General features: G+C 50.1%; 2 protein-coding genes across 4 annotated transcripts; one reads left to right on the top strand and one right to left on the bottom strand.

Moving 5' to 3' along the window:
• Positions 1–27,099: 27,099 nt before the first annotated feature.
• SEMA3B (semaphorin 3B) lies at positions 27,100–96,048 on the bottom strand. 3 transcript variants are annotated; one of them, XM_040358769.1, is made up of 18 exons: positions 95,928–96,048; positions 60,633–60,760; positions 55,696–55,850; positions 53,852–53,914; positions 45,995–46,114; positions 44,494–44,587; positions 43,526–43,645; positions 39,903–40,045; positions 39,646–39,763; positions 36,446–36,515; positions 35,811–35,955; positions 35,458–35,677; positions 35,128–35,219; positions 32,975–33,016; positions 32,730–32,887; positions 31,166–31,221; positions 30,571–30,710; positions 27,100–28,710 (listed from the first exon to the last, which is right to left on the bottom strand). In XM_040358769.1, exons 2-18 carry the CDS (start codon positions 60,730–60,732, stop codon positions 28,231–28,233), a joined length of 2,316 nt encoding a protein of 771 aa, XP_040214703.1. In that variant the 5' UTR covers positions 60,733–60,760; positions 95,928–96,048; the 3' UTR covers positions 27,100–28,230. The 3 variants fall into 3 exon arrangements, with proteins under 3 accessions (XP_040214703.1, XP_040214704.1, XP_040214702.1); XM_040358770.1 differs by having other exon boundaries at positions 95,897–96,048; XM_040358768.1 differs by lacking the exon at positions 95,928–96,048 and adding an exon at positions 76,817–77,052.
• Positions 96,049–136,848: 40,800 nt separating this feature from the next.
• Positions 136,849–138,096, top strand: LOC120945928 (formin-like protein 20). Its single transcript, XM_040360506.1, has one exon. The coding sequence runs from the start codon at positions 136,849–136,851 to the stop codon at positions 138,094–138,096; it is 1,248 nt and encodes a 415-aa protein (XP_040216440.1).
• The last annotated feature ends 1,425 nt before the right edge of the window (positions 138,097–139,521 follow it).

Here is a 139,521-nt window from a genome sequence, read left to right on the forward strand (position 1 = left end):
TCCTCCAGGGAGGTCACCTCAGTAGACACGCACACACATAAAGAGGACCTGTCCTGTCTGAGAACCCGGGTGTTAGGTACTGACCGGAAACGAGCATGTAGCCAGTGAAATGATCAGTCTACTCATAATACTGTCCCTGAGGTCACTAATGGCGCCCTAAATGCTCAGGTTCACCCCCAAATGAGGGTCAAATATCAACAGGATTGTGATACATTACATACCCCTGACCCCTCCGCTCTATACACCGTATAATACATTACATACCCCTGACCCCTCCTCTCTATACACCGTATAATACATTACATACCCCTGACCCCTCCTCTCCATACACCGTATAATACATTACATACCCCTGACCCCTCCTCTCTATACACCGTATAATACATTACATACCCCTGACCTCTCCTCTCTATACACCGTATAATACATTACATACCCCTGACCCCTCCTCTCTATACACCGTATAATACATTACATACCCCTGACCCCTCCTCTCTATACACCGTATAATACATTACATACCCCTGACCCCTCCTCTCTATACACCGTATAATACATTACATACCCCTGACCCCTCCTCTCTATACACCGTATAATACATTACATACCCCTGACCCCTCCTCTCTATACACCGTATAATACATTACATACCCCTGACCCCTCCTCTCTATACACCGTATAATACATTACATACCCCTGACCCCTCCTCTCTATACACCGTATAATACATTACATACCCCTGACCTCTCCTCTCTATACACCGTATAATACATTACTTACCCCTGACCCCTCCTCTCTATACACTGTATAATACATTACATACCCCTGACCCCTCCTCTCCATACACCGTATAATACATTACATACCCCTGACCCCTCCTCTCTATACACCGTATAATACATTACATACCCCTGACCCCTCCTCTCCATACACCGTATAATACATTACATACCCCTGACCCCTCCTCTCTATACACCGTATAATACATTACATACCCCTGACCCCTCCTCTCTATACACTGTATAATACATTACATACCCCTGACCCCTCCTCTCTATACACCGTATAATACATTACATACCCCTGACCCCTCCTCTCTATACACCGTATAATACATTACACACCCCTGACCCCTCCTCTCTATACACCGTATAATACATTACATACCCCTGACCCCTCTATACACCGTATAATACATTACATACCCCTGACCCCTCCTCTCCATACACTCTATAATACATTACATACCCCTGACCCCTCCGCTCTATACACCGTATAATACATTACATACCCCTGACCCCTCCTCTCTATACACCGTATAATACATTACATACCCCTGACCCCTCCTCTCTATACACCGTATAATACATTACATACCCCTGACCCCTCCTCTCTATACACCGTATAATACATTACATACCCCTGACCTCTACTCTCTATACACCGTATAATACATTACATACCCCTGACCCCTCCTCTCTATACACCGTATAATACATTACACACCCCTGACCCCTCCTCTCTATACACTATATAATACATTACACACCCCTGACCCCTCCTCTCTATACACCGTATAATACATTACATACCCCTGACCTCTACTCTCTATACACTCTATAATACATTACATACCCCTGACCCCTCCTCTCTATACACCGTATAATACATTACATACCCCTGACCCCTCCTCTCTATACACCGTATAATACATTACATACCCCTGACCCCTCCCCTCTATACACCGTATTATACATTACATACCCCTGACCTCTCCTCTCTATACACCGTATAATACATTACATACCCCTGACCCCTCCTCTCTATACACCGTATAATACATTACATACCCCTGACCCCTCCTCTCTATACACCGTATAATACATTACATACCCCTGACCCCTCCGCTCTATACACCGTATAATACATTACATACCCCTGACCCCTCCTCTCTATACACCGTATAATACATTACATACCCCTGACCCCTCCTCTCTATACATCGTATAATACATTACATACCCCTGACCCCTCCTCTCTATACACCGTATAATACATTACATACCCCTGACCCCTCCTCTCTATACACCGTCAAATACATTACATACCCCTGACCCCTCCTCTCTATACACTCTATAATACATTACATACCCCTGACCCCTCCTCTCTATACACCGTATAATACATTACATACCCCTGACCCCTCCTCTCTATACACCGTATAATACATTACTTACCCCTGACCCCTCCTCTCTATACACCGTATAATACATTACATACCCCTGACCCCTCCTCTCTATACACCGTATAATACATTACATACCCCTGACCCCTCCTCTCTATACACCGTATAATACATTACATACCCCTGACCCCTCCTCTCTATACACCGTATAATACATTACATACCCCTGACCCCTCCTCTCTATACACCGTATAATACATTACATACCCCTGACCCCTCCTCCCTATACACCGTATAATACATTACATACCCCTGACCCCTCCTCTCTATACACCGTATAATACATTACACACCCCTGACCCCTCCTCTCTATACACCGTATAATACATTACATACCCCTGACCCCTCCTCTCTATACACCGTATAATACATTACATACCCCTGACCCCTCCTCTCTATACACCGTATAATACATTACACACCCCTGACCCCTCCTCTCTATACACTCTATAATACATTACATACCCCTGACCCCTCCTCTCTATACACCGTATAATACATTACATACCCCTGACCCCTCCTCTCTATACACTCTATAATACATTACATACCCCTGACCCCTCCTCTCTATACACCGTATAATACATTACATACCCCTGACCCCACCTCTCTATACACTGTATAATATATTACATACCCCTGACCCCTCCTCTCTATACACCGTATAATACATTACATACCCCTGACCCCTCCTCTCTATACACCGTATAATACATTACATACCCCTGACCCCTCCTCTATATACACCGTATAATACATTACATACCCCTGACCCCTCCTCTATACACCGTATAATACATTACATACCCCTGACCCCTCCTCTCTATACACCGTATAATACATTACATACCCCTGACCCCTCCTCTCTATACACCGTATAATACATTACATACCCCTGACCCCTCCTCTCTATACACCGTATAATACATTACATACCCCTGACCCCTCCTCTCTATACACCGTATAATACATTACATACCCCTGACCCCTCCTCTCTATACACCGTATAATACATTACATACCCCTGACCTCTCCTCTCTATACACCGTATAATACATTACTTACCCCTGACCCCTCCTCTCTATACACTGTATAATACATTACATACCCCTGACCCCTCCTCTCCATACACCGTATAATACATTACATACCCCTGACCCCTCCTCTCTATACACCGTATAATACATTACATACCCCTGACCCCTCCTCTCCATACACCGTATAATACATTACATACCCCTGACCCCTCCTCTCTATACACCGTATAATACATTACATACCCCTGACCCCTCCTCTCTATACACTGTATAATACATTACATACCCCTGACCCCTCCTCTCTATACACCGTATAATACATTACATACCCCTGACCCCTCCTCTCTATACACCGTATAATACATTACACACCCCTGACCCCTCCTCTCTATACACCGTATAATACATTACATACCCCTGACCCCTCTATACACCGTATAATACATTACATACCCCTGACCCCTCCTCTCCATACACTCTATAATACATTACATACCCCTGACCCCTCCGCTCTATACACCGTATAATACATTACATACCCCTGACCCCTCCTCTCTATACACCGTATAATACATTACATACCCCTGACCCCTCCTCTCTATACACCGTATAATACATTACATACCCCTGACCCCTCCTCTCTATACACCGTATAATACATTACATACCCCTGACCTCTACTCTCTATACACCGTATAATACATTACATACCCCTGACCCCTCCTCTCTATACACCGTATAATACATTACACACCCCTGACCCCTCCTCTCTATACACTATATAATACATTACACACCCCTGACCCCTCCTCTCTATACACCGTATAATACATTACATACCCCTGACCTCTACTCTCTATACACTCTATAATACATTACATACCCCTGACCCCTCCTCTCTATACACCGTATAATACATTACATACCCCTGACCCCTCCTCTCTATACACCGTATAATACATTACATACCCCTGACCCCTCCCCTCTATACACCGTATTATACATTACATACCCCTGACCTCTCCTCTCTATACACCGTATAATACATTACATACCCCTGACCCCTCCTCTCTATACACCGTATAATACATTACATACCCCTGACCCCTCCTCTCTATACACCGTATAATACATTACATACCCCTGACCCCTCCGCTCTATACACCGTATAATACATTACATACCCCTGACCCCTCCTCTCTATACACCGTATAATACATTACATACCCCTGACCCCTCCTCTCTATACATCGTATAATACATTACATACCCCTGACCCCTCCTCTCTATACACCGTATAATACATTACATACCCCTGACCCCTCCTCTCTATACACCGTCAAATACATTACATACCCCTGACCCCTCCTCTCTATACACTCTATAATACATTACATACCCCTGACCCCTCCTCTCTATACACCGTATAATACATTACATACCCCTGACCCCTCCTCTCTATACACCGTATAATACATTACTTACCCCTGACCCCTCCTCTCTATACACCGTATAATACATTACATACCCCTGACCCCTCCTCTCTATACACCGTATAATACATTACATACCCCTGACCCCTCCTCTCTATACACCGTATAATACATTACATACCCCTGACCCCTCCTCTCTATACACCGTATAATACATTACATACCCCTGACCCCTCCTCTCTATACACCGTATAATACATTACATACCCCTGACCCCTCCTCCCTATACACCGTATAATACATTACATACCCCTGACCCCTCCTCTCTATACACCGTATAATACATTACACACCCCTGACCCCTCCTCTCTATACACCGTATAATACATTACATACCCCTGACCCCTCCTCTCTATACACCGTATAATACATTACATACCCCTGACCCCTCCTCTCTATACACCGTATAATACATTACACACCCCTGACCCCTCCTCTCTATACACTCTATAATACATTACATACCCCTGACCCCTCCTCTCTATACACCGTATAATACATTACATACCCCTGACCCCTCCTCTCTATACACTCTATAATACATTACATACCCCTGACCCCTCCTCTCTATACACCGTATAATACATTACATACCCCTGACCCCACCTCTCTATACACTGTATAATATATTACATACCCCTGACCCCTCCTCTCTATACACCGTATAATACATTACATACCCCTGACCCCTCCTCTCTATACACCGTATAATACATTACATACCCCTGACCCCTCCTCTATATACACCGTATAATACATTACATACCCCTGACCCCTCCTCTATACACCGTATAATACATTACATACCCCTGACCCCTCCTCTCTATACACCGTATAATACATTACATACCCCTGACCCCTCCTCTCTATACACCGTATAATACATTACATACCCCTGACCCCTCCTCTCTATACACCGTATAATACATTACATACCCCTGACCCCTCCTCTCTATACACCGTATAATACATTACATACCCCTGACCCCTCCTCTCTATACACCGTATAATACATTACATACCCCTGACCCCTCCTCTCTATACACCGTATAATACATTACATACCCCTGACCCCTCCTCTCTATACACCGTATAATACATTACATACCCCTGACCCCTCCTCTCTATACACCGTATAATACATTACACACCCCTGACCCCTCCTCTCTATACACTCTATAATACATTACATACCCCTGACCCCTCCTCTCTATACACCGTATAATACATTACATACCCCTGACCCCTCCTCTCTATACACCGTATAATACATTACATACCCCTGACCCCTTAAAATAAAATAAAAAAAAAATACATTAAAAAAGATTTAATTAATTTTGTATTTAAGATTTTATTAAATTTTATTAAATATTATCTTTGTTTATAATTTTTTTTTATTTATTTTACTATTTTTTATTTTTACTTTTCATCATAGTAGTTTTATGTTACCATACACACCATGGTGTGCATTGAATGGTCATGTGCCCCCGGGGGTTTCTTTGTGTCCCCGGGGGTTTCTTTGTGTCCCCGGGGTTTCTTTGTGTCCCCGGGGTTTCTTTGTGTCCCCGGGGGTTTCTTTGTGTCCCCGGGGGTTTCTTTGTGTCCCCGGGGGTTTCTTTGTGTCCCCGGGGGTTTCTTTGTGTCCCCGGGGTTTCTTTGTGTCCCCGGAGGTTTCTTTGTGTCCCCGGGGGTTTCTTTGTGTCCCCGGGGTTTCTTTGTGTCCCCGGGGGTTTCTTTGTGTCCCCGGGGGTTTCTTTGTGTCCCCGGGGGTTTCTTTGTGTCCCCGGGGGTTTCTTTGTGTCCCCGGGGTTTCTTTGTGTCCCCGGAGGTTTCTTTGTGTCCCCGGGGTTTCTTTGTGTCCCCGGGGGTTTCTTTGTGTCCCGGGGGTTTCATTGTGTCCCCGGGGGTTTCTTTGTGTCCCCGGGGGTTTCTTTGTGCCCCTGGGGGTTTCTTTGTGTCCCGGGGGTTTCTTTGTGTCCCCGGAGGTTTCTTTGTGTCCCCGGGGTTTCTTTGTGTCCCCGGGGGTTTCTTTGTGTCCCGGGGGTTTCATTGTGTCCCCGGGGGTTTCTTTGTGTCCCCGGGGGTTTCTTTGTGCCCCTGGGGGTTTCTTTGTGTCCCGGGGGTTTCTTTGTGTTCCCGGGGGTTTCTTTGTGTCCCCGGGGGTTTCTTTGTGTCCCCGGGGGTTTCTTTGTGTCCCCGGGGGTTTCTTTGTGTCCCCGGGGGTTTCTTTGTGTCCCCGGGGTTTCTTTGTGTCCCGGAGGTTTCTTTGTGTCCCCGGGGTTTCTTTGTGTCCCCGGGGGTTTCTTTGTGTCCCGGAGGTTTCTTTGTGTCCCCGGGGTTTCTTTGTGTCCCCGGGGTTTCTTTGTGTTCCCGGGGGTTTCTTTGTGTCCCCGGGGGTTTCTTTGTGTTCCCGGGGGTTTCTTTGTGTTCCCGGGGGTTTCATTGTGTCCCCGGGGGTTTCTTTGTGCCCCCGGGGGTTTCTTTGTGTCCCTGGGGGTTTCATTGTGTCCCCGGGGGTTTCTTTGTGCCCCCGGGGTTTCTTTGTGTCCCTGGGGGTTTCATTGTGTCCCCGGGGGTTTCTTTGTGCCCCCGGGGGTTTCTTTGTGTCCCTGGGGGTTTCTTTGTGTCCCCGGGGGTTTCTTTGTGTCCCGGAGGTTTCTTTGTGTTCCCGGAGGTTTCTTTGTGTTCCCGGGGGTTTCTTTGTGTCCCCGGGGGTTTCTTTGTGTTCCCGGGGGTTTCTTTGTGTCCCCGGGGGTTTCTTTGTGTCCCCGGGGTTTCTTTGTGTCCCCGGGGTTTCTTTGTGTCCCCGGGGTTTCTTTGTGTCCCCGGGGGTTTCTTTGTGTCCCCGGGGGTTTCTTTGTGTTCCCGGGGGTTTCTTTGTGTCCCCGGGGGTTTCTTTGTGTTCCCGGGGGTTTCTTTGTGTCCCCGGGGGTTTCTTTGTGTCCCGGAGGTTTCTTTGTGTTCCCGGGGTTTCTTTGTGTCCCGGGGTTTCTTTGTGTCCCGGAGGTTTCTTTGTGTCCCGGGGTTTCTTTGTGTCCCCGGGGGTTTCTTTGTGTCCCCGGGGGTTTCTTTGTGTCCCCGGGGGTTTCTTTGTGTTCCCGGGGGTTTCTTTGTGTCCCGGGGTTTCTTTGTGTCCCCGGGGGTTTCTTTGTGTCCCCGGGGGTTTCTTTGTGTCCCCGGGGGTTTCTTTGTGTCCCCGGGGTTTCTTTGTGTCCCTGGGGGTTTCTTTGTGTCCCGGAGGTTTCTTTGTGTCCCCGGGGTTTCTTTGTGTCCCCGATGTTTCTTTGTGTCCCCGGGGGTTTCTTTGTGTCCCGGGGTTTCTTTGTGTCCCCGGGGGTTTCTTTGTGTCCCCGGGGGTTTCTTTGTGTCCCCGGGGGTTTCTTTGTGTCCCCGGGGGTTTCTTTGTGTCCCTGGGGGTTTCTTTGTGTCCCGGAGGTTTCTTTGTGTTCCCAGGGTTTCTTTGTGTCCCGGAGGTTTCTTTGTGTCCCCGGGGGTTTCTTTGTGTCCCTGGGGGTTTCATTGTGTCCCCGGGGGTTTCTTTGTGTCCCGGAGGTTTCTTTGTGTCCCTGGGGGTTTCATTGTGTCCCCGGGGGTTTCTTTGTGTCCCCGGGGGTTTCTTTGTGCCCCCGGGGGTTTCTTTGTGCCCCCGGGGGTTTCTTTGTGTCCCCGATGTTTCTTTGTGTCCCCGGGGGTTTCTTTGTGCCCCCGGGGGTTTCATTGTGCCCCCGGGGGTTTCTTTGTGTCCCTGGGGGTTTCATTGTGTCCCCGGGGGTTTCTTTGTGCCCCCGGGGTTTCTTTGTGTCCCCGGGGTTTCTTTGTGTCCCCGGGGTTTCTTTGTGTCCCCGGGGTTTCTTTGTGTCCCCGGGGGTTTCTTTGTGTCCCCGGGGGTTTCATTGTGTCCCCGGGGGTTTCTTTGTGCCCCCGGGGGTTTCTTTGTGCCCCCGGGGGTTTCTTTGTGTCCCCGGGGTTTCTTTGTGTCCCCGGGGTTTCTTTGTGTCCCCGGGGGTTTCTTTGTGCCCCCGGGGGTTTCATTGTGCCCCCGGGGGTTTCTTTGTGTCCCCGGGGGTTTCTTTGTGTCCCCGGGGGTTTCTTTGTGTCCCCGGGGTTTCTTTGTGTCCCCGGGGTTTCTTTGTGTCCCCGGGGTTTCTTTGTGTCCCCGGGGGTTTCTTTGTGTCCCCGGGGGTTTCTTTGTGTCCCCGGGGTTTCTTTGTGTCCCCGGGGGTTCCTTTGTGTCCTGGAAGTCACACAGAAACTCTGGAACACACGGGACTGTTTATTACACAATGAAACTCTTCCATTCTGCTGACCAATCCCGTCAGTGACACACGGAGAGTCCCGGAGCGCAGAATGTGATGCAATCCTCTGGAATGGGGTCACCGCACACTGAGGGAATGTAGAAGACAACAGCGACATCTGGTGTCACTCCTGGGAACTGACTGTCTCCCCTGTTAATTCTGTGGATGGGAGTGTTGAGGCGTCCTGGAAGAAGTCGTGGAATTCAGGGCGGGAAGCTGCGGCGTGCCACCGAAGTGGGTGTGGCCTTTTCTTATTTGTGTCATTTATCTCTGGCCTCAGCGTTTTTTTTTCCCCTCTGATTTAAACAAACATAACATTTCTCTGTACAGCAAATGTTGGAAATGGAAACTCCGGGACACACAGAGACCCCAGGACACACAGAGACCCCGGGACACACAGAGACCCCGGGAGACACAGAGACCCCGGGACACACAGAGACCCCGGGACACACAGAGACCCCGGGAGACACAGAGACCCCGGGACACACAGAGACCCCGGGAGACACAGAGACCCCGGGACACACAGAGACCCCGGGACACACAGAGACCCCGGGAGACACAGAGACCCCGGGAGACACAGAGACCCCAGGAGACACAGAGACCCCAGGAGACACAGAGACCCCGGGACACACAGAGACCCCGGGAGACACAGAGACCCCGGGACACACAGAGACCCCGGGAGACACAGAGACCCCGGGACACACAGAGACCCCGGGACACACAGAGACCCCGGGAGACACAGAGACCCCGGGAGACACAGAGACCCCGGGAGACACAGAGACCCCGGGACACACAGAGACCCCGGGACACACAGAGACCCCGGGACACACAGAGACCCCGGGACACACAGAGACCCCGGGAGACACAGAGACCCCGGGACACACAGAGACCCCGGGAGACACAGAGACCCCGGGAGACACAGAGACCCCGGGAGACACAGAGACCCCGGGACACACAGAGACCCCGGGAGACACAGAGACCCCGGGACACACAGAGACCCCGGGACACACAGAGACCCCGGGACACACAGAGACCCCGGGAGACACAGAGACCCCGGGAGACACAGAGACCCCGGGACACACAGAGACCCCGGGAGACACAGAGACCCCGGGAGACACAGAGACCCCGGGAGACACAGAGACCCCGGGAGACACAGAGACCCCGGGACACACAGAGACCCCAGGACACACAGAGACCCCGGGAGACACAGAGACCCCGGGAGACACAGAGACCCCGGGACACACAGAGACCCCGGGAGACACAGAGACCCCGGGACACACAGAGACCCCGGGAGACACAGAGACCCCGGGAGACACAGAGACCCCGGGAGACACAGAGACCCCGGGAGACACAGAGACCCCGGGACACACAGAGACCCCGGGAGACACAGAGACCCCGGGAGACACAGAGACCCCGGGAGACACAGAGACCCCGGGAGACACAGAGACCCCGGGACACACAGAGACCCCGGGAGACACAGAGACCCCGGGACACACAGAGACCCCGGGACACACAGAGACCCCGGGACACACAGAGACCCCGGGACACACAGAGACCCCGGGAGACACAGAGACCCCGGGACACACAGAGACCCCGGGAGACACAGAGACCCCGGGAGACACAGAGACCCCGGGAGACACAGAGACCCCGGGAGACACAGAGACCCCGGGAGACACAGAGACCCCGGGACACACAGAGACCCCGGGAGACACAGAGACCCCGGGAGACACAGAGACCCCGGGACACACAGAGACCCCGGGAGACCCCGGGACACACAGAGACCCCGGGAGACACAGAGACCCCGGGACACACAGAGACCCCGGGACACACAGAGACCCCGGGAGACACAGAGACCCCGGGAGACACAGAGACCCCGGGAGACACAGAGACCCCGGGACACACAGAGACCCCGGGAGACACAGAGACCCCGGGAGACACAGAGACCCCGGGAGACACAGAGACCCCGGGAGACACAGAGACCCCGGGAGACACAGAGACCCCGGGACACACAGAGACCCCAGGACACACAGAGACCCCGGGAGACACAGAGACCCCGGGAGACACAGAGACCCCGGGACACACAGAGACCCCGGGAGACACAGAGACCCCGGGACACACAGAGACCCCGGGAGACACAGAGACCCCGGGAGACACAGAGACCCCGGGAGACACAGAGACCCCGGGAGACACAGAGACCCCGGGACACACAGAGACCCCGGGACACACAGAGACCCCGGGAGACACAGAGACCCCGGGAGACACAGAGACCCCGGGACACACAGAGACCCCGGGAGACCCCGGGACACACAGAGACCCCGGGAGACACAGAGACCCCGGGACACACAGAGACCCCAGGAGACACAGAGACCCCGGGACACACAGAGACCCCGGGAGACACAGAGACCCCGGGAGACACAGAGACCCCGGGACACACAGAGACCCCGGGACACACAGAGACCCCGGGAGACACAGAGACCCCAGGAGACACAGAGACCCCGGGACATACAGAGACCCCGGGAGACACAGAGACCCCGGGACACACAGAGACCCCGGGGAGACACAGAGACCCCGGGAGACACAGAGACCCCAGGAGACACAGAGACCCCGGGAGACACAGAGACCCCGGGAGACACAGAGACCCCGGGACACACAGAGACCCCGGGAGACACAGAGACCCCAGGAGACACAGAGACCCCGGGACACACAGAGACCCCGGGAGACACAGAGACCCCGGGACACACAGAGACCCCGGGAGACACAGAGACCCCGGGAGACACAGAGACCCCGGGAGACACAGAGACCCCGGGACACACAGAGACCCCGGGAGACACAGAGACCCCGGGAGACACAGAGACCCCGGGAGACACAGAGACCCCAGGAGACACAGAGACCCCAGGAGACACAGAGACCCCGGGACACACAGAGACCCCGGGACACACAGAGACCCCGGGAGACACAGAGACCCCGGGAGACACAGAGACCCCGGGACACACAGAGACCCCGGGAGACCCCGGGACACACAGAGACCCCGGGAGACACAGAGACCCCGGGACACACAGAGACCCCGGGACACACAGAGACCCCGGGAGACACAGAGACCCCGGGAGACACAGAGACCCCGGGAGACACAGAGACCCCGGGACACACAGAGACCCCGGGAGACACAGAGACCCCGGGAGACACAGAGACCCCGGGAGACACAGAGACCCCGGGAGACACAGAGACCCCGGAGACACAGAGACCCCGGGACACACAGAGACCCCAGGACACACAGAGACCCCGGGAGACACAGAGACCCCGGGAGACACAGAGACCCCGGGACACACAGAGACCCCGGGAGACACAGAGACCCCGGGACACACAGAGACCCCGGGAGACACAGAGACCCCGGGAGACACAGAGACCCCGGGAGACACAGAGACCCCGGGAGACACAGAGACCCCGGGACACACAGAGACCCCGGGACACACAGAGACCCCGGGAGACACAGAGACCCCGGGAGACACAGAGACCCCGGGACACACAGAGACCCCGGGAGACCCCGGGACACACAGAGACCCCGGGAGACACAGAGACCCCGGGACACACAGAGACCCCAGGAGACACAGAGACCCCGGGACACACAGAGACCCCGGGAGACACAGAGACCCCGGGAGACACAGAGACCCCGGGACACACAGAGACCCCGGGAGACACAGAGACCCCAGGAGACACAGAGACCCCGGGACATACAGAGACCCCGGGAGACACAGAGACCCCGGGACACACAGAGACCCCGGGAGACACAGAGACCCCGGGAGACACAGAGACCCCAGGAGACACAGAGACCCCGGGAGACACAGAGACCCCGGGAGACACAGAGACCCCGGGACACACAGAGACCCCGGGAGACACAGAGACCCCAGGAGACACAGAGACCCCGGGACACACAGAGACCCCGGGAGACACAGAGACCCCGGGACACACAGAGACCCCGGGAGACACAGAGACCCCGGGAGACACAGAGACCCCGGGAGACACAGAGACCCCGGGACACACAGAGACCCCGGGAGACACAGAGACCCCGGGAGACACAGAGACCCCGGGAGACACAGAGACCCCAGGAGACACAGAGACCCCAGGAGACACAGAGACCCCGGGACACACAGAGACCCCGGGACACACAGAGACCCCGGGAGACACAGAGACCCCGGGACACACAGAGACCCCGGGACACATGGAGACCCCGGGAGACACAGAGACCCCGGGACACACAGAGACCCCGGGACACACAGAGACCCCGGGAGACACAGAGACCCCAGGAGACACAGAGACCCCGGGACACACAGAGACCCCGGGACACACAGAGACCCCGGGACACACAGAGACCCCGGGAGACACAGAGACCCCGGGAGACACAGAGACCCCGGGAGACACAGAGACCCCGGGAGACACAGAGACCCCAGGAGACACAGAGACCCCGGGACACACAGAGACCCCGGGAGACACAGAGACCCCGGGAGACACAGAGACCCCGGGAGACACAGAGACCCCGGGACACACAGAGACCCCGGGACACACAGAGACCCCGGGAGACACAGAGACCCCGGGACACACAGAGACCCCGGGAGACACAGAGACCCCGGGAGACACAGAGACCCCGGGACACACAGAGACCCCGGGAGACACAGAGACCCCGGGGACACACAGAGACCCCGGGACACACAGAGACCCCGGGAGACACAGAGACCCCGGGAGACACAGAGACCCCGGGACACACAGAGACCCCGGGAGACACAGAGACCCCGGGACACACAGAGACCCCAGGAGACACAGAGACCCCGGGACACACAGAGACCCCGGGAGACACAGAGACCCCGGGACACACAGAGACCCCGGGAGACACAGAGACCCCGGGACACACAGAGACCCCGGGACACACAGAGACCCCGGGACACACAGAGACCCCGGGAGACACAGAGACCCCGGGACACACAGAGACCCCAGGAGAGACAGAGACCCCGGGACACACAGAGACCCCGGGACACACAGAAACCCCGGGAGACACAGAGACCCCGGGAGACACAGAGACCCCGGGACACACAGAGACCCCAGGAGACACAGAGACCCGGGACACACAGAGACCCCGGGAGACACAGAGACCCCGGGACACACAGAGACCCCGGGAGACACAGAGACCCCGGGAGACACAGAGACCCCGGGACACACAGAGACCCCGGGAGACCCCGGGACACACAGAGACCCCGGGAGACACAGAGACCCCGGGACACACAGAGACCCCAGGAGACACAGAGACCCCGGGACACACAGAGACCCCGGGAGACACAGAGACCCCGGGAGACACAGAGACCCCGGGACACACAGAGACCCCGGGAGACACAGAGACCCCGGGAGACACAGAGACCCCGGGAGACACAGAGACCCCAGGAGACACAGAGACCCCGGGACACACAGAGACCCCGGGAGACACAGAGACCCCGGGACACACAGAGACCCCGGGAGACACAGAGACCCCGGGAGACACAGAGACCCCGGGAGACACAGAGACCCCGGGACACACAGAGACCCCGGGAGACACAGAGACCCCGGGAGACACAGAGACCCCGGGAGACACAGAGACCCCAGGAGACACAGAGACCCCAGGAGACACAGAGACCCCGGGAGACACAGAGACCCCGGGACACACAGAGACCCCGGGACACACAGAGACCCCGGGAGACACAGAGACCCCGGGACACACAGAGACCCCGGGACACACAGAGACCCCGGGACACACAGAGACCCCGGGACACACAGAGACCCCGGGAGACACAGAGACCCCAGGAGACACAGAGACCCCGGGACACACAGAGACCCCGGGACACACAGAGACCCCGGGACACACAGAGACCCCGGGAGACACAGAGACCCCGGGACATACAGAGACCCCGGGAGACACAGAGACCCCGGGAGACACAGAGACCCCGGGAGACACAGAGACCCCAGGAGACACAGAGACCCCAGGAGACACAGAGACCCCGGGACACACAGAGACCCCGGGACACACAGAGACCCCGGGAGACACAGAGACCCCGGGACACACAGAGACCCCGGGACACACAGAGACCCCGGGACACACAGAGACCCCGGGACACACAGAGACCCCGGGAGACACAGAGACCCCGGGAGACACAGAGACCCCGGGACACACAAAAAAACTCAGAGATACTCAGAAACTCCGGGACACACAGATTCCTGGAACACACAGATTCCCCAGGACACTCTGAATCTCCGGGACTCACAGATTCCTCAGGACACTCTGAATCTCCGGGACTCACAGATTCCTCAGGACACTCTGAATCTCCGGGACACACAGATTCCTCAGGACACTCTGAATCTCCGGGACTCACAGATTCCTCAGGACACTCTGAATCTCCGGGACTCACAGATTCCTCAGGACACTCTGAATCTCCGGGACTCACAGATTCCTCAGGACACTCTGAATCTCCGGGACTCACAGATTCCTCAGGACACTCTGAATCTCCGGGACTCACAGATTCCTCAGGACACTCTGAATCTCCGGGACTCACAGATTCCTCAGGACACTCTGAATCTCCGGGACTCACAGATTCCTCAGGACACTCTGAATCTCCGGGACTCACAGATTCCTCAGGACACTCTGAATCTCCGGGACTCACAGATTCCTCAGGACACTCTGAATCTCCGGGACTCACAGATTCCTCAGGACACTCTGAATCTCCGGGACTCACAGATTCCTCAGGACACTCTGAATCTCCGGGACACACAGATTCCCCAGGACACTCTGAATCTCCGGGACTCACAGATTCCTCAGGACACTCTGAATCTCCGGGACACACAGATTCCTCAGGACACTCTGAATCTCCGGGACACACAGATTCCCCAGGACACTCTGAATCTCCGGGACTCACAGATTCCTCAGGACACTCTGAATCTCCGGGACACACAGATTCCCCAGGACACTCTGAATCTCCGGGACTCACAGATTCCTCAGGACACTCTGAATCTCCGGGACACACAGATTCCTCAGGACACTCTGAATCTCCGGGACACACAGATTCCCGGGACAAACAGAAACCCCCAAAACACACATAAACCCCAGAACACAAAGAGATCAGGAAACGCACAGAAACCCCCAGAACTCTCTGAAACAGGTAGAAACCCCGGGACACACAGAAACCTCAAGAACAGAAACTCTGGATCACATGGAACCCCCCCCCCGCACACACCAATACTCCAGAACACCTGGAAACCCCATAAGAGGGAAGGCCACGCCCAATTCAGTGGTACACCACAGCATCCCACCCTGAATCCTGCGACTCTTCCAGGACCCCATCCACATTCCCATTTCCAGGACCCCATCCACATTCCCATTCCCAGGACCCCATCCACATTCCCATTCCCAGGACCCCATCCACATTCCCATTTCCAGGACCCCATCCACATTCCTATTTCCAGGACCCCATCCACATTCCCATTTCCAGGACCCCATCCACATTCCCATTTCCAGGACCCCATCCACATTCCCATTCCCAGGACCCCATCCACATTCCCATTTCCAGGACCCCATCCACATTCCTATTCCCAGGACCCCATCCACATTCCCATTTCCAGGACCCCATCCACATTCCCATTCCCAGGACCCCATCCACATTCCCTTTCCCAGGACCCCATCCACATTCCCATTTCCAGGACCCCATCCACATTCCCATTTCCAGGACCCCATCCACATTCCCATTTCCAGGACCCCATCCACATTCCCATTTCCAGGACCCCATCCACATTCCTATTTCCAGGACCCCATCCACATTCCCATTCCCAGGACCCCATCCACATTCCTATTCCCAGGACCCCATCCACATTCCCATTCCCAGGACCCCATCCACATTCCCATTCCCAGGACCCTATCGACATCCCCATTCCCAGGACCCCATCCACATTTCCATTCCCATGACCCATCCACATTCCCATTCCCAGGACCCTATCCACATTCCCATTTCCAGGACCCCATCCACATTCCCATTTCCAGGACCCCATCCACATTCCTATTCCCAGGACCCCATCCACATTCCTATTCCCAGGACCCCATCCACATTTCCAGGACCCCATCCACATTCCCATTTCCAGGACCCCATCCACATTCCCATTACCAGGACCCCATCCACATTCCCATTCCCAGGACCCTATCCACATTCCTATTCCCAGGACCCCATCCACATTCCCATTTCCAGGACCCCATCCACATTCCTATTCCCAGGACCCCATCCACATTCCTATTCCCAGGACCCCATCCACATTTCCAGGACCCCATCCACATTCCCATTTCCAGGACCCCATCCACATTCCCATTACCAGGACCCCATCCACATTCCTATTCCCAGGAACCCATTCACATTCCCAGGACCCCATCCACATTCCTATTCCCAGGACCCCATCCACATTCCTATTTACAGGACCCCATCCTCATTCCCATTCCCAGGACCCCATCCACATTCCTATTCCCAGGACCCCATCCACATTCCCATTCCCAGGACCCCATCCACATTCCCATTCCCAGGACCCTATCGACATCCCCATTCCCAGGACCCCATCCACATTCCCATTCCCATGACCCATCCACATTCCCATTCCCAGGACCCTATCCACATTCCCATTTCCAGGACCCCATCCACATTCCCATTTCCAGGACCCCATCCACATTCCTATTCCCAGGACCCCATCCACATTCCTATTCCCAGGACCCCATCCACATTTCCAGGACCCCATCCACATTCCCATTTCCAGGACCCCATCCACATTCCCATTACCAGGACCCCATCCACATTCCTATTCCCAGGAACCCATTCACATTCCCAGGACCCCATCCACATTCCTATTCCCAGGACCCCATCCACATTCCTATTTACAGGACCCCATCCTCATTCCCATTCCCAGGACCCCATCCCCATTCCCAGGACCCCATCCAGATTCCCATTCCCAGGACCCCATCCACATTCCCATTCCCAGGACCCCATCCACATTCCTATTCCCAGGAACCCATTCACATTCCCAGGACCCCATCCACATTCCTATTCCCAGGACCCCATCTACATTCCCATTTCCAGGACCCCATCCACATTCCTATTCCCAGGACCCCATCCACATTCCTATTCCCAGGACCCCATCCACATTCCTATTCACAGGACCCCATCCACATTCCTATTCCCAGGACCCCATCCACATTCCCATTCCCAGGACCCCATCCACATTCCTATTCCCAGGACCCCATCCACATTCCCATTCCCAGGACCCCATCCACATTCCCATTCCCAGGACCCCATCCACATTCCCAGAACATTTACAGGGAGAAAGTCAGTTCTCAGGAGTGACACCAGATGTCGCTGTTGTCTACTACAATCCCTCAGTGTGCGGTGACACCATCCCAGAGGATTGCATCACATTCTGCGCTCTGGGATTTTCTGTGTCACTGAAGGGTCTGCAGAATGCACCGGGGGTACGGTGGGGTCACTGCGAGGAAGGGAATATGAACGCGGTCCGGGTCACAGTTGTCGCGAGATCTGTGAACTGAGTCCTAGCGTACGCCAGGAGCTTTAAAAATGATCACAACTTTTGGATGGAGTAGGGAAGGGTTTCTATTGCTGTCTGGGTCCCCGATAGGGAGATTCACCTCTCTATTTGTCCTGTTTACCATTATTACTGAGAGTGAAAAATCCCACATTTTGGGTTGTCACCAGAACAGGAATACGAGGGAAATCTTCCAATGGGTACACTAGTTCTGGCGACAACCAGGGATTCCATTACTTTTTCCTCTTTTTACAGATTTCCTCTCACTTCCTGTTTTAGCTATGGGACAGGAAGTGAATGGGAATTCTGCCCAATGTGGACACAGATGACAAAAAGAAACCTGACAGGAGTTATAACCCCCCCTTACTCTATCTGAAACTAAACAGTTTTGCCGTAGTTCTACCATAATGTTTTTATATTTTACCTTCTCTGGTCCCCCCCCCCCCTGTCAACATTAAAAAAAAAAAAAGCAAGGTGGGGAGGGAAGAATCATTGATGGAGGTGGGGAAGGAAGGCTCATTGATGGGGGTGGGGAGAGAAGGGTCATTGATGGAGGTGGGGAGGGAAGGCTCATTGATGGAGGTGGGAAGGGAAGGCTCATTGATGGAGGTGGGGAGGGAAGGCTCATTGGTGGAGGTGGGAGGGAAGGCTCATTGATGGAGGTGGGGGAGGGAAGGCTCATTGATGGAGTTGGGGAGAGAAGGGTCATTGATGGAGGTGGGGAGGGAAGGCTCATTGATGGAGGTGGGAAGGGAAGGCTCATTGATGGAGGTGGGGAGGGAAGGCTCATTGATGGAGGTGGGAGGGAAGGCTCATTGATGGAGGTTGGGAGGGAAGGCTCATTGATGGAGGTGGGGGAGGGAAGGCTCATTGATGGAGGTGGGGAGGGAAAGCTCATTGATGGAGGTGGGGAGGGGAAGGCTCATTGATGGAGGTGGGGAGGGAAGGCTCATTGATGGAGGTGGGGAGGGAAGGATCATTGATGGAGTTGGGGAGGGAAGGCTCATTGATGGAGGTGGGGGAGGGAAGGCTCATTGATGGAAGGCTCATTGATGGAGGCGGGGAGGGAAGGCTCATTGATGGAGTTGGGGAGGGAAGGCTCATTGATGGAGGTGGGGAGGGAAGGCTCATTGATGGAGGTGGGGAGGGAAGGCTCATTGATGGAGGTGGGGAGGGAAGGCTCATTGATGGAGGTGGGGAGGGAAGGCTCATTGATGGAGGTGGGGAGGGAAAGCTCATTGATGGAGGTGGGGAGGGAAGGCTCATTGATGGAGGTGGGGAGGGAAGGCTCATTGATGGAGGTGGGGAGGGAAGGCTCATTGATGGAGGTGGGGGAGGCTCATTGATGGAGGTGGGGAGGGAAGGCTCATTGATGGAGGTGGGGAGGGAAGGCTCATTGATGGAGGTGGGGAGGGAAGGCTCATTGATGGAGGTGGGGAGGGAAGGCTCATTGATGGAGGTGGGGAGGGAAGGCTCATTGATGGAGGTGGGGAGGGAGGGCTCATTGATGGAGGTGGGAGAGGGAAGGCTCATTGATGGAGGTGGGAGAGGGAAGGCTCATTGATGGAGGTGGGGAGGGAAGGCTCATTGATGGAGGTGGGGAGGGAAGGCTCATTGATGGAGGTGGGGAGGGAAGGCTCATTGATGGAGGTGGGTAGGGAAGTCTCATTGATGGAGGTGGAGAGGGAAGGCTCATTGATGGAGGTGGGGAGGGAAGGCTTATTGACGGAGGTGGGGAGGGAAGGCTCATTGACGGAGGTGGGGAGGGAAGGCTCATTGATGGAGGTGGGGAGGGAAGGCTCATTGATGGAGGTGGGGAGGGAAGGCTCATTTATGGAGATGGGGAGGGAAGGCTCATTTATGGAGATGGGGAGGAAAGGCTCATTGATGGAGGTGGGGAGGGAAGGCTCATTGATGGAGATGGGGAGGGAAGGATCATTGATGGAGGCGAAGAGGGAAGCGTCATTCATGGAGGAGGGGAGGGGAATGCTTCTTGATGGAGGTGGGGAGGGAAGGCTTATTGATGGAGGTGGGGAGGGAAGGATCATTGATGGATGTGGGGAGGGAAGGATCATTGATGGATGTGGGGAGGGAAGGATCATTGATGGATGTGGGGAGGGAAGGCTCATTGAAGGAGGTGGGGAGGGAAGGCTCATAGATGGAGGTGGGGAGGGAAGGCTCATTGATGGAGGTGGGGAGGGAAGGCTCACTGATGGAGGTGGGGAGGGAAGGCTCATTGATGGAGGTGGGGAGGGAAGGCTCATTGATGGAGGTGGGTAGGGAATGCTCCATGATGGAGGTGGGCAGGGAAGGCTCATTGATGGAGGTGGGGAGGGAAGGCTCATTGATGGAGGTGGGGAGGAAAGGCTCATTGATGGAGGTGGGGAGGGAAGGCTCATTGATGGAGGTGGGGAGGGAAGGCTCATTGATGGAGGTGGGGAGGGAAGGATCATTGATGGATGTGGGGAGGGAAGGATCATTGATGGATGTGGGGGGGGAAGGCTCATTGAAGGAGGTGGGGAGGGAAGGCTCATTGATGGAGGTGGGGAGGGAAGGCTCATAGATGGAGGTGGGGAGGGAAGGCTCATTGATGGAGGTGGGGAGGGAAGGCTCACTGATGGAGGTGGGGAGGGAATGCTCATTGATGGAGGTGGGGAGGGAAGGCTCATTGATGGAGGTGGGGAGGGAAGGCTCATTGATGGAGGTGGGGAGGAAAGGCTCATTGATGGAGGTGGGGAGGGAAGGCTCATTGATGGAGGTGGGGAGGGAAGGCTCATTGATGGAGGTGGGGAGGGAAGGCTCATTGATGGAGGTGGGGAGGGAAGGCTCATTGATGGGGGTGGGGAGGGAAGGGTCATTGATGGGGGTGGTGAGGGAAGGCTCATTTCTGATTGGCTGCCACCTCCCACCATCGCCCTTTACAATACTTTATTAAATATTTTGGCCCCCGGCAATTTTTTTATTTTATTTTTTGTCATCTTTGGTTCATTTTGTGAATTTGTTTTTTAATTTCCTGTCTGCACCCCCTCTCCCGTGATTCGTCTTGTTGTAACACTCCGATCGTTGTGTCATCACGTTACGGAATCCATCTGAGAGATCATCCATGGGTTTCCTCATCCTCCTCCATCACGCCTGGCTGGGACTCGCCCCGGATTAATCAGCCGCTCCACTCACACTGAATCAGCCGGTACATTATACCCGCACCATGGCAACGGGGCAAACACATTCCAGGAAGCGACGCCCCCACGGCGAGGAAGGCGAGAGGCCGCCATCAATGGGGTAGATTCAGGAAAGAATTACGCCGGCGTATCCATAGATACGCCACGTAAATTCAAAGCTACGCCGGCGTATCTATTTTCTGTATTCAGAAAGCTAGATACGCCGACATTAGCCTAAGATACGACTGGCATAAGTCTCCTACGCCGTCGTATCTTAGGGTGCATTCTCACGCTGGCCGCTAGGTGGCGCTTCCGTATTTGTCAGCATAGAGTATGCAAATTACATACTTACGCCGATTCACAAACGTACGTGCGCCCGGCGGTAGTTTTTTACGTCGTTTGCGTAAGTCGTTTTCGTCGTAACATTGCTCCTGCTATTAGGAGGCGCAGCCAAAGTTAAGTATGGACGTCGTTCCCGCGTCGCGATTTGAAAATTTTAGTGAATGGTGCTGGACGCCATTTACGTTCACATCGAAACCAATGACGTCCTTGCGACGTCATTTACCGCAATGCACGTCGGGAAATTTTAGGGACGGCGAATGCGCAGTACGTTCGGCGCGGGAACGCGCCTAATTTAAATGATCCACGCCCCCTACCGGATCATTTGAATTACGTGCGCTTACGCCGGCCCCTTTTACGCTACACCGCCGCAACTTACGGAGCAAGTGCTTCGTGAATACAGCTCTTGCTCCTGTAATTTATGGCGGCGTAGCGTAAAGAGGATACGCTGCGCCGCCGTATCAGTGCGCGCCCCTACCTGAATCTACCCCAGTGTATTTATATATTTGCTTTTCTTAAGCACTTGACCACAGAAAAGTTTTACCCCCCTTCATGATCAGGGTGTTTTTTTGCTATTCGGCACTGCGCTGCTTTATCAGGTAATTGCGCCGTCATGCAACTCTGTACCCAAATTACATTCACATCATTATTTTCACACAAATAGAACTTTATTTTGGCGGTATTTAATCACCGCTGGGTTTTTTATTTTTTATTATTTAAATGAAAACAAAAAAATCAACATACTTTCTGTTATAAAGCATATCCGATAAAATCTAATCTTGTCAAAATATATTCTTCGCTACATTTCCTTGGTAAAAAAAAGGGGGGGGGGGCAGCTTCCAATGCTGCAGCTGGTACTGATCCTCCTTGAGGAAAATACAGGGATCGGTAAAGCCGACCAGAGGAGCACAGGAGGGACCAGAGGAACACAGGGGGGAGGGGACCAGAGGAGCACAGGAGGGACCAGAGGAACACAGGGGGGAGGGGACCAGAGGAGCACAGGGGGGACCAGAGGAACATGGGGGGAAGGGGACCAGAGGAGCACAGGGGGGCCATAGGAGCATGGGGGGGGACCAGAGAAGCATAGGAGGGACCAGAGGAACACAGGGGGGAAGGGGACCAGAGGAGCACAGGGGGGCCATAGGAGCATGGGGGGACCAGAGAAGCACAGGAGGGGAGCAGAGGAGGCGCAGGAACACAGCGGGGGAACCAGAGGCGCACAGGAGGACCTAGAGGAACATAGGAGGGACCAGAGAAAAAGTATGTGACAGAGAAGCACAGGGGGGACCAGAGGAGCACTGGGGGGACCAGAGGAAAACAGGGGGGACCAGAGGAACACAGGGGGGACCAGAGGAACACCGGGGGGAACAGAGGAGAAGTGGATGACAGAGGAGCACAGGGGGGATCAGAGGAGAAGTGGGTGACAGAGGAGCACAGGGGAGAGCAGAGGAGCACAGGGGAGAGCAGAGGAGCACGGGGGGGACAAGAGGAGCACGGGGGGAAGGGGACCAGAGGAGCATGGGGGGACCAGAGAAGCACAGGAGGGGAGCAGAAGAGGCGCAGGAACACAGGGGGGGGGGGGCAGAGGAACACAGAGGGGGAACCAGAGGAGCACAGGAGGACCTAGAGGAACACAGGGGGGACCAGAGGAGAACTGGGGGGACCAGAGGAGCAGTGGATGACAGAGGAGCACAGGGGGGACCAGAGGAGCACAGGGGGGACCAGAGGAGCACAGGGGGGACCAGAGGAGCACTGGGGGGACCAGAGGAGAAGTGGGTGACAGAGGAGCACTGGGGGGACCAGAGGAGAAGTGGGTGACAGAGGAGAAGTGGGTGACAGAGGAGCACAGGGGAGAGCAGAGGAACGCCAAACTGTTTTTTTGCCCTGGGTAAAAAATTTTTTTTGCTTCGCCACTGCTGATACCACCTATCATGACATTTTGATATTTGCATAACTCCTCCCAAGGGGGCGCTTGAGGGGAGTACTGAGGCGGGGTGTTGTGATGGTTTCAGAAAGCTGTGTACAGCCCCCTGCTGGCTCCTCCCACCCACCACATAGAGAAGCACAGAGACCCAGTAATGACATCATTGGCTCTACAATAAGGCGTATAATGAAAACGGAAAGACAAAATATAAACTTCAGTTTTAAATCCTTAAAAGCCGACGTCACGAATGTCTCCACCTCTCCGGAATCCCACCTGCGTCTGTCATTTGTAAATGTTCCGCCGCAAACTGGATAACAGGCCGCCTGCGCCCACCTCCCCCACCCCCGCATCCCCTTGCAGGGACGGACTCTGCCACACACGCACACACACCGGCCTGCGCTCCAAAACATGTTCCTGGAAGATGCTCGCAACGTGTCCGCTCCAGATCCGCGTTTTTTGATGTGAGCGCAGGATGAGTCACGCTCGCTTCTGAATCCAGACCATCGAAAAACCTTTGAACTGCCGCCAGCTCTTTCTTCTCACAGATGGGGGCCGGCGGAGCGGGGCTTCAGACTTCCATCAAGACGCTTCGCAGCTCCCAACGGCGTCCGGAGACACATGTGAAGCCGAAGCGGACTTCGCGGCCCCCGGAGCGCGCACGTGTTCTCGTCATCGGGGACCTCTAGTTATAGAAATCGATTTCATTGGTTTAGCAGCGTGGAATTAAAGTGGACCTGTCATCAGATTTATGTTTTGTAATTAATGTGTCAATGTAAACCTTCCGAGTATTTATTCTCTCTCACTGAGGTCACATGACTCCCCCTGACAATGACGTCATCTGCCTTTCTCTCCAGGAACGGAGCCATCTTTATTGAGGCATCATGCCGGCTCAAAGAGGACGCAATCCTGTAAATCCTGGTGCCTGTGCAGTCCTTGGCTGTGTTCACAATACTGGCTGTGATAAATAAAATTTTAGCTGCACTACCAGTCAGTGGCGGCCGCTCATGCGGGGCACCGGACCATGGATTCCAATGGGTTTTTTGTTTTTTCTAAGCACGTGATTAGAGCTTCAGGCTCTAGTTGGCTTCAAAAGAGGGTGGGCTCGGGGCGCAGTGCTCTGCGCCCCGAGCCCAGTCCTCTTTTAAAGCCAACTAGAGATCCCACCCACTTGTGTGACTTTAGCGAATTAATATTCGCTAATGTCTTCCTCCTTCTACTCCCGGCCAATCAGGAAGCGGGTCCTGAGACCTGATTGGCCGGGAGTAGTCCTAAGACCCCGATTGGCCAGAAGGACAATCGACTGCCGGGACTCGGAAGGTGATGCAGGGGGGGAATGCCGAAGCCGTTTCCTGGGTAGGGTAAGTGCGGGGCTGGTGGGCGCTGTGCGAGCAAAGCGGCGATCGAGTAAGCAACCGGGGAGGGGGTGAGGGGGCCAGGTTTGTTTGCCGCCCCCTCAAAAAAAAATTAAGCACCAGTCGCCACTGCTACCAGTTCAGAACAAGCATTTGGGGGAATACCTCCTTCTTCTAAAGTGCAAGCAGTACTGTGTTCACAAATGTCTGGCACAGATCAGCCCCCCCTGCTGCAGCCTTTCGCCTTGTGACATGCTACAAAGTCACTGGGCCGGATTCATAAAGAAGATACGACGGCGTATCTCCTGATACACCGTCGTATCTCTGAGTCCGGCCGTCGTATCAATGCGCCTGATTCATAGAATCAGGTTACGCATAGATCTCCCTAAGATCCGACAGGTGTAAGTGACTTACACCGTCGGATCTTAGGCTGCAATCTGACGCTGTCCGCTAGGTGGCGCTTCCCTTTGTTTACGCGACGATTTTGCAAATGAGGAGTTACGCCGATTCCGAAACGAACGACCGCCCGGCGCTTTTTTTTTTACGTCGTTTGCGTTCGGCTTTTTCCGGCGTATAGTTACCCCTGCTATATGAGGGGTGGCTAATGTTAAGTATGGCCGTCGTTCCCGCGCCGAGTTTTGAAATTTTACGTCGTTTGCGTAAGTCGTTCGCGAATACGGATGGACGTAATTTCCGTTCCCGTCGAAACCAATGACGTCCTTGCGACGTCATTTAGAGCAATGCACACTGGGATATGTACACGGACGGCGCATGCGCCGTTCGTAAAAAACGTCAATCATGTCAGGTCAACACACATTAACATAAAACACGCCCCCCCCTTCCACATTTGAATTACGCTGCCTTACGCCGCTACGCCGCTCTAACTAAGGGCGCAAGTTCTTTGTGTATAAAGAACTTGCGCCCAAAGTTAGAGCGGCGTAACGTATCAGAGATACGTTACGCGGGCCGGACAGATACGCCGATGTATCTGAATCCGGCCCACTATGTACAGTGTGATTACCGGGGGAGGGGAGACTGGGGAAATGCTTGTCATGTTACGTTTTTGGTTGTAACATGACAAAATGTGGAAAATTTCAAGAGATATGAATACTTTTTCAAGGCACTGTATCTATACTATGCCTGGGGGATCCCCTTGAAAGCTGGAACTCACTGTAGTAGTCACTGCTACTACACTGATCCTGAGAGGCTTGCCTGAGGCCCCGTACACACGACAGAGTTTCTCGGCAGAATTCACCGAGAAACTCGGTCAAAACCCGGATTCTGCCGAGAAACTCTGTCGTCTGTACAGTTTTGGCTCGATGGAGCCGCCGAGGAGCTCGACGAGAAAATAGAGAACATGTTCTCTATTTTCTCGTTGTTCTATGGGAGAAGGCGGCCCGCCGAGCTCCTCGGCGGCTTCATCCCAGAACTCGACGAGGAACTCGACGTGCTTGGCACGTCGAGTTCCTCGGCCGTGTGTACGGGGCCTGATGCATTGTGAACACAGGAGTATGGCTGCTCAGCACAGGCACCATCAAGTGAATTCTTTCCATTTTGTCAATGACAGCAAAGTGTTCCCTGATTGGACTAAGCGGGTCAGTGACATCACGCTCTCCACCTGATCCAATCAGAGAATGCTTTGCAGAGAACATTTTCCAGACGAGGAGACACACATTTCAAATAAAATCACTTTTTATTGTGTTAACTTAATAGGTCATTTTGTCTTTCCGGCTGTGCGCCGGGTTGTCCAGCACCCCCTCCCCCCTCACCCAAACGGTGCTGGTGATCGCTTCCATCTGTAGCAGCAGAAAACAAAGGGTTAAGTTAGACTTTAATAATAATATTTACACTAATAATAATAATAATATATAGTCCGTCTGTACAACAAAGGCAGCTCATTGGTTGGGGGGGGAGGAATTTGGTGCCGGGCCAAGTCGCGCTGGGCCAGGTTTTAGCGCGGCAGCGGTGCTGGAAGGCCTAGCGTATTGGGTAAACTTGTTGGCGCAATTTCGAAATAAATATTTGAGGGGTGTTGAGTTGAGTTGAGAGGTATCTTAATATAGCGCGTTCTTATACCGAAGCGCGTGTCATGAAATAATGCGGAGTGTTCGGTGCACATTGGAACTTCGGAGATGTAAGTGGTTAGGTCTGTCCGTTCACGAGGAACCAGAGATGGAGATGTGAGCTGTAAATTTTTAATTCTTGCTCCCAGCTGTTAGAACCTTGAGGAACCCTTGAAGAACTCCTGAGGAACCCTTGAGGAACCCTTGAGGAACCCTTGAAGAACCCTTGAAGAACCCTTGAGGAACCCTTGAAGAACCCTTGAGGAACCCCTGAGGAACCCTTGAGGAACCTTGAAGAACCCCTGAGGAACCTTGAGGAACGCCATAATGGTGCCATAAATGGTGACTTCTCAGGAAGAGTCTTCTGAAATGACACTGAGGTTGTCGTGTTTAGTGTTGGAGAAAATGTGGCTTAGCAGAGTTTTAGGTACCTCCAGAATCCATAAGCGCCCAGCCGTAACACGCCATGTCACCAGTCTGCAAGCTGAATCCTCAGTAGAAGAGGGTCAGTAAGAAGGCCACTCTTGGAGTGTGTCGGAATGGTGATGGTTTAGAAGCGCGGTAAGGCGCAGTCTTTGGTAGAGGTTAGGGTGACAAAGCAGTACGTTGTTATATTGTCCCAGTATTGATACAAAGGTCCATCAAAGTGTCACAAGTCTCAGACGGCCCCCCCCCACAGAGGTTCTCCCACACCACGCTTAGTACAGTTTAGAAGTTCACGACTTTTGGGAGTCCCCCTCACCTAACTTGAAGCACTGCGAGGGCCCCGTTCGGCCCTTTGGTGTCCATGCGTCCGGCGACTCCGCACTTTGATCTTGTCCTCCAGGTGTTTCCATTTCTGGGCTTTCACTTTCATGTTTAGAGGTGGTACCGGTCGGCCTGGGCCTTTTGCCGCCGGCACCTGAGGAGCTCCCTGGGGGCCCGGTGGGTGCGTGGCCCGGCCCTTGCGGGCCCACAGCTCCTCGCACATCTGCTCGCCTTTAGATCCTGGCTGTTGGACAAGCCGCATAAAGTCCTGGTACCACCTCATCGGTGGAACGCGATGGGGCCCGAGGGTCTCCTCCGCTCGGTAGGTCGGAATGACTTCTAGGTTCAGCTGGAGGAGGACCTGCGTGAAGCCGTGTTCTGAAGAGTGGCATAGATAGGTCCCGGTGTCACGCCTCATTACTGTGCGCAGTAGGATGCCACGATCGGTGCCGATAATGCGCTCATCAAACTGCACCTGAAAAGAGAACCCAACGTCACCATGTGCAAACCAACAAGGAGAAACATACAGTATGGCCCAGATCCACGAAGAACTTACGGCGGCGTATCTATAGATTTGCCGCGTAAGTTCTACGATGCGCCGGCGTATCTTTGTTTTGTATTCACAAAACAAGATACACCTGAATGTGGGCTAGACCCGAATGACGTACGTCTTAGTACGCCGTCGGATCATAGGTGCATATTTACGCTGGCCGCTAGGTGGCGCTTCCGTTGATTTCCGCGTAGAGTATGCAATTTAGCTAGATACGCCGATTCTCAGAACGTACGTCCGCCCGGCGGATTTTTTTACGTCATTTGCGTAAGGCTTTTTCCGGCATATAGTTACCCCTGCTCTATGAGGCGTACGCAATGTTAAGTATGGACGTCGGGCCAGCGTAGAATTTTCCATCGTTTACGTAAAACGTTCGCGAATAGGGCTTTGCGTAAATTATGTTCACGTCTAGGCATTGAGCGGGCGTAATTTAATTTGAAAATTCGACGTGATACTGAGCATGCGCCGTTCGAAAAAAGCGCCATTTACGTGGGGTCATGCTTAGTTTACATAAAACATGCCCCCCTGTTCCTCATTTGATTTAGGCGCGCTTACGCCGGAACATTTACGCTACGCCGCCGGAACTTTAGACGCAAGTGCTTTGTGAATACAGCACTTGCCTCTCAAAGTTGCGGTGGCGTAGCGCAACTACGATACGCTACGCCCGCTTAATTTTACGCCTATCTACGTGGATCTGGCCCTATATATTCATCAGGTTGGTGGAACTTTAAGACAAAAGACAGTCGGCAGTAATGGTAATGCCAGTGAGCCCACCACAGCTCCAAAGGGAATATGCACCCCGTACCGTACCAAGAGAGGAGCAACAATTATTCTCAAATGCATAGAAATTATACTGTGAGGATTTCTAGCTTTTCAAAGGAGAGGAATGGTCAGCGTTGCCAACCGTCCGTATTTTTACAGACAGTTTGTAAAAACGGGCACTTTTCCCCCCCGTTCGTAAATGTCTGTGGTTGCGGAAATGTGCCAGTAAAAATAGCCGAGATCAGTTCGGCTTGGAACTGCGCATGGAGATTGGAGGCAGGGGGTGATTGGAGGCAGGGGGTGATGGTGGATGCAGTGGCACCGCAGAGGGGGGTGGAGGCAGGGGGCAATGGAGGCATGAGGAGATTGGAGGCAGGGGGTGTTAGTGGCAGGGGGTTATTGGAGGCAGGGAGTGATGGTGACTGTGGTGGCACCGCAGAGGGGGATGGAGGCAGGGGGTGTTGGTGGCATCGCAAAGGGTGGGGATGGAGACGGGGGTTGTTGGTGGCACCGCAGAGGGGGGTGGAGGCAGGGGGTGATTGGAGGCAGGGGGCCTGGGGAAGATTGGAGGCAGGGGGAGATTGAAGGCAGAGGGAGATTGGAGGCAAGGGGAGATTGGAGGCAAGGGGAGATTGGAGGCAAGGGGAGATTGGAGGCAGGGGGAGATTGGAGGCAAAGGGAGATTGAAGGCAGGGGGAGATTGTGGCACCGCAGAGGGGGGTGAAGGCAGGGGGTGTTGGTGGCAGAGGAAGATTGGAGGCAGAGGAAGATTGGAGGCAGGGGGAGATTGGAGGCAGGGGGAGATTGGAGGCAGGGGGAAATGGAGGCAGGGGGAAATTGGAGGCAGGGGGAGATTGTGGCACCGCAGAGGGGGTGTTGGTGGCAGAGGGGGATGGAGGCAGGGGGTGATGTGACTAAATAATTTTCCCTTATTATATAGAAAATAACAAAAATATGTTTTTTTACCTTAATATCTACCTTAAAGGGATCTACCTTAAACCTCCGAGGCATTGTGCCTCTTACCTCTTTCCTGGGTGATTCTGGAGACTTCTGATGAGTCCACGTGACCCTGGCACGCAGGGATTTGGGGAGACACTCTAGGAATGCTGTACTTCCCTCCACTCCAAACAGGCGCTTCTCCTGAACAGTCGCCCTCTGCTGCTCTGTATGGAAAGAGATGGAACTTTATGAAGTGATGTCCACACACAAGAGATGAGGGTCCAGGAGCCCCAGAACTACAAGCCCCAGTAGGTAAACCATGATGGGGCTTAAAGTGGTTCTAAAAGTAAAATAAGTTTGTTGTCTGAGCCCCGAAATGCATTAACTTCTTTTGTGGTCATAAACCATAAAAATCCAATGGAATTATAATAGTGCTGTGGTGCTCTCATCCTTTCTACCTTATTGGGGGGACCCTTGAGGACCCCCCAGGTGATAGAGGGTGGCCTCCTGACTATAGATCTCACCCATCTTTAAGTTCCTGGTCCAGTGCTTCATGAACACAGTATCATAACACACTAGTAGATAGTGCTTTGTGCAGCGTCTGTTATTTTATTTGTTCTTTTAAATTGTTACTGCTTTCATTTGCTGTCCCCAGGGATGATCATAAGTGGACACTCACCTCCTGAGCACAGACTGCTGGGGTCGCCATTTCTCACATCCTGCCGACGAGACCTCCTGGAGGAAGAGGACAGAATCAGTACACTGAAGAGACTGATACCGAAGAACCCCTCTAAACAGTATGTGCACCACCTTTAAATCATATACGAGGAACCAAAACCTTAAATATCTCAGCATCATTGTGCTATCAGTCAACACAGTGTATGGCAGGGGCGGATCCGGGGGGGGGGGCAACGGATCAATTGTTGTCCGTCCGTCCGTCCGTCCCCCCCCGAGAAAACAGCGAGCACTGCAGGCTGTGCTGATGCCGACTCCCATCAGCCATTGCTGACAGGCTCTCCTATTGACTACATTCAGAGCCAATGGCTGGTAAACTAGAACCAAGAGGATTATGGGACATGTAGTCCCGGATACCAGCAGGCCCCAGGATGATTCCCTGAGAGGACTGCAGCCCCCAACATGCAGAGCGGGAGGGGGAAGAGAGAAGAAGAGGGACCATGAGGGTGGAGGGAGCCAGTGATTTTATTATTATTATTGTCCAAGGTAAGAACTTACCTCCCCCTCCACCTGGCTGCATCCACCCTGTCCTTCCCTCCACCTGGCTGGAACCACCATTTCCTCCCCTCCACCTGGCTGCATCCACCCTGTCCTCCCCTCCACCTGGCTGAAACCCTCATTTCCTCCCCTCCATCTGGCTGCATCCACCCTGTCCTCCCCTCCACCTGGCTGCATCCACCATGTCCTCCCCTCCACCTGGCTGCATCCACCATGTCCTCCCCTCCACCTGGCTTAAACCACCCTGTCCTCCCCTCCACCTGGCTGCATCCACCCTTTCCTCCCCTCCACCTGGCTGCATCCATGTCCTCCCCTCCACCTGGCTGAAACCACCATTTCCTCCCCTCCACCTGACTGCATCAACCCTGCCCTCCCCTCCACCTGGCTGCATCCACTCTGTCCTCCCCTCCACCTGGCTTAAACCACCCTTTCCTCCCCTCCACCTGGCTGCATCCACCCTGTCCTCCCCTCCACCTGGCTGCATCCACCCTGTCCTCCCCTCCACCTGTCTGAAATTTCCTCCCCTCCATCTGGCTGCATACTTAACATGGCCTACGTGGGACTGGCGTAAGGTTACCCCTCATATAGCAGGGGTAAGCTTACGCCTACGCAAACGACGTAAGCGACGGTTACGCGACGCGAATTCGTTCGGGAATCGGCGTATCAGGCTCATTTGCATAAACAAATGAGACCTGAACGTAAACGCCACCTAGCGGCCGGCGGAGTAATTACATTTAAGATCCGACAGTGTAAGTGACTTACACATGTCGGATCTTCAGTGTATCTATGCGAAAATGATTCTAGGAACTCCATCGTAACTGTACTCAGAATATGGCCCAATGTTGGGGTGTCGGAAAGTTCCTGCAGAATTCAGGAACCGGTCAGTCTAGGCCCCAGGCATCCTTTGCCTACCTTGATAATGGCAGAACTGCACCAGAGAGCTTCTTTAAAGGGGCACTCTACTGAATGCTGGACTGGATACGTCATGTGGGGGGGACAGTATCACTCACCTCTTTGTGTTGGGTAGGTACCGCGTGCAGCTGGTCCCATCCCAGGCGCAGTAGGGATCCCGGGCCAGGCAGCACTCTGCACACGCCTTCCCGTAGATACCGCAACGATGCAGGGGCACCTGGGAAATGCCGACCGCTGAGCCCACGTACAGTTGTTGCTGGGGAGACGGCAAACACACAAAACGTCAGACGGAAGACGGTAAATATTGACAGGGACATCGGCAAACACTGTCCGTCCTGCTTACCCGCTTGGATGACAGCTGCATGCTGGTGATCGCCGAGCCGTTCTGCACACAGAAAAGAACAAATAGGAAGAAGTAAATCTACAGGATTCATATAGAACACTGGACTGTTTCTAGGCTCCAAATGTCACTCGTCTCTAATGTCACCCTTCTTGGGGTGGATGGGGGGGTGGGGGCTCAAGTGCAACCCCCGACATCACCAAAGGGCTGCACATAAAATGAAGTGAATATTCAATCTCAGAGACAGACACCCAACAGGATATAGTCAAAGGCTATATGCATGATGCAAGAGACGGTCAGAGACTGCAGACATGATACAAAAGATGGTCAGAGACTGCAGACGTGATACAAGAGATGGTCAGGGACTTCAGACGTGATACAAGAGATGGTCAGGGACTTCAGACGTGATACAAGAGATGGTCAGGGACTTCAGACGTGATACAAGAGATTGACAGAGACTGCAGACATGATACAAGAGATGGTCAGAGACTTCAGATGTGATACAAGAGATGGTCAGAGACTGCAAACCTACTACAAGAGATGGTCAGAGACTGCAGACATGATACAAGAGATGGACAGAGACAGCAGACATTCTACAGGAGATGGTCAGAGACTGCAGACATAATACAAGAGATGGTCAGAGACTGCAGACACGATACAAGAGATGGACAGAGACTGCAAACATGATACAAGAGGTGGTCAGAGACTGCATACATGATACAAGAGATGGACAGAGACAGCAGACATGCTACAGGAGATGGTCAGAGACTGCAGACATAATACAAGAGATGGTCAGAGACTGCAGACATGATACAAGAGATGGTCAGAGACTGTAGACATGATACAGGAGATGGTCAGAGACTGCAGACATAATACAAGAGATGGTCAGAGACTGCAGACATAATACAAGAAATGGACAGAGACTGTAGACATGATACAGGAGATGGACAGAGACTGCAGACATGATACAAGAGATGAACAGAGACTGCAGACATGATACAGGAGATGGACAGAGACTGCAGACATGATACAAGAGATGGTCAGAGACTGCAGACATAGTACAGGAAATAGTCAGAGACTGCATACATGATTACAAGAGATGGTCAGAGACTGCAAACATGATAAAAGAGATAGTCAGAGACTGCATACATGATACAAGAGATGGACAGAGACTACAGATATGATACGAGACGGTCAGAGACTGCAGACATGATACAAGAGATGGTCAGAGACTGCAGACGTGATACAAGAGATGGACAGAGACTGCAGACATGATACAAGAGACGGTCAGAGACTGTGAACACTTTATAAAAGTTGTTGAAGACAGGCAAGATGCTTGAAATGATAGTAATAGACTGGAGACACATTACATGAGACTGTTGGATATCCCTGCTATAACCGGGCAACAGGGAACCACAGATTAGTGTCTGCAGGGGCTATGAGGGCCACACATAAAGTACCAAAGGCCCCCACAGGTTGGGCTCCAGGGGTATACTATACAGTAACACCAAGCCGTCAATTCACAAATGTTTTCACGCAACTTTCACCCAAGATTTACACATTTTTTCCGATTGGATTCAGTTAGGAAAAATTAACTTTTTAATGTGCATCGAATACCAAAACTGTTTTAGTTTTGGACAGAGGAGGAAAGAGTTAGGACCCCTGTCAGTTTTTTTTTGTCTTGTTATGGAGATCGCCCGTCACTTCCTGTTCCAAAGACACAACAGGAAGTGTCTGGACAATTGAAGTGAACACAATGGGGGGGGGGTGGATTTACTAACACAGGAGCAATCAGAATCCGGTGCAGCTGTGCATGGTAGCCAATCAGCTTCTAACTTCAGCTTGTTCAATGAAACCTGGAAGCTGATTGGTTACTGTGCAGAGCTGCACCGGATTCTGCAGTTTTAGCAAATCTCCCCCCATTATCATTATTCACAAAAGCAAAGTCAAGATTCACTTTGCCACGTCAGCAACCTTTTGCTCCTCTAGTAAATCACACCACTGTACTTCGTAGAATCATCTCCTGGGTGGAGTTCCAAAACTGCCCACAAGATGGCATCTTGCATTGCGGTCAAACAACAGGTGCACTTTAATTCCACCGATTTTTCATTTTTTCCTCCCACCCAACTTTCTTTGTCTTATCTGCTTTTGGTTACCTTGAAGACTTGCAGCTCCTCCAGGACCAGCTCCTCCCGGTGATGCCAGCTGTGTTTGGGCACCGATATGACCTTCAGCACCGAGCCAACATCTGGGGAGAGATAGAAGCAGCATGTCAGGACCAGTGGTGGCTGGTGGTATATTTTTTTTGGGGGGGGGCAAACATTTACATGCTTTAAAAAAAGGAAAATTGGAATCCATGTGTCCGGCGCCCCATATGCCGGACGCATGGATTAGGGGGGCGGCGCCCCATATGCATTACGGGCCACCACTGGACCTCTGAGTGATCTATGAAGGCTGACAGCAGCTAAAGTGTAAAGTCGGGGTACCTGTTCCGATGAACATGACATCATACTCTCCATCGGCGGCCGCCACCCTGTCCACGGTCAGCTGGGTTAAGGTGACGCCATTGTGACTGCGCAGGAAGATCGGCCTTCCAGATCCTGGCACCACGGGGTTGAACATGAGCGGGTGGTTGCGGGCGAACTGCAGGACGTCGTCCGGAAAGTTTTTGGTGGAATCAAAACTTCCAAATGTTTTACTGGGGCACTAGAGGAGGGGGGGGGGGCAGAGAAGAATCGGCTCAGGGAAGGCACCAACATGAGACATATCGATGTACAATCACTACATAGATATCTAATATATCATAATATGACCCCTCCCCCAGTATCTCGTTACTCACCATGCCAGGCCGGGGGTACGGCACTCTGCCCTGGTAGGACACCCACTGGTAGTTGGGCCCCTCCTTGTGAGCAAAGGGCCCCAGGAAGGCTCTGCGGATGTCATTCATGGTGTAGACGCAGATCGCTGAGCCGCGGAACACCGAGCTAAGGAAGGAACGTGGAACAAGAAACCGTTTTAGGCGACTTTCACATATAAAGCAATATGGGACAACGTTGTATCTTTTCCTGCACCAATCCAAAATTCCGAGATCACCCACATTTCCTTTTCTGATATCAAATGAAAGTCAAAAACACACAACATAAAAATGGTTTATCAAAAAGATCATCAAGAATGGTGAGTGGTGAATGGTGAGCAAAGCGCAGTGACCCAGAGCAACTAAAGTTGGCCATACAGGTTTTTTTTTTCATTCAGCTGGCAGAATATCCAAACAGTGGCTGCATTTAATTGGATGCAGCTGCAGTTTGGCCAACATTTTTCAAAATAAGTATGTTAGGCTGGAGGAGGCCGTTGGAGCCACCAACTTAGCAAATTTAGGCCGGTTGCTTAGGAACCGACCAAAATTTGAGCCGTGGATGGTCGGCCTATTTACATGTAAGATGGCATTTACCAACTAGTGAGATAATAATTATTCACCTGGAGGTTGAGAAGAGAGCGTAGATCAGAGGATTCCTTCTGTCTCTGGTCTGCAACAGGAAAACATCACCTATGGAATGGAAAGAGAGGAAGAGAGAAAAAGAAGAGAAAAGAGGAGACAGAGAGACAAAGATAGATAAAGAGAAGAAGAGGAGAGAGAAGAGGATGGAGAGCGTGAAAAGGAAAAGAGAAAAGAGCAGAAATAAGGAAAAGAGGAGAGAGAGAGAAAAAAGGATAAAGAGGGAGAGTGAGAGAGAAGAGGACACAGAGACGAAGATGGATAAAGAGAAGAAGAGGAAAATCGAGAGGAAGAGAGAAGAGTATTGAGAGGGAGGAGAAGAGGAAAAGGAGGGAGAGAGAAGAGGATGGAGAGCGTGAAAACGAAAAGAGCAGAAAGAAGGAAAAGAGGATAAAGAGGGAGAATGAAAGAGAAGAGGTATGAAATGGAGTGAGAGAAAAGGATAGAGATGGAAAAAAGAAGAGAGATGGAGAAGGAAAGAGGAAGAAGAGAGAAGAGGAGACAGAGAGACAAAGATAGATAAAGAGAAGAAGAGGAAAATTGAGAGGAAGAGAGCAGAGGATTGAGAGGGAGAAGAAGAGAAAGAACAAAAAGAGGGAGAGAAGAGACAGAGAGAAGAGGATGGAGAGCGTGAAAATGAAAAGATTAGAAAGAAGGAAAAGAGGAGAGAGAGAGAGAAAAGAGGGAGAAAGAGAGGGAAGAGGTATGAAATGGGGAGAGAGAGAAGGATAGAGATGGAAAAAAAGAAGAGAGATTGAGAAGGAAAGAGGGTGAAGAGAAAGGAAGGAGCGAGACGAAGAGGATAGAGAGCAAAGACATAAAAGAGAAGAGACGGGAAGAAAAAGAGAAGGAAATGACAGAGTGAAGATAGAGAAAGAGAAGAGAATAGAAGAGGAGAAAGAGAGAAGGAAAAAAGGAGAGAGAAGAGAAGACAGAGAGAAGAGGATAGAGAAAGACGAGAATGGAGAGGGGAAAGAGGAGAGAGAGAAGAGGATAGAGAGCAAAGACATAAAAGAGAAGAGACAGGAAGAAAAAGAGAAAAAGAGAGAAGGAAAAAATGACAGAGTGAAGATAGTGAAAGAGAAGAGGATAAAGAGAGAATAGAGGAGGAGGAGGAGAAAGAGTGAAAAGGAGAGAGAAGGAAAAAAGGAGAGAGAAGAGGATAGAGAAAGAGACGAGAATGAAAAGAGGGGAGAGAGAGAAGAGGATAAAGAGGGAGAAAGAGAAGAGGAGAAAGAAGGAAACAATTAGAGAGAAGAGGAGACAGAGAGAAGCAGATAGTGAAAGAGGAGAGGATTGAGAGGAGGAGAAAGAGCCAAAAGGAGAAGGAAAAAAAAGGAGAGGAGCAGACAGAGAAAAGGATAGAGAAATAGGAGAGGGAAAGGAAAGAGATAATGAGGAAAGAGAGGGAGAAGAGTATAAAAAGCAAAGGAAGAGGGAAACAGAAGAGGATGGAGAGGGAAACAATGAGAGAGGGAAGAGAGGGAGAGAAGAGGAGTGAGAAAAGGGTAGAGAGATAGAGAGAGACAGTAGGTATAAAAAGAGATGGGGGGGGCAGAGAACAGATGGAGCGAGGAGACAGAGGAGAGGAGAGAGAAGGACACAGAGAGAACAGACAGTTATTTATCAGGTCAGACAAACTATGCTGAAATCATGTTGTAAGTTTTTTTTGTGCCTTTCAACACTTCTCTCATCCAATTCTCTAGTCCTCTGACACATTCTGTTATCTTTCGGCTTAAAAATAGAATTACAAAAAAAGGACAGAAAGACGTTTGATCTACACTAAATCACAGATCTAAGAGAAAAATCCTGAGCACATTATTGGGCGCAGCGCCATCATCCCGCACTGCGTCCAGATGTAATGTGCTTTTCATCAGCTAACAAATAGTGTAGAGAGATGACAGGTGTCACCGAGTCTTCTACCCCGCAGAAAGACTACCACTGCGTCCTTAGAAGGGAACTCTGGCGAAGGGCCTTTTGGGGCCCCTGTAGTCCTACTTCACCAAAACCCAACTGTGATCCAATCATCTTCAATCCCAACTCCGAACCTTCTGTACTAACAAGCTGTACACAGCCATATACAAGTTGGATAAATGGCTCTATATTTAGGATCTATCTGGTCTATAAACCAGAGGCTCTAGATCAAGGGTCTCAAACTGGCGGCCCTCCAGCTGTTGCAAAAAGTCCCATCATGCCTCTGCCTGTGAGAGTCGTGCTTGTAACTGTCAGCCTTGCAATGCCTCATGGGACTTGTAGTTTCACAACAGCTGGAGGGCTGCTAATTTAAGACCCCTGGTCTAGATAGACAGTTGGATAAATGGTTTGATATTTGGGATCTATCTGGTCTATAAACCAGAGGCTCTGGATAGACAGTTGGATAAATAGCTCTATATTTAGGATGTATCCGGTCTATAAACCAGAGGCTCTGGATGGACAGTTGGATAAATAGCTCTATATTTAGGATGTATCTGGTCTATAAACCAGAGGCTCTGGATGGACAGTTGGATAAATGGCTCTATATTTAGGATGTATCTAATCTATAAACCAGAGGCTCTGGATGGACAGTTGGATAAATGGCTCTATATTTAGGATGTATCTAATCTATAAACCAGAGGCTCTGGATGGACAGTTGGATAAATGGCTCTATATTTAGGATGTGCCCAGTCTATAAACCAGAGGCTCTGGATGGACAGTTGGATAAATTTTCCTATATTTAGGATGTATCTGGTCTATAAACCAGAGGCTCTGGATGGACAGTTGGATAAATGGCTCTATATTTAGGATGTATCCGGTCTATAAACCAGAGGCTCTGGATGGACAGTTGGATAAATGGCTCTATATTTAGGATGTATCCGGTCTATAAACCAGAGGCTCTGGATGGACAGTTGGATAAATAGCTCTATATTTAGGATCTATCCGGTCTACAATCAAGAGGCTCTAGATCAGGGGTCTCAAACTGGCGGCCCTCCAGCTGTTGCAAAACTACAAGTCCCATCATTCCTCTGCCTGTGGGAGGAGTCATGCTTGTAACTGTCAGCCTTGCAATGCCTCATGGGACTTGTAGTTTCTCAACAGCTGGAGAGCTGCTAGTTTGAGACCGCTGCTCTAAATGGACAGTTGGATAAATGGTTCTATATTTATCACGTCTATAAACCAGAGGAACTCATTCGAAAATACTTACGGAGCTCATCAAAATAAGTGTCCCCTCCGCCGTCGGTTCCTGGCATGCTGCAGACCAGTCGCGCCTTCAGGAATGTCGTCCATTTATTCACTAAGCTCCGCTGACCTCCCACATCATTCTGGAGAGGGCGAGAGAACGTCGTGATTTATACAAAAGGCCGATTGAGAAAGGAGGATGACGACAGCAATGAAAAACGATAAAATGAATGTTTATGATAGAACATCTTGGCGTCAATATCTCCTGTAACAATTTATTACCCGGCAGATCTGTCCAATCCGAGCGTACGACTGTTTGACGCCTCCGAGCCCCTCGACCGGCGTCTCCCGGAAGAAGAAGTAGATTTTATCGTCGTCTTGGTTCTCGCTTTCCGGGATCCAGAAAACTTTCACAAACTTCGGCTCTGAGATACAAAATATGGAAGAAAAAAAAAATCAAAAATGTGCTCATTTGGTAACAATTTAACTACTTTACCCGGGCCATAGTAAAAAGACGGCCTCCGGGTGGCTCTATAAATCTGGGAGGCCGTCTTTTTACGGCCTCGGGTCCTCCGGCCACCGCGATGTCTGCCAGGTACCCGCGATCGGCAGTTTCAGAGCAGGGACGTGGAGCTCTGTGTGTAATGATGAGGTGTAAACACAGAGCTCCATGTCCGGTCAGGGAGAGAGGAGACTGATGCTGTGTCCCTTGTACATAGGGACACAGCATCGGTCACCTCCCCCAGTCAGTCCCCTCCCCCCACAGTAAGAATCACTCCCAGGGTACACATTTAACCCCTTTCCCGCCCCTAGTGTTAACCCCTTCCCTGCCAGTCACATTTATACAGTAATCAGTGCGTTTTTATAGCGCTGTTCGCTGTATTAATGTGAATGGTCCCAAAAATGTGTCCGCCATAATATCGCAGTCCTGACAAAATTTGCAGATCGCGAATTGCCATATTACTAGTAAAAAATAAATTAATTAATTAAAAAAGTCAGAATTTTATCCCCTATTTTATAGCCACTATAACTTTTGCGCAAACCAATCACTATATTGCGATTTTTTTATTATTTTTTATTTTTTTACCAAAAATATGTAGAATCGGCCTAAACTAAGAATTTTTGGGGATATTTATTATAGCAAAAAGTAAATAACATTGGCCCGGATTCACGTAGGAGATACGCCGTCGTATCTCTGAGTCTGAGGCCTCGTATCTTGGCGCCTGATTCAAAGAATCAGATACGCCAGAATTTGTCTAAGATACGACCAGCGTAAGTCTCCTACGCCGTCGTATCTTAACTGCATATACGCTGGCCGCTAGGGGCGTGTACGCCGATTTACGCCTAGAAATATGTAAATCAGCTAGATACGCCAATTCACGAGCGTACATCCGGCCGTCGCATTACAAATACGCCGTTTACGTTAGGCTTTTTCTGTCGTAAAGTTACCCCTGCTATATGAGGCGTAGATGAGGCGTACCAATGTTAAGTTTGGACGTCGGGCCAGCGTCGAATTTTACGTTGTTTGCGTAAGTCGTTCGTGAATAGGGCTGTGCGTAATTTACGTTCACGAAGAAAGCATTGGCTTTTTGCGGGTTAATTTGGAGCATACGCACTGGGATACTTTCACGGACGGCGCATGCGCCGTTCGGAGAAAGCGTCATTTACGTGGGGTCACAATACATTTACATAATACACGCCCACATCTTCCACATTTGAATTAGGCGGGCTTACGCCGGCCTATTTACGCTACGCCGCCGCAACTTTGCTTGGAGAATACTGAACTTGCCTGTCAAAGTTGCAGAGGCGTAACGTAAATAGGATACGTTACGCCCGCACAAAGATGCGCTCTCCTACGTGAATCCGGGCCATTGTGTTTTTTTTTCAAAATTGTTGCTCTTTTTTTTGTTTACAGCGCAAAAAAAAAAAAAACCGCAGAGGCGATTAAATACCACCAAAAGAAAGCTCTATTTGTGGGGGAAAAGGACGCCAATTTTGTTTGGGAGGCACGTCGCACGACCACGCAATTTTAATTTAAAGCGACGCAGTGCTGAAAGCTGAAATTTCCGCCTGGGCAGGAAGGGGGTATATGTGCCCAGTAAGCAAGTGGTTAATAAACATTTGCGTCCACTGACGGATTCTGCCGATCGTCATGTGGCGTCAGGAAGATCGCCGGATGGCCCTTCTGGTCACATTGGACTTTGTACAGATTTAGGAAAGATTTGTGACGGGAGACGGAGTGAAGAAATTACGTTTTTTTTTTGGCACCAAGAATCAGCGCATTCCCAGGAGGCAGGAAAAATGAAAGATGACATTTGATTGGCTGTCACTGTCGCGCTTTCCTTTGTCCCCATTTATTATACAGTCGGTGACCTTTTTATTACATATGTTGCTATTTATAGCTGTAGCGGAGTTAATGTCCGATTATTATAACTCATAAATCACTCCTCTCCAGACAGCAGACGGCCGCTCCCCAGATATCTCCCACGAGGGCAAATAAGGTGTGTGTGACCATTCCCGTACTGAGCCGCCCCTCTGCCACCAGTGCCAGCTGTGCCAGTATTACAGCACCCTCTAACAATCCTCCAGTGCCCCCAGCCAGCGTTGGCCCACCCTGCAGCCCTTTAACCTTTAACTTGCTTACTGGCCACTTAACCCCCCCCCCCCCCCGCCCAGACCAATTTTCTGCTTTCAGCGCTGACGCACTTTGAATGACAGTTGCGCGGTCATGCAACACTGTACCCAAATGACATTTATAATTTTCCCATAAATAGAGCTTTCTTTGGTGGTATTTGGTCACCTCTGCGATTTTTATTTTTTGTTAAAAAAAATTAAAAACATGGATTAAAAAAATAAATAATACAAAACCTTTTTTTTATTTTGTTATAAAATTTTGCAAACAGGTAGTTTTTCTCCTTCATTGATGTACGCTGAGGAGGCTGCACTGATGGGCACCGATAGGCTACACTGATGGGCACCGTTTGGCTGCACTGATGGGCACCGATAAGGTGGCACTGATAAGGCGGCACCGATAAGGAGGCACTGATGGGCACCGATAAGGCGGCCCTGGTGAGCTTTGAGAAGTGGCACTGGTGGGCACTGAGAGGTGGTACTAGTGGGCACTGAGGTGGCACTGAAGGGCATTGATAGGTGGCACTGGTGGGCACTGAGAATTGTCACCAGTAGGTGGCACTGATAGCTCTCAGTGATGGGCACTGATAGGTGGCAGTGATGGGCACTGATCAGCACCACTGATGGGCATTGATAGGTGGCACTTTTTTGCACTGGCAGGCGGTACAGATGAGGCGGATATGCCTCTTCCTCTTCGGGACCAATGTCCCTTGCACAAAAGCCGGTGATCAGCTTTTTTTCTTCCTCATGCTGTGAGGAGGGGGAAAAAAAACAATTACTGAGCTTTTGTTTACATCATGTGATCAGCTGTCCCTAACGACCAGTGAATAGCGGAGCCGGCACCCACCAGCGTCCTTAATGATTAGTGACTAGCTGGTTGTTAAGGAGCCGGCACCCGCCAGCGTCCTTAGCAACCAGCCAATCACTGGTTGTTACAGATACTGGCACATGCCGGTGTCCTTAACAACCAGCTATTTACTGCATAGCACATTATAAAGCAACACATTGTGAATCCGGTCTTAGAGTTGCCACCAGAGCAGTGGAAATATTCCAATGGAGAGAAATGTCTAAGAGGGGATTTCCCGAATGTTGGAATTTCCTGTTGATTCTACAAGACAGGAAGTGAAGGGAAATCTCCCCAAATGGGATACCCTACTCTATCCAAATGGCTTTTCGATGTCCTCCTAGTTTCCGGCAGCACCCAGGCCCCAGTGTTTCCTACAGGACAAAGAAAATGTGCCAGCAGATGGCGCTGCCGTCTCCAGGAAACTGACCGTTCAGCCAGCGGGAATCGTGCTGCTCAGTGCGCAGCGGCGGGCGCCGCCCCAGGCTGCGGAAGATGGTGAAGTCCCGTCCCATGAGGTCCGTGGCGACTCCGGAGTACATTTCATCTCCTGGGGAAAGAAAAAGGTGTAGATAAAAATTACGCGGTGGAAAGATGGGACACAATAGAGGGATTTACTAAGAAGAAGAAGTGAAATGGGAGGAGTTTATATTTCCTTCAGACGTCCAACTCTGAGCAGGAGGACGCTTCTTCTATAAAATTTGACAGTTTCACATTCCATGTACCAAAAAAGGGTGGTCGGCTCCATCTAGTGGCCATAGTAATGTATTTTCCTGATTCTGTTATTTTGGGGGGAAATTACCACACATGGCCACTAGATGGAGCTGATGATTGGAGGAAATACCCATATAAGACACATTATAACATTATTAATTCTATTATTAACTAGAATGCCAAAGCAACCAGAGGCGGCTCTAGGCTTTGTGAGGCCTTAGGCATAACTTGACATGGGGCCCCACCCACACCCAAGATGGGAAAAATAATTCAAGGACAAGAGCCTCTTCCCCACAACCCTGGCCGGTGGTTGCGGGGGTCTGCGGCCAGGGGGGGGTTATCGGAATCTGTAAGCCCTCCTTTAACAAGATAGCCCCCAGATCCTGCTCTTTAATAAACAAGGGGCGGGGGGGCCACCCGGTGATGTCACCTGGTGAACCCGCCCCCTTGTGACGTCATTGACTAAGGGCATGCTGGGTGATTGACGTCACAAGGGGTGGTGTCACCGATATTCACTGGTTGTTAGGGACCCTGGCGGCCCCCCCGCTCCTGAGTCAGGGCTCTTAACGCCGCTTGAGCGCAGCAGCGTTAAGGTCCCCTGTCCCTCAAAACTGGGGTAATGCATTGGGCAGGTTAGGCGGCCGCGAGGCCCCTGTGAGTGTGAGGCCTTAGGCTTCTACTTACCGATAAGCACTGAAGCCGCTGCATGTTTGGGGTCGTATGGACAGCGGCCTTTCCCATCCTCCAGCCTGCTGATGTCCAGCTTGAACACCGTGTCCTGCAATACAGACACAACGCCGTACAGTTTTCTGCCGCAAAACGCAAATATCCCAACGTGTCCAACCAAAGAGCCCAGCAAGCTGGAAATTGCACATAAGGAGTGCATTAGCGGCCCCTCGAGGGTACCGGTCACCTGTCCTGCGAGGCCGCTCTAGCCAGGGCCGTCTTTAATATTGATTGGACCCTGGGCAAACAAATTCTTGCCCCCCCCCCCCCCCCTTCACGCAATTTCACTCTCCACCTGCCTGCACACCATGGACTGGGGTGGTGAGGGGACCCATCAATAGGGGTTTACATTGACCACCAACGCAATAGGGGTTTACACTGACCACCAACGCAATAGGGGTTTACACTGGCCAGCCATGCAATAGGGGTTTACACTGGCCACCAATGCAATAGGGGTTTACACTGGTCACCCATGTAATAGGGGTTTACACTGGCCACCAATGTAATAGGGGTCCACACTGGCCACCCATGTAATAGGGGTTTACACTGGCCACCAATAGGGGTTTACACTGGCCACCAATAGGGGTTTACACTGGCCACCAATGCAATGGGGGTTTACACCGGCCACCAATGCAATAGGGGTTTACACTGGACACCAATGCAATAGGGGTTTACACTGGTCACCCATGTAATAGGGGTTTACACTGGCCACCAATGTAATAGGGGTTTACACTGGCCACCCATGTAATAGGGGTTTACACTGGCCACCAATGTAATAGGGGTTTACACTGGCCACCAATAGGGGTTTACACTGGCCACCAATAGGGGTTTACACTGGCCACCAATGCAATAGGGGTCTACACTGGCCACCAATGTAATAGGGGTTTACACTGGCCACCAATGTAATAAGGGTCTACACTGGCCACCAATGCAATAGGGGTCTACACTGGCCACCAATGTAATAGGGGTTTACACTGGCCACCAATGCAATAGGGGTTTACACTGGCCACCAATGTAATAGGGGTTTACACTGGCCACCAATGCAATAGGGGTTTACACTGGCCACCAATGTAATAGGGGTATACACTGGCCACCAATGCAATAGGGGTTTACACTGGCCACCAATGTAATAGGGGTATACACTGGCCACCAATGCAATAGGGGTTTACACTGGCCACCAATGCAATGGGGGTTTACACTGACCACCCAATGTAATAGAAGCATTTACAGTAACCACCAATGTAAGGAGGGGGACCTTCACACTGGCCACTAGTGTGAATGAGACTAAAACTTCAAGGGACAAGGGAATATAACCTGGGATAGTTGGCAGGTATGAGGCGGCTGCTTTGGGCCCCACAGCAATGACACACAATGCCACCCAAACAATATACAGTACAGTAGACCAACACTACTGTTAGTAGGAATGTAGAACATCCCCCCCCCCCCCCCGGATTCTTACATCTGTGCGTTGTCCCACGTGCAGGTAGCCGCAGGCCGGGTGGAAGGCTCCAGTGCCGCAGGTGTACAGGTGAGTGCGATTATACAGCTGAAGGATCTTCACATAGTTCATACATTCTACCTGCAGGGGGGGGGGGAGAGAAATATTTGTATGAGAAACAATGTCACAACTTGCACAATTTATGTGTTTGTTCCCGGCAGGTCCTACGCATGGCCCCTCCCCCACAGCAGACATCAGAGTGAGGGGGGGGGGGGGGTGACAGCGCCTGGCCTGCTGGAATTTACTAAGCAAAACTCCACCCTGAACTCTCCACTCAGCAGATTAATAATTCCAATCTCAGCAAAAGCAAAAAAATAAAATAAAACACACATAACAACCCAACTGGTGACGGCCCCACAGCAGCGGCCATGACAGCGCCCCCTCTAGGCCTCTGCAGTGGTCTCCACTTCCACCAACTTGCCCACCGGGGCAATTTCGAAAAAAAGTTAGCACACGTGTTACAGTTAACCAGACCCGGACCATTATGCAGGTTAAGGACCAGGCCCCTTTTTGCGATTCGGCACTGCGTCGCTTTAACCACTTAGGACCCGGACCTTTAGGCAGGTAAAGAACCCGGCCAGTTTTTGCGATTCGGCACTGCGCCGCTTTAACTGACAATTGCGCGGTCGCGCGACGCGGCTCCCAAACAAAACGGACGTCCTTTTTTCCCCACAAATAGAGCTTTCTTTTGGTGGTATTCGATCACCTCTGCGGTTTTTATTTTTTTGCGCTATAAACAAAAATAGAGCGCCAATTTTGAAAAAAATGCAATATTTTTTACTTTTTGCTATAATAAATATCCCCCAAAAAATATATAAAAAAAACTATTATTTCACTCAGTTTAGGCCGATACGTATTCTTCTACCTATTTTTGGTAAAAAAAATCCCCAATAAGCTGTTATCGATTGGTTTGCGCAAAATTTATAGCGTTTACAAAATAGGGGATAGTTTTATTGCATTTTTATTAATATATATTTTTTTTTTACTACTAATGGCGGCGATCAGCGATGTTTTTCGTGACTGCGACATTACGGCGGACACTTCGGACAATTTTGACACATTTTTGGGACCATTGTCATTTTCACAGCAAAAAGTGCTATAAAAATGCACTGATTACTGTGAAAATGACAATTGCAGTTTGGGAGTTAACCACTAGGGGGCGCTGAAGGGGTTAAGTGAGACCTCATATGTGTTTCTAACTGTAGGGGGGTGTGGCTGGACGTGTGACGTCATTGATCGTGTTTCCCTATATCAGGGAACACACGATCAATGAAAGCGCCACGGTGAAGAACGGGGAAGCTGTGTTTACACTCACCTCTCCCTGTTCTTCAGCTCCGGGGACCGATCGCGGGACTCCAGCGGCGATTGGGTGCCGCGGTCACGGAGCTTCGGACCGGGTCACGGTCAATCAATAAACGCTTATTGCGATTTTTTTTTTTTTCTTTACCAAAAATATGTAGAAGAATACGTATCGGCCTAAACTGAGGGGAAAAAAATGTTTTTTATATCTTTTTTGGGGGATATTTATTATAGCAAAAAGTAAAAAATATTGCATTTTTTTTTCAAAATTGTCGCTCTTTTTTTGTTTAGAGAGCAAAAAATAAAAACCGCAGAGGTGATCGAATACCACCAAAAGAAAGCTCTATTTGTGGGGAAAAAAGGACGTCAGTTTTGTGAGCCGCGTCGCACGACCGCGCAATTGTCAGTTAAAGCGACGCAGTGCCGAATTGCAAATAGGGGCCTGGTCCTTAACCTGCATAATGGTCCGGGGCTTAAGTGGTTAAAAGAAGAATCCAAATGTGAAAATATTACAACACTAAAATTTACGGCTCAATGTACAACTATAATGTTAAAATGTGAACATTTATATTTATATATATATAAAAAAAAGAAAAATCCCAAACACTTCCCCAGAGTAGTACAATGTTACGATGGTAGCATTAGAACATTATACTGCTCTTATAACAGTGTGTTAAAAAATAAAAAAAATTTAAAGTAATAAAAAAAACAGTAATAAAAAAAATCATAATTCTATGAGACCACCTGCAGTGTCCTGGCCATAGAACCTACAGGTTGGGCTCCGCCCAGAGTAAGGTGGGGGAGGAGGGGGTTGGGGGGGTGACGTTGTACGGCTCTATAGATATGGAGGCATCCCATAGAGGAGAGGAATGTATATCTACGTATGTGATAACACCAGATTCACAGAATTCCTGCTCAGTCCCCCCCCCCCCCCCACACCCCTCCTCCTCCGCCACACTGTTACTGTATACCTCCTTATCTGCCCACAGCTGGAGAAATCCATCTAAGAAAATTACTTACCACTCACATGTCAGACGGGGGAGGGGACATTAGAGTGTAAGCTCCTCTGTACAGAGACTGATGTGATGTGGGGGGAGGGAACATTAGAGTGTAAGCTCCTCTGTACAGAGACTGATGTGACTGTGGGGGGAGGGGACATTAGAGTGTAAGCTCCTCTGTACAGAGACTGATGTGACTGTGGGGAGGAGGGGACATTAGAGTGTAAGCTCCTCTATACAGAGACTGATGTGACTGTGGGGGGGGGGGACATTAGAGTGTAAGCTCCTCTGTACAGAGACTGATGTGACTGTGGGGGGAGGGGACATTAGAGTGTAAGCTCCTCTGTACAGAGACTGATGTGACTGTGGGGGGGAGGGGATATTAGAGTGTAAGCTCCTCTGTACAGAGACTGATGTGACTGTGGGGGGAGGGGACATTAGAGTGTAAGCTCCTCTGTACAGAGACTGATGTGATGTGGGGGGGAGGGGACATTAGAGTGTAAGCTCCTCTGTACAGAGACTGATGTGATGTGTGGGGGAGGGGACATTAGAGTGTAAGCTCCTCTGTACAGAGACTGATGTGATGTGTGGGGGAGGGGACATTAGAGTGTAAGCTCCTCTGTACAGAGACTGATGTGATGTGGGGGGAGGGGACATTAGAGTGTAAGCTCCTCTGTACAGAGACTGATGTGATGTGGGGGGAGGGGACATTAGAGTGTAAGCTCCTCTGTACAGAGACTGATGTGACTGTGGGGGAGGGGACATTAGAGTGTAAGCTCCTCTGTACAGAGACTGATGTGACTGTGGGGGGAGGGGACATTAGAGTGTAAGCTCCTCTGTACAGAGACTGATGTGATGTGTGGGGGAGGGGACATTAGAGTGTAAGCTCCTCTGTACAGAGACTGATGTGACTGTGGGGGGGGGGGGGGACATTAGAGTGTAAGCTCCTCTGTACAGAGACTGATGTGACTGTGGGGGGGAGGGGACATTAGAGTGTAAGCTCCTCTGTACAGAGACTGATGTGATGTGGGGGGAGGGAACATTAGAGTGTAAGCTCCTCTGTACAGAGACTGATGTGACTGTGGGGGGAGGGGACATTAGAGTGTAAGCTCCTCTGTACAGAGACTGATGTGACTGTGGGGAGGAGGGGACATTAGAGTGTAAGCTCCTCTATACAGAGACTGATGTGACTGTGGGGGGGGGGACATTAGAGTGTAAGCTCCTCTGTACAGAGACTGATGTGACTGTGGGGGGAGGGGACATTAGAGTGTAAGCTCCTCTGTACAGAGACTGATGTGACTGTGGGGGGGAGGGGATATTAGAGTGTAAGCTCCTCTGTACAGAGACTGATGTGACTGTGGGGGGAGGGGACATTAGAGTGTAAGCTCCTCTGTACAGAGACTGATGTGATGTGGGGGGGAGGGGACATTAGAGTGTAAGCTCCTCTGTACAGAGACTGATGTGATGTGTGGGGGAGGGGACATTAGAGTGTAAGCTCCTCTGTACAGAGACTGATGTGATGTGTGGGGGAGGGGACATTAGAGTGTAAGCTCCTCTGTACAGAGACTGATGTGATGTGGGGGGAGGGGACATTAGAGTGTAAGCTCCTCTGTACAGAGACTGATGTGATGTGGGGGGAGGGGACATTAGAGTGTAAGCTCCTCTGTACAGAGACTGATGTGACTGTGGGGGAGGGGACATTAGAGTGTAAGCTCCTCTGTACAGAGACTGATGTGACTGTGGGGGGAGGGGACATTAGAGTGTAAGCTCCTCTGTACAGAGACTGATGTGATGTGTGGGGGAGGGGACATTAGAGTGTAAGCTCCTCTGTACAGAGACTGATGTGACTGTGGGGGGGGGGGGGGACATTAGAGTGTAAGCTCCTCTGTACAGAGACTGATGTGACTGTGGGGGGGAGGGGACATTAGAGTGTAAGCTCCTCTGTACAGAGACTGATGTGATGTGGGGGGAGGGAACATTAGAGTGTAAGCTCCTCTGTACAGAGACTGATGTGACTGTGGGGGGAGGGGACATTAGAGTGTAAGCTCCTCTGTACAGAGACTGATGTGACTGTGGGGGGGGGGGGAGGGGACATTAGAGTGTAAGCTCCTCTGTACAGAGACTGATGTGACTGTGGGGAGGAGGGGACATTAGAGTGTAAGCTCCTCTGTACAGAGACTGATGTGACTGTGGGGAGGAGGGGACATTAGAGTGTAAGCTCCTCTGTACAGAGACTGATGTGACTGTGGGGAGGAGGGGACATTAGAGTGTAAGCTCCTCTGTACAGAGACTGATGTGACTGTGGGGAGGAGGGGACATTAGAGTGTAAGCTCCTCTGTACAGAGACTGATGTGACTGTGGGGGGGAGGGGACATTAGAGTGTAAGCTCCTCTGTACAGAGACTGATGTGACTGTGGGGGGGAGGAGACATTAGAGTGTAAGCTCCTCTGTACAGAGACTGATGTGTCTGGCTCTGTGATCTCTGTACAGTGCCGCGGTATATGTCAGAGCTATATAAATGCATTATAATAATAATAACAATGTGTGACTGTGGAGGGATATTAGAGTGTAAGCTCCTCTGGTACAGAGACTAATGTGACTGTAGGGGAACACCAGTCTCTGCACCAGAGGAGCTTACACTCTAAAGCCCTGTACACACGGTCGGTCCATCTGATGAGAACGGACTGAAGGACCTGACTGATGGTCTGATGTGCCTACACACCATCTGTTAAAAAAACGATCTGGTACAGAGAACACTGAGCCAATCACATCAGTCTCTGTACCAGAGGAGCTTACACTCTAATGTCCCCTCCCCCACAGTCACACTATTATTAGAGTGTAAGCTCCTCTGGTACAGAGACTGATGTGATTGGCTCAGTGTCCTCTGTACAGCACTACAGTATATGTCAGAAATATTATTATTATATATTTATATAATAATAATAATAATAATAATAATGTGTGACTGGGGGGGGGGGGTGGGGGACATTAGAGTGTAAGCTCTTCTGGTACAGAGACTGATGTGATTGGCTCAGTGTTCTCTGTACAGTGCTGCGGTATATGTCAGAGCTATATAAATGTATAATAATAATAGTGTGTGACTGTGGGAGGGGGGGGGGGGGAAATAGCTTTTGTTTTGACTCTGAAGAATGGAGATCTCCGGTGACTGTCGGGGGTCAGCGCTCTCCTGGGCGCCTCTCCTTCATTCCAATCGCTCCTCCGCACCTTTATTTAACTGCCACTGATTTCCTCCTACTTGAAAGTGACCTTTGACCCCGGGATACTGGGAGTCAGCTCTCTGAAAGTAAACAAGGACTCAGCCGCAAAGCATGCTGGGAGCCCGAGGGGGACAGCGTTGGGTGCGATGGTGTCACCTGGCACATCGCTGAGGGCGGCACGTGACCCCGCGGCGGACTCACGTTCCTGGCACCAGATAATAAACACGGTCATGGTGTTTGCCATCAGACAGAACTTGTCTTTTTTTCTTGTTTTTTTTTTTTTCAAAGACAGGTAGCAGAATTTATTTTGGCCAAAATGTATCAATATTTTTTATTTATTTTTTCCCCAAGATAAACTTTATTGATTGTCGTAGGCCAGGGGTGTCCAAACTTTTTTCAAAGAGGGCCAGATTTGATGAAGTGAACCTGCGCGAGGGCCGACCATTTTGCCCGACATTCTTTGAACCATTAAAATTAAATGCAAATTAAATAATACACGGCCCGACAAGAATTCTCTCTCCTTTGTGGCTGTGTGTGGTCAAGATTCTAAGGATGAGCTCGGGCGTGTTATTTGGATATACCGTATTTATCGGCGTATAACACGCACCTCAACTGTAAGAGGGAAGGTTCAGGAAAAAAATTACATTTTAAATAAAGAATTGTGAAGCAAAAAAAGGGTCATTGCCATCAATGCAGCCTAATCAGTGCCCGTCTGCAGCCTCGCCATTGCCATGAATGCAGACCCACCATTGCCATGAATGCAGCCTCTGAATGCAGACCCACCATTGCCATGAATGCAGCCTCACAAGTGCCATGAATGCAGTCTCACCATTGACATGAATGCAGCCTCTGAATGCAGACCCACCATTGCCATGAATGCAGCCTCACAAGTGCCATGAATGCAGCCTCTGAATGCACAATGCTCAGGGATTCGTTGGGGGCTACAAAAGAGATATATATTAGAGGTCGACCGATATATCGGCGGATTGCCGCCGCGGTCACAGCATCAGGAAAGACCGCGGCTTTGGCCTAGCTCCGGAGCCGCGGCCATCTTGGTACACCCAGCGCGGCGGCCCTCCCCTCTGTTTACACCCAGAGGCGGAGGGGCCCGCTCGCTGCTATCTACTGACTTTTTTTTTTTTAGTTTTAGGAAGTCGGCAGCGGGCCAATCGGCGGCCGCCGCTGCCGACATCCTCCACCCTGGGAAAAAAAACGTCCCGACTGCTGCGCGCCCTGCCTCTGCCTACAAGCCCCAGAATGCAGCGCGGGCCGGTAACTGCCGACCCGCGCTGCATTCTGGGGTTTGTAGGCAGAGGCAGGGCGCGCAGCAGTCAGGGGACGTTTTCTTTACAGTGAAGGATGTCGGCAGCGGCGGCCGCCGATTGGCTGTTACCGGCCCGCTCTGCATTCTGGGGATTGTAGGCAGAGACGGGGCAGCAGCACGTCAGGGCCAGGGACGAATAGAGTCTTGTGATAGGCTGGTGGGCATTGATGAGTGAATGACATTGGGCTGTACTGGTGGGCACTGGTTGGCACTGATGAGGTGATGGACTGGTTGGCACTGAGGTGATGGACTGGTTGGCACTGAGCTGATGAACTGGTTGGCACTGAGGTGACGCACTGGTTGGCACTGAGGTGACGCACTGGTTGGCACTGAGGTGACGCACTGGTTGGCACTGATGTGATGCACTGGTGGGCAATGATGGGATGCACTGGTGCATTGATGAGGTGGCACTGATGGGCTGCACTGATGAAGTGGCACTGATAGACACCAATGAGGTGGCACTGATGGACACTGATAGGCTTCACTGGTGGGCACTAATAAGGTGGCACCGATGGGCTGCACTGATGTGGCACTGACAGGCTGCACCCCACCTCTCCACCCTAAACAATTATCTCCTCTCCAGCCTAGGTTTTTTGAGATGAGGGGAAAAAAAAATCGGCAACATATATCGGCCATCGGCCGCCCCGATTTCCAAATATCGGCATCGGCCAGAGAAAAACCCATATCGGTCGACCTCTAATATATATCCAAATTACCAGTGGGGCCGCATTAAACCAGAACGTGGGCCGCAATTGGCCCCCGGGCCGGACTTTGGACATGTCTGTCGTGGACGATAAACATCAACATCACACAGATCCTCTCTTGTAGACTTGTATCGGGATAAGAGGAGGAGTAAAGAATTAACGTTGATCTCTTTCTTTTGTATTTATCTTTGTATCGCCGAAACCATCAGATTGATCTAGCAGCTAGGCCCGCCCTCTTTATACAATAGCCCCGCCCATCTCGCTTCCGTACTCACATTAATGTCTTTTCCTGCCCAGTTGCATTCTTCCCGCCATTCCACGAGCGCCGGCCAATGAATCTGATTAGAGAGAGAATAGAAGGAATTATTATTTCTTATCTTGGTCAGCCAGGTATATTATATGATTTTATTGCATGTCCTTATCTGCTTCTGTTCTGTAGATATCGAGACAGATCATTACATCATTAGGGAGCTGATATCTTTTCAAAAAGAGTGCTACCCTTTACCTACCCCCGACACGGCCAATCACAGTGCAAGAAGCACTTCCTATCCCTTCAAACATGCATTGTCTATGAAACTCCCAGTGCAACAATGCTGGGGATGCCAAAAAACTGGATGAGGGAGGTGAGAAGAAATTAGACACGTGCACTGCCGAAATTTTTATTTTATTTTTTCGTTTCATTCGGTTCTTTTTTGTTTTTCAGTTTTTCGGTCATTCGTTATATTCGAAATTCATAAATTAAAAAAAACAGAAATTAGAAAATGAGAAAATTCGTAAAATTTTAAAAATCCGTAAATTCTAAAATCCCGAAAAATTATAAAATCCGAAAATTCGTAATTCCGAAAACCGGAAATTAGAAAATTCGTAAATTTGAAAGTCCAAAATCCAGAAATTTGAAATAATATACAAATTAATAACTATTAACCACTTAAGACCCGGACCATTATGCAGGTTAAGGACCTTGCCCCTTTTTTGCGATTCGGCACATGCGTCGCTTTAACTGACAATTGCGCGGTCGTGGCTCCCAAACAGAATTGGCTTCCTTTTTTCCCCCCACAAATAGAGATTTCTTTTGGTGGTATTTGATCACCTCTGTGGTTTTTATTTTTTGCGCTATAAACAAAAATAGAGCGACAATTTTGAAAAAAAATGCAATATTTTTAACTTTTTGCTATAATAAATATCCCCCAAAAATATATAATTTATTTTTTCTCAGTTTAGGCCGATACATATTCTTCTACATATTTTTGGTAAAAAAAAAAAAATCGCAATAACCGTTTATTGATTGTTTTTTGCAAAATTTATAGCGTTTACAAAATAGGGGATAGTTTTAATTTTACTAGGAATGGCGGTGAGCGGCGATTTTTTTTGTGACTGCGACATTATGGCGGACACATCGGACACTTTTGACACATTTTTGGGACCATTGTCATTTTCACAGCAAAAAGTGCTATAAAAATGCATTGTTTACTGTGAAAATGATAATGGCAGTGAAGGGGTTAACCACTAGGGGGCGCTGTAAGGGTTAAGTGTGCCCTAAGGGAGTGATTCTTACTGTAGGGGGGGGCGTGGCTGTAGGTGTGACGTCACTGATCGTCGTTCCCTATATCAGTGTCACTGCCACACAGAAGAACGGGGAAGGTTTGTTTACACTCGCCTCTCCCCGTTCTTCAGCTCCTGTGACCGATCGCGGGACACCGGCGGCGATCGGGTCCGCGGGCGCGGTCACGGAGCTTCGGACCTGGTCGCCAGCGGCGCGCTCGCGACCCCACGGCTGGGCTCTTAAAGGCAACGTACAGGTACGTGCTTGTGCCCAGCCGCGCCATTCTGCCGACGTATATCGGCGTGAAGGGGTCCTTAAGTGGTTACTTTCAAATTTGGCGAAAGTTGGCGAACATAATGAATATTGAAGGGAGCGACTAGACATGCGCGGTTTGTTTCGTTCCGAATAAAAATTCGGACAAATTTTTTTTTTTTTTTTAATGTCGGATGTATCCGAATTTCCGGAAAAAAAAATTTGTCCGAATTTCTATTCGGAAGGAAACAAACCGCGCACGTCTAGTCGCTCCCATCAATCCTAACCCTGGGCACAGCGGCTCTAGAAGGAAGTGGCGCTTACCAGCTGCTCGTTCTTGGTGATGTCATCCAGACTCAGCGACAACAGGTAATTCTTCCCGCCCACAAAGAGGCGGCCGCGTTCCTCGTCTAGTAAGAGGGCGTCGTAGCAGCAGGAGCGGTTGTTGGTGTAAGTCCGCAGGCCGTGGGGGGAAAGATCTGAGGGAGGGAAGGAAAAGGAAACAGGGAAATGAAACATTGTTACAATGTGGGAAGGTTGGAGGATGTGCGGCTGTACATTATCAGATCATCTTGTGATGGCTGCTGAGGATGCAAGGTCTACCTGGAAAGATCTGGAGACATCAGTGCCCTTCCTGTGCCTAGGCACTCCTGACATCAGTGCCCTTCCTGTGCCTAGGCACTCCTGACATCAGTACCCTTCCTGTGCCTCAGCACTTCTGACATCAGTGCCCTTCCTGTGCCTAGGCACTCCTGATATCAGCGCCCTTCCTGTGCCTAGGCACTCCTGATATCAGCGCCCTTCCTGTGCCTAGGCATTTCTGATATCAGCGCGCTTCCTGTGCCTAGGCACTCCTAAAATCAATGCCCTTCCTGTGTCTAGGCATTCCTGATATTCGTGCCCTTCCTGTGCCTAGGCATTCCTGATATCAGAGCCCTTCCTGTGCCTAGGCATTTCTGATATCAGCGCCCTTCCTATACCTAGGCACTCCTGGTATCGGTGCCCTTCCTGTGCCTCAGCACTCCTGACATCAGTGCCCTTCCTGTGCCTAGGCACTCCTGACATAAGTGCCCTTCCTGTGCCTAGGCACTCCTGACATAAGTGCCCTTTCCCGTGCCTCAGCACTCCTGACATATGTGCACCTTCCTGTGCCTAGGCACTTTTCATATCAGTGCCCTTCTTGTGCCTAGGCACACCCTGTTCTGCAGCCTCAAAGTTGTATGAGATGTGAGATCATCTTAGGCTCCGTTCACATCTCGGCATTCTGTATCGCGGGCAGAACCGGACGGATTCTGCCAGAGATCCGGAATCGCGATTTTGCTGCGATTAGCGCCCGATGAATCGCAGTAAAATTGCGCAAACAGAATGGCGGGACGCCCATAACAAAAAGCTGCTGTGACACGGCTACCTGTTCTGGTGCGCTGACCCAGCTGGTTCTGAAAGGCAAATCCTAGGTGGCAGAGGGGCACATTAAAGGGCGGGGGATGCCTCTCCCTATGCTTCCCAGGGGGAGAGCTCAGGCGACAAGACACCTGAGCTCATCCCTTCTCCGCGCTGTTCGCCAATCGAGGAATGCGGGGGCAAGGGCACTTGCGGGACAGACTTGATCACGATCTACCGATCACCTGCCGACCCCCCGATCCAAGGCACTGCTGCCTCTGACTGCCAGTCTCACCAGATTTGAAGTGAACTGTGGTGATGCCACTGCTATGCTTCTCATTGTTCTCCTTGCTGGAGAGGAAGTCGTGCCTGAGGACCTGCAGTACAAGGATCTCCCTGCTTCTGCCTCATTCAATCTGTGCTATAGCCGCCTGCAGCGATCGCATGAAAAAAATCCCAACAGGCCAGATGGATCGACTTCAGTACAACCAGCCTGTCCAGAGATGGATTGGACCTTCGATCCGTCAGTCAAGCTTTGCCGCTCTCTGCGCTGCCATATTGAGTATTCTGATTGCCTGAGACGGCGGCTCAGCCGTTATAAAGAGCGTCAGTTCGGCTCCGAGACAAAATAATGTAACGTTCCCTTTATGTGGGGCCCCTTAAAGGGCCAGCACAGGGGACAATGATGGCGCTGGCACTTGGCAGGCGCTGTCCTCGCTATTTACCCAACCACTAGAGCCGTCACACTCAACGGGCACTTAAGACCTTTTTTATTGAATCTCACGTGAGGGTCAAAGGTTAAGTGTGGGCAGAAGGCGGCGTCGAGGTTTTCTCTCTAGGGAGCCTAATCTTTCATGTTCCACCGCCAGCACAATAAAATGAATTACGATTGCATCAAGGCTGGGGGGGGGGGCTGGGCTCCTGAGAGGAGTACTGAGCAGTGGCGGCCATTCCATTAGGGGCGCCGCCCCCCCCCCCCCCCCAATCTCCATGCGGGGCGCCGGACACATGGATTTCAATGGGGGTTTTTTTTTTTTCCTGGGTTTTTGGTTGATATTCTGTCTCTATCATTTACCGTTTATACTCGAGTATAAGCCGAGTTTTTCAGCACTTTTTTTTGTGCTGAAAATGCTCCCCGGCTTATACTCGAGTCACCTTTTTGTGCCTGATCTCCCGGACTTTGGGGACCCGGTACTGGCCGACCGTAGGTCCCCTGGACCTCAACCTTCGCACACATGTAGCCCCACTCTTCCTCTACAAGTTTGCAAAGTTTGTTGTCCGGGGGACCTACGGCTGGAGAGCACCGATTTTTCAAATTCGGGCACCCCTTCCATAGACTCCCATGTTAAACGGTAATTTCTCTGGTAATTTTGGGGACCCGGGTACTCGCTGACTGTAGGTCCCCTGGACCAGAAACTTGGCACACATGTAGCCTCAGTTCTCATCTACAAGTGTGCACAGTTGAAAAATTGGATACCTCTAAACAAGGTGGGATTTTTCGGGCAACCACAAATAGAAATGACAACTAAGGTCATAAAAATATAAGTTTTAATACAAAATATAAATAGGCATGCTAAATATCACAATGACATATCAAAATACAAATAAAAGTATCAAACTAGAAAAAATTGCTACTGTAGATCACCGTGTGCCCCAGGACAAAGCTAAGGGCATCGATGGTCGTTTCCGACGCGTTTCAAATGTTTGTTTCAAATTTACATCCTTCTTCAGGGAAATTGAACAGTAACATTCTTTCTTCTCCCAGACAAAAAATACCAGGATTATCCCCAGGGAGGCATGGGCGCAACAACACCAAGATAGTGGCCAGACCGGGTGACTCATCCAATTCCCATAAAGGGGCTCCTTAATCCAAGAGGGTTCCAGAACCATGGGGGGTGGGTGATAGATAATCAAATCCACTATTCGGTCAGCAACCAATCATGGCACAAGCAATCCCAGCACTCCTAAAACAAGACTCAATTAAACAAACGTGAAAAAACCAACGCCATATAATCTCCCACTCCAGCAGGAGATGGGAGAGAGATCTCCTGCTTGTTGCGCCCATGCCTTCCTGGGGATAATCCTGGTATTTTTTGTCTGGGAGAAGAAAGAATGTTACTGTTCAATTTCCCTGAAGAAGGATGTAAATTTGAAACAAACATTTGAAACGCGTCGGAAACGAACATCTATGCCCTTAGCTTTGTCCTGGGGCACACGGTGATCTACAGTAGCAATTTTTTCTAGTTTGATACTTTTATTTGTATTTTGATATGTCATTGTGATATTTAGCATGCCTATTTATATTTTGTATTAAAACTTATATTTTTATGACCTTAGTTGTCATTTCTATTTGTGGTTGCCCGAAAAATCCCACCTTGTTTAGAGGTATCCAATTTTTCATTGATCTAGGGATGTTGGCAACATCATGCCTTTATACATGAGCCAAATTTTTCCAAGTGTGCACAGTTTGTTGTCGGTGGGATCTACGGCCGGGGAGCACCGATTTTTCAAAGCCCGGCACCCCTTCCATAGACTCCCATGTTAAATGGTAATCTCTCCAGTGACTTTGGGGACCCGGTACCGGCCGACCATAGGTCCCCTGGACCTTGGCACACATGTAGACCCATTTCTCCTATATAAGTGTGCAAAGTTAGCTGTTTAGGGGGCCTACGTGTGGGGAGTACAGATTTTTCAAAGCCGGGCACCCATTTTTTATACTCCCATGTTAAACGTTAGTCTAGGCATGGGCACAGTGAGGCATGGGCACAGTGAGGCATGCACATGGACACAGTGAGGCATGGACATGGGCACAGTGAGGCATGGACATGGACACAGTGAGGCATGCACATGGACACCCTAGGCTTATACTCGAGTCAATACGTTTTCCCAGTTTCTTGTGGTAAAATTAGGTGCCCCGGCTTATACTCGGTTCGGCTTATACTCGAGTATATACGGTAAGTGGGAAAATGTACACAATCTGCAGAGGATCAAATAATTATTCCCCTCCCACTTTATGTTACGAAAGGGATTCATTTTAAAATGTAATTAGAATGTTGATGGGGGGGGGGCAGAGAATGCAAAATATAATCAGATTAAAATTCAGCTTTAAGGTTTGACGACTTTAAAGGGTGTAATGGGCTTTAACTTCCTCCTGAAAGTCACAGAAGCTCCTCCCACCTATTCAGGAGGACCTGTTCATGTGCCCATTAGCTGTTCATTGGCCTTGTTATTACAGAAATTATTTTTACCCCAAAAAAGAAAGTATCAATAACGAAATAAAATGAAAATAATTTCCCTAAATTCACCCCAAAAAATAAACTCTAAATCAGGGGTCTCCAAGTTTTCTAAACAATGGACCAATCCTTACTGTCCTTCAGACTTTAGGGAAAACGAGACAGTGGGAGGAATAGTGCCCCATCATTGGTATCAGACCAGTGGAAGGAATAGTGCCCCATCATTGGTATCAGTGGAAGGAATAGTGTCCCATCATTGGTGTCAGTGGGGGGAATAGTGCCCCATCATTGGTATCAGTGGAAGGAATAGTGTCCCATCATTGGTGTCAGTGGGGGGAATAGTGTCCCATCATTGGTATCAGTGGAAGGAATAGTGTCCCATCATTGGTGTCAGTGGGGGGAATAGTGCCCCATCATTGGTATCAGTAGAAGGAATAGTGCCGCGTTGTCGGTGTCATTGGATGGAATAGAGCCCCAAGAGCTGGATTAAGACACACAAAGGGCCACATTTGGAGACCTCGGCTCTGAATTTAAAGAAAAATCCTAGTCAATAGTTAATTTTTTCTTTCAATTAAATGACGGCCAATCAGCTCAATTGCCCGGTTCCTCTCTAGTATATAAACAATTGACATTAATAACAAGACTCACCGTGATAGGACAGCTTCAGCCGAGGGGAGATGGCGGGATCCCCATTGATACCCCCGCACAGCAGGACACACAGAAGCAGGGGCCAGCCGAGGAATCGCATCTTATATGGCACGGAGGGGTGAGACGGCCTGCGGGGAGAGAAAGAGCAGGGAGGGGAGATGTTAAAGACAAACCAAAACAGCAAATAAACAGACTCATGGTGTCACACTCTTATCAGCTGATTAACCCAAAACACCTCTAAAAAGAGGTTCCTGAGCCTTTAAATGGTCTCTCAGTCTGGTTCAGTAGGAATCACAATCATGGGAAAGACTGCTGACTGGACAGTTGTCCAGAAGACAGTCATCGACAAACTCCACAAGGAGAGTTTAAGTCACAAAAGGCCATTGCTAAAGAAGCTGGCTGTTCACAGAGTGCTGTATTCAAGCATATTAATAGAGAGTTACGTGGGAGGAAAAAGTGTGGCACCTGCCCACACTGCCAAAAGTACCAATACCTGGTCACATGATCATGGTATCACTGTGCTGTACATAGTCTGTGCAGAGAGCAGAGCTGTGGAAGGGGCCCAGCAGGCTCCACCCACTGTAGGCCACCTGCAAAAAAAAAAAAAAATACAGAAGGGGGGGGGCCGAGACAAGACCAGTCACCCTGCACAAGGATAGAGAGCAGAGCTGTGGGAGGGGCCTACCAGGCTCCACCCACAAGACTGCATGCAGAAAACTTACAGGAGGGGGTGGAGACAAGTGCAGTCACCCTGCACAAGGAGAGAGCAGAGCTGTGGGAGGGGCCTAGCAGGCTCCACCCACAAGACTGCCTGCAGAAAACTTACAGGAGGGGGTGGAGGCAAGACATCACCCTGCACAAGGAGAGAGAGCAGAGCTGTAGGAGGGACCTAGCAGGCTCCACCCACTACAGACTGCATGCATAAAACTACAGAAGGGGCGGAGACAAGACCAATCATCACCCTGCACAAAGAGAGAGAGCAGAGCTGTGGGAGGGACCTAGCAGGCTCCACCCACTGCAGACTGCATGGAAAAAAACTACAGGAGTGGGCGGAGACAAGACCAATCATCACCCTGCACAAGGAGAGAGAGCAGAGCTGTGGGACAGGCCTAGCACTCTCCGCCCACCACAGGAGGGGGCAGAAACAAAACCAATCACCCTGCACAGGGAAAGAGAGCAGAGCTGTGGGAGGGGCCCAGCAGGCTCCACCCACTACAAGGTTGGCTGCAGAAAACTACAGGAGGGGCGGAGACAAGACCAATCTCCCTATACAAGGAGAAAGAGCAGAGCTGTGGGACAGGCCTAGCAGACTCCACCCACCACAGGAGGGGGCAGAAACAAAACCAATCACCCTGCACAAGTAAAGAGAGCAGAGCTGTGGGAGGGGCCCAGCAGGCTCCACCCACTACAAGGCTGGCTGCAGAAAACTACAGGAGGGGGCGGAGACAAGACCAGTCTCCCTGCACCAGGAGAGAGAGCAGCAGCGATCGGTCTTTATTACAGGAAGTCTCACACGGGATCACTGCTCAAATCTGGAAGAAATGCACAAATCACACCGAGATTCAGGAAGAAGACGCTTGACCGGTGGATTTATTATCCATATCAAAGTAGTACAGTGGGTCAGGGGAAGATATTTTCCAATGCACAGCTGACTTCCTGTCCTGTAGCAGCTGGGACAGCAAAAGTCCAGAAACGTGGAATGTTTTGGAACACAATATTGTGAATTTATCTGACAATATTTCCGGCGCAGACGTTCCATTTTATCTCCAGCCGCCTTGGCCCTTCGTGTGAGAAAACAGCCGGCGTGACGGCGTAATCTAGATCTGGATCGGCTCCAGGTGAGGATTCCCTGACAAGTACAGCCACCATATCAGATAGGACCGCGTTCCCCGCAAAGGCCTCCGAGCCGCTCCGGGGGGGGGGGGGGGCTGACAGTGAAACACAATACAACAAGTCTACTCCACGTCATCCGTACATTTATATCATGGAAATATTGTCCCTTAAAACAGGTGTAGGCTTCCCCCCCCCCCCCCCCTAACAAATAATAAATCTACAGACCACCAAGTGAGAAGCCTCTGACAAATATTGTATTTCTATCTCCGAGAAGGTTATCGAGGGGCGAATCGACCGAGAAGTTTCAAGAGACGACTTAACCGGAAGCTAGTGAAGAAACCCGCTGAGGCGGCCTGCAGCTGGGCGTTCCTCCGGGTATATCAGAACTACTTATCCCAGCATGCCTCAGCCAATGTCGGGCAGAAGGCATACTGGGACTAGTAGTTCTACAAAATTAAACGATCAGCTAGTGAAGAAACCCATTAAGGCAACCTTGCGAAAAAAAACAGGCATATCAGAAGTACGCCGGTCGCCGCTCCTAAAAATGTTTAGGAATTAATTAATGTTTACGAATTAATTAAATGAGGCATAATTCCCCACACTGACCACTAATAATGGGACACTATTCCTCCCATTGACACTAGAGATGGGACACTATTCCTCTCATTGATACCAAACATGGGACACTATTCCTCCCATTGACACTAGAGATGGGACACTATTCCTCTCATTGATACCAAACATGGGACACTATTCCTCCCATTGACACCAATGATGGGACACCATTCCTCCCATTGACACCAATTAAGGAAAAACCATTCTTCCCATTGACACCAATGATGGGACACAATTCCTCCCATTGATACCAATGAACGGACACAACCCTCCCAATGACACCAAAGATTGGACACCATTCCTCTCATTGACACCAAAGATGGGACACAATCCTAAAAAATTGACGTATTTATTGACAAGCCACAGTAGACAAACACAAATAGGAAAGGTTGACGCATTTCAGCCTATAAGGCCTTATGACTAAGGCCTTATAGGCTGAAACGTGTCAACCTTTCCTATTTGTGTTTGTCTACTGTGGCTTGTCAATAAATACGTCAATTTTTTAGAATTGTGTCCCATCTTTGGTGTCAATGAGAGGAATGGTGTCCAATCTTTGGTGTCATTGGGAGGGTTGTGTCCCATCATTGGTATCAATGGGAGGAATTGTGTCCCATCATTGGTATCAATGGGAGGAATTGTGCCCCATTATTGGTGTCAATGGGAAGAATGGTTTTTCCTTAATTGGTGTCAATGGGAGGAATGGTGTCCCATCATTGGTGTCAATGGGAGGAATGGTGTCCCATCATTGGCGTCATTGGGAGGATAGTGTCCCATGTTTGGTATCAATGAGAGGAATAGTGTCCCATCTCTAGTGTCAATGGGAGGAATAGTGTCCCATTATTAGTGGTCAGTGTGGGGAATTATGCCTCATTTCTGATATCAGTGGATGAAATAGTGCCCCAAGGGCCGGATAAAAGCAAGCAAAAGGGCCACATCCGGCCCCCTGGACCACAGTTTTAAAGACCAACTGTCTGGGTGAATCCCGAACAGGTGGCATCTCTAGGTGGGTGTCAGTCTGGAGAAGTGGGGCGTTCCTAGGCAAGCTGAATTTGCATAGGTAACGCCCACCTGTGACCCTTCGTGATTGCAAGAACTGAAAACCAGTGATTGAAAGGGGGCGGGGCTCTTATCTGACTTGCCGCGGCTTCTGACGCACACGGCGAGAAGCTCGCCGTGTGCGGTGAAATCAGAGGAAGCCGTTTCATTCCAGGCGCGATTGCGACTGTGCCACACTGGGGAGGAGGTCAGCTCCGGGTCTCACGGTTGGCTGGCTGCCCTTTTCAGTTCTAATCGCCAGATAACGTCTGCGATAGATCTGGGGGAGGCGGCACCACCCACCATTGTACGGTATAGAAGAGACGCAGCGAGCCAATGATTTACCCGGCCGCTTTCAGATAGCGCGCAGGGAGGGGGTTACACATGAAGGGGGGGGGGGGGCGGCGCAGCCTTTTGAAGCAACTTCAATATCAGTTTCAAAGAAAAAGATTCTCTTTTGATCTTTTTCTTTTTTTGTTAAGTTTAAAAGGGGAACCTGGCGCCGCGCCAGCCATTGTTTAACCCTTCGCTGGCGGCGTGGGATAATAACGGTAATGTCGGGAAAGGCGCGGGGGGGCGGGGGGCGATTAATACATAGCAGACCTAGGGTGCAATCTGGGCTTTATAGGGAATTTTTATATACTGCAATAGAGCGACGGGGGAAGGCGATTCCCGCGGTAATTAGTCGCAGGTGCGTCGGCGAGAGCGATTTTTTTTAAGGCTGGGAAATAGTTCTATAAAAATTCTAATTGCGAAAATTTATGTGAAAAATTCTTGGAGATATTGCGACACGCAATTATCAAGAATTAGCGCCGGGACTGCGTTCTATCACCACAAAATAATATTTCATCCCGCCGGCCAAGACGAAAAATTCCAGATCCTCATTTGATGATCTTTTATATCATTTCAGAGGAAATTTTGGAACGGGGAAAAAAAAAAATTGGTTCCAAGAAAACTTCCCAGCATGCTCATTGATGATGTCACACTATGAGGTCCCTGTTGTGATGTCATCCTTTGTATTTCTCGTGGGTCGCCGCATTTCACAGACTTGTATCCGTCTAATAAGACCCTTGATTTCTCCTTTGTCACCCCCTTCCCCCGGAGAGGAGCCGCTGACCCCCTTATACTGGCAAGGACAGACAGACAAGACTTTAAGGCGGGGCTCTCCAAACTGCAGACCAGGGGTCCCGGATGTGACCCTTTGCATGCTTTTATCTGGCCCTTGGGGAAATATTTCATCCGCTGACACCAACAGTGGGGCATGATTCCTTGTAATGACACCAACAATGGGGCTCTAATGATGAGGCACAATTCCTTATAATGACACCAACAATAGGGCATAATTCCCCCCAACGACACCAACAGTGGGGCATAATTCCTCCAAATGACACCAACAATGGGGCTCCAATGATGGGGTGCAATTCCTTGTAATGACACCAACAATGGGGCTCCAATGATGGGGTGCAATTCCTTGTAATGACACCAACAATGGGGCATAATTCCACCCACTGACACCAATGCTGGGGCACAATTCCTTGTAATGACACAAACGATGGGGCAAAATTCCTCCCAATGACACCAACAATGAGCAAAATTCCAACAGTGGGGTAAAATTCCTCCAAACTACACCAACAATGGGGCAAAATTCATCCGAATGACATCAAGAATGGGGCCCCAATGAGGGTGCACAATTCCTTGTAATGACACCAACAATGGGGCATAATTCCTTAAAATTACACCAACAATGGGGCAAAACTCCTACGAATGACACCAACAATGGGCCCCCAATGATGTGGCACAATTCCTTGTAATGATAACAATGGGGCATATTCCCCCCACTGACACCAATGCTGGGGAACAATTCCCCCCCCACTGACACCAATGCTGGGGCACAATTCCTTGTAATGACACAAACGATGGGGCAAAATTCCCCCCAAGGGCACCAATGATGGTACACAATTCCTCTCAATGACAGCAACAATGGGGCAAAATTCCTCCTAATGACACAAACGATGGGGCAAAATTGATTCTAATGACTCCAACCATGGGGCATGATTCTCCCCCAATGACTCCAACGATGGGGCATAATTCCTCTCAATGACAACAATGGGGCACAGTTCCCCCTAATGACATCACCAACAATAGGGCCCAATGATGGGGCACAATTCCTTTTAATGACACCAACCATGGGGCAAGATGGTTACCAACGATCTGGCACAATTCTTCCTAATGACACCAACTACAGGAGGGGGTGGAGACAAGACCAGTCACCCTGCACAAGGAGAGAGAGAGCAGAGCTGTAGGAGGGACTCAGCAGGCTCCACCCACTACAGAAAACTACAGGAGGGGGCGGAGAGAAGACCGGTCACCCTGCACAAGGATAGAGAGCAGAAATGTGGGAGGGGCCTAGCAGGCTCCACCCTTTACAGGTGTCCTGCAGAAAACTACAGGAGGGGGGCGGAGACAAGACCGGTCACCCTACACAGGGAGAGAGAGTAGAGCTGTAGAAGGGGCCCAGAAGCTCCACCCACTACAAGCTGCCTGCAGAAAACTACAGGAGGGGGCGGAGACAAGACCAGTCTCCCTGCACAAGGAGAGAGAGCAGCAGTGAGCGGTCTTTATTACAGGAAGTCTCGCACTGGATTGCTGCACGGATCTGAGAGAAATACACAAAGATCTCCGAGATTCAGGAAGAAGACACGCGATGAATGAATGTAGACAATATTCGCGTATCCCGTCGCAGCCTTTTAGGGGCCCCGATGGGAATATTAGGGGCCACACAATCAGGACAGTGGTGATTAATCACTGAACCTCCGCGCTGAATTCTGCCCAGTTACTCTCAGGAGGTGACAGCGAGCCGGACTCGGCCATTAACAGACAATGATCTCAGGTCTGTGGGGTCAGACTGATGTCCGCTGGCCGGCCAATAAAACTCTCCCACTGATTAACAATGATCAATACTCCCCTCCCCCGAGATATTGGGCCTGAATAAGGAAAAGTATTGATCATGTGCAGACAGGGTCGGGTTTACAAGGCACCTGTGATGCTGGTTACAGCTTGTGTCTTCAGAAATCATTAACAAGTGTGCTTCAGTATGGAATGTGCGCAACGGCGTCCGCCGACCGTATCCCAGCAAAGCGTGGCGTGCATAAAATTAAAATGTGTTTGGGTCTGTCACACTGTTAGCATTTTAAAATGTGCATTCCAAAGAAGAAGGAATACAATGGCCCGGCAGGTGCCGCTGTCAGCATACAATGCCCCAGCGGTGCCACAGTCAGTATTCAATATCCTGGCAAGTGCCGCTGTCAGCATGCAATGTCCTGCCTGGTGCCGCTGTCAGCATGCAATGTCCCAACAGGTGCCGCTGTCAGCATGCAAGGTCCCAGCAGGTGCCGCTGTCAGCATGCAAGGTCCCAGCAGGTGCCGCTGTCAGCATGCAAGGTCCCAGCAGGTGCCGCTGTCAGCATGCAAGGTCCCAGCAGGTGCCGCTGTCAGCATGCAAGGTCCCAGCAGGTGCCGCTGTCAACATGCAAGGTCCCAGCAGGTGCCGCTGTCAGCATGCAAGGTCCCAGCAGGTGCCGCTGTCAGCATGCAAGGTCCCAGCAGGTGCCGCTGTCAGCATGCAAGGTCCCAGCAGGTGCCGCTTTCAGCATGCAATGTCCCAGCAGGTGCCGCTTTCAGCATGCAATGTCCCGACAGGTGCCGCTGTCAGCATTCATTATCCCAGCAGGTGCCGCTGTCAGCATGCAATGTCCCAGCACGTGCCGCTGTCAGCATGCATTGTTCCGTCAGGTGCCGCTGTCAGCATGTATTGTTCCGTCAGGTGCCGCTGTCAGCATGCAATGTCCCGACAGATGTCGTGGCCAGCATTCACTATCCCAGCAGGTGCCGCTGTCAGCATTCATTATCCCAGCAGGTGCCGCTGTCAGCATTCATTATCCCAGCAGGTGCCGCTGTCAGCATTCATTATCCCAGCAGGTGCCGCTGTCAGCATATAATGTCCCCACAGGTGCCGCTGTCAGCATACAATGCCCCGGCAGTTGCCACTGTCAGAATACAATGCCCCGGTGGGTGCCGTTGTCTGCATGTAATGTCCCAGCAGGTGCCGCTGTCAGCATGCAAGGTCCCAGCAGGTGCCGCTGTCAGCATGCAAGGTCCCAGCAGGTGCCGCTGTCAGCATGCAAGGTCCCAGCAGGTGCCGCTGTCAGCATGCAAGGTCCCAGCAGGTGCCGCTGTCAGCATGCAAGGTCCCAGCAGGTGCCGCTGTCAGCATGCAAGGTCCCAGCAGGTGCTGCTGTCAGCATGCAAGGTCCCAGCAGGTGCCGCTGTCAACATGCAAGGTCCCAGCAGGTGCCGCTGTCAGCATGCAAGGTCCCAGCAGGTGCCGCTGTCAGCATGCAAGGTCCCAGCAGGTGCCGCTGTCAGCATGCAAGGTCCCAGCAGGTGCCGCTTTCAGCATGCAATGTCCCAGCAGGTGCCGCTTTCAGCATGCAATGTCCCGACAGGTGCCGCTGTCAGCATTCATTATCCCAGCAGGTGCGGCTGTCAGCATGCAATGTCCCAGCACGTGCCGCTGTCAGCATGCATTGTTCCGTCAGGTGCCGCTGTCAGCATGTATTGTTCCGTCAGGTGCCGCTGTCAGCATGCAATGTCCCGACAGATGTCGTGGCTAGCATTCACTATCCCAGCAGGTGCCGCTGTCAGCATTCATTATCCCAGCAGGTGCCGCTGTCAGCATTCATTATCCCAGCAGGTGCCGCTGTCAGCATTCATTATCCCAGCAGGTGCCGCTGTCAGCATTCATTATCCCAGCAGGTGCCGCTGTCAGCATATAATGTCCCCACAGGTGCCGCTGTCAGCATACAATGCCCCGGCAGTTGCCACTGTCAGAATACAATGCCCCGGTGGGTGCCGTTGTCTGCATGTAATGTCCCAGCAGGTTCCACTGTCAGCATACAATGCTGCTCCGGCAGTGCCACAGTCAGAATTCAATATCCCAGCAGGTGCCGCTGTCAGCATGCAATGTTCCGTCAGGTGCCGCTGTCAGCATGTAATGCCCCCACAGGTGCCGCTGTCTGATAAGGTGGCACTGATGGGCACCGATAAAGGGGCACTGGTATGCGGCACTGATGGGCACTTATAGGCGGCACTGATGGGCATTCATAGGCTGCACTGATGGGCACTCATAGCTGGCACTGATGGGCACTTATAGCTGGCACTGATGGGTACTCATAGCTGGCACTGATGGGCACTCATAGCTCGCACTGATTTGTACTTATGGGTGGCACTGATAGGTGGCATGGACGGGCACTGATAGGTGGGAACAGATGGGCACGGGTGAGCACTGATAGGTGACACTGTAAGACACTGGTGGGTGGCACTGATAACAATCACAATTTGTTTGTGCCAGTCAGTGCCCATTTGTGTGCACTAATTGGCATATGTTATGTATACATTTTTACATGTGGATGGCCATGGGGACTTACCTGGCCATCCACATGTTGGGTGCTTCCCTGGTGGTCCTGGGTGGCATCCTGGTAGTCCAGTGTGGGCATCCGAGGGGGGGCTGCGCTGATAAACAGCGCAAACCCCCCGTCAGGAGAGCCGCCGATCGGCTCTCCTCTACACACGTCTGTCAGACGCGAGTGAAGAAGAGCAGATCACCGGCTCTTCCTGTTTACATCGTGATCAGCCGTGATTGGACACGGCTAATCACGTGGTAAAGAGCCTCCGCCGGAGGCTCTTTACTGAGATCGGTGTTGCGGTGTGTCAGACTGACACCCCACACCACCGATCGCCGTGATGTGCGCCCCCACGGTGGCGCGGCGGCTGTTATCCTGCAGGACGTCAATAGATGTCCAGTCAGGATAATACAACCACTTCCCGGATGTCAATATTGACTGGGCGGGAAGTGGTTAAAACCCAGTTACTAAACCCAGTAGCCTGCAGTCACTATATCTGGTCTCCCCAGGACTCTGCAGTCACTATATCTGGTCTCCCCAGGACTCTACAGTCACTATATCTGGTCTCCCCAGGACCCTGCATTCACTATATCTGCTCTCCCCAGGAGCCTGCATTCACTATATCTGGTCTCCCCAGGACCCTGCATTCACTATATCTGGTCTCCCCAGGACCCTGCAGTCGCTATATCTGGTCTCCCCAGGACTCTGCATTCACTATATCTGCTCTCCCCAGGACCCTGCAGTCGCTATATCTGGTCTCCCCAGGACTCTGCATTCACTATATCTGGTCTCCCCAGGACCCTGCAGTCACTATATCTGATCTCCCCAGGAGCCTGCAGTCGCTACATCTGGTCTCCCCAGGAGCCTGCAGTCACTATATCTGCTCTCCCCAGGAGCCTGCATTCACTATATCTGGTCTCCCCAGGACCCTGCATTCACTATATCTGGTCTCCCCAGGACCCTGCAGTCGCTATATCTGGTCTCCCCAGGACTCTGCATTCACTATATCTGCTCTCCCCAGGACCCTGCAGTCGCTATATCTGGTCTCCCCAGGACTCTGCATTCACTATATCTGGTCTCCCCAGGACCCTGCAGTCACTATATCTGATCTCCCCAGGAGCCTGCAGTCGCTATATCTGGTCTCCCCAGGAGCCTGCAGTCACTATATCTGGTCTCCCCAGAAGCCTGCAGTCGCTATATCTGGTCTCCCCAGGAGCCTGCAGTCACTATATCTGGTCTCCCCAGGAGCCTGCATTCACTATATCTGGTCTCCCCAGGACTCTGCATTCACTATATCTGGTCTCCCCAGAAGCCTGCAGTCGCTATATCTGGTCTCCCCAGGAGCCTGCATTCACTATATCTGGTCTCCCCAGGAGCCTGCATTCACTATATCTGGTCTCCCCAGGACTCTGCAGTCACTATATCTGCTCTCCCCAGCACCCTGCATTCACTATATCTGCTCTCCCCAGGACTCTGCAGTCACTATATCTGGTCTCCCACAGTACACAGAACATGGAATAGCAATTATTTTAGTAAATATAAACTGCTATATACCCTTTCTCATCAGCAGTGTATAGCAGTCTTGTGACTTCTACCAGTGTCTGGTTAAAGCTTAGAGGAGGAGTTTTCATTCTGCACTGACCTTCCTTTTTAGGATGCAGGACCCCTGACCCGCTCTGTGATTGGCCCCTGTGCTGATCACATGCACTATCCCAAGGGAGCTCTGTGGCCCCTGAATAATGCTGTTCTTCGCCATGGCTTTCCTATCACTAGTTTTCAGCTCCCTGTCTCTACTACTACTTTGATTAAAAGGAATTCTCCATTTTTGAACAGGTGAGATAACGCGTTCCGCGCATTACAGATATCCGTGGCGATAAACAGGCGGCTCTACGAAGCTTCCCCCCCGAGAGGTCAATCGGGCAGATTTAGCAGCTAATTCCTCTATATGACCGTTTCTATCCGCAGATTAGAAATCACAGCGCGGCGATTGTGTAAATTCCTGAGGTCCCTAAAGCATGCCCTGGGCAGCGAGGAGGGGGGGGGCACTGTGACTGTAAATACCCCCTCCAGCACTGAGAGGTCAGCGATCAGACAGGCAGATCGATCATAGAGTACTCAAAGAATAACTTTCTAGCTCAGATCTTCCAATCACGTCACAGATTGGAGGAAGGGGGGGGGCTACTGTGACTGTAAACCCCCCCCCTCCAGCACTGCACACCCCTGAGAGGTCAGATTGATCATACAGTGGCATGAAAAGTAACTTTCTGGCTCAAATCCTTCTACCATTTCACGGATTGGAGGGGGGCTGCTGTGACTGTAAATACCCCCTCCAGCACTGAGAGGTCAGCGGTCAGACAGGCAGATCGATCATAAAGTGCATAAAAAAATAACTTTCTAGCTCAGATCATCCAATCACATCACAGATTGGACGGGGGGGGGGGCTGCTGTGACTGTAAATACCCCCTCCAGCACTGCACACCCCTGAGAGGTCAGACAGGCAGATCGATCATAAAGTGCAAAAAAAATAACCTTCTGTGACTGTAGCACTGCACACCTGACATTCCCGAGAGGTCAGATTGATCATACAGTGGCATGAGAAATAACTTTCTGGCTCAGATCGGAGAGGGGGGGCTGCTGTGACTATAAATACCCCCTCCAGCACTGCACACCCCTGAGAGGTCAGACAGGCAGATCGATCATAGAGTGCACAAAAACTAACCTTCTAGCTCAGATCATCCGATCACATCACAGATTGGAGGGGGGGGGCTGCTGTGACTGTAAATACCCCCTCCAGCACTGAGAGGACAGCGGTCAGACAGGCAGATCGATCATAAAGTGCATAAAAATTACTTTCTGGCTCTTTCTGGGGGGAGGGGGCTGCTGTAACTGTAAATACCCCCTCCAGCACCGCACACCTGACATTCACGAGAGGTCAGATTGATCATACAGTGGCATGAGAAATAACTTTCTGGCTGAGATTGGAGGGGGTGCTGCTGTGACTATAAATACCCCCTCCAGCACTGCACACCCCTGAGAGGTCAGACAGGCAGAAGATCGATCAAAGAGTGCATGAAAAATAACCTTCTGGCTCAGATCCTTCTACCATTTCACAGATCCGAGGGTGGGGGGGGGCTGCTGTGACTGTAAATACCCCCTCCAGCACCGCACACCTGACATCCCTGAGAGGTCAGAGGTCACACAGGTAGATCGATCATACAGCGGCATTAACAAATGACTTCCTGGCTCAGGTAACTGATCTCATCTTCCCCCCCCGGGGTCCAGCGCCAACCTGACGTCAGAAGTCCGATACGCGGTCCCTTTCCCAGAGCCGGCTCCGGTCACCAACAACAATACGGCTCTGTAATGTACAATCCAATGTCAGGACCTCAATATTACGGCTCAAGATTCCAGGAAAACAAAACTCACATTGTTCCCCCCCCCCCCCTATAAAAAGAAATCCGAGCGATTTTCATATTCCACTCGGCCTCCGGTCACGGAATTCGTCAGAAAGGCGAACGTCAGCCGGAGCCGAATCCGGGCAGCGGATTTACACTTTCCTGAGTTTAATCCTCAAAAGTATCCAGAGAAGAAAAAAAAAGTGGAGCTGGAATGTGGATTGGAATCGATTACCGCCGAGTGCGTCCAACTAGACAGACCTCACACAGGGGGGATTTACTAAAACTGGAGCAATCAGAATCTGGTGCGGCTGCGCACGCTAGCCAATCAGCTTCTAACTTCAGCTCGTTCAATTAGGCTCGGCTCACGCTGCTGTGACTAGACGCGTGCTGCTCGTTTCGTTGCGAATTAAAATTCCGACAAATTTTTGTTATTTTTTAAATTCAGATGTATCCGAATTTCCGAATTTAAACGAGATCCGAATTCGGAAGAAATTCGAATCGTTTCCAAATTCCAAAAGTTAATAAAATAGAATAGAAAATAAAGGAATAGAATCAACTTTTTTTTCTACTGTATTCCTTTTTTTTTATATATTCTATTTTTTTATTTTTGGAATTTGGAAAACTATTTGAATTCGATTAATTGGAAAACTATTCAAAATTGATTCGAAAACGTATCAATTTTGAATAGTTTTCGAATTCGAGAAAATTTTCGTCTCAATTTTGAATAGTTTTTCGAATTCGATAAGTTTTCAAATCAATTGCGAATAGTTTTCCAATTCAAAACATTTTCGAATTCGAATGGTTTTCCAATTTCCAAAAATAATAAAATAGAATATAAAAAGAATATAAAAATAAAAGGAATGGAATAGAAAAAAAAATTGGATTCTGTTCCTTTTTTTTTCTATTCTATTTCATTCTCTTTGGAAATTGGAAAACTATTCAAAATTGATTCGTTTTCGAGTTCGAGTTCGAGCTTTCCAATTTCCAAAGAGAATAAAATTGAATAGAAAATAAAGGAATAGAATAAAAAAAAAATTCTATTCCATTCCTTTTATTTTTATATTCTATTTTATTATTTTTGGAAATTGGAAAACTATTTGGATTCAAAACATATTCAAAATTGATTCGAAAACTTATCAATTTTGAATTGTTTTCCAATTCGAAAAGTTTTCCAATTTCCAAAAATAATAAAATAGAATATAAAAATAAAAGGAATGGAATAGAATTTTTTTTTATTCTATTCCTTTATTTTCTATTCTATTTTAAATAGACAGACAGATAGATAGATAGAAAAAAACAACAGAAAAAGAGATAAGAGAAACAGAGGGGGGAGAGAGATAGATAGATAGGAAAAAAACAGAGAAAGGGGGGTGATAGAAAAAAAAGAGGGAGAAAGAGAGGATAGGAAGAGGAGAGGGAGAGGGGGAAGAGATAGATAGATAGAAAAAGAGAGAGAGAAAGGATAGGTAGAATAAAAAGTGCTTCTCTTATCTGAGGGGGGAAGAGATAGATAAATAGATAGATAGATAGGGGAAAAAAAAACAGAAAAATGGATAAAAGAAAGGGGGGTGATAGAAAAAAAAAGATGGAGAGAGAGAGGATAGGAAGAGGAGAGGGGGGAAGAGACAGATGAAAAAAAAGAGAGAAAAAATAGGTAGAATTTTTTTTTAAAGAGATAAGAGAAAGATGGGGGGGAAGAGAAAGATAGGGGGGAAGAGATAGATAAGGGGGGGGGAGAGATAGATAAGGGGGGGGGGAAGAGATAGATAGGGGGGGGGAAGAGATAGATAGGGGGGGGGAGAGATAGATAGGGGGGGGGAAGAGATAGATAGGGGGGGAGAGATAGATAGAGGGGAAGAGATAGATAGGGGGGGAAGAGATAGATAGGGGGGGAAGAGATAGATAGGGGGGAAGAGATAGATAGGGGGGGAAGAGATAGATAGGGGGGGGGAGAGATAGATAGAGGGGAAGAGATAGATAGGGGGGGAAGAGATAGATAGGGGGGGGAGAGATAGATAGGGGGGGAAGAGATAGATAGGGGGGAAGAGATAGATAGGGGGGGAAGAGATAGATAGGGGGGGAAGAGATAGATAGGGGGGGGGAGATAGATAGGGGGGGAGAGATAGATAGGGGGGAAGAGATAGATAGGGGGGAAGAGATAGATAGGGGGGGAAGAGATAGATAGGGGGGGAGAGATAGATAGGGGGGAAGAGATAGATAGGGGGGGAAGAGATAGATAGGGGGGGGAGAGATAGATAGAGGGGAAGAGATAGATAGGGGGGGAAGAGATAGATAGGGGGGGAAGAGATAGATAGGGGGGGAAGAGATAGATAGGGGGGAAGAGATAGGTAGGGGGGGGAAGAGATAGATAGGGGGGGGAGAGAAAGATGGGGGGAAGAGATAGATAGGGGGAAGAGAGATAGATAGGGGGGGGGGGGAAGAGATAGGTAGTGACACCAGTAGCTCTATATACAGGTTCAGTGTTTTTTGCAGCCTTCTCTGACTCGTCTATGGAGCTCACACTCCGCTGTCCTCAGTGTATACAGAGCTCATGTATACAGTGATATCCATGGATCTCTTATTATAGTGCTGAGAAGCTGCATCCAGTGTCCAGTCACTCATCTCTCCCTCTATTGTATAGAATATTGATGATGATAAAGGGAAGTTGCGGTGCGGTGCAGACGGATGCTTTCTGGTGACGCACTGGGGGGACAATCACTAAAACTGGATCACTCAGAATCCGGAGCAGCTCTGCATGGCAGCCAATCAGATTCTAACTTCAGCTTGTTTAAAAAAAAGCTTTTCCAATAAAATCTGGAAGCTGATTGGCTCCCATGCACAGATGCATCAGATTTTGCACTCTCCAGTTTTAGTAAATCTCCCCCAACGGGGACAACACACACGTCACCCAGACACCGTCACCATGCAGCCCAAACCTGACTCCTGTCCCAACTCTACACACTGATCTGCCTGGGCCCAAGAGCTGACAGTCTAAGCACAGATCAGAAGGCTGCCCACAAATTGGACAATTTTTCCCCGCTATCCAGTTTAGCCTCAATATCTTTCCACAGAACGAATGATTGGACATCAGTAATGTTTTTCCATAGACAGCTCAGTATAAACAGACACCACTCCCCATATTGATCGCAATGATCGAGACGTTTTCACAGACGCGACCTGCGAGGTCGGGCGTTTGTAATCGCACAGCTTCTCAGGAAGTTTGTAAGTCCATGCCGATCCTTTCCTCTCCACATTGCAGCATCAGAAGATCGTAGGGGGGGTCCCGACACCTGTCCTGGCTGTGGTCGGATGCTCGTCGTTCCCTAGTGGGGGGATATCTGCCGTGTATGGCCAGATTGGGGGGGATCGGGTTTTGGTTCTGGTCACTGATCTGTTTCCGATACGACCTTCTGGAAAATCCTTTCACCCGATATCTCAATTTTATCGATAAACGATTGATTTATTTTCCTGATAGGAATAACCGATATATAGACGACACTCCAATAGTAGGGATGATACAAGTTTTTAGTTATTGATTGCGCCTCCGTTTTCACCACACAATGTGATCGATCGAAATACGATCAAATTCATGAACAAAGTATCTCTGCTGATCGGTGCGACACAATCGACAATTTTCTGCCCTGCCTTGTTTTGATCAAATTAAGTTGAAATACATTTTCTGCTCATTCGATTGAATCGCATATCGATCGGATAATAAAATCGAAGCGCGTACGGGCGACCGTAAACCTGCTGTTTGTGGCGGCGTTCAAACCTTCGAACGTCCCATATATAAGAATAGAATATAGAATATAACCCCATCCAATCATTGCTGAGGACTCACCTGATCCTGGAGGAGGTGGAAAGGGTTAAAGGGGTAAGTTGTGTGATGTACCCCGGTGATCGGCCCGCCTGGCTGCTGCCCTGTGGGGTCCGACTGTGTGTGAGAGGTGAGCAGCGAGGAGCGACTGATCCTGGCTGAGAATCCAATTCCCTCCCAGAGAAGGGAGGAGAGGGGGGCGGCTGCAGGAGGAGAATGGGACAAGTGTTGGGACACTCCTCTTTCCGTCTGTCACTTTGTATCTCCTCTTCTTCACACCCAGGTGACCCCCCTCATTGGCAGCCCTCACCTGGGGGTCCCCCCCACACACCCTCTGAACCCCCCTTCTAGAATGAGCCCAGCCAGAGAAATCTCCCAGAAGCCTTCGCTCAGATCAGCTGTGCGCAAACACATGGCACCAAATGCCAATTCTTCAAATGCTCCCCATTCTGAGTGCCAACACCCAAACCCATGGCAGCCGACGGCGGCATCTGTGCAGCAAAATGAGTGGCACCCCAAATCTGACCGTATTTGGTTCCTGAGCCGCAGTTATTGCAAATCTTCCCGCACCCCAAAAACCCTCATATCACTTCACTACCAAATCTACATTTAAATCTGCAACATTTGTATCTGGTACCCAGATTAGATCTATGGCCTGCACCCCAATATCCATATACCACAATATGTACCGATCTACGGCCTGCACCCCAATATCCACATACCCTGATATGTACCGATCTACGGCCTGCACCCCAATATCCACATACCCTGATATGTACCGATCTACGGCCTGCACCCCAATATCCACATACCCTGATATGTACAGATCTACGGCCTGCACCCCAATATCCACATACCCTGATATGTACCGATCTACGGCCTGCACCCCAATATCCACATACACTGATATGTACCGATCTACGGCCTGCACCCCAATATCCACATACCCTGATATGTACCGATCTACGGCCTGCACCCCAATATCCACATACCCTGATATGTACCGATCTACGGCCTGCACCCCAATATCCACATACCCTGATATGTACAGATCTACGGCCTGCACCCCAATATCCACATACCCTGATATGTACAGATCTACGGCCTGCACCCCAATATCTACATACCCTGATATGTACCAATCTACGGCCTGCACCCCAATATCCATATACCACAATATGTACTGATCTACGGCCTGCACCCCAATATCCATATACCACAATATGTATTGATCTACGACCTGTGCCCCCCAATATCCACATACCCTGATATGTACCGATCTACGGCCTGCACCCCAATATCCATATACCACAATATGTACTGATCTACGGCCTGCACCCCAATATCCACATGCCACAATATTTACTGATCTACGGCCTGCCCCCCAATATCCATATACCACAATATGTACAGATCTACGGCCTGTGCCCCCCCAATATCCACATACCCTGATATGTACTGATCTACGGCCTGCACCCCAATATCCACATACCCTGATATGTACTGATCTACAGCCTGCACCCCAATATCCACATACCAAGATATGTACAGATCTACGGCCTGCACCCCCCCAATATCCACATACCCTGATATGTACAGTTCTATGGCCTGCACCCCAATACTCAGATATATACAGATCTATGGCTTGCCCCCAATATCCATATACCCTGATATGTACCGATCTACAGCCTGCACCCCCAATATCCACATACCCTGATATGTACAGACCTACAGCCTGCACTTCAATAGCCACATATTCTGATATGTACCGATCTATGGCCTGCACCCCAATATCCACATACCAAGATATGTACAGATCTATGGCCTGCACCCCAATATCCACATACCAAGATATGTACAGATCTATGGCATGCACCCCAATATCCACATACCCTATGTACAGATCTATGGCCTACACCCCAATATCCACATACCCTATGTACAGATCTTTGGCCTACACCCCAATATCCACATACCCTATGTACAGATCTTTGGCCTACACCCCAATATCCACATACCCTATGTACAGATCTTTGGCCTACACCCCAATATCCACATACCCTATGTACAGATCTTTGGCCTACACCCCAATATCCACATACCCTATGTACAGATCTATGGCATGCACCGCAATACCCAGATATTTACAGATCTACAGCTTGCCCCCCAATATCCACAGTGCATAGGCCACCCCACTACGAGGGAGGAGTTAATCTTCTGCAGCATGTCCACAGTCTCAGACAGTCTCCTGGAGTATGTCCACAGTCTCTGAAGTCTCCTGCAGCATGTCCACAATCTCAGACAGTCCCCTGCCGCATGTCCAAAGTCTCAGACAGTCTACTGCAGCATGTCCAAAGTCTCAGACAGTCTACTGCAGCATGTCCACAATCTCAGACAGTCTCCTGCCGCATGTCTACAGTCTATGACAGTCCCCTGCCGCATGTCCAAAGTCTCAGACAGTCTACTGCAGCATGTCCAAAGTCTCAGACAGTCTACTGCAGCATGTCCAAAGTCTCAGACAGTCTACTGCAGCATGTCCACAATCTCTGATAATCTCCCACAGCACATCTAGTCTCCGACAGTCTCTTCCAGCATGTCCACAATCTCTGATAGTCTTCTGTAGTATTACAAAAGTTGAATATTATGTGTGGCCCTTTGGTGATGTCAGGGGCGACACGCAAAGCAAACATTCTAAGCTCTGAGGAACCCCTCTTCTCTTCAGCTGGTGCACCAGGCTTTGTAGATTGTATTACCCCCCACCCCCCACCAACACCCTCCCCGGGGGCCAGAGATCCTTTATCCGGACAGACCTTCTCCACACTGTGTGCCCTATTCTCTGCCAATCTCTGAGCTGGCAGACCCGGAGCCAAGCGGACAGCTGTGACTATACCCCGGGGGCACTCGGCAAACTTCATCCAGACTCTTTGTAACTCTTTGCAGGCCGCTGCCTGTGTGTTATATTCCCCGGTATATCTGAATGGTGGAGTATCTATAAAGTATATCTTCCCCACACGGGCAATCACCATGCAATGGGTATAGACAGGACTGTCTTAATGCATGGGTACCTCTGGGCACTGCCCAGGGCCCCCAGGTGCCTGGGTGCCCCATGATTGTCTTGCTTTACATTACACAGAAATTATCCTCTGTTGTCACCATCAGAAAAACTCGCCCTGAGAAACGCTGTGCAGCCATCGCCAGAGTGCATGTGGAGAGGAATTGATTCACCGCCAGTGATCATCGTTTGGTGAAAGTCATATTCACTGTTTATAAATACAGTAAAACCTTGGATTGCGAGCATAATTCGTTCTGAAAGCATGCTTGTAATCCAAAGCGCTTGTATATCAAAGCGAATTTCCCCATAAGAAAAAATGGAAACTCAGATGATTCGTTCCACAGCCATTTATTTATTCATAAATCCTTCAGTTTATAGTCCATGTAAACAGATTATAGCGATGTGATTGGTTGTGTAACCATAAAGGCCCGGATTCACGTACGAGTTATGCCGGCGTATCTATGCGCCTGATTCTTAGAATCAGTTACGCATAGATTTGTATTAGATCCGACCAGCGTAAGTCTCTTACGCCTTCATATCTTAACTGCATATTTACGCTGGCCGCTAGGGGCGTGTACGCTGATTTACGCCTAGAAATATGTAAATCAGCAAGATACGCGAATTCACGAACGTACGCTCGGCCGACGCAGTGCAGATACGCCGTTTACGTTAGGCTTTTTCCCGGCGTAAAGCTACCCCTGCTATATGAGGTGTACATGCAGCGTACCAATGTTAAGTATGGACGTCGTTCCCGCGTCGAATTGTGAAAATGTTACATTGTTTGCGTAAGTTGTTCGCGAATAGGGCGGGGCGTCATTTACTTTCACGTCGAAAGCATTGGCTTCTTGCGGGTTAATTTGGAGCATGCGCACTGGGATACTTTCACGGACGGCGCATGCGGCGTTCGTAAAAAGCGTCATTTACGTGGGGGTCACATTAAATTAACATAACACACGCCCACATCTACCACATTTGAATTAGGCGGGCCTATTTACGCTACGCCACCGCAACTTTGGTTTGAGAATATGGCACTTGCCTGGCAAAGTTGCGGAGGCGTAACGTAAATAGGATACGTTACGCCCGCACAAAGGTATGCGATTCTACGTGAATCCGGGCCAAAATGTCCACCAATGGAAGCCTCCACAAGGGGATTAGAAGAAAAATCCAGCAGGAGATTCAGAGTATAAAGGAGAAGAGAGGCGCCTCTAAGTGTAGCGATATGTTGCTAAATGTTGCAACTTCGATAAATGTAACCACATTGCTACACTGACACTTATCTGTAACCATATTGCTACACTGACACTTATCTGTAACCATATTGCTACACTGACACTTATCTGTAACCATATTGCTCTCTTCTCTTTTATACTCAGCTGTGACATGACGCTACTTGTATATCAAGTCAAAGTATATTTAAAAATTTAGCTTGTCTTGCAAAACGCTCTCAAATCAAGGTTTTCCTTGTATGCCTCTTGGGTACTAAATGCAAAAAAACAAAAATTCAATATATTGCAGTTTACCAATTATTTTGTTTCCTGTGAAAGAATACATTCTCAGCATCCCTTTAGACGTGCATTCTCGCTGAGGGGGATGTGCAAACTTTAGCTGCGCAATCTGCTGATCAGTCGTTCTGAAATCAAGCAACTGATCGTCAGATTGCGCAGTTAAAGCCCTGATAAACCCAAAAAAGGTTCGGTGTCTCCACTCTGGATGGAGGAGCAACACAGACACCTTTTGGACAGCAGGATGGTCAGTCTGGGTGGAGGCAGGGCGGTCTTAATGAGAGGGCACTCCCAGGGGCGCCAGCTGCATGGGGGGGGGGGGGGCCTGCACTTTCCCCAAAGCAGCTGGTCCTTGAGCCCACGCTGCCCCGTAATTGGGGGCCCCCATGATGGCAGTGAGAGTGATAGATACACAGGGGAGGCAGTCTGCCTCCTACCTACTTGATGTCTGTTTACCTGCACTGTCATCATTGTAGGGGCCCCAGAGCATTACCTTGCCCAGGGGCCCATGATGCTATTAAGACGGCCCTGGGTGGAGGGGAGCGTTGGATGTACTAGCAGATTTAGACAGTTTTGGCCAAAAAATTAAAGCCAAACTCCAGCTAATATTTTTTAAGCAGTGACGCCAAGTTTTTATTTCTTTACTTTAACCACATAAGGACCGCCGCACGACTATATACTATATACTAGGGTTGTCCAGATACCGATACCAGTATCGGTATCGGGACTGATACCGAGTATTTGCGGGAGTACTCGTACTCGTGCAAATACCCCCGATACCTAAATAGAATACTTCCCCCCCGCCGCTGCCGCCGCCGCATCGAAAGCCGCCGCATCGCACCGCACCGCCGCATGGGTTAAACGCTGTGCGGGAACATCACAGCTATTCAAATTAATGCTGTGATCTTCTCCATGCGGCGGCGGCAAAGGTATGGGGGACATGGCTGGACTCGGGACATGGCTGGACTCGGGACATGGCTGGACTCGGGACATGGCTGGACTCGGGACATGGCTGCATATGTGAGGGACATGGCTAGAGGGACATGGCTGCATATGTGAGGGACATGGCTAGAGGGACATGGCTGCATATGTGAGGGACATGGCTAGAGGGACATGGCTGCATATGTGAGGGACATGGCTAGAGGGACATGGCTGCATATGTGAGGGACATGGCTGCATATGTGAGGGACATGGCTGCATATGTGAGGGACATGGCTGGGGGGGACATGGCTGCATATGTGGGGGACATGGCTGCATTTGGGGACACATTTAAAAAAAGTATCGGTATTCGGTATCGGCGGCTACTTGAAAAAAAGTATCGGTACTTGTACTCAGTCCTAAAAAAGTGGTATCGGGACAACCCTACTATATACGTCGACAGAATGGCACGGCTGGGCACATGGACGTATATATACGTCCCGTGGTCCGAAGCTGGGCATATGGCTGGGCACATGGACATATATATACGTCCCGGGTCCCGTGGTCCGAAGCTCCTCGCCCGCGGGACCCGATCGCCTCTGGTGTCCCGCGATCGGGTCACAGGAGCTGAAGAACGGGGAGAGGGGAGTGTAAACACACCTTCCCCGTTCTTCACTGTGGCAGTGTCAGTGATCGTCTGTTCCCTGATATAGGGAACAACAATCACGGACGTCACACGTCCAGCCCCGCCCCCCTACAGTAAGAAACACACATGAGGTCACACTTAACCCCTACAGCACCCCCTAGTGGTTAACCCCTTGACTGCCATTGTCATTTTCATAGCGCTTTTCGCTGTGAAAATTGTCCCAAAAATGTGTCAAAAGTGTCCGATGTGTCCGCCATAATGTCGCAGTCATGAAAAAAATCGCTTAGTATTAAAAAAAAAAATCGTAAACGCTACAAATTTTGCGCAAACCAATCGATAAACGCTTATTGCGATTTTTTTTTTACCAAAAATATGTAGAAGAATACGTATCGGCCTAAACTGAGGAAAAAAATGTTTTCTTATATATTTTTTAGGAATATTTATAATAGCAAAAAGTAAAAAAAAATATTGCTTTTTTTTCAAAATTGTCGCTCAATTATTGTTTACGGCGCAAAAAAATAAAAACCGCAGAGGTGATCAAATACCACCAAAAGAAAGCGCTATTTGTACGAAAAAAAGGACACCAATTTTGTTAGGGAGCCACGTCGCACGACCGCGCAATTGTCAGTTAAAGCCATGCAGCGCCGAATCGCAAAAAGGGGCAAGGTCCTTAACCTGCGTAATGGTCCAGGGCTTAACCGGTTAAGTATCACCCGGTTTAGTATTTACAATTTACTTTAATTAGGTTGCTGTATGGAAGTCGCTCCATCAGTTAGCTATATAAATCATTTCCCAACAATGTCTGATCCACACCGGGACCGAGGAGACTTCTCCTCCCTCCGGCAGAGTCTCCTCCCTCCGGCAGAGTCTCCTCCCTCCGGCAGAGTCTCCTCCCTCCGGCAGACATTCCTGGATATGTAAGTGTGGGCCTCATTCAGCCAATACAAAGAGACCAGACACAAGTGACAAGAATGGAGGAAGACATAAGTGACAAGAATGAAAAGAGACACAACAATGGAGACTAAGGAGTCCAGGGAGAGAGAATGGGGGGGGGGGGGGGGGGGCACCACAATGAGGGGGGGTGAGGGAACTCTTAAAGGAACTTAAAGGTGCAAAAGAAAGTGTCAATCAAAACTGATACAATAAATAATCCAGACAGAAAACAAAGCCGTGAATGGAGGAGGCCGCACACGGCACCCCCCATCCCCCCCCCCCCCCCCCGCCATAGACAGAGGAACCCTTCAAATTACTTCCAGGTCTGAGGGAACCCCTTCTACTAATTATTATATCTACAGCTCAGGGGACATTCCCAGGAATTAGGGACAGAAGAATAAATAAAAGAATAATAAAAGTCGTATACTTTGTAAAAAAATAGAACAACACTCCTAAAGCCACATCCGTATGGGATCGAGTCTGTGAAAAAAGTCAAAGACTCCGGGTCGGGCTTTGTAAGCAGGGCCGCCATCAGGGGGGTACAGGCAGTACACCTGTAAGGGGCCCGGAGGTCCCCAGGGGCCCGGGTGGCAACCCCCTTTAAAAAATATATATATATATTTTTTAATATATTTTTATTTTATTTTTTACTAAAGGGCCAATTTTTTTTTTTTAGAGGTCCGGAGGTCCCCTGGGCCCCGGGTGGCAAAAAGATATATATTTTTTTTATAAAAAAAATATATATATTTTTTTAATATATTTTTATTTTATTTTTTTATTAAAGGGACTATTTTTTAGGGGTCCAGCACAGGGATGGTGGGAACCCCTCATAATGGGCACAGCGGGGGTACAGACCCGGGAACTCAGCACAGGGATGGTGGGAACCCCTCATAATGGGCACAGTGGGTGTACAGACCCGGGAACTCAGCACAGGGATGGTGGGAACCCCTCATAATGGGCACAGCGGGTGTACAGACCCGGGAACTCAGCACAGGGATGGTGGGAACCCCTCATAATGGGCACAGCGGGTGTACAGAATCCGGAAGTCAGCACAGGGATGGTGGGAACTCCTCATAATGGGCACAGCGGGTGTACAGACCTGGGAACTCAGCACAGGGATGGTGAGAACCCCTCATAATGGGCACAGCGGGGGTACAGACCCGGGAACTCAGCACAGGGATGGTGGGAACCCCTCATAGTGGGCACAGCGGGTGTACAGACCCGGGAACTCAGCACAGGGATGGTGGGAACCCCTCATAATGGGCACAGTGGGGGTACAGACCCGGGAACTCAGCACAGGGATGGTGGGAACCCCTCATAATGGGCACAGCGGGTGTACAGACCCGGGAACTCAGCACAGGGATGGTGGGAACCCCTCATAATGGGCACAGCGGGGGTACAGACCCGGGAACTCAGCACAGGGATGGTGGGAACCCCTCATAATGGGCACAGCGGGTGTACAGACCCGGGAACTCCAGTATTACGATATACTTTCTAGTCATTTCTGGTAATATATAAATATGGAAATAATCATTTTTCGGGGGGTTTTCCTATGTTGGGAAATCGCGGTTCTCTGGACTGTCTGAGACGTTTTCCGCTTTAATCCTCTAATAAAAGCCATCAGTGTTGGCGCTGCGATGGGACGCGCACAAAAGCGGCAGGTGCATTGGTGGCGACATGAAAGGCAAATGGGGGGGCGGGGTGACATCTGTATCCTCTCCCCACTGGGTGGAACCGGACATGGGGGGGGATATGGAGTGTCCCTCCAATGCCACACATCACTCACACCTCATTGAGCCCATTGTCACCTCGGTGACCCGCAGCAATGAGCGCTGACCCCGCTCACCGTCCGCTCTCAGGGAGGATGGAGATGGCCATGAGCACATTAAGGTGACACTAATACCCATCAGGCCTGGCAGGTAGAGCCCCCCCCCCCCCATGACTTTGCCCCCCCCCCATGACTTTGCCCCCCTCCCCCATTGGTCTCACATTCTTATTTTTCAGCCTTTTCTGCTGTTTTTTTTCCCTGCGTTCCGTGCCCTGGCCGCCTCCAGCTGTATCGCACATGCCTGGCCCTCCCCCAGCTCCACACAAATAACATTCCTTCCATGCCTGCCATTTTCCAGCCTCTTCTTCTTCTTCTTCAAGTGGAGAAGTCAGATTCCTGCAGCCAACAAGTGCAGCAGGCAGAAAAAAAAAAAAAAAAAGAACAGCCAAGGAAGGGCCCCGCTCTGCGTCCCTGGGGGCCCTTTACCGCTCAGGCCAGCTGGAAATCTCCTTAATAAGTTTGGCATATCTCACCGCACTTTGCCGTATTTTCACTGTAATGATTTATGTATAGCCAAAACTTTTTGTTTTCGATCGGGATTTGGATGGAGAACGATTCATACCGGAAAAAGGTTATTTTTGCTGTCTGTATCCTGCAAGAAGATTTCCCTTCACTTCCTGTCCTGGGGACACAACAGGAAGTCTCTAATGCCTCGTACACATGACCGTTTTTTCCGTCGGGGTAAACTCCGACGGGATTCCGCTCAAGCTGTCTTGCATACACATGGTCACACCAAATCCCGACCGCCAAGAACACGGTCAACGCAGTGACTTTTTCCATCGGAAATTCTGAGCGTGTGTACGCGGCATAATGACCTAACTTCTCTTCTTAGACAGTTGTCACTAGAACAAGAAGTGAGACGAAATTTCTACAAAGTGGCGTTACTTCCCTTCACCAGACCGGGATGTGAGAGAAAATCTCTACAAAATGACGTAACTTCCCCTCACTTGCTTTCAGCACAGGGATGGTGGGAACCCCTCATAATGGGCACAGTGGGTGTACAGACCCGGGAACTCAGCACAGGGATGGAGGGAACCCCTCATAATGGGCACAGTGGGTGTACAGACCGGGGTACTCAGCACAGGGATGGTGGAAACCCCTCATAATGGGCACAGCGGGTGTACAGACCCGGGAACTCAGCACATGGATGGTGGGAACCCCTCATAATGGGCACAGCGGGTTTACAGACCCAGGAACTCAGCACAGGGATGGCGGGAACCCCTCATAATGGGCACAGCAGGTGTACAGACCCGGGAACTCAGCACAGGGATGGTGGGAACCCCTCATAATGGGCACAGCGGGTGTACAGACCCGGGAACTCAGCACAGGGATGTATACCCCCCCATTCACTGCTGGCATAGGACAATATCTGTAGCTGTCAGTGTTAGTTGGAGAAGCTCTGTGCATTCACATACAGCCTGGATAACGCCATACTGTCCGGTCACCCCATTGGATGGAGGGCTCCCCTGACCATGACTAAGGCGCATTCAACGTGGCCTTATCCAGAGTGAGTCAATGCTTTGGCCCCTGAGCTCTGGTGACGGTCAGCCGTTGGGGCAAGGTTCAGTTTTGTGACAGTTGTGGCTCAGGGCGTGCACACAGGAAACGATGACGTCACACTGCATCACCTTGTGATGGCCATAAGAGAGCTCATTGTGCGCAGTTTCAGGGTCACAGATGAGGCAATGCTGGACACAGCCGGGCCCCTCCAAGGGCTGCAATGGGGCCCAGCTCTGTCCAGTACCAGAACACAGCCGGGTACTGGGAAACCCCTGCAAGGTTAAGTATTAACTAATTGCAGATTTATTCATTTCAACTCAGGGTAGAATCGCGGCATCTGCTGAGCTGGGACGACTTATGGGATCCTGACCCGGCCCATCTAAAGGGCTGAAGATCTGAAGGTTAAAGAAGCTGGCGAGCAGATGTGGGCACCAACAAGGCAGCTCAGGGATGTCACATTGCTGGAACCCCTCATAATGGGCACAGCAGGTGTACAGACCCTGGAACTCGGCACAGGGATGGTGGGAACTCCCTCATAATGGGCACAGCGGGTGTACAGACCCGGGAACTCAGCACAGGGATGGTGGGAACCCCTCATAATGGGCACAGCGGGTGTACAGACCCGGGAACTCAGCACAGGGATGTTGGGAACCCCTCATAATGGGCACAGCGGGTGTACAGACCCGGGAACTCAGCACAGGGATGGTGGGAACCCCTCATAATGGGCACAGCGGGTGTACAGACCCGGGAACTCAGCACAGGGATGGTGGGAACCCCTCATAATGGGCACAGCGGGTGTACAGACCCGGGAACTCAGCACAGGGATGGTGGGAACCCCTCATAATGGGCACAGCAGACTGAAGAAATGTTTAGGTAGTAGCAGCCAACAATATCTGAAATCTCAGTCCTGAGTGGAGTGGTCCATGAACTATGCGCCTGTTTTGCTCTGGCTGTAGTAAGCTGCCTGTGTAGCCCAGAGGGGGTTAAACTCGCTCCAAGTGTAGATGGCATTAGGGCCTCAGTGAAGGTCACTGGCAGACAGAGCTGGAGACCAAATAGCAGCCAGGGCCGCACATTCCTAACTCCTTGGCTGCAAACCCAATAAGTGTACATTATATATATATATATATATATCTCTACAGTGGGGGAAATAATGATTTGACCCCCTTTAGATTTCGTAAGTTTGCCCACTTACATAGAAATGAAGGGTCTATAATTTTTTATCATAGGTGTATTTTATATGATAGAGACAAAATATCAACCAAAAACCCAGAAAACACGCACAGGATACAAATGTTATAAATTGAGTTGCAGTTCAGTGAGTAAAATAAGTGTTTGATCCCCGACCAACCAACAATAATTCTGGCTCCAGTAGGCGCTCATGTGGTACACAGATCAGTCCTGTAAGAAGGTTCTCCTAACGACAACTCGTTATTGGGTAGATTCAGGTAGGGGCGCGCTAATTTGCGGCGGCGTAGCCTAGCGTGTTTACATTACGCCGCCTTAAGTAAGAGAGGCAAGTACATGATTCACAAAGTACTTGCCTCCTTACTTAGGGCGGCGTAGTGTAAACGCGGTGGGCGTAAGGGCGCCTAATTCAAATGGGTTGGAGGGGGGCGTGTTTAATGGTAATGAGGCTTGACCTCAAGTTTTTGACGTTTTTTGGCTACTGCGCATTCGCCTGGCGACCTACATTTCCCAGTGCGCATTGCGGCTAAGTACGCCATACGGGCCTATTGATTTCGACGTGGACGTAAACGACGTAACTCCCGATTCGCGGACGACTTACGCAAACGACGTAAAAAATTCGAACCTCGTGGCGGGAACGGCGGCCATACTTTAACATTGTTATTCCACCTCATAGGTGGAATAACTTTAGGCCGCCTAAGGCCTTACGGAAACGGCGTAAATCGACTGCGGCGGCCGGGCGTACGTTCGTGAATTGGCATACAAACTCATTTACATAATCTACGCCTACCGCAATGGAAGCGCCACCTAGCGGCCATCCGAAAAATTGCAATCTAAGATAGGACGGCGCAAGCCGTCGTATCTTAGATATGTTTAAGCGTATCTCTGTTTGAGCATACGCTTAAACATACGTCGGCGTAGATTCTGAGTTAGGCCGGCTTATCTACTGATAAGTCGGCCTAACTCTTACTGAATCTACCTATATGTGTTTAAAAGACACCCATCCACAGAATCTCTTTCCTCCAATCACATCACACCATCATGGGGTAGACCAAAGATCTGTCAGAGGACGTCGGGGAGAAGATCGGAGATCGGCACAAGGCTGGAATGGGCTACAAGACCCTCAGCAAGAAGCTTGGTGAGAAGGAGACAACTGTTGGATCGATTATTAACAAATGGAAGAAATAAAAAATAACCATCGATCGCCCTCCTCGGTCTGGAGCTCCATGGAGGATTTCCCCTTATGGGGTGAGGATGGTCATGAGAAAAGTGAGGGATCCGCCCATAACTACACGGGGGAGGAGCTTGTGAAGGATCTCAAGGCAGTTGGGACCACGGCCACCAAATAAACCATTGGTGACACAATATTGATCGAAATCCTGCAGCCCCCGCAAGGGCCCCCTCTTCAGGAAGACACAAGTACAGAACGTCTGAAGTCTCCCAATGAACATCTAAATGATTGAGAGAAGATAGGGAGAAAGTTCAGATGAGACCAAAATTCAGCTCTTTGGCATCAACTCGACTCGCCGTGTTTGGAGGAAGAAAAATGGTGACTATGACCCTAAGAACTCTATCCCTACAGTCACACGGAGGGGGAAACATGAGGATTTGGGGTGTTTCTCTGATAAAGGTCCAGGCCGACTTTGCCGCATTGAGGGGCCAATGTCTTGGATGAGAACCTTCTTCCCTCAGAGAGAACACTGGAGATGGGTCATGGACGGGTCTTCCAGCATGTCAATGACTCAAAACATACCGCCAAGGCAACAAAGGAGTGGCTCAAGAAGAAGCACGTTAAGGTCATGGAATGGCCCAGCCAGTCTCCAGACCTTAATCCTATAGAAAATTTATGGAGGGAGCTGAAATTTTGGGTTGCCAAAAAACCTAAAGAAGGATTTAGAGAAGATCTGTAAAGAAGAGTGGAGACCAAAATCCCTCCTGAGATGTGTGGAGACCTGATCACCAACTACAAGAAATGTCTGACCTCTGTGCTTCCCAACAAGGGACCTCCCCCAACTACTAAGGGGATCAAATACTTATTTTACTCACTGAATTGCAACTTCTATTTATAAAACATTTGTGAATCCAAGGGTGGGGGGGAAGTGTCTCGGAGTTGAATATCTGTGTGATAATAAAGCAGTTTATTGTTATTGTTCACCCTACACTGTGTTACGGCTGGTGAGTGGGTGAGTGAAGGGGTCTTGGATGGCGCTGGTTCTGGACGGAGGAAGCAATTACACCGGACAGAGTCCTGTTGAGGACAAACATTCCTCACAATTTGTATCATTTGTGTGTTTTCTGTATTTCTGGTTGATATTTTGTCTCTGTCATATAAAATACACCTATGATAAAAATTATAGACCCTTCATTTCTATGTAAGTGGGCAAATCTACACAATCTGCAGGGGATCAAATACTTATTTTCCCCTCTGTATACATTTATATTTTATGTCTGCATGCTGGGAGTTGTAGTGCCACAGTCGTCAGTTTAGGGGTGTGTTGTCACCGACTCTCCTAATAGCCAGTGAGTGTCATTTGGTCCCGACTCAGGTGATTGTCACACGTCCCTGTGATTGCCAGGACGCCCTTCATTCCTGAGATCGGACATTCCCTCCCACGGCCGCGCCGTCCACATCCACCTGCCCGATTCTCCGTCACCTGACCCATCCGGGAGGAGAAATACTAGAAGAGGCCGAAGTCAGGATTTCAACACGTTCACTTGTTTTAAGGGAAATATTTTCTTTTTTACTTTAAACATTTTTTTTGTGGGAAATATTTATTTTATCCTAAACATGGCAATTTTTTTTATGGGAAATATATATTTTTTATTTATGGGAAATATTTTTTTCATCCTAAACATGCCATTTTTTTTTTCTTGCCTCTTTTTCATGAGTTTTTAGAAGTTTCTAATCTGGGGAGACCAGATATAGTGAATGCAGGCTCCTGGGAGACCAGATATAGTGAATGCAGGTTCCTGGGGAGAGCAGATATAGTGAATGCAGGCTCCTGGGGAGAGCAGATATAGTGACTGCAGGGTCCTGGGGAAACCAGATATAGTGACTGCAGGGTCCTGGGAAACCAGATATAGTGAATGCAGGCTCCTGGGAGACCAGATATAGTGAATGCAGGTTCCTGGGGAAAGCAGATATAGTGAATGCAGGCTCCTGGGGAGAGCAGATATAGTGACTGCAGGGTCCTGGGGAAACCAGATATAGTGACTGCAGGGTCCTGGGGAGACCAGATATAGTGACTGCAGGGTCCTAGGGAGACGAGATATAGTGAATGCAGGCTCCTGGGAGACCAGATATAGTGAATGCAGAGTCCTGGGGAGAGCAGATATAGTGTCTGCAGGGTCCTGGGGAGGCCAGATATAGTGACTGCAGAGTCCTGGGGAGGCCAGATATAGTGACTGCAGAGTCCTGGGGAGGCCAGATATAGTAAATGCAGGGTCCTGGGGAGACCAGATATAGTGAATGCAGGGTCCTGGGGAGACCAGATATAGTGAATGCAGAGTCCTGGGGAGACCAGATATAGTGAATGCAGAGTCCTGGGGAGACCAGATATAGTGAATCCAGAGTCCTGGGGGAATATATTTCACCAGAATGACTTGGTATGTTACAAAAATTTCTGAGAAGTGAAAAAAACCCAAATTTCACCCCCCCCCCCCCCCAGCAGCGGCGTTGGTTTATCGGCATTTAGGATCAGGTCAGGATGGCGGTTTGAGGAACACTCGGATCCCCTTCTGCCCAGAGATTCCCTTATCGCCTCGCTGTGTTATGGTTTCCTTTCACTTCTCCGTCAGCGCCGTATCCTTGGCCTGACACACCGGGCGCGCCGGTTACACATTAATAAAATGAACAGCCTGTAAAATGGTTTTATTTCCAGAGCGACGCCAAATCCAGATCCGAGAGTCCTACTCATCCCCGGGGGTCCTCCTCACCCCAACCACCAACGGGGACCTTCAATCTGCACCTATCCAATGATGGTTTGTGTTAATACGCTGTTACCGGGGAGCAAATTCAGTGCTCCAAAAAGGGGGGGGGGTATCACCTATGGAAGCTTTCCAGCATGTTACATGAAAACAAACCTGGCATGGGACTTAAAGGGGGCCTGTCATGAGTCAAAACACCTGTGTGAGACGCTTCAGCTGCCCCTGCCTCATTCAATATAGTTCCAGGTTGGCAACGCGTCAGAAAAATTGCAACTTCCAGCAGAGGTCCATAAACTCCTCCATGCTTGCTTGTCAACGCGTTTCGAAATTTAATAGCTTCCTCAGGACATACCAGAAGGCTGCGACATTCAGATGGTGGGGTCAGAATTTGGCGCATGGATCCATCCTGCATTGTATCACCGGTTCAGGCTGGTGGTGGGGGTGTAATGGTGCGGGGATGGGGTATCACGGGTTCAAGCTGGTTGTGGGGGTGTAATGGTGTGGGGGGATGGGGTATCACTGGTTCAGGCTGGTGGTGGGGATGTAATAGTGTGGGGGGGATGGGGTATCACCGGATCAGCCTGGTGGTGGGGGTGTAATGGTGCGGGGGATGGGGTATCACCGGTTCAGGCTAGTGGTGGGGGTGTAATGGTGTGGGGGGATGGGGTATCACCGGATCAGGCTGGTGGTGGGGGTGTAATGGTGCGGGGGATGGGGTATCACAGGTTCAGGCTGGTGGTGGGGATGTAATAGTGTGGGGGGGATGGGGTATCACCGGATCAGGCTGGTGGTTGAGGTGTAATGGTACGGGGGATGGGGTATCACCGGTTCAGGCTGGTGGTGGGGGTGTAATGGTGTGGGGGGGATGGGGTATCACAGGTTCAGGCTGGTGGTGGGGGTGTACTGGTGCGGGGGATGGGGTATCACGGGTTCAGGCTGGTGGTGGGGGTGTAATGGTGTGGGGGGATGGGGTATCACTGTTTCAGGCTGGTGGTGGGGGTGTAATGGTGGGGGGGATGGGGTATCACCGGATCAGGCTGGTGGTGGGGGTGTAATGGTGCGGGGGATGGGGTATCACCGGATCAGGCTGGTGGTGGGGGTGTAATGGTGTGGGGGGATGGGGTATCACCGGATCAGGCTGGTGGTGGGGGTGTAATGGTGCGGGGGATGGGGTATCACCGGATCAGGCTGGTGGTGGGGGTGTAATGGTGTGGGGGATGGGGTATCACCGGGTCAGGCTGGTGGTGGGGGTGTAACACCCCTTATGTAATAGAATTATAACATCGCCGGGAAAATCGATCAGTAAAATCAGAGCGTTCCGTCACAGGATCAGATCTAATCTGCCGTCTCATAAGGAACGATCTCCGACAATTCACATCGCCGTCTCCTGTGTGTGGCGAATCTTTGATTCTCTTGGCAGATCATTTATTCGGGGTGCCGGCCGCTTCTAATTAATGACTGAGCAGGAAAAGTTTTTATACCAAACAATGATAATTACAGGAAGGAGATGAATATTTTGTAGATGATTGATGACCAATCACGGCTTACATAACAACCATCACATGTGACGCAAGTCAGCACCAGGAGTCTCACTTCTACAGCTCACAATTCCAGATTCCTGACTGCTCAGGCAATTTGCATATTGCCCAAGATTCAAATCTGGGTTTAGAATATTATCCAAGAATAATAATAATATAAACCCTGTATACTACATAAAGCCTGTATAATAATAATAATAAATAAAACCCGGAATAATAATAATAATAATAATAATGATAATAATATTCCCACTATACTATAGAAACCCTGTATACTACTGCTAATAATAATAATAATAATAATAATAATAATAATAATAATAATAATATAATTGTCCACTATACTACATAAAGCCTGTATAATAATAATAATAATAATAATAATAATAATAATAATAATAAATAATATATAAACCGGTCAAATAAAATTCACACTATACTATAGAACCCCTGAACAACAACAACAATAAATCCCGAATGATAATATTAATGATAATAATGTCCCCACTATACTATAGAAACCCTGTTTACTTATTGTTATTATTATTATTATTATTATTATTATTATTATTAATATTATTATAAAAATAATAATAATAATAATATTAAATAAACCCTGTATAATAATAATATAATTTTCCACTATACTACATAAATACTAAATAATAATAATAAATAATATATAAAACAGTCTAAAAAAATTCCCACTATGCTATAGAACGCCTGAACAACAACAACAACATATACATCCATAATAATAATAATATTATTGATAATAATGTTCCCACTATACTATAGAAACCCTGTATAATAATAATATCATTTTATCTATCTAAAGCCTGTATAATATTAATAAATAATATATAAAACACTCTTATAAAATTCCCACTATACTATATAACCCCTGAACAACAACAACATATAAATCCTGAATAATAATAATAATAATAATATTCCCACTGTGTTATATGGTCATTATAGAGAACATTGTCAAAATAAATAATATATTAACAAATAGAATCACAAATTGAGATGGAAAGACTGCTCGTGCAATTTGCATATTATTACCCAAAATTCAAATCTGGATGTAGATTACACAATATTAGCCATAAAATTAGAATATTATCCAAGAATACTAATAAAAAAATATAAACCTTGAATAATAATAATATATAAATCCTGGACAATAATAATAATAAAAAATCCCCACTATACTACATAAAGCCTGTATAATAATAATAATAATAATAATAATAATAATAATAATAATAATAAATAATATATAAAATCTAATAAAATTCCCACAATACTATAGAAACCCTAAACAACAACATATAAATCCTGAATGCTCGTGCAATTTGCATATTACCCAAAATTCAAATCTGGATTTAGATTACCCAATATTATTAGCCATAAAATTTGAATATTATCCAAGAAGTTAGAAATCTTTCTCCGATATTCAAACGAAGCACAAAGGGCTGCCAAATACAAAGTTCCAAATACATGATTCCCAAATGAACCAATCACAGATTATATAATATATACTATACGGGGTGCTGTCACCCTGGTGATTTATATATACTACACATATATACTGTACTACACATATACAGAGCTTTTTTTCTCAGAAAATAGGTGCAGGAACTCAACCACAACGCATTCAGATTTCACAAACAGTAGAAGGGTCTTAAAGGGGCATTAAATACCAGAATTGCATTACATACAGAATGCAGAGTTCAGGGGGTTACAAAGCTGTCACTTGTAAATACAGAAACCAGACTTCTGTGTTTACAAGTGATTGTAGTGAGCGGGTACCAAAGGGTCTGAGCCAGAGGTGGTGGAACTGAGTTCCCCCAAGTTCCCCCTGAAAAAAAGCCCTGCACATATATATACTACACACACATATATACTACACACATATAAGCCATCCACCTAACTGTGAATACTGGTGGCTGTGGGACTGGTTGCACATATTAGAGCCCCCGGCTGCGACTCTCCTTCTGATACAAACTGTTACAAAGTCGGAATGTTTTTCTCCCTCTGGATTGCACAGGGTTTTGCTCTTTGATCACCTTGTTTGTGTTCTCAGGTTTCCTGACGTACCTGGAGCCGGTGTGATCGGAGAGGTCACATAGGAAGAGGATCGGAGCCGCAGAACACACACAGGTATGAAGGAGGCACGGAGGGACTCAGGTAAGTCAGGAGGAACGGAGGTGGGTGTGACTCTGACTCACTCTCCGCTTTGTCACGGCCAATTACACTGTAACCAGAGTCCAACGCACGGCGGTCAGCGCTGCATTGTAGGATCTGCCTGACCTGTCGGTACCTGTCCGCCCTCGGGGAGGGACATCTGCTGCCTAACGACGGGGGCGGGGGTACAGTCTTCTCTGGATTTTCCTCAGGGGGGGGACAAATGGGGGGAATGAAGATTCCCAGACAGTTAAAGCACGCGATGGCAGAGCTCCCAGCCTCACCTGTACCGTATACACTCAGGTGTACTTCCAGGAGAGCCGCCGCCTCCTCCCATTAATCATTACACCGATGTGTGACAACCAGCTGATCCTCACAGGGGAAGGACACACAGTACACAACCTGACCCAACCTACATGGAAGGCCTGACCCAACCTACATGGAAGGCCTGACACAACCCAACCTACATGGAAGGCCTGACACAACCTACATGGAAGGCCTGACCCAACCTTCTACATGGAAGGCCTGATCCAACCTTCTACATGGAAGGCCTGACCCAACCTTCTACATGGAAGGCCTGGCCCAACCTTCTAAATGGAAGGCCTGACCCAAACTTCTACATGGAAGGCCTGACCCAAACTTCTACATGAAAGGTCTGACCCAACCTTCTACATGGAAGGCCTGGCCCATTCTTCTACATGGAAGGCCTGACCCAACCTTTTATATGGAAGGCCTGACCCAAACTTCTTCATAGAAAGGCCTGACCCAACCTTCTACATGGAAGGCCTGACCCAACCTTCTACATATAAGGCCTGACCCAAACTTCTACATGGAAGGCCTGGCCCATTCTTCTACATGGAAGGCCTGACCCAACCTTTTATATGGAAGGCCTGACCCAAACTTCTTCATAGAAAGGCCTGACCCAACCTTCTACATGGAAGGCCTGACCCAACCTTCTACATATAAGGCCTGACCCAAACTTCTACTTTTAAGGCCTGACCCAACCTTCTACATGGAAGGCCTGACCCAAACTTCTACTTTTAAGGCCTGACCTAACCTTCTACATGGAAGGCCTGACTCAAACTTCTACATGGAAGGCCTGACTCAAACTTTTACATATAAGGCCTGACCCAAACTTCTACATATAAGGCCTGACCCAAACTTCTACATGGAAGGCCTGACTCAAACTTCTACATATAAGGCCTGACCCAAAATTCTACATGGAAGGCCTGACCCAAACTTCTACATATAAGGCGTGACGCAACCTTCTACATGGAAGGCCTGACACAACCTTCTACGTGGAAGGCATGACCCAACCTTCTACATGGAAGGCCTGACCCAACCTTCTACATGGAAGGCCTGACCCAACCTTCTATATGGAAGGCCTGACCCAAACTTCTTCATAGAAGGCCTGACCCAATCTTCTACATGGAAGGCCTGACGCAAACTTTTACATGGAAGGCCTGACCCAACCTTCATGGAAGGCCTGGCCCAAACTTCTTTATGGAAGGCTTGACCCAACCTTCTACATGAAAGGCCTAACCCAACCTTCATGGAAGGCCTGGCCCAAACTTCTACATGGAAGGCCTGACCCAACCTTCTACATGGAAGGCCTGACCCAAACTTCTACATGGAAGGCCTGACCCAAACTTCTACATGGAAGGCCTGATCCAAACTTCTTCATGGAAGGCCTGGCCCAAACTTCTTCATGGAAGGCCTGACCCAAACTTTTTCATAGAAGGCCTGACCCAACCTTCTACATTGAAGGCCTGACCCAAACTTCTTCATAGAAGGCCTGACCCAACCTTCTACATGGAAGGCCTGACCCAAACTTCTTTATGGAAGGCCTGACCCTCACTTCTACATGGAAGGCCTGATCTAAACTTCTTCATGGAAGGCCTGACCCAACCCTCTACATGGAAGGCCTGACCCAACCTTCTACATGGAAGGCCTGACCCAACCTTCTACATGGAATGCCTGACCCAAACTTCTACATGGAAGGCCTAACACAAACTTCTTCATAGAAGGCCTGACCCAACCTTCTACATGGAAGGCCTGACCCAAACTTCTACATGGAAGGCCTAACACAAACTTCTTCATAGAAGGCCTGACCCAACCTTCTACATGGAAGGCCTGACCCAACCATCTTCATGGAAGGTCTGACCCAAACTTCTTTATGGAAGGCCTGACCCAACTTTCTACATAGAAGATCTGATCCAAACTTCTTCATGGGAGGCCTGACCCAACCTTCTACATGGAAGGCCTGACCCAACCTTCTACATGGAAGGCCTGACCCAACCTTCTACAAGGAAGGCCTGACCCAACCTTCTACATGGAAGGCCTGACCCAAACTTCTACATGGAAGGCCTGGCCCAAACTTCTATATGGAAGGCCTGACCCAAACTTCTATATGGAAGGCCTGACCCAACCTTCTACATGGAAGGCCTGACCCAACCTTCTACATGGAAGGCCTGACCCAAACTTCTACATGGAAGGCCTGACGCAAACTTTACATGGAAGGCCTGACCCAACCTTCATGGAAGGCCTGACCCAAACTTCTACATGGAAGGCCTGGCCCAAACTTCTATATGGAAGGCCTGACCCAAACTTCTATATGGAAGGCCTGACCCAAACTTCTATATGGAAGGCCTGACCCAACCTTCTACATGGAAGGCCTGACCCAAACTTCTTCATAGAAGGCCTGACCCAAACTTCTATATGGAAGGCCTGACCCAACCTTCTACATGGAAGATCTGATCCAAACTTCTTCATGGAAGGCCTGACCCAACCTTCTACATGGAAGATCTGATCCAACCTTCTACATGGAAGATCTGACCCAACCTTCTACATGGAAGGCCTGACCCAAACTTCTTCATAGAAGGCCTGACCCAAACTTCTTCTTCAAAGTGATAACGAAGTGGCTTGGGGGACAAAACATGGAAGTTTTGGGTTCATGGCCCCTTTTCACTAATATGATTAAACGCACTGGAAGCCGATGGGAGGGGAGAGGGGGGTAGGAGGACTGGTGCTGCAGGGCTGCCAGTGCCACTGATGTGTCTGGGTTTCAGGTGGACTGAAACCCGGACACAGGATATAAAACCCGGACTGTCCGGGTGAATCTCGAGCAGGTGGCAACCCAAACGGCACCTCCGAGGAACCTGGTTGAGGAACACTGCTCTAATGAGATCACTGTTAGTAAGCAGTTAAATCTTATAGCAGCAAAGAGATTTATTATGCAGAGTAGCCCTGGGATAAAGCAGATTGTACAAACATAGAGTAACATGTATGGAAAGCTGAACAGGGAGAGATCTGTCCTCCCTCCGGGTGGAAACCAGAAACCCCAACATAGCAAAGCAGATCTGTAAAACCGTCTCCCTCCCGGGGTTGTAGATCAGAAGAAACTGATTAGCAGTGGAAAATCAGCAGCTATGAGCTAAAATAATGCAAATAATAAAAGGGTCCAGATTGCTGCCCGTCCTGCCAGTGAAATGGTCCTTATGCCGCGTACACACGATCATTTCTCGGCATGTAAAAAACTGCGGGCCAGATTCAGGTACAAATACGTTACGCTGCGGCGGCGTAACGTATCCCATTTACGTTACACCGCCGCAGGTTTACAGCGTAAGTGCCTGATTCACAAAGCTCTTACCTGTAAACTTGCGGCGGTGTAACGTAAATCCGCTCGGCGCAAGCCCGCCTAATTCAAATGGGGCGGGCACCATTTAAATTAGGCGCGTTCCTGCGCCGAACGTACTCCGCGTGCTCCGTTCGTCAAATTACCCGACGTGCATTGCGCTAAATGAGGTCACAAGGACGTCATTGGTTTCGACGTTAACGTAAATGGGGTCCAGCGCCATTCACGGACGACTTACGCAAACGACGTGAATTTTAAAATTTCGATGCGGGAAAGACGGCCATACTTAACATTGGCTAGGCCACCTAGAGGGCAGCCTTAGTTTTACGCGGCGTATCTCGACGGAAACAACGTAAATTTAGAGCGACGGGTAAAGCGTACGTTCGTGAATCGCCGTAACTAGTCATTTGCATATTCTACGCCGACCGCAATGGAATCGCCACCTATCGGCCGGCCTGGAATTGCATCCTAAGATCCGACGGTGTACGTCAATTACACCTGTCGGATCTTAGGGCTATCTATGCGTAACTGATTCTATGAATCAGGCGCATAGTTACGACGGGCGGATCACAGAGATACGACGGCGTATCAGGAGATACTCCGGCGTACTTTTTCTGTGAATCTGGCCCTGCGTTTTTAAAATACGTCATTTAAAACGATGGTGTGTGGGCTTCACATAATTTTTCGGGTTCTGAAAAACGACCAAAAAAAAAATTCGAACATGCTGCATTTTTTAACGACGTTTTTAAACGATGTCGTTTTTCGGGTTGTAAAAAATGATCGTGTGTGGGCTAAAACGACGCGCAAAAACCTGCGCATGCTCAGCAGCAAGTTATGAGACGGGAGCGCTCGTTCTGGTAAAACTAGCGTTCCTAATGGAGTAAGAACATTCATCGCGCTGTAACAGACAAAAAAGCGCGAATCGTCTTTTACTAACACGGAATCAGCTAAAAGCAGCCCCGAGGGTGGCGGCATCCGCATGGAACTTCCCCTTTATAGTGCCGCTGTACGTGTTGTACGTCACCGCGCTTTGCTTCAGCTTTTTTTTTTCACGATCGTGTGTAGGCAACATCGTTTTAATGATCGTTTTTTTCTAGACCCTTGAAAACTTCATTTTTTAGAACCCGAAAAACGGTTGTGTGTACGCCGCATTAGAATTTCTGTTACAGCCAGCTTGCTCCACTCCAGGTAAAAGAACTACCAGCCAGTCCTTGGGGTAGGAGTCGGGTGGCATAAGACAGCCGGGGGGGGCAGGAAGAAAAATCTCAGTTCTGGGAAAATATAATAAAATCAGCAAATGTGAGGAAAGAAAAATGAGAAGGAATGTAAAGAAGAAAACATTACAGAATGGGGGCAGCCAGAGGTCTGAGGTCTGTTACTGTCATCATATGCTGAGGAGAGGACACTGAGCGGCCATAACAGATCTTCCACCATTCCTCCCCGTCCCTCCGCCATTCCTCTCCGTCCTTCCACCATTCCTCCCTGTCCTTCCACCATTCCTCCCCGTCCCTCCGCCATTCCTCTCCGTCCCTCCACCATTCCTCTCTGTCCTTCCACCATTCCTCCCTGTCCCTCCACCATTCCCCCCCGTCCCTCCACCATTCCCCCCCGTCCCTCCACCATTCCCCCCGTCCCTCCACCATTCCTCCCCGTCCTTCCACCATTCCCCCCATCCTTCCACCATTCCCCCCCATCCTTCCACCATTCCTCCCTGTCCTTCCGCCATTCCTCCCCGTCCCTCCACCATTCCTCCCCGTCCCTCCACCATTCCTCCCCGTCCTTCCGCCATTCCCCCCATCCTTCCACCATTCCCCCCCATCCTTCCACCATTCCTCCCTGTCCCTCCGCCATTCCTCCCCGTCCCTCCGCCATTCCTCCCCGTCCCTCCACCATTCCTCCCTGTCCCTCCACCATTCCTCCCTATCCCTCTGCCATTCCTCCCCGTCCCTCCACCATTCCTCCCCGTCCCTCCACCATTCCTCCCTATCCCTCTGCCATGCCTCCCCGTCCTTCCGCCATTCCTCCCTGTCCTTCCACCATTCCTCCTCGTCCCTCCACCATTCCTCCCCGTCCCTCCACCATTCCTCCCCGTCCTTCCACCATTCCCCCCCATCCTTCCACCATTCCTCCCTGTCCCTCCGCCATTCCTCCCCGTCCCTCCACCGTTCCTCCCCGTCCCTCCACCATTCCTCCACCATTCCTCCCTGTCCTTCCACCATTCCTCCCCGTCCCTCCACCATTCCTCCTCGTCCCTCCACCATTCCTCCCCGTCCCTCCACCATTCCTCCCCGTCCTTCCACCATTCCTCCCCGTCCCTCCACCATTCCTCCCCGTCCCTCCACCATTCCTCCCCGTCCTTCCACCATTCCTCCCCGTCCCTCCACCATTCCTCCCCGTCCCTCCACCATTCCTCCCCGTCCTTCCACCATTCCTCCCCGTCCCTCCACCATTCCTCCCCGTCCTTCCACCATTCCTCCCTGTCCCTCCCCATTCCTCCCTGTCCCTCCCCATTCCTCTCCATCCCTCCACTATTCCCCCCCGTCCCTCCGCCATTCCTTCCCGTCCCTCCGCCATTCCACCCCGTCCTTTCGCCATTCCTTCCCGTCCCTCCACCATTCCTCTCTATCCCTCCCTATCCCTCTACCATCCCTCCCCATTCCTCTACCATCCCTCCCCATCCCTCCACCATTCCTCCAGATATCTCCACCATTCCTCTCCATCCCTCCACCATTCCTCCACCATTGTTCACCACTGGTCCCTCTAACATTCCTCCCCATCCCTCCATCATTCGTCCCCATCCCTCAACCATTGTTCAACTATCCCTCTACCATTCTTCTGCATCCCTCCACCATTGTTCAACCATCTCTCTACCATTCCTCCACATTGCTTCCACCATTCCACCCTATCCCTCCATCATTGTTCCATCATTGTTCAATCATTCCTCCCCATCCCTCCACTATTGTTCAACCATCACTTCCCATCTTGCAACATTTCCCTCACCATCCCTCCCTATATCTTCATCATCCACCTACCATCCCTTCCAATCTCTTTTCCACCCCTCTCCATTTCTCTCCCCCTTTCTTTCTCTCTCTCCCCGCTCTCTCTCTATCCCTTTCTTTTTTTCTCTCTCTTTCTCTGTCTCTCTCTCTCTCTCTACCCCTCTCTCTCTGTCCTCTTCTCTCCCTCTCTGATGTTCTGGGAGTTGTAGTTCCTCTGTGCTCCCTGGCCATTTCTCTCTTTCCCTCTCACTCAGTCTCTCTCTGTCTCTCTTTCTCCCAATCTGCTCTCTTTTCTCCCTCTCTCTGATGTGCTGGGAGTTGTAGTTCCTCTGTGCTCTCTGGCCATTTCTCTCTCTCTCTCATTCTCTGTCCCTTTCTCTCTTTCTCTCCATCTCTCCCTCTCTCTCCTTCTCTGTCCCTTTCTCTCTTTCTCTCCATCTCTCCCTCTCTCTCCTTCTCTGTCCCTTTCTTTCTCTCTCTCCCTCTGCCTTTCTATGTCCCTTTCTCTCTCTCTCTCATTCTCTGTCCCTTTCTCTCTCCCTCTCTCTTTCTCTCCCGCTCTCTTTCTCTGTCCCTTTCTTTCTCTCTCTCTCTCCCTCTGCCTTTCTATGTCCCTTTCTCTCTCTCCCCCTCTCTCTCTGTTTTCCTCCTCTGCTCGTCCTCTGGGGATATAGGAAGTTTTGACACATATTGAAAAGCCATCACTTAGTGCGTCCTGACCTCAGCGCACAGGTATGTGTGCGCCCTGCAGAGCATCTCCCCTGTAACCCCTTCCTGCATGTACGCGTGTTGCTCACATGCCATGTGTACAGCGCCGATGCCAACGTCCGCCCCCTGACACAGCTGGCAGCAGCCGCAGCGCTCGTGTCCGTTCATAGAGTGGAAATATGGATTTCTTATTAGACAGAGATGTGTTTTTCACTGCTGAGCACACAGGAGGTGGCAACCAGCTTCCGCCACATACGCCGCGCAAATAAAATGAGCCTTCAGATGCCAACGCCTCCATCGCCTGCAGTGTTGGTGCCAAGTGTTCCCCAGCACACTGAGCGTTGGCACAGATCGGAGAGGCGAAGACACATACACAATATCCAGCTTAATGTCCTTCTCCACCCTATCAGGCGGGTACAAAGCAGTGCGGATGCCCTCCACAAAAGGGGGATCAGCTACAAAGCCTACAGCGCCCTTCAGTTGGCATTTCACTATCAGTCATGGCAGCGCAATACGGAAACAACCGGTGACACGCAATAGCCGCAATCCTCAGCTGTCTGCCAAGTTTCCATGATGTCCTGCGGGCATCACCTCTGCCAGCGATTAAAGCGGAACTCCAGCCAAAACGTTTTTCTTTAGTTCCGGATAAAGTGCAGGACCCCTACTGCAGGAGTTTTCCTTCACTTCCTGTCTATGGGGCACCCATACAAGGAATGAGGGAGGTGGTTGTCACCAAGACAGGAAGTCACAGACAGCAATTAAACTGTTGTCAGAGATTCTAAAGGCCGATCATATATGGATCAAAATTCATCCGATTCAGCCGGGATTGGCTACATTTTAAGCCGTGTATGTAGACAGTGGCTGTACAGATCGACTTCTGTACAACCAGCCTGTCGGGTAAATGCTGCTTAACCACTTAAGACCCAGACCAAAATGCAGGTAAAGGACCCGGCCAGTCTTTGCGATTCGGCACTGCGTCGCTTTAACTGACAATTGCGTGGTCGCGCGACGTGGCTCCCAAACAAAATTGGTGTCCTTTTTTTCCCACAAATAGAGCTTTCTTTTGGTGGTCTTTGATCACCTCTGCGGTTTTTATTTTTTGCGCTATAAAGGCTTCAGCAGGGGCTGATCTGTGTCAGACAATTGTGAACACAGCCCAAAAAATTGCACAGGCAATGTGTGATTTGTCATCTCTGTGTCGTCTCTAAGCCGGCACCTCCGTTCAGGAAGTGGATGGTGACCCTGGATGAAGTCAGGACGAGGGCATTGTCAGAGGGATGCTGTGAGTTGTAATTAATACCTGGAAGGGTTCCACAGACTCAAGTATGTGTACTTAACCTTAACAGACATACCTGATGACAGGTCCTCTTTAAATGTTAGGAATGTATTTTTGTTTGTCTCGATCGTTCCAATCCATAATCTGAAGGTCTGAGCGGCAGCCATTTGTCTTCTCTTTCTATGTCCACTGATTGCAAGCTCCTGGGCTCAGCAGATCAGAGGTTAACGGTAGCAATTCGAACCTCCTCCGGCGGCGGCAGCGCCCGGGGGGGGGGGGATCTTTGCTGCCTCCGTGCCGGACCAGTCCCTTCTTGTAGAGCAGGCGTAGGGTGAAAAGTGCATTCCTCTCCGTACCTGCGGGGCAAACATTCCGAGCCGCGGCGCTATCAATCAACCGTGACAGCAGAGGGGACCCAACACGCCGCGCGCCGCACATTCGCCTAGCTCTATACGTTACACCGATCCGGATCGGCTACAAAGCAGATTAGAGGTGGATTAATCGAAAGAAAATGTAAGCGGTTCTCCGCAGGGAGGTCAGTACCGGAGAAGGTCACCAACCTCAGGATATCATTCCCTGACTTCTATTGAAGCACTGTTTATGGGCGGAGCGCCACCACAACTCTGAGGGGCTACAGACCTCTGATGGTGGTTGGAGGATCTGAAGGCCAAGAGATCATTCCATAAACACGACCACCATTTCTGTCGCAACGCCTTTGTTAGCCAAGAGCTGGACCTGATCTGGGACGCCATGGAGATCATCTCCCTTCTACAGGTCTTCCATAGTGCCCCCCAACCTCCTATATTGGTCCACAGTCCCCCCCAAGCCTCCTGAGAACCCTCAGCCTCCATAGTAACTCCCAACTTCCCACAGTGACTCCAAGCTTCCATAGTTCCACCCAACCTCCTATTTTGGCCCACAGTGCCCCCAGGCCCCTTGAGAAGCCTCAACCTCCATAGTACCTCCCAACTTCCCACATTGCCTCCAAGCTTCCATAGTGCCCCCAACCTCCCATATTGATCCACAGTGCCCCTGTGCCTCCTGAGAACCCTCAGCCTCCATAGTACCTCCCAACTTCCCACAGTGACTCCAAGCTTCCATAGTTCCACCCAACCTCCTATTAAGGCCTACAGTGCCCCCAGGCCCCCTGAGAACCCTCAGCCTCCATAGTACCTCCCAACTTCCCACAGTGACTCCAAGCTTCCATAGTTCCACCCAACCTCCTATTAAGGCCTACAGTGCCCCCAGGCCCCCTGAGAACCCTCAGCCTCCATAGTACCTCCCAACTTCCCACAGTGACTCCAAGCTTCCATAGTTCCACCCAACCTCCCATATTGGCCCACAGTCCCCCCAAGCCTCCTGAGAACACTCAACCTCCATAGTACCTACCAACTTCCCACAGTGACTCCAAGCTTCCATAGTTCCACCCAACCTCCCATATTGGCCCACAGTGTCCCCAGGCCCCCTGAGAACCCTCAGCCACCATAGTACCTCCCAACTTCCCACATTGCCTCCAAGCTTCCATAGTGCCCCCAACTTCCCATATTGATCCACAGTGCCCCCGGGCCCCCTGAGAACCCTCAGCCTCCATAGTACCTCCCAACTTCCCACATTGCCTCCAAGCTTCCATAGTTCCACTCAACCTCCCATTGTGGCCTGAAGTACCCTAGGCTCCCTGAGAGCCCCCAGGCTCCATAGTACCTCCCAACTTCCCACAGTGCCTCCAAGCTTCCATAGTTCCACCCAACCTCCCATTGTGGCCTGAAGTACCCTAGGCTCCCTGAGAAGCCTCCGCTTCCATAGTACCTCCCAACTTTCCACATTGCCTCCAAGATTTTGTAGTGCCCCCAACCACCCATATTGTCCCACAGTGCCCCCGGGCCCCTTAAGAAGCCTCAGCCTCCATAGTACCTCCCAATTTTCCACATTGCCTCCAAGCTTCCATAGTGCCCCCAACCTCCCATATTGATCCACAGTTCCCCCAGGCCCCCTGAGAAGTCTCAGCCTCCACAGTACCTCCCAACTTCCCACAGTGCCTCCAAGCTTCCATAGTGCCACCCAACCTCCCATAGTGGCCAACAGTTTGCCTAGACCCCCTGAGAACCCTCAGCCTCCATAATGCCTTCCAACCTCCCACAGTGGGAGGTTGGAATGGGCTAGATTCAGCAAGAATTTACGACGGCGTATCTATTGATACGCCGCGTAAATTCAAAGCTGCGCCGGCGTATCTTCTTTCTGTATTCAGAAAGCAAGATACGCCAAAATTAGGCTAAGATCCGACTGGCGTAAGTCTCCTACGCCGTCGTATCTTAGTTGCATATTTACGCTGGCCGCTAGGTGGCGCTTCCGTCGATTTCAGCGTAGAATATGCAAATGAGCTTACTCCTGCTATATGAGGCATAGCCAATGTTAAGTATGGACGTCGTTCCCGCGTCAAATTTTAAAAATTTTACGTCGTTTGCGTAAGTCGTTCGCGAATAGGGCTTTGCGTAAATTACGTTCACGTCGAAAGCATTGACTATTTGCAACGTGATTAGGAGCATGCGCACTGGGATACGTTCACGGCCGGCGCATGCTCCGTTCGTGAGAGACGTCATTTACGTGGGGTCATGTTTTATTTACATAAAACACGCCCACCTCTTGACAATTTGAATTCGGCGCGATTGCGCCGGCAGATTTACGCTACGCCGCCGCAACTTACGGAGCAAGTGCTTTGTGAATACTGCACTTGCCTCTCTAAATTGTGGCGGCGTAGCGTAAATAACATACGCTACGCCCGCACAAACTTACGTCCCTGAATCTAGCCCAATAGCTACAGTATTATTTCAGATTTTGGAATTTTCAGGTTTTTGGAATTCTAATTTACGAATATTCAGGAAAAGTTGTTAAATGGGTTTTTGTTCATTCGGATATTTCCGATACGAATTTATCCGCAGTTACGAATTATCCGAAATAATGAATGCTGTATCTAAACAAATGGAATGTATAGAATTTTTATTAAATAATAATAATAATAATAATAATAAAACGTTTTTATTATTATTATTATTGTTATTTATTATTATTAATTTGTTACGTTCCATTTGTTTAGATGCGGCATTCGTTATTTCGGATAATTTGTAACTTCAGATAAATTTGTATTTGTTACGTTCACTAACAGACAAATTTTAAATGAAATGCCAATACCTAGAATTTAATAATTAGTTATCATTAGTCGGTTATTCTTTTGAATTTTTTAGATTTTCGTTTGAATTATTGGATTTTCTTTCGGATTTTAGAACTGCGATCATAACGAATGACCTGAAAAAAAAAATGAAAAAAATAAAATAAAATTTGGGGGTCATTTAAACTCTTATTATTGCTCATCCCTACTCAGAAAGTCTGTAAGAACATCGATACTTCACCGTAATAGATTTGATTTTTCATTCCAGCACTTCCTCTGTGCAATCAGCACACTCACTGGACAAGATCTGATGAGCCGGGATCTCTTTGTGGCGACACTCCGGGTTCCCCTCAGTCACTCTCCGCAGATTTAATCTCCATGAACGTGAGATGTTTGCAGCTCTTGGTTTTTCGGGGATCGCTCCAGTCTTGCCGTGTCATACCGACCGTCCCGTGACCTGGAATAACGAGCTCCGTTCTTTTCTCTGGTCCAGAACTCCATTGAAAATCACTCACACACTAAACAAATATCGTTGTGTTGCCCGTAGCAGCGAAATCCCGGCCATTTAAATGAGGAACTCCAGTCATGGGGGCAGATCCACGTACATCGGCGCATATTTGCGTCGGGCGTAGCGTATCTAAGATACACTACCCTGCCGTAACTTTTTTTTTTAATCCTCAAAGAAAGCGCGCTGTAAGTGACGGCGGCGTAGTGTATCTTTGGCGGCGTAAGGGCGCGCAATTCAAATCGATGTAAATACGTCGTGACCCGACGTAAACAGCGTTTTTTTGGAACGGCGCATGCGCCGTCCGTGGGGGTATCCCAGTGCGCATGCTCGAAATTAAACCGGAACCAGCCAATGTTTACGACGGTGACGTCATTCTACGCAAATCCCTATTCGCGAACGACTTACGGAAACAAAGTAAAAAATTCAAAATTCGATACGGGAACGACGGCCATACTTAACATTGAGTACGCCTCATATAGCAGGGGTAACTATACGCCGGAAAAAGCCGAACGCAAACAACGTAAAAAAATGCGCCGGCCGGACGTACGTTCATGGATCGCCGTAACTAGCTAATTTGCATATTCGACGCAGAATTCGACGGAAACGCCACCTAGCGGCCGGTGGAAAAATGCACCTACGATCCGACGGCGTACTAAAACGTTCGCCAGTCGGATCGATCCCAGATGCCGTCGTATCTTGTTTTGTAGATACAAAACAAAGATACGACGCAGGAAATTTGAAATTACGCGGCGTATCAATAGATACGCCGGCGTAATTCTTTTGTGGATCTGCCCCATGGTTCTGAAGATTTTAAAGTCAGCAGCTACAAAAACTGTAGCTGCTGACTTTTAACCACGAGAACTCTGGAAAATGTACCCCCAAATATTCATGACCAGGCCATTTTTTTGCCACTGCGTTACTTTAACTGACGCTGTACACAAATAAATATTTTTATATATTTTTTTCCCCCCACACAAATAGAGCTTTCTTTTGGTGGTATTTCATCATCACTGTTTTTTTTTTATTTGCTATAATAAAAAAAAATACAGACAATTAAAAAAAAAATATATATATATATATATATATATATAACATTCCCAATAAAAAAACTAAAAAACTATTTTTTTCATTGATTTAAGCCAATATGTATTCTGCTACATAAACAAAAAAAATACAGACAATTTAAAAAAATATATATATAAAACATTCCCAATAAAAAAAAACTAGAAAATCTAATATATATAATCTCCCCCAGGCCAATCTGTCCCCCAGTACATCTCCCCAGGTCAGTCTGTCCCCCAGTACATCTCCCCAGGTCAGTCTGTCCCCCAGTACATCTCCCCAGGTCAGTCTGTCCCCCAGTACACCCCCCAGGTCAGTCTGTCCCCCAGTACATCTCTCCAGGTCAGTCTGTCCCCCAGTATAATACCTCCAAGTCAGTCTGTCCCCCAGTACACCCCCCAGGTCAGTCTGTCCCCCAGTACATCTCCCCAGGTCAGTCTGTCCCCCAGTATAATACCTCCAAGTCAGTCTGTCCCCCAGTACACCCCCCAGGTCAGTCTGTCCCCCAGTACACCCCCCAGGTCAGTCTGTCCCCCAGTACACCCCCCAGGTCAGTCTGTCCCCCCAGTATAATCCCCCAGGTCAGTCTGTCCCCCAGTATACCCCCCAGGTCAGTCTGTCCCCCAGTACACCCCCCAGGTTAGTCTGTCCCCCCAGTATAATCCCCCAGGTCAGTCTGTCCCCCAGTATACCCCCCAGGTCAGTCTGTCCCCCAGTACATCTCCCCAGGTCAGTCTGTCCCCCAGTACATCTCCCCAGGTTAGTCTGTCCCCCAGTACATCTCCCCAGGTTAGTCTGTCCCCCAGTACATCTCCCCAGGTCAGTCTGTCCCCCTAGTACCCCCCCCCCCCAAGAGGTCAGTATTTCCCCTAGTATAATCCCCCAAGTCAGTCTGTCCCTCAGTACACCCCCCAGGTCAGTCTATCCCCCCCAGTACCCCCCCAGAGGTCAGTCTGTCCCCCCCAGTACCCCCCCCCCAGAGGTCAGTCTGTCCCCCAGTATAATCTCCCCCGGCCCAGTCTGTCCCCCAGTACACCCCCCAGGTCAGTCTGTCCCCCAGTATAATCTCCCCCAGGTCAGTCTGTCCCCCAGTATTATCTCCTCCAGGTCAGTCTGTCCCCCAGTATTATCTCCTCCAGGTCAGTCTGTCCCCCAGTATAATCTCCCCCAGGTCAGTCTGTCCCCCCAGTATAATCCCCCAGGTCAGTCTGTCCCCCAGTATACCCCCCAGGTCAGTCTGTCCCCCCAGTATAATCCCCCAGGTCAGTCTGTCCCCCAGTACATCTCCCCAGGTCAGTCTGTCCCCCAGTATAATCTCCCCAGGTTAGTCTGTCCCCCAGTATTATCTCCTCCAGGTCAGTCTGTCCCCCAGTGTTATCTCCTCCAGGTCAGTCTGTCCCCCAGTATTATCTTCTCCAGGTCAGTCTGTCCCCCTAGTACCCCCCCCCCCCCCCCACCAAGAGGTCAGTATTTCCCCTAGTATAATCCCCCAAGTCAGTCTGTCCCTCAGTACACCCCCCAGGTCAGTCTATCCCCCCCAGTACCCCCCCCCCCAGAGGTCAGTCTGTCCCCCAGTATAATCCCCCCCAGGTCAGTCTGATCCCAGTAAAATCCCCTCAGGCCTGTCAGTACCCCAGTAAAAGTCCCCACCCTCCACCAATATAATTAAAAGGAATAGAAGCTGGTGGGGGGCGGAGAGGGGGATAGGAGGACTGGTGCTGCAGGGCTGCCATTGATGTGTCCAGGATTCAGGTGGACTGAAACCCGGACACAGGATCTAAAACCCGGACTGTCCGGGTGAATCCTGGACAGGTGGCAACCCTACTTTAGGGGTCTGAGAAGATCTACCTGACAAGTTCTGAGTCAGACAGCGGGTGGTGGCCCCTGGCCCCTGAGACGGACAACCCCGCCGCCCTTCCTGTGCTGAAAAACAAACTAGTCTAATGTGGACACCCCCTTTTGTGGCTTGCCCTGGTGGCCCTCAGGGGCCCCTCTCCAGATACAGGATCAGGTTGTCGTTTTAATTAGCGGTGGATTTCCCCGGCCCCTCACTCCCTGGCACGGTTTCTTGGGTTCACTTCAGTTCATAGCCGCCAGTGCCCTGGTCTAGTGACCCCCCCCCCCCCCCCCCCTCTGAGGGCAGCGCGGCCCTCCACCCTCCACTGTATAGGCCCAGAGGGGTTCCTCATTAATCACTTAAACTGAGCCCTGGCTGGGGGATTCCTGCGCCCCCCCTCCGCAGCTCCATGGCACCAAGGGAACAGCAGCTCTGCCCCGGCCAATCCCGAGCCAGGACAGGAACATGCCACGCTGCCAGTGCAAGCCTAAGCCAGCAATGAGGAGGGGGCGCCCCCCACCCCCTTCCATACCTGCAGAGCATTGCACCGAGTGCAGCACAGCATCACAACACACCACAGAGTGCAACAAGCTATGAAGAGCACCTGTCACCACAGAGCCAACACACACCTGTCACCACAGAGCCAACACACAGACCTGCCACCACAGAGCCAACTCACAGCCCTGTCACCACAGAGCCAACACACCTGTCACCGCAGAGCCAACACACACACTTGTCACAACAGAGCCAACACACACACTTGTCACAACAGAGCCAACACACACACTTGTCACCACAGAGCCAACACACAGTCCTGTCACCACAGAGCCAACACACCTGTCACCACAGAGCCAACACACAGCCCTGTCACCACAGAGCCAACACACAGCCCTGTCACCACAGAGCCAACACACAGACCTGTCACCACAGAGCCAACACACACACCTGTCACCGCAGAGCCAACACACAGACCTGTCACCGCAGAGCCAACACACAGACCTGTCACCGCAGAGCCAACACACACACCTGTCACCGCAGAGCCAACACACAGACCTGTCACCACAGAGCCAACACACAGACCTGTCACCACAGAGCCAACACACACACACACCTGTCACCGCAGAGCCAACACACAGACCTGTCACCACAGAGCCAACACACAGACCTGTCACCACAGAGCCAACACACACACCTGTCACCACAGAGCCAACACACAGCCCTGTCACCACAGAGCCAACACACAGCCCTGTCACCACAGAGCCAACACACAGACCTGTCACCACAGAGCCAACACACACACCTGTCACCGCAGAGCCAACACACACACCTGTCACCGCAGAGCCAACACACAGACCTGTCACCGCAGAGCCAACACACAGACCTGTCACCACAGAGCCAACACACAGACCTGTCACCGCAGAGCCAACTCACACACACACACCTGTCACCACAGAGCCAACACACACACACCTGTCACCACAGAGCCAACACACACACCTGTCACCACAGAGCCAACACACACACCTGTCACCACAGAGCCAACACACAGACACACCTGTCACCACAGAGCCAACGCACACACCTGTCACCACAGAGCCAACACACACACCTGTCACCACAGAGCCAACACACAGACCTGTCACCACAGAGCCAACACACACACCTGTCACCACAGAGCCAACACACAGACCTGTCACCGCAGAGCCAACACACACACCTGTCACCGCAGAGCCAACACACAGACCTGTCACCACAGAGCCAACACACAGACCTGTCACCACAGAGCCAACACACAGACCTGTCACCACAGAGCCAACACACACACACACCTGTCACCGCAGAGCAAACACACAGACCTGTCACCACAGAGCCAACACACAGACCTGTCACCACAGAGCCAACATGCACACCTGTCACCACAGAGCCAACACACAGACCTGTCACCACAGAGCCAACACACAGACCTGTCACCACAGAGCCAACACACAGACCTGTCACCACAGAGCCAACACACAGACCTGTCACCACAGAGCCAACACACAGACCTGTCACCACAGAGCCAACTCACAGACCTGTCACCACAGAGCCAACTCACAGACCTGTCACCTTAGAGTAAACACACAGACCTACCTCATGACTTTCTTACACTCCCATTTCATACCCCAAATAGTTCCCAGCTTCCCCCCATACAATCACCGCAGAGCGATCCGGTCCCGGCACGGTGGAATTATGAAATCGGATTATCATTTTTTTTTTTTGGCATTTGGATATTTGAAGGAGACAATGGTCCTGATTTACTAACAGAACTGAACAAAAATCTCTATGACGCACTTACACTGGGGAGATGCCGGAGCATGGAAACTCAGCGCCTGCCTACCATATCTGATGAGTACAGTGTGTCATTTCATCTCAGTATAGATACAGCTGTTCTGTGAAGCCCTCAGAGGTTTGTTAGAGAACCTTAGTGAACAAACAGCATCATGAAGGCCAAGGAACACACCGGACAGGTCAGGGATAAAGTTGTGGAGAAGTATAAAGCAGGGTTAGGATATAAAATAAAATCTCCCGAGCTTTGAAGATCTCACGGAGCTTCTGTTCAATCCATCATCGGAAAACGGAAAGAGTATGGCACAACCGCAAACCTACCAAGACACGGCCGTCCACCTAAACTGACCGGGCCGGGCAAGGAGAGCATTCATCAGAGAAGCAGCCAAGAGGCCCCATGGTAACTCTGGAGGAGCTGCACAGGAGCTGCACAGCTCAGGGGGGAGAATCTGTCCACAGGACAACTATTAGTGGTCTCTCCACAAATCTGCCCTTTATGGAAGAGTGACAAGAAGAAAGACATTGGAGAAAGAAAAACATAAGAAGTCCTGTGTGCAGTTTGTGGGAAGCCATGTGGGGGAGGGGACACAGCAAACATGTGGAAGAAGGTGCTCTGGTCACATGACACCAAAATTCTACTTTTTGGCCTAAAAGCAAAACGCTATGTGTAGGGAAAACTAACACTGCACATCACACTGAACACACCATCCCCACCGTGAAACATGGTGGTGGCAGCATCATGTGGTGGGGATGCTTTTCTTCCGCAGGGACAGGGAAGCTGGTCAGAGTTGATGGGAAGATGGATGGAGACAAATACAGGACAATCTTAGAAGAAAACCTGTTAGTCTGCAAAAGACTTGAGACCGGGGGGGGGGGGGGGAGGGGGTTCACCTTCCAGCAGGACAACGACCCTAAAGTACAGCCAGAGCTCCAATGGAATGGTTTAGATCAAAGCCTATTCATGTGTTAGAATGGCCCAGTCACAGTCCAGACCTAAATCCCATTGAGAATCTTTGGCAAGACTTGAAAATTGCTGATCACAGACGCTCTCCGTCCAATCTGACGGGTTGGTGTGTTTAATGCAGCTGAAAGGGGCCCTTAGAAAAAATCAAAATCAGATTCGCCTTTCCATCCACTTTAATGACAGGTCCACTTTCCCGGGCAGGAAGCGGAGTCCTCGGGAGTTCGGCAGTGCCGGTCCAGAGAATGGTGATAATTGTCTCCGGATGTGGTGGGTCAGCGGGCCGCGTGCTGACTCATGGCTGACTCCGCCTTCCCTCCTCTATAATAAGGAGCGCACTGTTAGAGTACAATGTGTCAGTGATTCGATCTCCCGGCTTGTATCACCGATCGTACATTCTGTTATTAATTCATCAGATCTCAGTGACGGGACTTTCCCGGAAATGGCGAATACATCAATGGCGGTTGTGTGCTGTACACATATTGTATATACCGACCTCAGGGCAGCCGCAATCTGAGAAGTCACTATGGAGTTTCTTCTAATAGAAATTGGAGGCTGGGGGTCACACAATTGCGGGATGCTTAATGCATGCGTGTTCTGCACATGTGTAGGGCCACCCATTGATTTGGAGGTGATGTGATGGAGGGACCCTCTGATGTGATGGAGAGACTCTGATGTGATGGGGGGGCCTCTGATGTGATGGAGAGACTCTGATGTGATGGGAGAACTCTGATGTGATGGGGGGGGGGGGAACTCTGATGTGATGGAGGACCTCTGAGGTGATGGGGGGGACCTCTGATGTGATGGAGGACCTCTGATGTGATGGGAGAACTCTGATGTGATGAGGGGATCTCTGATGTGATAAGGGGACCTCTGATGTGATGAGGGACCTCTGATGTGATGAGGGGATCTCTGATGTGATGGGAGGACCTCTGATGTGATGGAGGGACTCTGATGTGTAGGGCAACCCATTGATTTGGAGGTGATGTGATAGGAGGACCTCTGATGTGATGGAGGACCTCTGATGTGATGGGAGGACCTCTGATGTGATGGGGAACCTCTGATGTGATGAGAGGACCTCTGATGTGATGGAGGACCTCTGATGTGATGGAGGACCTCTGATGTGATGAGAGGACCTCTGATGTGATGGGGGGACCTCTGATGTGATGGGGAACCTCTGATGTGATGAGAGGACCTCTGATGTGATGGGGGGACCTCTGATGTGATGGAGGACCTCTGATGTGATGGAGGACCTCTGATGTGATGGAGGACCTCTGATGTGATGGAGGACCTCTGATGTGATGGAGGACCTCTGATGTGATGGAGGACCTCTGATGTGATGGAGGACCTCTGATGTGATGGAGGACCTCTGATGTGATGAGGGGACCTCTGATGTGATGGAGGACCTCTGATGTGATGGAGGACCTCTGATGTGATGGGGGAACCTCTGATGTGATGGGGGAACCTCTGATGTGATGGAGGACCTCTGATGTGATGGAGGACCTCTGATGTGATGGAGGACCTCTGATGTGATTGGGAACCTCTGATGTGATGGAGGACCTCTGATGTGATGGGGGGACCTCTGATGTGATGAGAAGACCTCTGATGTGATGAGAAGACCTCTGATGTGATGGAGGACCTCTGATGTGATGGAGGACCTCTGATGTGATGGGAGGAGCTCTGATGTGATGGGAGACCTCTGATGTGATGGAGGACCTCTGATGTGATGGGAGACCTCTGATGTGATGGGAGGACCTCTGATGTGATGGAGGACCTCTGATGTGATGGGAGGAGCTCTGATGTGATGGGAGACCTCTGATGTGATGGGGAACCTCTGATGTGATGGGGGACCTCTGATGTGATGGGAGGAGCTCTGATGTGATAGGAGGACCTCTGATGTGATGGAGGACCTCTGATGTGATGGGAGGACCTCTGATGTGATGGGGAACCTCTGATGTGATGAGAGGACCTCTGATGTGATGGGGGGACCTCTGATGTGATGGAGGACCTCTGATGTGATGGAGGACCTCTGATGTGATGGAGGACCTCTGATGTGATGGAGGACCTCTGATGTGATGAGGGGACCTCTGATGTGATGGAGGACCTCTGATGTGATGGAGGACCTCTGATGTGATGGGGGAACCTCTGATGTGATGGAGGACCTCTGATGTGATGGAGGACCTCTGATGTGATGGAGGACCTCTGATGTGATTGGGAACCTCTGATGTGATGGAGGACCTCTGATGTGATGGGGGGACCTCTGATGTGATGAGAAGACCTCTGATGTGATGAGAAGACCTCTGATGTGATGGAGGACCTCTGATGTGATGGAGGACCTCTGATGTGATGGGAGACCTCTGATGTGATGGAGGACCTCTGATGTGATGGGAGACCTCTGATGTGATGGGAGGACCTCTGATGTGATGGAGGACCTCTGATGTGATGGGAGGAGCTCTGATGTGATGGGAGACCTCTGATGTGATGGGGAACCTCTGATGTGATGGGGGACCTCTGATGTGATGGGAGGAGCTCTGATGTGATAGGAGGACCTCTGATGTGATGGGAGGACCTCTGATGTGATGGGTGGACCTCTCATGTGATGGGGGGACCTCTGATGTGACGGGGGACCTCTGATGTGATGGAGGACCTCTGATGTGATGAGAGGACCTCTGATGTGATTGGGAACCTCTGATGTGATGGGAGGACCTCTGATGTGATTGGGAGGACCTCTGATGTGACGGGGGAGATCTCTGATGTGATGGGAGGAGCTCTGATGTGATGGAGAGATCTCTGATGTGATGGGAGACCTCTGATGTGATGGGAGACCTCTGATGTGATAGGGGGGCCTCTGATGTGATGGAGGACCTCTGATATGATGGGAGGAGCTCTGATGTGATGGGAGGAGCTCTGATGTGATGGGAGGAGCTCTGGCACCAGCTCTTCTCCATTGTTTTGCATGCAACAGGTTCTCCTAATAAATTATGACTGCCCAGACCTCCTGAATTCCCCCGGACGCCATTCTCCTCCTATGTCGGCGATGGGAATCGGGGGGGGGGGAGTGATGCTGCCCCCCACGTTGTCTCTGAATCCCCCCCACCCCCCATCATATTGTCGTTATTATCCGCTGTTTACAAAGCGTCAAAGTTTCACGCCGCGACACAACAAACACCAACATCGGCAGGGGTCGCCTCCTCGGCCAAGACTGAACAGAGATCGCCTGGAAGCGCCATTGTCCGGCATGAGGCGCCGGATACCTCACTTCCCCCCCCAAATCAATACCTGAGCGCGGCCCAGGGAACAGAAGAGCGCCAGGGAGGTCCGCGGAGAAAAAAACGAGCGCAATGAGAAATATTAATGGCGTTCGGTCCCCTGGGCCACCCAGCGACCATTGTCCCCTCTAATTAGCGGTGACTTTGGCCGGCTGTTGTGTTCGGCGGAGCCGGGAGAGATACAAGCCAAAGACAGAGAGCGCCCGATAGAGACGCGGCGTAGAAGATCGCTGACCCGCGGCGGGGTCCCTATTCACGTAGGATGACCTCTCCTCTGTCACACACAAGCAGGGATAGAGAGGAGGTATTATGGGGGAGGGGGGATTGGGGGTAAATAAAGGGCAATAGAAAACACATGGGAGGGGGCACTGAAAACATTTTATTGAATAGGAGACACAAATGATAACACAAAGGGCGCCCCGAGAGCGGGCACAGAGCGCAGTGTAGAGCCCAGCGGGGCGCCGTGTCTCTCCATTCTACCGCTCTGCCAGGGGCCCATTCAGAACCCAACAATCTGGGCCAATTAAGAAAAGAGGAGGCCAGAGGATTCCCGCAGGGGCCCGGCTTCGCCCCCCCCCCCGAAACTTAAACAATCTACAGATTGAGACAATATTGTAATAAATGTGGGAAGAAAGACAAGAGGGAGGAAAACACATTCCTTCCCGAGACACCAACCCAACAGGTGAACTCAGCACAGGGATGGTGGGAACTCCTCATAACGGGCACAGTGGGGGTACAGACCCGAGAACTCAGCACAGGGATGGTGGGAACCCCTCATAATAGGCACAGCGGGTGTACAGACCCAGGAACTCAGCACAGGGATGGTGGGAACCCCTCATAATGGGCACAGCGGGTGTACAAACCCGGGAACTCAGCACAGGGATGGTGGGAACCCCTCATAATGGGCACAGCAGGTGTACAGACCCGGGAACTCAGCACAGGGATGGTGGGAACCCCTCATAATGGGCACAGCGGGTGTACAGACCCGGGAACTCAGCACAGGGATGGTGGGAACCCCTCATAATGGGCACAGCGGGTGTACAGACCCGGGAACTCAGCACAGGGATGGTGGGAACCCCTCATAATGGGCACAGCGGGTGTACAGACCCGGGAACTCAGCACAGGGATGGTGGGAACCCCTCATAATGGGCACAGCGGGTGTACAGACTCGGGAACTCAGCACAGGGATGGTGGGAACCCCTCATAATGGGCACAGCGGGTGTACAGACCCGGGAACTCAGCACAGGGATGGTGAGAACCCCTCATAATGGGCACAGCGGGTGTACAGACCCGGGAACTCAGCACAGGGATGGTGAGAACCCCTCATAATGGGCACAGCGGGTGTACAGACCCGGGAACTCAGCACAGGGATGGTGGGAACCACTCAGGATTGAACGCTACAAGGAAAGGAACAGAAAGGGATCACTGTTGCTCTTCTGGAGTTCTTCTTTAGCCGGTGTCCAGGAAGAATGGTGCTTTCGGGGCCTCTGCACACAGGCGGAGATGATTGGCTCTCTTTATCGTTCCCCCCATTATCAGCGCTCGCTCTTTGTCCGGGCATCGAACGCATTCTTTAATATATACTGCGCCGTGTTTACGCCGCTCTTGTGACATCATCGCTCAACTCCGACTTCCCCCCCCCCCTCCAAACCTAATTTCAGAGGGGGGAGCGGAGAGGTCAGCATGCGCCCAGTGAGCGATGAGGTCACATGATCTCCAGCACTGTCCACACACACACCTGCCCTGTTTACCGACTGAATTCCGAACATGCCCCCCCTCCTCCCCCGTGTCTCAGATGGCATCACAATGCTTCCCTCTGTCCCGTCCGGTGGCTCCGGTCCAAGTGGCGGAGAGAAGCCCCTCCCATTTCTGGGGACAGAGCGGCTCATTGTCCCACTGGGGGGGGGGGGGTCACACAGGGCAGAGAGCAATGGGCGCCGGTCGCTCTTCTGTATCACCATTGAACGCGCCAAACATGGTGGACATATACGAGAGTATAACTCCCAGCATGTCCACCATCGATCGCTCGTAGGGGGCGGAGAGCCGATCCTTCCCTGTAATGTTTAATGAGCGATATTTCTTCTGTAACCCCCCCCCCCCCCCCCCCCCCACAGTGAAAGTGAACAAGAAAAAAAAATTCCGTTAATGATTTTTAGAAGTTCATGTGATTTGTGTGATTGTGCCTGTACAATGTTTGTAAACAATGTTACCTTGTATCTCTCTATATCCTCTGAGCAATGTTTATAAACAATGGGCTAGATTCAGATAGCCCGGCGTAATTTTCTGCGGGCGTAACGTATCTCAGATACGTTACGCCGCCGTAACTTTGGGCGCCAGCTCCGTATTCATAAAGAACTTGCGCCCTAAGTTACAGCGGCGTAGCGTATGTGGTCCGGCGTAAGCCCGCCTAATTCAAATGTGGATGATGTGGGCGTGTTTTATTTAAATTAATTGTGACCCCACATATTTGATGTTTTTTACGAACGGCGCATGCGCCGTTCTTGAAAGAATCCCAGTGCGCATGCTCTAAAATACGCCGCAAATCGTCAATGCTTTAGACGCGAACGTAACTTACGTACAGCCCTATTCGCGAACGACTTACGCAAACGACGTAAAATTTTCAAAACTCGACGCGGGAACGACGTCCATACTTAACATAGGATACGCCTCATATAGCAGGGGTAACTTTACGCCGGAAAAAGCCTTACGTAAACTACGTAAAAAAATGCGCCGGCGGACGTACGTTTCTGAATCGGTGTATCTACCTAATTTGTATATTCTACGCGGAAATCTACGGAAGCGCCACCTAGCGGCCAGCGTAAATATGCAACTAAGAGACGACGGTGTAAGAGACTTGCGCCAGTCGGATCTTAGCCTAATTTCGGCGTATCTTGCTTTCTGAATACAGAAAGAAGATACACCAGCGAAGCTTTGAATTTACGCGGCGTATCAATAGATACGCCAACGTAAATTCTTTCTGAATCTAGCCCAATATTAGAGAGATGAAAAGTATCTCATCTGAACAGTGTTTATAAACAATGTTACTTTCCATCTCACTATCTCCTATCTGAACAATGTTTATAAACAATGGCCCAGATTCAAAAAGCAATTGCGTCTGCGTAACCATAGTTACGCAGCGCAATTGCTTACTTGCGCCGGCGTTTCGAATGCTCCTGATTCAGGAACCTCGTTACGCCGACTGCAGCCTAAGATATGACTAGCATAAGTCTCTTACGCCGTCGTATCTTAGGCTGCATTCTTGCGCAGGCCGCTAGGTGGTGCTCCCGTAGTTTTCAGCGTAGAGTATGCAAATTGCCTACTTACGCCGATTCACAAACGTACGCGCGCCCGGCGTTCGTTTTTTACGTCGTTTGCGTTAAGGCTTTTCCGGCGTAACGTTGTTCCTGCTATTAGGAGGCGCAGCCAATGTTAAGTATGGACGTCGTTCCCGCTTCGAAATTTGAATTTTTTACGTCGTTTGCGTAAGTCGTTTGCGAATAGGGCTGGACGTAAATTACGTTCACGTCGAAACCAATACGTCGTTGCGCCGTACTTGGAAGCAATGCACACTGGGATATGTACACAGACGGCGCATGCGCCGTCCGTACAAAACGTCAATCACGTCGGGTCATCAAAAATGTAAATAAAACACCTCCCCTTCCACATTTGAATGATGCGCGCTTACGCCGGCCCCTTTTACGCTACGCCGCCGCTACTTACGGAGCAAGTGCTTTGTGAATACAGCACTTTCTCCTGTAAGTTACGGCGGCTTGGCGTAAATACGAAACGCTGCGCCGCTGTAACTATGCGCGCCCCTACGTGAATCTACCCCAGTGTTTATAAACAACGTTACTTTGTATCTCGCTATCTTCTGTGTAAACAATGTTTATAAACAATGTTACTTTGCATCTCTATCTCCTCTGAGCAATGTTTATAAACAATGTTACTTTGGGGTTGATTTACTAAAACTGGAGAGTGCAAAATCTGGTTTGGCTCGGCATAGAAATGAATCTGCCGAAGTTTGGAACTTGTATCACCGGCTTCACCGCACTCCTCACAGCCGTGACTTTGAGGATCGGATCCAATGGAGGAACGATCGGGGAAACACACAGAAGAGATACAAAGGAGTCCCGTCCCTATCTCTGTAAGGAAGATACAAGAATGCAACAATGTTCCCTTCAAGATGGCCAACTGTCACTTCCCGCCACTATGAGGTCATCACACGGAACTCCGAGGACCTTCTCCGAAAACTCAACAAAATCCATATGGATCCGTTCACTCCGATCCGCCCGCCGTGTCACCCGGAGTCTGATTAATGCTCTACTGATCGATATGACACCGGAGCCGATCGTATGACCTGACATTACTCATCTTATCTGGAAATCTACAAGTTCTGCCAACTGTTTACTTCCTCTCGAGAGTGACAGTTCTAATAATGGAGGCCAACCCTGAGCAAACACCTCCGGAGAGTCGTCATCATCACCATCATCATCATCTCCACCATCACCATCATCACCATCAGATAAGACAGAGATCTATTACCTGGAACTCTGCTGGAGGACTCTGCTCCTTCCTCTATAACTCTCCTCTCCTGAAATACTCTGCACTGCTGGAGGACTCTGCTCCTTCCTCCAGAACTCTCCTCTCCTGATATACTCTGCTCTGCTGGAGGACTCTGCTCCTTCCTCTATAACTCTCCTCTCCTGAAATACTCTGCTCTGCTAGAGGACTCTGCTCCTTCCTCAAGAACTCTCCTCTCCTGAAATACTCTGCTGGAGGACTCTGCTCCTTCCACTATAACTCTCCTCTCCTGAAATACTCTGCTCTGCTGGAGGACTCTGCTCCTTTCTCTATAACTCTCCTCTCCTGATATACTGTGCTGTAGGACTCTGCTCCTTCCTCTATAACTCTCCTCTCCTGAAATACTCTGCTCTGCTGGAGGACTCTGCTCCTTCCTCAAGAACTCTCCTCTCCTGAAATACTCTGCTGGAGGACTCTGCTCCTTCCTCAAGAACTCTCCTCTCCTGAAATACTCTGCTGGAGGACTCTGCTCCTTCCACTATAACTCTCCTCTCCTGAAATACTCTGCTGGAGGACTCTGCTCCTTCTTCTATAACTCTCCTCTCCTGATATACTCTGCTGGAGGACTCTGCTCCTTCCTCTATAACTCTCCTCTCCTGAAATACTCTGCTGGAGGACTCTGCTCCTTCCCCTATAACTCTCCTCTCCTGAAATACTCTGCTCTGCTAGAGGACTCTGCTCCTTCCTCAAGAACTCTCCTCTCCTGAAATACTCTGCTGGAGGACTCTGCTCCTTCCACTATAACTCTCCTCTCCTGAAATACTCTGCTCTGCTGGAGGACTCTGCTCCTTTCTCTATAACTCTCCTCTCCTGATATACTGTGCTGTAGGACTCTGCTCCTTCCTCTATAACTCTCCTCTCCTGAAATACTCTGCTCTGCTGGAGGACTCTGCTCCTTCCTCAAGAACTCTCCTCTCCTGAAATACTCTGCTGGAGGACTCTGCTCCTTCCACTATAACTCTCCTCTCCTGAAATACTCTGCTGGAGGACTCTGCTCCTTCTTCTATAACTCTCCTCTCCTGATATACTCTGCTGGAGGACTCTGCTCCTTCCTCTATAACTCTCCTCTCCTGAAATACTCTGCTGGAGGACTCTGCTCCTTCTTCTATAACTCTCCTCTCCTGATATACTCTGCTGGAGGACTCTGCTCCTTCCTCTATAACTCTCCTCTCCTGATATACTCTGCTCTGCTGGAGGACTCTGCTCCTTCCCCTATAACTCTCCTCTCCTGAAATACTCTGCTCTGCTAGAGGACTCTGCTCCTTCCTCAAGAACTCTCCTCTCCTGAAATACTCTGCTGGAGGACTCTGCTCCTTCCACTATAACTCTCCTCTCCTGAAATACTCTGCTCTGCTGGAGGACTCTGCTCCTTTCTCTATAACTCTCCTCTCCTGATATACTGTGCTGTAGGACTCTGCTCCTTCCTCTATAACTCTCCTCTCCTGAAATACTCTGCTCTGCTGGAGGACTCTGCTCCTTCCTCAAGAACTCTCCTCTCCTGAAATACTCTGCTGGAGGACTCTGCTCCTTCCACTATAACTCTCCTCTCCTGAAATACTCTGCTGGAGGACTCTGCTCCTTCTTCTATAACTCTCCTCTCCTGATATACTCTGCTGGAGGACTCTGCTCCTTCCTCTATAACTCTCCTCTCCTGAAATACTCTGCTGGAGGACTCTGCTCCTTCTTCTATAACTCTCCTCTCCTGATATACTCTGCTGGAGGACTCTGCTCCTTCCTCTATAACTCTCCTCTCCTGATATACTCTGCTCTGCTGGAGGACTCTGCTCCTTCCCCTATAACTCTCCTCTCCTGAAATACTCTGCTCTGCTGGAGGACTCTGCTCCTTCCTCCAGAACTCTCCTCTCCTGGAATACTCTGCTGGAGGACTCTGCTCCTTCCTCCAGAACTCTCCTCTCCTGAAATACTCTGCACTGCTGGAGGACTCTGCTCCTTCCACTATAACTCTCCTCTCCTGAGATACTCTGCACTGCTGGAGGACTCTGCTCCTTCCTCCAGAAATCTCCTCTCCTGATATACTCTGCTGGAGGACTTTGCTCCTTCCTCCAGAACTCTCCTCTCCTGAAATACTCTGCTGGAGGACTCTGCTCCTTCTTCCAGAACTCTCCTCTCCTGAAATACTCTGCTGGAGGACTCTGCTCCTTCCTCTATAACTCTCCTCTCCTGATATACTCTGCTGGAGGACTCTGCTCCTTCCTCTATAACTCTCCTCTCCTGATATACTCTGCACTGCTGGAGGACTCTTCTCCTTCCTCCAGAACTCTCCTCTCCTGAAATACTCTGCTCCTTCCTCTATAACTCTCCTCTCCTGAAATACTCTGCTCTGCTGGAGGACTCTGCTCGTTCCTCTATAACTCTCCTCTCCTGATATACTCTGCTGGAGGACTCTGCTCCTTCTTCCAGAACTCTCCTCTCCTGAAATACTCTGCTCTGCTGGAGGACTCTGCTCGTTCCTCTATAACTCTCCTCTCCTGAAATACTCTGCTGGAGGACTCTGCTCCTTCTTCCAGAACTCTCCTCTCCTGAAATACTCTGCTGGAGGACTCTGCTCCTTCCTCCAGAACTCTCCTCTCCTGAGATACTCTGCTCTGCTGGAGGACTCTGCTCCTTCCTCTATAACTCTCCTGTCCTGGAATGCACTGCTGGAGGACTCTGCTCCTTCCTCCAGAACTCTCCTCTCCTGAAATACTCTGCTGGAGAACTCTGCTCCTTCCTCCAGAACTCTCCTCTCCTGAAATACTCTGCTGGAGAACTCTGCTCCTTCCTCCAGAACTCTCCTCTCCTGAGATACTCTGCTGGAGGACTCTGCTCCTTCCTCCAGAACTCTCCTCTCCTGAGATACTCTGCACTGCTGGAGGACTCTGCTCCTTCCTCCAGAACTCTCCTCTCCTGAGATACTCTGCACTGCTGGAGGACTCTGCTCCTTCCTCCAGAACTCTCCTCTCCTGAAATACTCTGCACTGCTGGAGGACTCTGCTCCTTCCTCCAGAACTCTCCTCTCCTGATATACTCTGGCTGATCGGTGGATCGTGTTGCCAGACAGCAGATTTATTTCATGTGCTCGTTGCGCCACCTGCTGGACATTCGCAGATCTGCAGAGCAGAAATCAGGACAGCGAATGGAAAGGAACCTCACAGACACAATGTAGCAATTCGATTCTTTTCTTTATCAGAGGATTCCTGTCATGTGACACATCTCAGGAGCAGCCACCGTCCAATCTCTGACCGTCTACTGTTATAATGCGAGCAGTCTCTGACACTCCGTTGTTACAGTAGCTCACAAAAGTAAGTACACCCCTCACATTTTTTTTGTAAATCTTTTCATGTGACAACACTGAAGAAATGACACTATGGGGTAGATCCACGTACCTGCACGTAATCGTCCGCCGGGCGCAGCGTATCTAAGATACACTACGCCGCCGCAAATATTTTTTTTTATTTCGAATCCACAAAGAATTTGCGACGTAAGTTACGGCGGCGTAGTGTATCTTTGGCGGCGTAAGGGCATGGAATTCAAATGGGGGCATGTTTTATGTTAATACGTCGTGACCCGTCGTAAACGACGTTTTGTTTTAACTGCGCATGCGCCGTCTGTGGGAGTATCCCAGTGCGCATGCTCGAAATTAACCCGGAAAAAGCCAATGCTTCCGACGGTGACGTCATTCTACGCAAATCCCTATTCGCGAACGACTTACGCAAACGACGTAAAAATTTCAAAATTGTACGCGGGAACAACGGCCATACTTAACATTGAGTACGCCTCATAACAGCAGCTTTAACTGTACGCCGGAAAAAGCCGAACGCAAACTACATAAAAAAATGCGCCGGCTGGACGTACGTTCGCGGATCGCCGTAAATAGCTAATTTACATACCCGACGCGGAAATCGTCGGAAACGCCACCTAGCGGCAGCCGAAATATTGCATCTAAGATCCGACGGCGTGCTAAGACGTACGCCTGTCGGATCGATCCCAGATGCCGTTGTATCTTGTCTTGTGGATACAAAACAAAGATATGACGCAGGAATTTTAAAATTACGCCGGCGTATCAAAAGATACACCGGCGTAATGCTTTTGTGGATCTGCCCCATTGTATCTACAATGTTGTGTAGTGAGTGTACAGCTTGTATAACGGTGTAAATTTGCCGTCCCCTCAAAATAACTCAACACACAGCCATTAATGTCTAAACCGCCGGCAACAAAAGTGAGGACACCCCTAAGTGAAAATGTCCAAATTGGGCCCAATTTGCCATTTTCCCTCTCCGGTGTCATGTGACTCGTTAGCAGTGCTGATCCTGACCTCCCTAATGACACGTCCCATTAAAGTTGAGAGGGGGGGGGGGCGGTGTTCTGCTATCGGAAATGACATCTTTCATTAAAGTGAGGAGTGGGTGGTGCTGACTTCTTACCTCTTCTCCCATGCAGCCAGCGAGTTGAGAAGCGGGGTAAGGGGCGGAAAAATTACTTCTCACCAGGCGGGGCCTCTAGTAATTTGGGGGGCCCTCCGCAGCTTTGCAGGGCCCTAAGGCCCCTTTCACACTGAGGAGTTTTTCAGGCGGTTTAGCGATAAAAATAGCGCCCGAGGGCTTTCACACTGAGGCGATGCGCTGGCGGGAGAAAAAAATAATCTCCTGCAAGCAGCATCTTTGGAGCGGTGAGAGGAGCGGTGTGTTTACGGCCGGTACTAACCCTTTTTCGTCCGTTAGCGGGGGGGTTAATACCGCACCGCTAGCGGACGGATTCTGCGGCAATTCCGGCGGTATAGCGGCACTATACCCCCACCGCACGCCCTGCCCCAGTGTGAAAGGGGCCTAAGCGGCTTGCATAGTGAGCCTATAAGGCGGATCGGCCCTGCTCGTTAGTGTTACAAGGTCTCAGGTGTGAATGGGGAGCAGGTGTGATAAATTTGGTGTTATCGCTCTCACTCTCTCATACTGGTCACTGGAAGGACAACATGGCCCCTCATGGCAAAGAACTCTCTGAGGATCTGATATAAAGAATTGTGTCTCTACAAAAAGATGGCCGAGGCCAGTGATGGAGAACCTTGGCACCTCAGACATTTTGGAACTACATTTCCCATGATCCTCAGGCACTCTGCAGTGTAGTTGAGCATCATGGGAAATGTAGTTCCAAAACATCTGGGGTGCCAAGGTTCACCATCACTGGTCTAGGCTATAAGAAGATCGCCAGGACCCTGAAACTGATCTGCAGCCCGGTGGCCAAGACCATCCAGCGGTATAACAGGACGGGTTCCCCTCCCCCCGCCTCGCCTTGGTCCACCGAAGAAGTTGAGGTCACGTGCTCAGCGTCATATCCAGAGGTTGTCTTTGGGAAATAGACGTATGAGTGCTGCCAGCATTGCTGCAGAGGTTGAAGGGGTGGGGGAGGGGTCAGCCTGTCAGTGCTCAGACCATACGCCGCACACTGCATCAAATTGGTCCGAGAAGGAAGCCTCTTCTAAAGATGATGCACAAGAAAGAGCCGCAAACAGTTTGCTGAAGACAAGCAGACTAAGGACATGGATTACTGGAACCACGTCCTGTGGTCTGATGAGACCAAGATAAGGTATTTGGTGTCAGATGGTGTCAGGCGTGTGTGGCGGCAACCAGGTGAGGAGGACAAAGACAAGTGTCTACAGTCAGGCATGGTGGGGGGAGGGTCATGGTCTGGGGATGCATGAATGCTGCCGGTGTTCTATCGCAGGGGGTCTCCAAACTTTCTAAGCAAATGAATGAATGAATGAATGAATGAAAAATTTATAGAGCGCAACACATGCGAACTGAATCGCTTCTGGGCGCTAGTTGTCTGTGACTCATGACCTCAAAAGAGCAGAGTTTTGATCCGTCTTCTGAAAATCAGGTGGTTTTCCTCCAACCGAATGCTGGTTGGTAAAGCGTTCCATAGTCTAGGACCCTGAAAAGCAAACCTTCTTTCTCCTTTGGACTTGTATTTAGTTTTTGGTATCCTGACCAGATTTTGGTCGGTGGATCGCAGAACGCGATTCGAATTGTGAGGTTCTATCTTGTCGCAAAGATATTGCGGAGCCTTCCCATGGATGCACTTATGTGTCAGGCAGAGTGCTTTAAATGCAATTCTGTCTTTTACTGGCAGCCAGTGAAGGGTTCTCAGCGAAGGTGAGATTGATTCCCATTTTTTTTTTCCCAGTCACCAGTCTGGCGGCCGTATTCTGTACGACTTGCAGGCGGGAGATTTGGTACTTTGGGAGTCCGAGGTAAAGGGCGTTAGCATAGTCCAGTCTGGAATTTACGATTGTTCCCACCACGACTGCTACGTCTTCTTTGGGGATAAATGGAATAAGTCTGCGTAGTAGGCGCAACAGATAGTGCGCTCCGCTGACTACTGACCCTATTTGTGCGTCCATTGTCATGAAGGTGTCGAAGATGACCCCGAGACTTTTGACTTTGGAGCTAGGGTTGATGATTTGCCCCAGAATGGGCGGTGGAGTCCAAGTTGTTACCACTTGACTCTTTCGGCTGGCCTGAAACACAAGGAGTTCTGTTTTAGAACTGTTGAGTTTAAGATGGCTATTGGTCATCCAGTTGTCAATCAAAGCAAGACATTTCTCTAAACTTGGATGATGATTCTTTTTGTTGCAGATGCGAAAATACAGTTGCGTATCGTCTGCATAAGAGTGATAAAGTAGTTCTTGGCTACTGATAATATCAAAGAGAGGGCGCAGATAGATGTTGAAAAGCACCGGTGACAGGGGGGATCCTTGGGGGACTCCACATGACACCGTGCGCCTCTCAGACGTGAAAGAACCCAATTTAACTGTTTGTGAACGGTTTTCAAGAAAGGAAGAAAACCATGGTAAATCACCTTCTGCAACTCCTGCTACCGAAGCTAGTCGCATCAGTAACAGTTTGTGGTCTACCGTGTCAAAGGCTGCGCTTAGGTCCAGCAGAATTAGGAGACAAGATTCTCCTTCGTCTGCGGCCTCGAGGGCGTCGTCCCATATTTTAAGTAAGGCCGTTTCTGTCCCGTGTCCGGGACGGAAGCCTGATTGTAATGGATCCAGTAGGTTGTGGGTATCTAGATGCTGTTGCAGCTGTTGTACCACTACTTTCTCCATTATCTTAGAGAGAACGTTTAGGCCTGTTATGGGGCGGCGGTGAATTGGGTCCTTGGGATCCAGATTCGGTTTTTTCAGGATGGGCTGGATTATGCCCTCTTTCAGCATGGATGGCACTATGCCTTCCTTAAAAGATTGATTTATAAGCTGTGTGATGGGTGGTGCCAGAATGTCGGCACAATCCTTCAACAGCTTAGTAGGGATGATATCATTGGGCGATGTGCTGTTCCGCAAGGCACCGATGATATTTTTTGTGGTGTCGCTGGAAATAGGCTCCAGAGTGAATTTTGTCGAGTGCAGAAAATTTCTGCGGGAATTTTGTGGCTGATTGATAGCCGGATTGAGGTGGGTATTGTTTTTCAGAATACTTTCCCGGATTCTTTCAATTTTACTAATGAAGAAATCCGATAGTTCATTACAGAACTCTTGGGTGTCTGAGTTGGGGACTTCAAGACATCCCGGATTCATGGTCTGGGTGACCATTTTGAATAGTTCGCGGGGGCGATTTAGGGAACTGTTAATTGCCATAGAAAAATGGTGTTTCTTGGCTTTGAAAATTTCTTTGTGATATCGTGTTGTTATTGCTCTGTAGGAGATAAGATTATCCTCTGCAGGGTTTCTTTTCCAGGCGGCTTCCGCCCTCCTGCGTTCTTGTTTCAGAAGCGATAGCTGGTTGTTATACCAGCCAGACTTTTTCCTGCGGCTACCGAATTTGCGTTTCGGTGCTACTAAGTCGGCTGAGTGTAGTAAGGCTGCGTTTATGGCGTCCAGTGTATCAGCGGCTGTTTGCTGAGGCTGGATTGTTTTGATTTTGTTTCTCAAGGTAGATTTGAAGAGTTCCGAGCGGAGCTTCTTCTGAGACCTAGCCCAGTGTATTGTCACCGGTTTTGGTGCTTTTGACACTGGGGGGATTTTGGAGATTGTGAACTTGATTGCATGGTGGTCTGTCCATGGCAATGGTTCATTTTCTAGAATGCTTATTTCCAGATTTTGTCTGAAAATTAGGTCAAGTGTGTGACCTGAAGCATGAGTGGGCCCGCATATAAGTTGCTGTAGTCCTAATCTATCTAGGTGCTCAATGCAGGCGTCCGCAATGGGATCCTGTGTGGAGTTAGCCCACAGGTTGAAATCCCCGAGTAGCAAAAGATGTTTGCTGTTGAGGGTATAAGTGGATATAAACTCCGTTAATGATGGCAAAAACTGCGATTTAGGCCCAGGTGGCCTATAGCAGAGGAGAATGTGAACAGTCTCCTGGGGGGAGGTTTGGAGCTGAAGAGTAAGGGTTTCCATGAATGGAAGAGGATTTTGCAGGGCTGGTTTAGTGATTGCGATGTGATTCTTATGGATCACCGCAAGGCCTCCTCCTCTTTGCCCTATTCTGTTTTCTGTTATTAGGTGATAGTTTTCTGGCACCAGTTCACCGAGAATGGTGTTACAGTCGTCTGAGAGCCAGCTTTCTGTAATAAAGAGGCAGTCTAGATCGTTTAGTAGTAAGAAATCGTGGATTTCTGATCGGTGTTTTACTGCCGATCTTGTATTAATCAAAACACATGATATGTGTTTTGGCTGTGTCAAGTGGTTAAAATTTTTTTTTTTTTTGATGATCGATCGTCGATCGACTCTCCAGAGTTGGTCTATTTTTAAGGCCTTTTTGGTGACGGCTGGTAATGTAGTTGCGAATTGTCTCAGATCACGAATGGAGTCCGCAGAGTAACGCAGATTACCCATTATTGCCTGTCACTGTGGGGGGGTTGATGATTTAAGTTATAATTGGAGGGAGGATTCATAGAGTCCTTCCTCTTGATCTTGGTCCGGAGGAAGGCGAAAAAACCCCTGGCAGAGCTGAGCCAATATGCTGTCACGGGGAAAAATTCCTTCCTGATCCCTGAGGGGCGATCGGCTGCAAAGCCCTGGACCAAGTATCGTAGGGTAGAGGGAGGAGAGGAGGGCGACAGGTGTCCCTGTTCTGAGGGGGTACCAAGCCTCAGATTTGTCTGGGTAGTGTTAGCTTTTTATTTTATTAAAAAGCAAAAAAACACTGCTGATTGCTAATCCCGGGAGGACGGGGTCCTCCAGGGATATGGGGGGGGGGGGGAGTTTCTTTCCTAGGACTAGCGCATTTGTTCCTGGCTGCGGCGCGCCGCTAGGCCGCGGCTGAAGCCGCGGTGTTTCCTGATTACGGCGGCCGCGAAAGAGTCAGGCCTGGCGCGGATGCGGAGAAAAACGGCCGCCCACGCAGTGCAAGAGACGTGCGAGATGCGGGGCGATCGTGGGTGGTTGTATGGGAACCAATGTGGGTTGCAGTAAGCAGTGTCCACAGTGTCCACAGTTGGAATCGCTGGGGTGGCTGTCCTTACAAGGACGGTTCTCAGTGATTCCAGGGGGATAGACCTGAGAAGCAGGGATAGAGTCTTACCAGTCTTACCAGTGAGAGAGCTGATCAGTCCAAAAGCTGCAGGTGGGAAAACGGCAGCAAGGCAGCAAGGTGCTGGAAGCGAGCGGAGGCGACGGAGAGGAACCCCTGCCTGTCTGGGACCAGGAGCCACACGTCCTACTACTAGGGCCGTGCGCCGATTACTGCTGGCCCAGTTCTAGCCCTGGGGAGGAGTCAGAGTCAGAGTGCTTCTGCTTCTGCTGATTGCTCTGCTGATTGAACTTGCTTCAAAGGGCAAAGGGCTGGTTTACCGTCCTTCGGGCTTTAGGGGGGCCGGACTGTGACCAGTGGGAGGAGAAAAGGTTCGGGCATCAGTGCCCCTTTATTGATTTTAATGGGAGGAATAAGTGCCTCATTGTTGATATTAATGAGAAGAATAGTCCCCATTAATGGTGTGTCAGAAGGGGAAAAGGTGCTCCATCATTGGGGTCAGTTTGGTGGAATAGTGACCCAAAGCAGGGCTGATCCTAGGCAGGGTGCCCCAAGGGCCAGATAAAGGCAAGCAAAGGGCCACATCGAGGCCGCAGTTTTGGAGACCACTGTTCTATCGGATAGTGCCCACCGTCGAAAAGTGCCCGCGCATGCGCAGTATGGTAGGGAGATTACTGAGATGCGCAGTATGGTAGGGGGGTACTGAGATTGAGCTATGTATTCCGTCCTCTATATCATTTATGAATAAATTAACCACTTAAGACCCGGACCAAAATGCTGGTAAAGGACCGGGCCCCTTTTTGCGATTCGGCACTGCGTCGCTTTCACTGACAATTGCGCGATCGTGCGACGTGGCTCCCAAACAAAATTGGCGTCCTTTTTTTCCCACAAATGGAGCTTTCTTTTGGTGGTATTTGATCACCTCTGCGGTTTTTATTTTTTGCGCTATAAACAAAAAAAGAGCGACAATTTTGAAAAAAAAACAATATTTTTTACTTTTTGCTATAATAAATATCCCCCAAAAATATATATAAAAAAAAAATGTTTTCCTCAGTTTAGGCCGATACATATTCTTCTACCTATTTTTGGTAAAAAAAACAAAAAAAAAAAAACGCAATAAGCGTTTATCGGTTGGTTTGCGCAAAATGTATAGCGTTTACAAAATAGGGGATAGTTTTATTGCATTTTTATTAATCTTTTTTTTTTTACTACTAATGGCGGCGATCAGCGATTTTTTTTGTGACTGCGACATAATGGCGGACACATCGGATAATTTTGACACATTTTTGGGACCATTGTCATTTTCACAGCAAAAAATGCATTGTTTATTGTGAAAATGACAATTTCAGTTTGGGAGTTAACCACAAGGGGGCGCTGATGGGGTTATGTGTGACCTGAAGTGTGTTTACAACTGTAGGAGGGTGTGGCTGTAGGAGCGACGTCATAGATTGTGTCCCCCTATATAAGGGAACACACGATCGATGACGCCGCCACAGTGAAGAACGGGGAAGGTGTGTTTACACACAGCTGTCCCCATTCTTCAGCTCCGGGGAGCGATCGCCGCTGGTCCCGGAGCTTCGGATCGCGCCGCGCGCGTGCGCCCGCGACCCACGGCTGGACAATAGCACAGCACGTACCTGTACGTGCCCATCCGTGCCATTCTGCCGTCGTATATGTTGAGGAGGTTAAGTGGTTAAACTGAATTGGTCCAAAGGACAGAACCTTGGGAGACCCCTACTTACCACTCCAGACCAGTCTGAGCACACGTTATTTATCACCACCCTTTGGACACGCCCCTGTACAGGCATACTCCGCTTTACGTGCATGTAAAAGTGCCTCGCAAGTACGGACACATTGCCCTCCGTGTTAAATTTTGGTCAGCTTGGCATGGCACTGTTCTCCGTTTTTTACCATTGGCATCTATGTTAAATTTTGGTCAGCTTGGCATGGCATTGCTCCCGAACCATAAGTGACAGGGACACCAAATTTAGGGAGCACAGAGAGGGGGACCCAGGAGTACAACATATCTAGCTTGCCTGGGTAATCTACCATGTCGTAGGCGTGGGTCCCCTTAACGTGCTTCCCAAGTTTGGTGTCCCTGTCACTTACGGTTCGGGAGCAGTGCCATGTCAAGCTGACCAACATTTACCATAGAGCTACTGTATGTACATGCATTGAGAAGTGTGTGGGGGGGGGGGGGTAGGTATTGCTTCACTTTACGTACATTTACGTTTTACACGCATGCTCGGGTCCCATTGTGTACTTGAAAGTGGGGTATGCCTGTAAGCTGTAACCAGTTTTCTATCCAAGAACCATAGGTGTGCGCAGCCTATTGCTATAGGCGTATCCAGTGTGAAAGGGGTCCAATGAAGAAACATCAGTGGCTGTCCTAGCAGGTAGTAGGTGTCCACCTCCAGGTGTGGGTGGAGCTTTAGGTAGCAGCATATAGTTCACGTGGCGGCGGTGGGGGGGTTTAGAGATGGTTTTTACTTTATTCTGTTGATTCATTTCCATCGAAACTCACCGTCACTAAAACCACACCCCCCGACGGCAGAGGACGTCTCGCCGAACGATTTGTATATTAGACTTACAGAGAGACATATTCAAAATACCAGGCCAGAGCTCTGCGCGGCTTCACCACATCGCAGATTTTACTAAAACAATTCCACTTTGCATGATTTTCCCCGACAAAATTCCGCGTCAGAGCCGGGTTCACACTTAGGCGGCACGACTTCGGGGGCGACTCCGCAAGGCGTCCTAAAGACTACTTCAGAGGCGACTCGGCAAAATGACCTCTGTATAGAAGTCAATGCAAGTCGCCCCCCCGAGTCGTACAAGAACCTTTTTCTAAGTCGGAGCGATTTGCGGTTCTATTGCATAGAATGGGATGCGACTCAGCCGCCTGACGAGTCGCCCCAGTGTGAACCGGCTCTCAGGCCCCATTCACACCTAGGCGTTTTTACGCCTGAAGCGCACTGCTCACAAACGCCAGAGGGGAGAATTAACATTATTCCCTATGGTGACTGTTCACGCCTGAACGCCCAAACGCCTGTCGCGCGAAGCTCAAACAAGTCCCGGACCTTTTTTTTGTTGCGCGAATCGCGCGACAGCGGCGTTTGAGCGTTTTTTTTTCCCCATAGAAAGTAATGGGAAACGCGCGTATTGAGCGTATCGCTCGACAACGGGCGTTTGCTATGGGCGTTTCGTCGCTTTAATCAATAGAACTTGTCGCCCAGGCAGAAGATTAAAAAAAATCTACCAACATAGCAACAAGTGATGAAAAGATGATCATTTTTCCTATTGGCTAAAATAAGAAACGCCGAAGTACAAAAACGTCGTACGACGCTGTATGCAAACGCGCAAATAAGCATGAATACGCGCGAAAAAAAACGCCCGAAAAAATGACCGAACGCCCTACGCTCAGGTGTGAATGCAGCCTAAGAGTCCGACCGCAAAACAGCAGACAAAGGTGTTAAAAAAAATAAAATAAAAACAAATCAAAAACCTAAAAGAAAAAACAAAAAATAAATTAAAAAACAAACAAAACCCTAAAGAAAAAACAAACACAAAAAGAAAACAAACATAATATACTAAATGTTTTTTTATTTTTTTTATTTATTTATTTAAAAAAAAAGAAAGAAAAAGATGAACAAAAAACGTAAAGAAAAACAAAAACAAACAAAACAATATACTAAAGAAAAAAATATATATAAAAAAAACAAAAAGAAGATAAACAAAAAACGCAAAGAAAAAACAAAATAAAAACCTAAAGAACAAACAAACCGCCGACTTCCGGCCCCCCCTTCTGTCTTGCACATTTGTATTGTTGCCTCTCCTGGACTGAAACGGCTTCCTCTGATTTCACTGCACACTGCGAGCTTCTCACCATGTGCATCAGAAGCTGCAGAAAGTCAGATAAGAGCCCCGCCCAATTTCCTGGCTGGAGGACATCCAGCATCTTTTAGCTCTTCCCTCCCCCAGCCCGTCTCTGGCCCCACCCCTTTCATTCATTGGATTTCATTATTCTTATATTTTTTAATCAAGGGATTTTGATATTTGCATAACTCCTCCCACTGCTTGCATCAGGGATGAGGGCTCTCGAGGAGTACCGAGACCGGGGGCTGTGATTTGTTCAAGAAGCGATGTACAGCCGGCCCCTCCCATCAGTCACGATTGCATAAAGAATGATAGAAACCCAGTGATGGCATAATAGGGTCTTATAGGGGTCCCAAACTGCCGGTGTTTCGTCAGATACGACCCGTCAGAATTGGTTACAGAAGTGAGGTTCCGGCGCCGCCATCTTGTTACACCCCGCACTCCTCCATAGTAAGGATACACATATATATATTATGCGTTATTCTTACATCAGAGTCCCCAGAGAACCCCCCTTACTTACCTCAAGGTCCCCAGAGAACCCCCCCCTCACTTACCTCAAGGTCCCCAGAGAACCCCCCTTACTTACCTCAAGGTCCCCAGAGAGCACCCCCCCCCCCCTTACAGAGTCACAAAAGAGCCACGGCTGTTTTTGAGAGACTCAGGGCTACGGCCTCAAATTCAGGGCTATAGCCCCAAAAGCCACCCCCTAGTGACGCCACTGCTTCCATCCATTCCAATGGTCGTCCCTACACGTTTTCTTCCACGTCTTTCTGGTTTTGGTTGCCGTTTTAAAGCATTTGAGATCATTTTAGCTTAGCAGCCCATCAGTTTCTTCACTTCTTTATACGTTTCCCCCCTCTCCAATAAACATATTAATCAAAGTAGGCGGTTCTTCTAATCTAAACAATGTCTGGAACGACCCATTATACTCAGATTTTCAGAGAGAAATGCACTAAAACAATAAATTAAAAATAAATTGCGCCAATTAAATGGTTGTGAAATATTGATGAATCTGAGTTCATATGCACATAAAGAGAGGACAGAAGAGAGGTCCATAAAGTGATAAGAAATCCAATGTGTCTCTCTTTATACTTTCATCGAAGTGAATTCTCAAGAAAAGCCTTCATCTCATATAATGGCGGAAGGCGCACCACCTCCCACAATGGCGGAAGGCGCACCACCTCCCACAATGGCGGAAGGCTCACCACCTCCCACAATGGCGGAAGGCTCACCACCTCCCACAATGGCGGAAGGCGCACCACCTCCCACAATGGCGGAAGGCTCACCACCTCCCACAATGGCGGAAGGCTCACCACCTCCCACAATGGCGGAAGGCTCACCACCTCCCACAATGGCGGAAGGCGCACCACCTCCCACAATGGCGGAAGGCGCACCACCTCCCACAATGGCGGAAGGCGCACCACCTCCCACAATGGCGGAAGGCGCACCACCTCCCACAATGGCGGAAGGCGCACCACCTCCCACAATGGCGGAAGGCGCACCACCTCCCACAATGGCGGAAGGCGCACCACCTCCCACAATGGCGGAAGGCGCACCACCTCCCACAATGGCGGAAGGCTCACCACCTCCCACAATGGCGGAAGGCTCACCACCTCCCACAATGGCGGAAGGCTCACCACCTCCCACAATGGCGGAAGGCTCACCACCTGCCACAATGGCGGAAGGCTCACCACCTGCCACAATGGCGGAAGGCTCACCAGCACCCACAATGGCGGAGGCTTACCAGCACCCACAATGGCAGATGCTTACCAGCACCCTACAATGGCAGACGCTTACCAGCACCTACAATGGCGGAGGCTTACCACCTCCTACAATGGTGGAGGCTTACCACCTCCCACAATGGCGGACGCTTACCAGCACCCACAATGGCGGAGGCTTACCACCTCCCACAATGGCGGAGGCTTACCACCTCCCACAATTGCGGAGGCTTACCAGCACCCACAATGGCGGAGGCTTACCACCTCCTACAATAGTGGAGGCTTACCACCTCCTACAATGGCGGAGGCTTACCAGCACCCACAATGGCGGAGGCTTACCACCTCACACAATGGCAAACGCTTACCAGCACCCACAATGGCAGAGGTTTACCAGCACCCACAATGGCGGATGCTTACCAGCACCCACAATGGCGGACGCTTACCAGCACCTACAATGGCGGAGGCTTACCACCTCCTACAATGGTGGAGGCTTACCAGCACCCACAATGGTGGAGGCTTACCAGCACCCACAATGGCGGAGGCTTACCACCTCCTACAATGGCGGAGGTTTACCAGCACCCACAATGGCAGAGGCTTACCAGCACCCACAATGGCAGAGGCTTACCAGCACCCACAATGGCAGAGGCTTACCACCTCCTACAATGGCGGAGGCTTACCACCTCCTACAATAGTGGAGGCTTACCAGCACCCACAATGGCGGAGGCTTACCAGCACCCACAATGGCAGAGGCTTACCAGCACCCACAATGGCAGAGGCTTACCAGCACCCACAATTGCAGAGGCTTACCAGCACCCACAATGGCAGAGGCTTACCACCTCCTACAATGGCGGAGGCTTACCACCTCCTACAATAGTGGAGGCTTACCAGCACCCACAATGGCGGAGGCTTACCAGCACCCACAATGACAGAGGCTTACCAGCACCCACAATGGCAGAGGCTTACCAGCACCCACAATGGCGGAGGCTTACCAGCACCCACAATGGCGGAGGCTTACCAGCACCCACAATGGCGGAGGCTTACCAGCACCCACAATGGCGGAGGCTTACCAGCACCCACAATGGCAGAGGCTTACCAGCACCCACAATGGCGGAGGCTTACCAGCAACCACAATGGCGGAGGCTTACCAGCACCCACAATGGCGGAGGCTTACCAGCAACCACAATGGCGGAGGCTTACCAGCACCCACAATGGCGGAGGCTTACCAGCACCTACAATGGCAGAGGCTTACCAGCACCCACAATGGCAGAGGCTTACCAGCACCCACAATGGCAGAGGTTTACCAGCACCTACAATGGCGGACGCTTACCAGCACCCACAATGGTGAGGGCTTAACACCTCATACAATGGTGGAAACTTACCACCTCATACAATGGTGGAAACTTACCACCTCATACAATGGTGGAAACTTACCACCTCATACAATGGTGGAAACTTACCACCTCATACAATGGTGGAAACTTACCACCTCATACAATGGTGGAAACTTACCACCTCATACAATGGTGGAAACTTACCACCTCACACAATGGTATCTTGCACAGGTGCTTTAAATCAGATTAAACAAGGGCCACCTGTTTTTTTTTTTAACAGACTGAATGACCTCACTAATTGAACACTGCTGTTATTTTGAACACGCCCCTTTCAATTACGCAGAATCAGCACCATACATGTTGGGTCTGTTGGTTTTCTATTACTTTACTACAACTACTAGTAAAGAATCTGCCATGTAGAAATGTAATTTATACTGAAAACATTTATTGATCTGGTTAGTGATGTTGGAATGTTATTACTTTGAACGCAACTTTCCAAGCACGCCCCCTCATATAATAAACCATCGAAAGGAAAGAATCAGACACACACAATGAACATTTCTACATTTTATTATTTAAAACTTTGTGAACAATTTCAGAGAAAAGAGAAAAATAAAAATGAATAAACTTGAGGCGGCGGAGGGGCGACATACACAAGGAACTCCCCGAATTCAGGGCGTGGAATGAATTCATTGGCTGGATCTGTAAACAGAGCGCTAACCGTCAAGGGTAAATCCAATGCATCACTGGGGGAGGGGGGCCCTCTGATGTGCGCACACCAGACGT

Source organism: Rana temporaria, chromosome 7 (assembly GCF_905171775.1).
Source record: "Rana temporaria chromosome 7, aRanTem1.1, whole genome shotgun sequence".
Lineage (NCBI taxonomy): Eukaryota > Metazoa > Chordata > Amphibia > Anura > Ranidae > Rana > Rana temporaria.

Excerpts from the sequence above, each read along its gene's own strand:
- SEMA3B (XM_040358769.1), bottom strand. The coding sequence starts at position 60,732 with ATGCGATTCCTCGGCTGGCCCCTGCTTCTGTGTGTCCTGCTGTGCGGG. Across the intron at positions 46,115-53,851 it reads GGGCAGGAAAAGACATTAAT|GTAGAATGTATGAACTATGT; the intron begins GTGAGTACGGAA and ends CCCCCCCTGCAG. Across the intron at positions 39,764-39,902 it reads GGATTGGACAGATCTGCCGG|AATGATGTGGGAGGTCAGCG; the intron begins GTAATAAATTGT and ends CGCCCTCTCCAG.
- LOC120945928 (XM_040360506.1), top strand. The coding sequence starts at position 136,849 with ATGGCGGAAGGCGCACCACCTCCCACAATGGCGGAAGGCTCACCACCT.